At 43.6% G+C, this 144179-nt stretch overlaps 2 protein-coding genes and 1 pseudogene across 2 annotated transcripts; all 3 read right to left on the reverse strand.

Moving 5' to 3' along the window:
• Positions 1-28526: 28526 nt before the first annotated feature.
• On the reverse strand, positions 28527-60231 carry Edem1 (ER degradation enhancing alpha-mannosidase like protein 1). The gene is made up of 12 exons (XM_075983274.1): positions 59646-60231; positions 50539-50611; positions 46233-46336; positions 44855-45026; positions 43349-43532; positions 41521-41695; positions 39475-39595; positions 38816-38986; positions 37167-37240; positions 35568-35664; positions 33703-33903; positions 28527-32276 (listed from the first exon to the last, which is right to left on the reverse strand). The coding sequence occupies exons 1-12, from the start codon at positions 60125-60127 to the stop codon at positions 32187-32189; spliced, it is 1944 nt and encodes a 647-aa protein (XP_075839389.1). The 5' UTR covers positions 60128-60231; the 3' UTR covers positions 28527-32186.
• On the reverse strand, positions 53972-54602 carry LOC142856190 (large ribosomal subunit protein uL6 pseudogene; annotated as a pseudogene).
• A 5639-nt stretch (positions 60232-65870) lies between the features above and the next one.
• Arl8b (ARF like GTPase 8B) lies at positions 65871-104258 on the reverse strand. The gene is made up of 7 exons (XM_075983275.1): positions 103940-104258; positions 76249-76329; positions 75001-75074; positions 74719-74812; positions 71533-71600; positions 71221-71291; positions 65871-67892 (listed from the first exon to the last, which is right to left on the reverse strand). Exons 1-7 carry the CDS (start codon positions 104060-104062, stop codon positions 67843-67845), a joined length of 561 nt encoding a protein of 186 aa, XP_075839390.1. The 5' UTR covers positions 104063-104258; the 3' UTR covers positions 65871-67842.
• Positions 104259-144179: the final 39921 nt, after the last annotated feature.

The raw sequence follows: 144179 nt of genomic DNA on the forward strand, positions 1-144179 counted from the left end.
ATGCATAGCAAGCAAGTATAGCTTTTCTTTCTTACAAATCAGTTTTAGATATAGTCAAAGTATTTAAAAAAAAAAAAAGTAAAAACAGGACCACACTATACATGCAAGCATGATTTCTAAATGATGGTGTGTTCATCAGAGGGCTTGTACATGCTAAACACGCTCTTATTTAAGCAACCAAATATGCAGCCCATCTCTGAGAAGGGAAACAGAATCTGTGGGACCATCTTGCAAAGATCATTAGGAAATACTCAAAACCCATTAGTTTCATCTACTGCCAAGGCAATGAAAAAATCACGACATACTATTGTCAATGGTCAAAACCTAGGTAAGGGGGTTTTATTTGCATATAATTAAAGAAGCACTTGATAGAGTTTAATAAGGCTCAAGAGGAGCCCAAATCATCTCTATACCTTCAGGAGTCTCGCAATTTAAAACATCCATTACCCCCATGAAAAATGTCTGAATCAATTGAAGCAATTGTATACTATCATTTAGAAACAAAATCAACAGCATTTAGGTTTTAATGGTGATATACATTCAACTATTTGGATCTTAAATGTTCTCAAAGGCCCATATTTTAAACCGCAGAGTGGCACTGTTGAGTTGTTTAGATCTTAAGAGGTGGAGTCTAGTGAGATAATTTAGGCTGTGGGGGTGTGGTGCTGATGAAAGTGTACCATCCCAGCACTCACTTCACTCTCTCCACTTCCTGGCATTGAGTTGAGCAGTTCCACTAGGGCTCCTATCATGGTATGCCTTCTCTCCACTGACCTAAAAGTGACCTTTCTTCCCACAGAAGACCTCTAAAACCATGTTTGGGGGAATGCTGTACTATGTTCAGTCCATCAGCAACTCTTGCACTATCGCTTGTTCCAGGAGTCTCCCTGCCTCCTGAATTCTTTCATCCCCACCTCTGTTTATTTGCTTGCTTGCTTCACTAGGACATCTGCCACATAGTTCATCAGGAAGCCAATGGAGTTAGAACCAGAGCTGAGACCCAGGGCTCTTTCTGCAGCATTGGGCTGAAAGACAACCTTGGACCTTGAGAAGGACTCTAGTTATGTAAATATTAGCCATGGGGAGCCTTATGAAGTGCTGAGAAATATCTTTATCTTTGTATTGTTGATTCTGTTGCTCTCCACCTTGTCATTGTCATCTTTTAACCACTGTATGGTTCACCTGGATAAACCTTGCCCCCTTAATCACCCTCAAAACAACAAGAATATTCTCTTCCTTCCCAGAAGTTCTGGGCAGATTTTATTGGGATTCTGGAAATGATTATCTTCTTGTTTATATTAAGACATCTGTTGCTAATCCAAACACAGCAATTATATTTCAGATCTATGCTCTCTTCTTGGACTGTTGGGGATGGGGAGGATTCTAAGCCACACCAACGGTCACCAGCAAAGACTTCAGTGATTTGTTAATGATGTCCTCAGAGATCAGGAAGCAAAGCCAAGTGCCACAGATTTGCCATCCTGGCTCTGAACTAAGGTATGGTAGAAGCCACTAGTGTTTAGAAACAATAAAACCATTTTTAAAAAGCACAAAAGTCGGTCATAAATTAACAGGGGAAATTTAAACAGATTTTTTTTGTAATATTGGTTTTTTTGTGTACCACCAACCCTTGAGGAAAGAAGGTGTGAAAAATGAGTCTGCTTTATTACATTGCCAGGTCCTGCGGCTGATTCCAGAGGGATTAGAGTTAATAAACATCTGAGATGGAAGATTGAGTTGTATTTGGTGCAATCCCCATTTCATTTCGTTACAGATAATATGTACTCACCAAAAGCAACTTTATTATTCTTCCGACATCTTTCGATTCCACCTGTGAAATGTGTGTGCTTCACGCCCTGTCCCTTCAGGAACTGGGGAAAACCCTCAGCGCTAGCATCCACACCTAGCCTCTGGGTGGAAATCCATTCCATGACCAAATCCAGATGAGCAAGTTAGTGACAGTGGTTTCCTAATGCTCAATCACTTCCTTAGAGTGAAGGAGGCTGGGTAATGAAGCAGCTCTGGACCCTGTTTGTTCAAGGGACTAAGAAGCAGCCCTAGGTCCAACACTGACTTTTCTCCCCACACAGTCAGAGTCTTCAAGATGCATGATTTGACCAGGCAATGCAGCCATACACAGGGAAAGCATTTCAAGAGGCCTGGCTTCTAGACTAGCATCCAAGTGTCCTTTCTCTAACAATAAAAATATCCAGTACACTTACCTATCAGAGTTAAGGTGGTTTAGCTTACCTTGCCTAGCGAGCATAAGGTTCTGAGTTCTAGCCTCACTTTTGAAAAACAACTGAACAGTCCCAGACGGTGGCCACATGTCTACTGGGCACTCACAATGTGGCTATGCCACAGAAAAAATAAAACTTTTCATTTTAAGTTTAGTTAGTGCAAATTTAAGTAACCAGTCTCTTAACTTTGGTCAAATTAGTTTGCCCAACACTCCGTTTTACTTCGTCTAGAAGTCCCAAATCTACCCACTCTTTTGTTTCTGCCACTATTTAGTCACCTAATCCAAGCTACCCAGGTCCTACCCTGAGTACTCACTGAGCCTCCTAATTAATTCCCTTTGCTGACCCTCGATAGCAAATGCATGTAAAACATGAATAGTTTAGGAGGTAGGAGAGCATACTGCTGTGCAGGGGTCCTGAGTGTAGTTCCCAATGCCCACAGTAGGTGACTCATAAGTGCCTGTAACTCTAGCTTCAGGGGATCTGACACCACCAGCCTTTGCAGGCACGAGCATGCACGCACACACACCCCTAAAAATGTTAAAGTAAATTGTTTTAAATATCATATTTAAGGTCAGGTATAATGGCATACATCTATGAACTCAGCAAATGGAGACAGTACAATTAAGAGTTTAAGGTTAGTGTGACATACAATAGGACATTGTCCCAAAAACAAAACAAAAAGTGGATTTAAAGGTTAGTATTTGAGAGGCTGGAGTGATGGCTCAGCAATTAAGAGCCCTTGTTCTCGAGGATGATCCAGGTTTGGTTCCCAGCACTCGTATCGTGGCCTGCAACTGTCATTCCACAAGCACCAGGCTTGCATGTGCGCATAAATACATGCAGGCAAGACACTGATACACATAAAATAAATAAAGCTAAGAATAAAATTTTTAATTAGTATTCAAGGGATCCCTGTAATGTCATCTCTAGGGAGGCTGATTGTCAGTTCAAGGCTAGTCTAGGACACATGGATACGTAGCAAGTTCAAGACCAGCCTGGGTTATGTGGGACTCTGTCACAAAATTTCACAGTCCATTAAAAACAATCTTGTGAAAGATTTCCATAAAAGACGACAGAATTATGTGGATTTTAATGAAGACTTATTTGATACCCAAACCCTCCTAGATTGAACTCTCCCATGACGTTCTCACCTCCAAAGCTCCAGCCACTCTGACCTTTCTCTAGCCTTGCAGTGTCATGCCCCAGGATCTTTGCACTGTCTTTCCTTCCAGGTCTGACTCTCAGAAGAATGGTCAGGCATGCACCGAAGAATGGCAGAATATCTAACCATAGTATGGTCTGGCACTTCTCCAGGTGTGACCTAGACCACACTTTTCCTGACCCACAGATCCTATAGCACTTATAAAAACTAAATGTATGATTAAATAGGCCCTACTTTGTGCCCCTTGAGCCGTGTTACAGGATACAGACACAAATATCTAACCATCTCAGTGATGGAGAAGAGAAGCAAAGATCTGCATTCCAGAGTGAACTTTCTATACCCATTATCATACTCTATTGGCATGAGATTCTTGGGCCTTTTGGAGGGCAATGAGGCAAAATATACGGAGACTTATAAAATATTAGTGCCTTGTGCTGGAATGAGCCTCAGTGGTACAGTGTGTGCCTAGCACACATGAGGTCATGGGTTCCACCCCCAGGACTACAAATAAATAAATACAACTTTTAAGTGTTCTGATAACTTTATTTCTAGAACATAGCTTCTTAATGAGTGACTACTGGCCCAGATCAAAGCTCATATGTAAATCTTAGTAGCATTATTCATCACAGGAAGTACAAAATGCAGCCCGAATTGCTGATCACAGAGGAACTAGGTTAAAAGATTATGACTCATTCATGAAAAATCATGTTCGCAGCTAGTTTGGAATGACCCAGGGAAATGCCTCTGCCTCACTTTCCAACTTCTACAACAGTCTGCGTTAGTGATCGGTTGCTGTCTAACGGATGACCACCCGATAACCTCGGCAGCCTAGAACACCACCGCTGTGACGGAGCATGCAGATGCATCGCGCTGCACATGCCTGCCCCAGGGCTGCAGTCCCCTGAAAGTTCAACCAGTGAAACATCTGCGTCCACATTCATTGCTGAATTCATTGCTACCTTACCTCTCCTGCGGCCAATGGTCATGGTCCTACTTCTTCTGCTTAACACATGAACCTTTCCATGAGGCAGGTCACATATTCAGGGAACAGCTATGTCAGCAACGGAACAAGAGAGAGTTGTCGACAGGATATAGTCAGTATTTTGCAGTTGGAATGTGAAGGAAACATCCAGTTCTTCTGTCATGTCCTATTTGTCAAAAGCACCTGGCTAGCTAGGCATGGTAACACATTCCTTTAATCCCAGCACTTGAGAGGCAGAGACAGGTGGATCCCTGAGTTTGAGGCCAGCCTGGTCTACAGAGAGAGTTCCAAGACTACATAGAGAAACCCTATTTTGAAAAAAAAAAAAACAAAACCCAGAAAAGGCATCTGTAAATAGGTGTGCACCCCGTAGAAGTTCCTGTCAGCAGCATCATAGAGTCTTGCTCTTGGCATCAAGAACCATGCTAAAAGATTATACGCAGGATCCAGAGAGAAGCCCTAGCTGGAGCCCATGCACATGAGGAAAGGATTGTACATCCCTGTAGATACTAGCAGATGGGATCACTGGGATCACTGCCAATCTGAATATGTCACCTCCAGTAGCTGGTCAGAGGTCACCCAGACTAAGTTCTCCTGGTCTTTCCCATCAGCTTTAGCAAGGCTAAAAGAACAAAGAAGATTTGCCATAAGCACTTGCCCAAGGACGAAGAGCAATAAGCACACCAGAGCAATCAATGCAAACAGTGGGAAGAGCTGAACATTCAGAAGATCTTCCTTGTAAGCCCAAAGGTCACAAGTATTAAAGAGGAGAAGGGCATTTTCATACCCAGGCCAGCTGGTCTTGGTGAGTTCCCGATAGAACATCCCCATTGTCTCAGTGTGTGGGTGCACCCCTCGCGGTCCTGAGTTCCTTGTTCGTGCTCCCTCTCCTTCTGCTCCTGATTTGGACCTTGAGATTTCTGTTCGGTGCTCTAATGTGGGTCTCTGTGTCTGTCTCCTTTCATCGCCTGATGAAGGTTAATATTCAGGAGGATGCCTATATGTTTTTCTTTGGGTTCTCCTTCTTATTTAGCTTCTCTAGGATCACTAATTATAGGCTCAATGTCCTTTATTTATGGCTGCAATGGGTTTTTGATCCTACTGCACGTACTGGCTTTGTGGGAGCCTAGGCAGTTTGGATGCTCACCTTACTAGACCTGGATGGAGGTGGCAGGTCCTTGGACTTCCCACAGGGCAGGGAACTCTGATTGCTCTTTGGGCTTTCAAGGGAGGGGGACTTTATTGGGGGAGGAGGAGGGAAATGGGAGGTGGTGGCGGGGAAGAGACAGAAATCTTTAATAAATAAATTAATTAATTAAAAAAATAAAATAAAATGGAAAAAGTAAAAAAAAAAAATAAAGAGGAGAAGGGCAAAGCAGCCAGAGGAAATTCTGATACCTGACTTAAGCTTTAAAGTCCCACCAAGTAGAATCTGAACCAGGGCAAGAAATAAATGTTCAGCCAGACGGTGGTAGGATGCCCTGTGCTTCCCATTCAGATTGCCTCCCTATCCTAATTGTCCACTGGGACTGTTGACCACTGATGGCATACTGTGTCCATTTTTCCAGAGAACTACTCTCAGATGGCAGATGCCTCCTCCCCAGACAGTTCCAGGCACACCCCTACCAGAACAGAGGTGGCCCACTCATGCAAAAGTTGACTGCCTCAGTTATCCTTGCTCAACTCCTTCCCTTTACCTAGCCTGAGTCCTTCAATCTCTTTGTTTTTGTTGGGGTTTTTGTAAGTTATTTTATGTTCTGATTTATTTTGCTTTGGTGTTATGTAGGTATGTTTTGTTTCTAGCCCAAGATGTCTACAAACTTCCTGTCTAGCTAAGGATTACCTTCAGCTTCTGATCCTCCTGCCATGGACTCCCAAGTGCTGGATATACAGGCATGTACTGCCAATATCCAGTGTGTAGCATACTGGGGCTGTGGGAATCAAACCCAGGGTTCTTGCATACTAAACAAGTTCTCCATACTGAGCTGCACCCCTAGCCCTATCCTTCAACCTCTTATAGGTTACACACACACACACACACACACACACAAGAAATAACATTCTGCTGGGCACAGAAGCTCACACCCATAAGCCCAGCACTTGGGGAGCTAAGGCAAAAAGACTGCCACAAATTTGAAGTCAGTGTATACTACACAGTGAGGTCTAGGCTAGCCTTGGCTACAGTGTGAAATACTGTCACGAAACAGCTGCAGTGTAGGGTAAGCCTCAAATTCCAAAAGATCTAATTGGTTACAGCTGTGAAGGCCAGATAGCCAACAACAGGGCAGGCAACAGGAGGAGGACGTATAAAGACTGACTCTACCAGGAATATTTATTATTTATTGTTGTCATTGTAGTGTGTGTGTTTCATATGGTCTAGCCATAACAAGCTCAACAGAGATCACCCAGGCACCACCCAGGAATGAACCATCCAAGGGAAAAGTACCTAAGATTCCAAAGGAAATACCTAACGTTCCAACCATTGTAGATAGGAGCACCTGACGTCCTTAGTCCAGCACACACCTATCCCCCTTCACCAGGACACCTCTAGACAAACGTCTGCCAGTCAGGGATCCTGAACTTTAGAAATCCCTCACCCCCAACCTCTACTACGATAAAAACCCTACCCCAACTAAGCTGGAGACTCTGATTGTGCCAATGCACTGGACACATGAAGAGTCTAAGTTCGAACTTGAATAAAGGCTCTTTGCTTTTACATACACAACTTGGTCTCTTTGTTGACCTTTGGGGGAATTACGCAGTTTGGGCATAAAAGAGTGTGTGAGTGTGTGTGTGTGTGTGTGTGTGTGCGCGCGCGCACATGCGTGCACACATGTATGTGCACCACAGTACATGTGTGGAGGTCAAAGGACAATTTTTAAGAGTCAGGTTTTCTTTCAACATTGTCGGGACAAAGTGTCTCTTGTCCCCACATACTCTAGACTGTCTGGTGTTTGAGCTTCCAGCCAATCTTCACCTGTCTCCACCTCCATCTCACTATAGGACTGCTGGGATTGCAGAAAAAAAAACAACCCAATCCAGCTTTTCCACATATGTTCTGAGGATTGAACTCAGATTATATAAAGTAACATTTATAGGCCATTGAACTCGAATTTTGTTTTTTACGGGGTTGGGGGATGCATTGTCGAGCCTATTGCTTTCAGTTTAGTCTTCGGTAGAAAGGATAAATGACTATCTTCCCTTTTACAAGAACTGAGCTTTATAATGATTAAATTCACATGTTATTCCAGGAAAATTCCCAACATGAGCCTCAAATCTCTACATGCATATACACACATATGCCTATGTGACCATGCATGCCCATGTTTGTATCACATGCATACACAGGAAAATAAAATATTTCTTTTTTTTAATTTATTTATTTATTAAGGATTTCTGCCTCCTCCCCGCAACCGCCTCCCATTTCCCTCCCCCTCCCCCGGTCAAGTCCCCCTCCCTCATCTGTTCGAAGAGCAATCGGGGTTCCCTGACCTGTGGGAAGCCCAAGGACCGCCCACCTCTAATAAAATATTTCTTTAACAGTTCTTTGGGTCATGGCTATAATCAGTGGTGGTGTGCTTGCCTACAGTATACAACACACACCTGTAAACCCAGCACTTGGGAGGCTGAGGCAGGAAGTTCATGAGTTCTAGGCCAAGTAGGGCTACATATGGAGACCTCTGTCTTCCAAGTCCTGAGAGAAGGCAAAAATAAAAAGAAGATTTAGAAAGAGCACCCAACAGGAATGCTAAGTAGCTCTAAGAATAACTGAACTTGAAATGTAATTCAGTTGGTAGAGTGCGTATTTAGCATTCACGAAGTCCTGGGCTCATTCCCCACCACCACAGAAACTAGGTGAAATTACCTGGCGTGAGTGAGAAGAAAACATAGAACATGCAACAAGCCACCTTAGTTTACTAGAGGGGCATGTACAGGCCTGGGAAGTCAGTGTGGAGAGAGAGAGAGAGAGAGAGAGAGAGAGAGAGAGAGAGAGAGAGAGAGAGAGAGAGAGAGAGAGAGAGAGGAAAATGGTGCATCCAGATTTTAAAAGCTGCCTAGCGCATGTGCACAGGGGTTGATCATACACAGATGACAGGGCTCACACATACGTTCAAGGGCTTAGCTGGGTCTTGCATGGATCACAGGGAACCCTTTAACATCCTCAGGGGTCATTAGGCACTTCTGCCTGAGGGCTTATCTGCACCTGCATGACCCCTAGAACCCGGAAGTATTAGCCTTATGTGGCTGAAATCATTACACTGGGTATGCAGCGTAGAACCTCAGCATCTCAGAGGGAGTAGAAAAAGAAATATCAAAACGTCAATAATATAGAATATAGTAAATTCAGGACCCAGCCTGAGATACACGAGACCTTGAATGGGGCGAGCAAGGCTGGACAGACATCCTCTTCCAGAGGACCCAGTTTTGATTCCCAGCACTCACATGGTGGCTTACAACTATTCTTGGAGTTTCTTTTATTCTAGCCCCCATACTGGAACACCAAAATGTTGTGTTTTTGTTTTTTACCTCCTTGCTCTTTGTTCTTTTGGAGGCCCACCACCCAGGTCCCAAATAATCCACAGACATGGAGAATTATTATTACTTATGAATGCCCGGCCTTAGTTTGGCTTGTTTATGGTCAGCTTTTCATAACTTAAATCATCCCATCTACCTTTTGCCTCTGGGCTTTTATCTTCCTCTATTTCTATATACCTTTCTTCTTTCTCCATTCGCTGTGTAGCTGTGCGGCTGGCCCCTGATGTCCTCCTCTCCTTGTTCTCTTGCTCCCCAACCCAGCACAGATTTCTCCTTCTATTTATTCTCTCTGCCTGCCAGCCCGGCCTGTCCTTTCTCCCGCCTCGCTATTGGCTGTTCAGCTGTTTATTAGACCATCAGGTGTTTTAGACAGGCAAAGAATCACAGCTTCACAGAGTTAAACAAATGCAACATAAACAAAAGCAACACACCTTTACATCATTAAAATTAATGTGCCACCGCATAAACAAAAGTAACACAGCTTAAAATAATATTCTACAACACACAACCATCTGTAAGTCCAATTACAACCAATCTGATGTCCTCTTCTAGCCTCTGTACGCCCACACATAAAACAATGAAATGATAATTTCAGAAATTCTAAGGGCTGTTTTTGGCAGACTACCAGCATAAGAGTTGGTCATTACAACTGGGCCTCCACGGATGGAAAGAAATGGCTCAGCCATTAAGAACACTGGCTACTGTTCCAGAGGACCAGGGTTTGGATCCCAGCACTGGCGGCGTTGGGTAGCTCGCTGAACCTGTAACTCCAGTTCCAGAGCATCTGAGATGCAGAATCTATATGCACATGACTAGCACGCATGCAAACACGCGGGCGCGCGCGCGCGCACACACGCACGCACACACACACACACACACACACACACACACACACACACACACACACACACACGATCGTAAAAATTAAAAGCTGCTCTTTCAGAACACCACTGCATCCTAGTGCCCCTCCTGGGTTGTCAGGGTTGCAGTGAGGGGCTGGAGACTGCTCTTGGCTGGAGAAAGCACTTCCTGTCCCGCCTCCAGCCAGAAAGGCTGGAGAAAGCACTTCCTGTCCCGCCTCCGGCCAGAAAGGCTGGAGAAAGCACTTCCTGTCCCGCCTCCGGCCAGAAACTCATTTGCCCACCGACTTGTTCCCTCACCCCCATTCCTGTTTTGTGTATTATTAAAACCAAACCTTATGGGTGTCTGGACTGAGGGAATTTTACTTCTTTCTTGTTGAAATCTGTTTTCGAAATGATGGACGTGTATTTTTGTTTGTTTGTTTTTAAGGTGTAATGTAAATTAGCCTCAAAATGAGTGATTCTCCCCTCCCACCCTGCTCCCCAGCCCTGGCAATCTGAGAAGAGAAAGTGTTGCCCACTGAAGGAACCATCTATTTGCATACAATCTGAGTGAGAAAGAGAATCCTTATCAGTATCACATAATATATGTCTGCCCTCAGCCAGTGCCAGGAAACACAGAAATTTGACCCAATGAGAGCCATCAATTCCATGAACGCGGTGTCACTGTATTTCATTGAGAAAAGGGGGGAAATGTTGCTCCTCAGCTACTCGAGCCAGTGCCATCTGTTCTACAAAACAGAGAGAAACATAAAGAACAAAGCAGCCTCTTGTCCTTCATTGGGAATTTAGTCATGTTTCTTAAATGCAAATCACAAACACCATTAGGCTACACTGAAAGAAACCTTAAAGTACTATTGTTGCTGTTCTTTGTTGTTATTTTTTTCTGGGATCTACTCACCTCTTCCTGAACTCTTTTCCATCCATGCCTTGCAGAGACCCTCTCCTCTTGCTGCATGAACCCCCTCAACCTGCCTTCTTTACAGAGAATCTTATTGGCTCTGCCCAGAGGTGGCAGAGATGGGTAACGGACGTGTGCTTCTTGGACTTAACATTACAAGCACTGTGTTTTAAGGAATGAAAACAGGGACCAACATAATTGTTCAAGTGGTGTGGTCAGGATTCCTCTTCTCCACTAGACATCCTTGGGTTTTGCTCCTTAGGAAATCCAATCCCTCCCAGTGGTCCCTGAAAATCTCAAGACTGAATCCTCATGCCCTGATAACTCCACCAATTACTGAGAGGGTTTTGTTTTTCTCTTTCTAATATCATGTTGGAAAAGTTCTTGACTGAATTTTTCTTAGATACCTTGTGCCCTTCCCTGAAGCATTTGTTGCTGGAGATAAAGAGATAGATGTTGCTGGGAGGTGGTCCATGCCTTTCAATCCCAGCAGAGGCAGGTGGACCTGTGAGTTCCAGGCCAGTCTGGTCTATAAGCAAGTTACAGGACAACCAGTGTTACACTGAGAAACCCTATCTTGAAAACCCTTCCCTCAGAGAGACAGAGAGAGAGAGAGAGAGAGAGAGAGAGAGAGAGAGAGAGAGAGAGAGGTTTTGGTTTGACAGATTTTGGTCCTGTGCCTGCTCCCAAAACAGTGGGCAAGGAAGATGGAACCTTTGGGACTTAAAGACACAGGCTGAAAATCAAAGTGTTCTTCCTAGTTCAAGGCTTAGGATACAAAAAGACTTTACGTTACACAAGAAAACACAAATAGTCACCTCTTCCCATTGTCTCTCTCACCCAAGCATCTATCCTCAGCCCCTGCTTGTGCCCCGAGAGCTCTGGCCATTATTGATTAGAGTGTTTGGGTGAGAATGGCCCAGTAGACTCAGATATTTGAATATTTGGTCCTAAATTAGTTTGGGAAAAATTAGGAGGTGTGGCCTTGTTGACGAAGGTGGGTCACTAGTAGTAGACCTTGAAGCTTCAAAATCTCGCGTCATTCCCAGTTAGCTCTCTCTCCCTCTCCCCCTCCTTTGTACCCCTCCCTCTCCCTCTGCCTTCTCGTTGTCCTCTCAACATGTAAGGTCTCAGTTACTGCTCCAGTGCCATGCCTACTGACATGCTCCCCATCATGATGGTCATGGGTCTGACCCCCCTGGAAACATGATCCCCCAAATTAAAAGCTTTCTTTTATAAGCAGCCTTCATCATGGTGATTTTCCACAGCAATCGAAAAAAGTAACAAAGATATAGCATTTGTTTATTTTTTATGCAAAGGCATAATCACATCATCACATTCCCACTACTCTTAAGAGTACCTGGCACAAAATAGTATTTGGTAGTGGTTGAATAAAGGTACCAGCCTACCCCTCACCCATTAATAGCAGATAGCTGGGCAACAACATACAGTAGAGAGGAAAATAAATGACCATTTATCAGTGCACTCAGTAGGTGCTTAATAAATGCTCACTGTCCACTCACACAGGAGAGTGGGGAATGGATCCCATCCTCACCCCATCAGCTTAAGGCTGGAAGAGATTAGAGTAGGTCCCCTTTATCAAAGAGGATGGATTAAAAACCCCCAGCCCATGCCTTAAACTGTGAACAGCACTACCAATCTCCACGTCTACTGCATTCTTCCTGTTCATATATATGCAGTTTAACTTCTAAATTAGGAAAAGAAGTGAACAATTATAGTAAAACATGGCAATCACAATATTCTATAGTAAACATAAAGCCTGTTAAGTGCTTAGTTCTGGAATTTCCCATTTAATATTTGTTGACCCTAGATAATGGAAAACTGGGATATAGAAACTGCAGACGGGGAGGGGGGACATAATAAATAGACCCCCAAGGTATGCCACACCTGTTACAGAGGAAGGACCCCTGACCTCACACTGGGGGAGCTGCCTCTCTACTTGGACTTAGCTTTTCAACACAGGGCTCTGGGGCCCATCGCCAGAGTTTCACGTGCACGAATTTAATCTTGAGTGTGGCCCTTAGATGTGTACCTCTTACCGTTTCCCAAGTGGTGTGGCTGTTATTTCAGAAGCTATATTGTAAGAAGCAAACTCTCCTGGGGAGACTGCAACTTCCTACAGTTATTCCAAAGCTGACGCCGAACCGCAGGCAGTCTCTGAGGGCAAGCTGTGAGCGATAGGATATGGCAACAGTCCCCCAGCAAAGGCCCAATGCTGTGATCCACAAAGGAATCTCTGACCACCTCCACCAGTTCCCCCAAAGGCAGAATCTGATTTCCTGCCATCAGGAATGTCTCCCCAGCCACACCCAGGGATTCAGATTAAAGTCTGAGGACCACTGCCCAGTAACAGAGCCATAAAGAGATCACAAATGAAAACCCTGTGAACCAGCCTCAGAACCAGGAGCTGTAGCTATTGTTAGGAATTTTCCTAACGGGAGCTCTCTGCCGACGCAAAAATCCCAATCAAGCCAAATCACAACAAGCCAAATTAAAAAAATATCCAGGTTTAATAGGATTTCTGCGCTCTTGGGTGGCCCCGAGGGAAAACTGGGAAGCCAGGAAACGCAACCATCAAGGAAGGGGGGGGGGTGTCAAAGCAGGGACAGGGTCTCCAAAGATGGAGGCCAGACACAGGGACTTGGGACTTACAGCTATAAAGAGAGCAGCTGGGAGTGTGATGAAGGTGGATTTACTAAACACATCCATCTACTGTGGACCAGGTCCCTGAACATCACTGAGAGAAACACCTCCCAAAACCAATGGGACAGGTACAATCGGCCCCATTTTCAGATGAGGACCAGAGACCAGGACCAGAGAAGAATTACTAATGTGGGGAAGAGTCCAGATCAATCCCACAATTGTTGGTGCTGAATCCTGTCTTCCATCTGCCAAATTAGGCCATAGAAACTGAAGACGGGCAGGAAGAAGTAGGAGGCCCCAGGAGGCAGGAGATGCTTCTATGGTGAGCAATAATAGGCTAGCAACACTGTTCTCTCGGGGAAACTCCCAAACAGACATCGTTCCTAAGTGCCGAGACAGTGGCTGCCTTCCAAGATTTATCCAGAGCTGTGTATCTCAGATCCTCATCAAATCGAAAACAGCTCCACAAATGGAAAGGAAACCCACCCGCCTAAATAGACGGGATCCAAAAAACAGCCTCCATTTCTTTCTCTTTCTTACGGCTGGTGCTGAAGTATTGCCATCGAACTAAGCAGAATGTGGCCCTTCTATACAGCTCAGGATTACTCTCTGGAAAATGAAAACGCTGAGCACAGGAACATTGTATTAAATGGGTCACAGGAAAGACCTGTGACTTGGGGACTCAGACCCCCTTACAGACACGGTGTTCTCACTGCGGTCAACGTTCCTCATTTCAGTCCGCAGCACACACCATGAGTTTCCTACAGGATTTCAAAGAGCCATGAAATTACATTTCTGGATTGTATTTATTTTGAATTTTTTGTTTTTGGGGGACTAGTGTCTACATTATGTTTAAAAATATGAATAGGTTTTGTTCGGTTTGTTGGTTTAGTTGGTTTGGTATTTTGGTCCTTTTTTTGCAGGGGGAGGGTGTTATTTCTTTTTTCCTACTAGCTGTTCTGTTTTTAAAAAGGCACCACTAGAAAAAGCAAAGCAATAGTGGTCTCTTGTGGAAATGAACAGCATTTGCAACTGTATTTATAACCTAACACTGAAACACAGGATGTTTTTAAGGTCCATGGTGGAAAGCTGCCCTTTTTCACAGTGGATAGCACTTAAAAGTTGAGGCCTAAAAATCTAAGGCTATATTTAGGAGCCTTTTCTCGGGGCCATGAAGACATTGCTGTTACTGTTTTTCTTATTCCCCAGCAGTCCTCTGCTCAAATCACCCAGGTAAGCCGGAGGCGAATGTTCAAGAGACTGAGATTTCATGGACCAGCAGGTCCCAGTAGCGCTGTATAAGCACATCACTCCATTTTCATTAAAAGCTGTTGTCATAGGGGACCTGCAATAATTAAACTCTTTCTACCCAGAGACCCACTCAGAAGTGCACTAGCAACCCATCGACAACTGCTCGTATTTGCTTGTGTCCCGGGAAGGCAAAGAACAAGGGTACAAAAGAACCAGCAAGTTTATAGGGAACACAAACTACATGGTGAATTTCTCTAAGGAATGATGTCCACGGCTTCCAATGATGGATATTTTTGCCATTGTTTAAACTGGACCAGAACAAACTAAACCTATGGCTTATGTTTCACAACTTGAGAAGTTAATATCATTAAAATGTTAGAATTCACTTACAAAATTTAGTATATACAGTGCCTTAGTCAATTCCAGTTGACCTGAATACCACAAATTGTCAAGTTGAGTGGCTTACACAATAAACGTGAGTTTCTCATGGTTCTCGATGGAATCAGAGAAACTGCAAGTCTGGGATTAACATGCCAGCACCATCCAGTTCTGGGGAGTGTTATCACCTTTGCAGTTTGACAGCTTCCCATTTTTAACTCACAAAGCAGCAGTTATAGGAAGGGCAGTGGTTAGTGCCTCTTCCTTATAGACACGAACCCCATCAGGAGGGCTCTGCCTTCATCAATTTAATCCACCCCGAAGACCCACATCCTAATGCCATACTGAGGGCTGCCTTTCAACACGTGAATGGGAAGGAAGGGGTGCAGCCTTCAGCCTGTAGCACACACTGAAAGATGTGTACAAGTTATAAAGAAAAAAAGTGACCACTCACATAACTGCTACTCAGGCTATGCAAAAATTTCACGAGTACTTGCCTTTGAAAGCCCCTAAGGGACACTCTGTGATCACATCTGCTCAAAAATAGACCCCTTCTTTTAAGAACCTCTAGATAAACTGGGGTTCAGTATCAAAGCTGGCAGTGATCCATTGGAAGCTGAGTGAATGGAAGCTGGATAGAGGTCTCTCTCACAAGATGATCTTAATGACTGGTTGACTTTCAGGTGTCTATAAACGGTGGCTCTCACAGGGTCTGTTGCTTCCCCTGGCACCAGCCAATGGTCTGAGTCCAAAGCATTGCTCTGGAGCTGTTAGATCCTGAGAGAGATGCTGGGCCAGGTCATCCCCTGGGTCTTCAAATTTAATATACTACCACTCAGGACATACACGTGTAAGTTTTACTTACAGGTTCTGGGCTAGGAGGGCTTCATGCATATTCAGTTCTTGAGACAGGTTTCCTCTGTGTAGTCCTGGCTGTCCTGGAACTCTTTGAGTGTGAGATTAAAAAAAAATAAGGAAGCTGAACTGTCAGAGAGGAAGTGTGGTGCTGACCAGCACCAGGCTCCTAGCTTGCTTAGCAAAGACAGATCAGGAGAAGGATTCCTGAAGGGGAAGTGGGAGCCCCTAACTATGCTAGGCTTAGAGCTGCTTCTTCATTATCTTCATTATTTTCACTGAAATATAATATTTTCAGGTTCAAGGCCTCAGAACAGGCCCCAAAGCTACAGATAAACTCTGTCTCGAAAAACCAAGAGTACCAGGTATGGGTTCTGTTTCATGACATAGGCCCTTAATCCAATATAAAATTGGTTGGTTACTGTGTGGTGTATTTTTAAGTAAACTTGACAGTAACTAAAGACATTTGGGAATAGACTCTCAATCAAGAAAATTCCTCCATAACATTTACCTGCAGACAAGTCTGTAGGGTATTTTTTAATTAATGGTTGGTGGGGGTGGGGTCAAACACTGTAGGAAATTCCATCCCTGGGTAAGCCACGAGAAGCAATCCAACCAGCAACATTCCTCCATGGCCTCTCTTTCAGTTCCTGTCTCCAGGTTCCTGCCTTGAGTTCCTGCCATGACTTCTGTCAGTGATGGACGGTGACCTGAGAGTGGTTGGTAAGCTGAAGAAAATCCTTTCCTCCCCAGGTTCTTTTGGTCATGGTGTTTTATCCCAGCAAGAGAAAGCCCTACTAGGACAGTTACTCCCGTAACATTGTTGCTACTATTGCAACTGTGGGTATCTTTTTTGAGGACAGGTAATGGTTATAGCTCTCAGGGCTTATAACTGGATGAGAATGATGATAATCTCCTCTTATAGCAGGCATAGTACCTTATTCTAGCACTGTAAATGCTAGCCAGTAGGGACAGAGCTTCTAGAGGAGTAACAGCTAGATTTTTCCATGTTCTATGCCATAAGTATGTGATGTCTTCAGTAATAGGGTCTTACCACCAATTGTGAAGAATAACCAATAGTACTGGCAACAACAGCCTGTAGTGTTGGGGGGAGGGTTATTGGGAGCCTTTGGCTAATGACCTAGAAAGACTCATGTAGTCAGAAAAAGAGAGAGAGATATACACTAAAGATAGATTCAGATGAAGAAAACCTCTAAATTGTTTACAGTGTGTTTAAAAATATATGTAGGCTTAGAAGAGAAAAGAAAAAGGATAAAGTCCTTAAAATAAAAAAGAAAGAGAAAAGTAGTTGGGTGTGGTGGTATACACCCTTAACCTCAACACTTGGGAGGCAGACACAGGTAGATCTCTGTGTGTTCAAGGTGTGGTGGCACACATCTTTAATCCCAGCACTTGAAAGGCAGAATCAGGCAGAGCTCTTTGAGTTCAAGGACAGCCTGGTCTACAGAGTGAGTTCTAGGACAGACAAAGATACATAGAGAAACCCTTTTCTCAAGAAAACAAAATTAAAAATAAAAATAAAAGAAATAGAGTTTAAAATAAAGCCACGTAAAGATGGAAAATACGCAAAGAATCTGGATACTGTATGTTGTTGTGTTGTTTTTGAATTCTTTGATGGCTGAGGAAGAAGCAACAGCTGCTAAAAGACATTTGATTATAAACGTTGCTGGATTAATTCAACATATGTATTTTGAAAATGCCTTAGCTTCAAAATTTAAGTCAAAATATATGTTACTTTGGAGAAGAGGTTTTTCTTTTGTTTCTACAGGAAATGAAAGGCTGTGGATTCATTCTGGGTTAAGAAAAATAAGGTTTGATCAAGAAAGACCCTCTGAGAAATCTCGAATAGGAGTGGAAGGCCCGGATATCTAAGTTCTACATTCAGAAAAGTTTCAAGACTGTTAGCTAAGATGATCAAGCCTCACAGAATACTCCCGTCAAGACTTAATCATAATTCTAAATTTTCTTTAGGTCCCCATAACATGATCAGTGCCTAGAAAACTATGCCACATTCCGAAGAAATGGATTATGGATGTTTTTCTTTGTTTAGAGTGTTGGTTACAAGTTGTTATGAATATGGTCTGGAAAAACAGCTAAACAAAGGAGATTAGATTCAGAGTTCTTGTTTTTTTAAAAAAAAAAGTTGGGGGAAGTGCTGTGGGACAGTGGTCTGGTGCTCTGTAAAGATTTGTTACTTGTATTTTAATAAAATGCGGATTGGCCAGTAGCAAGGCAGGAAGTATAGGTGGGGCGACAAGAACAGGAGAATTCTGGGAAGAGGAAAGGCTCAGTCTGCAGTTATCACAGAGGAATCCAGACACAGAGGAAGCAGGATGAGAATGCCTTGCTGATAAAAGGTACCAAGTCATGTGGCTAACACAGACAAGAATTATGGGCTAGTTTAAGATGTAAGAGTTAATAAGAAGCCTGAGCGAATAAGTCAACCAGTTTAAAATTAATATAGACCTCGGTGTGTTTCTTTGGGGCTGACTGGCTGTGGGACTGGGCAGAACAGCAAACCTCAGGCAACACTCTATAGGTATATACATTTGCAGAGTCTCCAGTTGATGAACTGTGCCTTAGTTAGGGTTACCACTGCTGTGATAAAATGATCAAAAGCAACTTGAAAATAAACAAAACGTTTTATCTCAGTCACTGTTGCATATAACAGTTCATCATCAGAAGCAGTGAGGGCAGGAACCTGGAGGCAGGAGCTGATGCAGAGGCCATAGAGGGGCACTACTTATTGGCTTGCTCTCCATGGATTGCTCAGTCTGCTTTCTTATAGAAGTCAGGACCACCAGCCCAGGGATGGCACCACCAACAATGTTCTGGGCCCTCATCCATCCATCACTAATTAAGAAAAAGCCCTACAGGCTTGCCTACAGCCCAATATTATGGAGCTATTTTCTCACTTGAGGCTCCCTCCTCCCTGATGGCTTGTGTCAAGTTGACATAAAATTAGCCAACACAAACTTCTAGGAATGATTAGGAGGTGTGGCCTTGCTGGGATGTGTGTGGCCTTATTGGAGGAGGTGTGTCCCTGGGTTTTTGTGGTTTTAAAACCCTACATAGGCTCAGGCTCTCTTCCCTTTCCCTCTCCCTCTCTGTCAGCTGCCAGAGTGTCAGGATATAAAGCTCTCAGCTCCTTCTCCAGCAGCATGACTGCCTGCATGCCACCATGCCCCCTGCCATGATTATAATAGATTAAGCCTCTGAAACTGTAAGCAAGCTCCCACTAAATGCTTTCTTTTTTTAAGAGTTGCCTTGGGCATGGTGTCCTTTCACAGCAACAGAAGATGAAGGCAGAGCCAGAGCTGCTAGGTTATTTTCAGAAAACAGCATTTTCCAGACACAACATGGCAGATGCACATAGGAACTCATAGAGATTGTGTCAGCATGCGCTAGACCTGCACAGCCTCACACCAGATAAAATCTTAAAACAAAGGAAGGGCATTGTGCACAAAGTCCCACCCCTATCCAATGAGCTATTCACAGATGATGGTTTTTGGAAAAGGAAAATCTACTTTCTTTGAATGAGTGACACTGGGTGTCACCCATACTCCAGGCCAGGCCCCAAGCATAGGAGTAGTTAGCCAACACAAATCAGACTCAGTGTTCTTCCGTAGCTTTTCCCTTTGCTTTTGTTTTTGAAAGAAAAAACATAAAATTAGGTGGGTTGGGAGGAGTTGAGAGGTGGGAGAAACATATATGCTGTGTGAAATTCTCAAAGAATAAAAATATAATAGTTTCATTCATTTTTGAGAATTTCATACATGCATTTTGAACATATCCCCTCTCACTCCTCCCCTAACTCCTCCCAAGTTCACACCCAACCTGCCACACTCTCCCAACTTTATGTACTTAGTTTTTCTTTAAAAACAACAAACTCCAATGTGTACTGACCATATAATTATGGTTGTGGGGCCAGCCACTAGGGCATGATCAACCTATCAGGAGCCACATCTTTAGAGAAGCCGTGGACTGTCAATAGCTCCTCAGCTAGGAGTAGGGGCTCATGAGTCCCTCCCCTTCACATGGTGGAATATTGACTGGCTTGATCTTTTGCCAGTAACTGACCACCAACATGGGACATGTGGGTATCAAACAGAACTGGAAGTGGACCAGAATGACAGTCCACTTGCTTGTGATATAAGAATATATGTTATGAACTTATTGTGTCAGAAAATCCAGATCCTTCTATCATGTCAATTTATTGAATAGCAATAAGTTCACAAGCTATGTTAGTTTCATCTAATTTGACAATTTGACAAAAAAAAATTTCTAATTTCACTTGATGGCTGGCCATTGGTACGTATAGGTCCTTTCATTCCGATGTGAATTATTGGCATTAATTCTCAGGTCACATATCCAGTTCCCATGGTAACATACATGAGAGATACATCATTGGATGACTAAGAAAGGCTTCAAAGAGGATGCAAAGTTCAGAGACAGAATCCTGAAGTCAGCAGCAGCAAGGTGACACAGGTGCAGAGATGTCAGTAGGGGACCAGACGAGACATCGTCTAAACTGCAGGCGCGGAGCTGTTCCAGCAGAGATGCCAGAAGCAAGGCTGGGGGCAGGGCATTTAGAAGGTCAGTTTCAAGAGGACTGAGAGTCCTGGTCAGGAAAACTGGGCTTGAGCTGGATTCCAGGGACAGAGGCAGGACAGTTTTCCTGGATGAGACTCATGACAAGTGACTGCGAGACTAGTTATCAGGGCTGCCGCATTCAGTCTTGGGGTAATGCTTGGATAGATCCAGAGGAGGGGGTATTTATGGTCCTCTGGTGAGACCGATAAACTCATTGTAGTTGGTGTTCCTGATATGATATATTTTCACTTGTCATTATTTAGTGCCACAGATGAATAATCAGCGTGAGCCTCCTGCTGTGCTGGCAGCTGGTAGTCACTTACGTGTGTAAATATGACAAAGAGATAGACTTTATTGGCACTTACACTCAGAGTAAAGTAGGTTCGGGCTGCTGATTGTACCAGAGGGTAACCAGCAGCTGCCTGTTCTCATGTATTCCACGCGGAAACCAAGAAGTCAGAGATTCGAAATCTGAGAACGAGGCAGCAGGGCCTGGCTCTGAAATGAAGTGTGTCATGGGCACGAACCTGAGAGCGATCTCGATCATAACCCCACAAAGAACGCAATGCTTCCATTTAGTGAGCCTGGAAGGGCCTTCTGTTGACGTTCTGAGGGCTAGGGGCCCTTCATCCTCACCCACTCATCCTAGACAACTGTTACCTCAGACATCTACGCGCGCACTTCCGTCAGACCACTGCACAAATACAATCTTCTCAGGGCTGCCAACCATAGGCAAAGCATTTAAGAAACTCCGTCCTCCACCTGTTTATCATGCGTCATTTTTTTCCCTCAGTTTTTTTTAATTGTTTGAGAATGTCATACATGCATAGAATGTGTTTTGATCAAATGCATGCCAGCTCCTCCCTTCGGATCCTTCCCTAGTCCTCCCCCGCTGTTTGCTCCTCTGTTTCCTGTCCTTTATTTTTAACACCGAGTCACTCAGTGCTACCATCTTGTGCATGGGAGCAGGACTATCTGGCGGTGCATGAACAGTCTCTCTCCATCTGCCAGCAGCCACCAATAGCTCCTCAACTATGGTTAGGGCTTCATGAACTCTCGCCACAAGCATGTTGGGTTTGGGCTGACACGTTCTTGCAAAGGTCCTGCAGATGTAGTCACAGCTGCTCTGAATTCATATGGACGGCAGCCCTGTCCTGCCCGACAAATACTATTTCGGGGCAGATCGGTGCTAACGCTGGCTCTTACACTCCTGCTAGGTGAGGTTGGCCTGAACTTTGCACCCTCCTGAGTGCCGGCACTATAGCCTGTTTCACTCACCCACTTGCTCATCTCTAGGTTGTTTTCTGCTATCCACCATCAAAAACATCTTGCTAGTCAGACCAGGACTTCCATCTGTTTGCCCCCTTTCCTCAGATCCCCCAAAATATACCTGACAGATTCTGAAAATGAAATAATTGAATTTTTTTTTTCAAAAAAGTCAAAGTGATATAAAATTATAGGTATTTACAACATCTTTATGCTAAGTTTTAGCAAAAATATGTCACTTACATTTTATATAATTTCTACAACTGTTTGTATCTCTAAGCAATGGATTTAGTTTGGGTGAGCTGTGAACAATGAATAAAATGATTGTTCCTTGCTCTTTATTCTGTAACGTTTCAGCATAGATTGATTGTTGACTTTTGATGTGCAGTGTGGTAATTTTCCCTCTTTTGTTTTGTGCTGTTTTTGTTGTTGTTTTGGTTTGGGCTGTTTTTGTTTTATTTTGACATACAATTCTGCTTTGAATAGCCCTGTCATCAATCGATTTCTTATATCCAAAGGACAAAGAATGGATATTTTTTGTATAGGGCCAGAGAGTGCATATTTGGACGCTTGCAATCCATAAGGCCTTGGTAGCACAGAGGCAGTCATTGGCTATTTATGAGCGAAACAGCAAGACTGTGCTCCAATAAAACCTGTAGTGGCATGTCATTGTATTTCAATTAAAACAAAAAAAAAAGCTTGCCTGAAGATCAGAAAAGGAAAACAGCCACACAGGTCAACCTTACAGACCAGGCAGCAATGACACACACCTTTAATCCCAGGATCCACACTACTTTGCCATAGAAACCAGGCGGTAGTGGTGCATGCTTTGCTTTTAATCCCAGAACTAGAGAGGATTATAAAACAGGAGGAGACAGCTCTCAGTCACAGTCTCATTCTGAGGTTTCCTGGGGGCAAGATCACCATTTTCGGACAGTGGCTGGCTGCTTTGCTTTTCTGATCTTCAGACTGAACCCCGATCTCTCTGAGTTTTTATTAATCGTGTATCAAAAACATTAACAAAAATATTGGGTCTGGAGAGATGGCTCCGTAGTGGCTACTCACAACCATCTGTAACAGTTATAGAGGATCCCTTACCCTCTCCTGACCTCTAAGGGCACCAGGAATCCATGAGGTACACATATATACAAACAAAACTTCTATGCACATAAAATGAAATCTAAAAAAAAAATCCTAAATCACAATGACAAAAAATAAAAAAGGTCCTATGCACTATAGCTGCCGAGCATGGCTGTTTAAACATGGAACTGCCAGTGACCCTCTTGGTAGCTGAACAACCTAGCTGCTGGGTCAGAGGGCACTCTGGCATTCAACTCTGCAAGATAATGCTGATTGCCCCTCCAAAATGGTTTGTGTTTAACTTCCCACTGACAATGTATATACACAAATATAGAATTCACTTGGAGGGGCTTGACTTCTAAAAGAAAGAAACTTTCTCAATAAAATCTTAATTTCAGAAATAATCACACAAGGTCAGGATACATGACTCAGCAGTTAAGAGCACTGGCTGCCCTTGCAGAAAACCTGGGTGTGATCCCAAGTACCCACATAGCATCTTACAACTGCCTGTAACTCCAGTTACAGGAGATCCTATGCTCTTTTCTGTCTTCCATGGGCACTGCATATGGTTCACAGACATGCATTCAGGCAAAACACCCATATACATAAAAACAATACTGAAATATTTTTTAGTTTTTTGTTTTTTATGTTTTGGTTTTTTGACACAGGGTTTCTCTGTGTGTAGCCCTGACTGTCCTGGATATCACTCTGTAGACCAGCAGTTTTCAACCTGTGGGTCTTGACTTCTTTGGGAAACCTCTATCTCCAAAAATATTTACATTACAATTCTTAACAATGGCAAAATTAAAAATAAAAATTAAATACTTAAATAAAAATAGTTAATATAAATATATAATTAAAAATAAAAAATAATTTTTAAAGATTTATTTTATTTATATGAGGGCTCTGTCTGCATGTAAGACCTTATGTTAGATTAGGGCATCAAGTCCCACTATAGATGGTTGTGAGCCACCATGTGACTGCTGGGAATTGAACTCAGGACCTCTGGAAGAGCAGTCAGTGCTCTTTATCTATGAGCCATCTCTCCAGCTCCACAAAAAAATTATGGTTGAGGGTCACCACAACATGAGGAAGTGTCACAGTGTTAGGAAGGTTGGGAATCCTGTAGACAAGGCTAGCCTCAAACTTAGAGATCCACCTGCCTTTGCCTCCTGAGTGCCTGGATTAAAATCTTGTGCTATCACCACCTAGCTTAATTTATAAAAACTTAAATAATTATATATATATATATATATATATATATGCTGTTTTATATTAATTACAATGTTAGCTAAACCCTGATATTTTTAATATGTAGAACTTACAATTTTAGGAAAGTCAACAAACCACCATGTAGAGTATTTGCCAAACTGTACACACTTGCAGTGTACACTGTAAGACTTCAAAGGATTATTCTAAATCAAGACACTGAAATCCTGGGGAGAGAGAGGAATGGACATACCCAATGATAATAGAGGCAATCTAAAAATTCCCAATAATTTATGGAAACACATGCTTTAATAATTGAGGGTACACAATCAATTGTAATGATTTTAAGATTTCAATAGATACATTTGAATAAGTAACTTAAGAGCTAGCAGTGCAGCTCGGTGGTAGAATGCCTGCTTACCACACACAAGGCTGTGGGTTCCACTCCTAGCAGCAAAATCTAAAAACAAACAAAAACCCTCTACAGTTGTAAACTTTTAATGCCACGGTTTGGGAACTAGAAAGACGGCTCGGTGGTTGAGTGCATATTGCTGTTTCAGGACTTTCGGTTCAGTGTCTAGCACTCACATAGTGTGGCTCACAACTGCCTCTAACCCCAGCTCCAATGGGTCCAACACCCTCTTCAGCTTTCAGCAGGCACCTGGCACACTTGTACATACCCTACACAAAGTCACATACATAGTTAATCAAACATCAAATAGAAATCATGAAGTAGGGTGGGTGTGAAGGTGGGGAGAATCTAGGCAGAGCTGGAGAAGGGAAATGATCAAAATATGTTTATGAAACCAATTTCAAGCCAATAAACACACAGAACAATTTTAATCTTAAAAAAATTTAAAGTCAACATTTGTTAAAAAAAAAAAAAAAGTATCGTCCAGATAGGTTTTTCAACAACAGAAGCCGATTCTAAAAACAAAAACAAACAACTTTCATAAGCAGGCTTTCGGGTTGTCAGTCCATGTTCTGTAAGGAAATAATTGCTTACCACAGCCAGACCAGTTTCTGCAGGGCTGAGTTTCAAAATATCTCAGCCAAAGAAAGTCCAACTTGTCAAGATGGTTTTTGAGGAATCTCTTCCAAGTGGGCTTTTTTGTGTGGTGAGCCAGTGCAGACCCCCCTCCCAAAGTAATCTCTTCCCACACCCACAGAGTCACACAGAACACTCCAAGTTGAGGTGAAAAGGTCTTTATTGTCTGAAGCATTGAGAGCCCCAGCACCCAGTACTTTGAAGGTCTGTGATGTGGAATTCCCCTTTGTATGCTGTGAATGTGTTTCATTACCATTGGTTAATAAAGAAGCTGCTTTGGGTTTATGGCAAGGCAGAATAGAGCAAGCCAAGAATTCCAAGCAGAGACAGAGGAGGAAAAGAAGGCGGAGTCAGAGAGACTGCCATGTAGCTGCTGAAGGAGACATATACCCTGGAACCTTACTGGTAAATCACGAGCCTCGAGGTAAAATACAAAATAAGAATGGGTTAATTTAAGTTGTAAGAGTTAGTTAAAAAGGAGCCTGAGCTAATAGGCCAAGCAGTGTTTTAATTAAGATAGTTCTGTATGATTATTTCAGGTCTGGGTGGCCGGGAACAAACAAGCAGCCTCCACTTACAGGTCTGCCCACCCAACCCAACCTCTCTCTCTGGAAAGGTGTCCCTGGGATGAGACATGTTGCACTGTGTCCTCTGGGAACATTCGCCTCGCTTCTCCCCTGAGACAATAGAGACAATTAACACTGGCTCCCAAAAGAACTGGAAGTCAGTGTTCCAGACTGGCCCAGTGTTGACTATAGGAAAGATTATTTCCCCAGTGCATTCACAGGTAGACACAGAGAAATAGAATTTGCCTCCATCACTGAGGTGTGTGTGTAAGGCTGCTAACCTATGTGTAAGCTACATACGACAGGTAGGTCCCACAAAGACTGGCGACATGAGGACACAGTTCTTACCAGTTGCCACTTGGGCCTCATGTGCTAAGACATAAGAGTGTGGTAGAGGTAACACAGGTAAAGATTTTAGATGCTGCCACCAACACGTTCTGACACAACGGGGTTGTAGCATACTCTGCCCTCCTAAGGATCATGGGAGTCCAGGTGGTATGACTAAGAAATGACATGAGGGTAACAACTGAACCCAAGTCACACACTCAGAAGGGACAAAACAGCTTCCCACCAAGCCTATGTGAGCCTAGCCCACACCTCCTTCAGGCCCGTTGAAGTCAGGTGTGATGGTGCACACCTGCAGTCTCAAGTACTGGGGAAACTGAGGCAGGATGGCAAAAATGAAAACATAAAAAGAAACTTTAGATGGCTCAGTGACAGAATACCTACTTAAAGCCCTGGGCTTACCCCCAGGACCACATACATGCTTTGAAATATATTCTAGGGTTCTATATGATGGCTCCGTGGGCAAAGGCACTTGTCACCAAGTCAATCCCGAAGACCGAGAGAGCTGAAGAACAACTCCCACAAGTGATCCTCTAACTTACACCCATGAGACCCTACCCCAACACACACATAAACACAACATTTAAAAATACATATACACAAAGACCTAGCCTGGGAAGCAAATACACCTTGACCTTTGGTATAGGAAACACAGGTACCTTACACACGCCAGGAGCTGTACTTCACACGCGGGAATCTGTCCCACTCTTCACCACCACACTGTCATGTCCTCTTCCACATGACAGGAATCCTGAAGCCATCAGACTGTTCAGTCCTAAATGAGCCTCAAATCCTATACCCGCCCTCCAAAGAAAGGCTTGGGGAACTGGGAGAGGGGATGGGTGGGAACGCTGTGAGCTATCCTCTGCTGGAGACAACACAGCCGCTGCACACATGAACCTCCGGCAAAGCGAACACCTGTACAAGACGGGGTCCATCACCACGTCCCTCCCCAAGGAGCTACAGGCAGCTACTGGTGTTGCTGTAAGGAAGGAAGCCTTACTTCAGTGATATAGCCGCTTCTAAGCTGCCCCTATGCCAGTATATAATTCCTCACCCATGCTCATGAAAGCAACCGTAAGGAAATTCATTGACACACAACCCAAAGTAGGAGCAGGGCTTGGGAAGAAGAGTTTAATGGGAAGGTGAAAAGAGGTTAAGGGGATAAAGGGAGGGTAAAGGAGATATGGGGATAATTGGTCAAAAACTGTGTGTCAAACTGTCACAACCAGGCATGGCGATGTGAGGCTTTCCCTAGTCCTAGCAAAGGTGAGGTAGAATCAACTGATCTGATCAAGTTCAAGACCAGCCTTGAGCGACATAACAAAGCATCCACATTGGGCTACTTACAGCCGCGTGAAACTTCAGCTACAGGGAGAATCTGAAGCCTCTGGCCTCCACAGGCACCTGCACTCGCATGCACAGACCCACACAGGGACCATAATTAAAACTAATAAAAATAATTTTAACTTGCTAATGACAGTGCAAAGCTAGGACCCACAGTCCCTGGCTCTCAACCGGGAAGCTCTGTTTCCACAAACGACTGTGAGGATGTACGCTCACAATTATTGAGGCAAAGAACCTCAATACTGGATAGACACCAGAGACAGTATCTATGTGATTTTTGTTTGTTGTCTCCATGAACTTGGAGCAGTGTGGTTTTATGAGGACGGCACAAACCCATGGCACTTCACAAACACAGTCAGAACACCTTAGAATGGTATAGCACTTAAAAAAAAATTGTGTATACATGAGCATGAATGTGTTCATGGGCACATTTGTGTGGGTGCAAAGGGAGGTCAGAGGAGGGCATCAGATCTTCTAGAACTGAAGACAGAGGAGGTCGTGAGCCACCTGATATGGTACTATGATTGTAACCCCAGTGCCCTGGAAGAGCTCTTAATTGCTGAGCCCCCTCTCTGGTAAAAGCAAAGCTCTTCCATGAAAGCAAATATTTCTTATCTTAGGGCTCTCTCCTGAGCCTTCTGGCACTGCTTGTCCTCGTTTTTCAGAACTGCCTATGGCCCGAAGATGGGCACACTGAAATGCCACAAAAAGGATCTGCTAACTTTACCACCAGAAACCCGAGAGAGCAGTGCAAAAAGGGAGGACAGACCTCTATCAGCTCTTCAAGCTTCCTGAGGACAATGTTCCCTATATCACCAGCCAAGGGACCCTGTTTTGTTTTTACAGATAGGTAACCCAGGCTAGCCTCAAGCCTCTGGAGAGTGAGGAATACAGGCATGTGCCATCACTGCCCAGCACCACCACAACAGAGAACAGGTAACTAGTAACAAGTCTGAGAAGGAACCACTGGAGGGGAATGAAGTAAGGGGGTAGCAATGGGACATGTCAAAGTCCACAGCGTCCACAGTGAAGGACATTATTCAAACACAAAGCTGTGACAGACGACTGGAGAGAAATGTCTCAAAGCTTAGCTGTTGAGGGAAACTACAAAACAAAATCTAAAGAGTTTAGTCATGAAAGCCGATCATTCTCTAAAGGACTTTCCCCTTTTCCTGCACAAAAATGAATATATCCAAGTATTCAAAGGAGAAACACAGTGACAACTCAAAAAAAGAATCTTTTAATAAAAATTATTCATAAAAATCCTAATAAATTTCAATGAGCAAGATATTCCTTAGTACATTTATAAAAGAACATTTGGTCCTTTTACAAAAATCTCCCATTTAATTTAAATACATTTCTTATTTACAGATTAAACATAAAGTATCGATGGTCGTCAAGCATATTGCACATCACACAGAGAGAGAAGCATTTGTGCATCTCGGTAAGTTATCCCAGAGTTTCCAACTCTAGATTTTTGTTTTGTTTTGTAAAAACAGATTTACGTTCCGTGTGTGTAATAAATAAAAACACAGCTTTGTGGCTTGCTATTTAACGCTAAAACAAAAGACCCGAAAACCTCTCAGAAAGAGGAAGGTAGTAAAAGTAGGGTTTCACAGGTACTTGACATCTTTAGGAGATTCACATCCAAATTCAAGAGGGACCATGATCCTGAGCCCTGCTTAATCAGGGCCACATTGCGCCCCTTCCCCATACATAGCCTTCTCCAAGTCACAAGGAGTCCCTGCCCCGCAGGGAAGAGGCACTGGAGTAGGTGCTGGACAGCTGGAACAGAAAAGCAAAGATCAGCACCTTCTTCTCAAGTCCTTGTTCAGCCACTCTGTGACTGCAGTGACCACTCAGGCCTGGCCTCTGACCAGCACTAAACGTGTACATGTCAAGAGAGCAAGACCTCAGAGCCCTGGAGAGAAGGTTGTCTGATGCAGAGTCTACAAGACCCAAAGGGAAGAGCTACAGCGGGCACCCATCCACCGACCGAGCTGAGGAGATGGCTAAGAGGGACATTTTATTCCACAGAGGTGAGAGGAGAGACGGCATGGAGACATCTGCACTTAATCACACCAGGAAAATATGGAGTCCCTGACACTCACCTGCGGAGGTACTACCCTCATGTGCTTTCCCTTCAGCACACAGAAAACTATTTGAATATCATGTGCAGAGGCCACAATCCAAGACAAGAAAACTCCTAGCAATTCCGTTACAAAAAGCCAGCTCTGGCAGATCAGGAAGAAACTAAAGGGAAGCTTTAAGAAACAAACCTGTTTTTCATAATGGCCAAAGCAATCAGAGAGCCACCAAGCATTCCTTTGTGTCCCCTCTTCTAGGAGAATGGAGCTTCTCTGTCACAGTGTTTAGAGCAGCTAAAGCAAGCCTATTGGTTATAGGAGAACCAGGCTCTACCACACCTAACCATAAGGCAGCTTGCTACACTTCAAACATGCTGGCTGAACTGGACACTAGACACTGGCTACTCCTGGGAACATAAGCATGGTCCACTCTACAGATGTTTCAAACATCTGCGAGGCTGTCTGTTTACATTCCAGGTATTCTTGAAACAAACGAATGAATTAGAGAATTTCTATCAATATTTCAGCACGCAGACTAGAAGGAACAGCAAACACACTACAAGATATACATCGCAGCTGATGACATTCTGATTGTTCAGAAAGCAAGCAAGTCAGCTTCGAACTTGACTCAAATGCTTTTTATATGACTGGCACCAGGCAGTGTTCTTCATCTGGCCCCACAATCACTGAGCAATCTAGAAGCTCAGTAACTACAACTTCTAGGCATTGTCTTACTTGCCCTCAGCCTTCTCAACAGGTGAAAAGTCCAGTACCCAAAAGTCAAGAGGGTTTGAGACTCAATAAAACGCACTGCATGTCTGCCTGTACCCCCTGAGAGCACCCAAGGCACCATGATACTTCCAGACACAGATCACTATTTTAGGAGCACAGGGAGAAGAAATAACCCAAACTCGCCCGATAGTGATAGGTGAAGGCCAGGTGAGAAGACTGCTGGGTGCTGACACACACTCCTGCTGCCACAGAACCAAAGAAATGGGAAGACAGTAGAGAAGAGAAGCACGAAGATAGCGCTTTCTTCCCTGAAAGGTCTTCAACTGTCCCTAGTGGATTGTTCACAGTCACACGTGAATTTGCCTGGAGCAAAGGTTAAAAAGGGAGGGGCGCACACACACGCCTGTACATGCACATGTTTAACACTTTTACTAAATTAACAAAAACATAAAATAGATAATTTTCTCAAAGCTTTTTGTACAGTAGATGAGACACTTGATACATATAGAACAATACTTGTGAAATCAAAGAAAATAGAAGCATTTAATATTTGTAACAAATAAATAAAACCAATTGCATAGTAAGTGTTTAAAAGGTGTCACATTCACTACTGAAATCCCCATTCTAAGAATGCCAAGGAACTGAATGACATATCTCTTTTCAAAACAGTAACACATTTTGAAGAATAGAATTTCTCTCTTTTGACTAAAATCAAATAGTTCAGAGGCATTTTTTCCTGGCTACAGAACACTGGAACGAACTAACCTTAAGTGTATAAACAGTACAGGGAAGACACAAGACACGTGAGGCTGGATTGGCTTTCTCATAGATGCCCCGCCCTTTGCCTAGGATGCCTTTGGACATGTCACAATGCAAGGAGGTCAGGCTCGGGGTCAGACACAGCTCGGTTTCTTAGGAACAGTCAGTGTAAATTCAGAGAGCTTTCTGTTTGCTAAAGAGAATAAAAAGTATTTCCTCTTAATTTCCTCCTTTATGCCTGGCTAAAATCACAGGTTAAAAGGCAAAGACTGACAAATTGGTTTTCAGGAATCTTCCTCATGCCCACCCTGCTCTTAATTGGTTCTATATGGCAATACAAAAACCAGCTGTCAACAGTCACCACAGTGGCTGCGACAGCCAATGGCCCAAACAAAACCCATAAGGCACTAATCTAAAGCCTGTATCACATAGAGAAATGGCTCAAGGATGTCAGAAAGTCATCTGATCATTTCTTTGTCCCTGATTATCTAATTGGCACTACACACAAGCCAACAAGAACAGAAGTCTAACCCAAAGATGGTCAGCGTTGAGCATCCTTGGTTATGAAACACAAGAGATGGAAGCTCACACAATCCTAAGGTTTTCCTCTCCCTAGAAGGCACCTGGTTCTGGAACCATGAGTTCTTCAGGTAAGTTGATGCTGAAAATAAATGCATTATAGCTCAAAAGATCTGTTATCTCGTAGATTCCAATCTAACTTTAGAGGCTACCTGGAGGATTTCCGGCTAGACCATTACACTAAAACAAATAACACTGTATAAATTACTTTAAGACATAAATAGACCATGTGATCCAAAATCATGGCTGGCTATTTGGGAACAGCATGATGATCACATAAGAGAGAAGGGATGAGACTTGCATTGCTGTAAGTAGTGATGCCAAGTAAACCTCAGGACCTTTGCACAGGACTTTCATCCCTGATCCTCTAGCAGAGAGGTAGCAATACTTCAGCACAGCAAGTGGAGACAACGCGACGAGACGGGCATTCTACGTGTGAAGTTGGGAAGAACAATCCAAAGAGGCGCATCCATTGTGCTTAAGAACATCAGCGTGTCACAAGAAGCTCCCACATAGCTTCCCATTTCTAATGGTATCCTTCAGAAAAATAGGGTGTTTTATTAAAGAGAAGGGAAACACTAGGTGCAAGAATCAACCAGAGGTAAGAGCTGGACAGAAACTTCTACAGCGTCACAGACAACAGACTCCAACCCTTCCATCTTAGAGGAGGTTTTGGTATGCTTGGATTTGGTTTAAGGTCTGACCACACTGAGGTGAGCAGGTCAAATCAAGCCAACCATCTGGTCGATCTGGCGCATGTAGATGCTCTTCAAGGGCAGGGAGTATCTCCTCTCGTCAGGAACACGGTTGCACTGGGAAGACAAAAGTAGATTCAGATTAGAACCCCAAGAAACTCGAACCCACTGCAAGTGACATTCTGAGACAGAAGCTTCTTTGTTATGGGAAGCTGCTCGGTGTATTAGAGGGGAGTGAACAGAACAGCACTCCTCGCCTTCCCCACCTAAGGGGCCAGAAACAACTTCCAGCCTCCAGTTGTACCAAAAATGACTCCAGAAACTGCCAATGTCCCTGAACTAGTGACCTGACTCACCCACACAGAAAGTTTGAAGCCAGACAAGGCTACATGAGATCCTGTCTCAAAACACGAAACAATAATAAAAAGATGATTTTAAAAAGAGTGACTGCTTTCCCTGTCCTCCTGGAGGGTGGTAGGCAGTCTTCCTGAAGTATTCCCTGAGGAATGTGCTTTCATGGGTGAAAGCAACACTCTTTCTTGGCCTCCAGCCTGGGTGAAAGCAGCCAAGGAGGAGCACCAGTAAGAGATCAGGAAGAGTCAGGCACAGTGACACACATCTGTAGTTCTAGCACGCACTGGGCATTAGTGGCAGGAGACTTCAAGGCCAGCCTCCATCACACAGTCCAAAGCCAGCTTGTGTTCCACTAATAACTGAGACCTTGCATCAAAATACAATACAATACCCGACTTGAGACATCAGATGAAGAGATGGGGAAGGGATCTGCTGTTGATACAGCTGCCTTCCTTCCTGAATATCACTGAAGCTAAATCTAAGCAGTGGAACCTGCCAGTGGCCTCTCCTCTCACGATTACCTCTCCAGAATGCTGTACCACTCTCTACCTCCCCCTGCCAGGACTGATGCCTGTACTGCTGGTCCCGGTTCCAGGCAGGACTGATGCCTGTACTGCTGGTCCCGGTTCCAGGCAGGACTGAGGCCTGTACTGCTGGTCCCGGTTCCAGGCAGGACTGATGCCTGTACTGCTGGTCCCGGTTCCAGGCAGGACTGAGGCCTGTATTGCTGGTCCTGGTTCCAGGCAGGACTGATGCCTGTACTGCTGGTCCCGGTTCCAGGCAGGACTGAGGCCTGTATTGCTGGTCCTGGTTCCAGGCAGGACTGATGCCTGTACTGCTGGTCCCGGTTCCAGGCAGGACTGATGCCTGTACTGCTGGTCCCGGTTCCAGCCAGGACTGATGCCTGTACTGCTGGTCCCGGTTCCAGGCAGGACTGATGCCTGTACTGCTGGTCCCGGTTCCAGGCAGGACTGATGCCTGTACTGCTGGTCCCGGTTCCAGGCAGGACTGATGCCTGTATTGCTGGTCCCTGTTTCCCTAGAGCCTAGTGCCACCAATGTAAATGATTTCTTTAGGAACTCTTGTCAAATTACACAATCTGAATGTGTCATCTATTTCGTGTCAGAATTCTGAATGCCAAAGGAGTTAATATTTTCCTTTCCCACATGCAGTGGAAAAAGCAACTCACGTTAGAACTGGAGTTAATGATTCTGAACTCCTGAGACTTAGGCCTGTGCACAAACTTTTCCTCTTGGTCCCGCTCTCCTTCTTCAAAGAAATCCTTCCAAGGCAATTCCCGAAGATGCTTGTCAACAGATATGATGTGGCCCTCTGTTGTAAACATGTATCTGGTTCCAGATTTGTGTACTGGATTCTCTTCATCAAACAGCTAGACACAGAGAAAAAGAAGCAAGAAGAAAACTGGGATTGGTTGGGCACAGTGGTTTATAAATTTAATCTCAGCACTAGGAAGGCAAAGGTAGGTAGATTTCTATGAGTATGAAGCCAACCTGGTCTACATAGTGAGTTCCAGGCTAGCCATGGCAGAAAGAAAAAAAGAGAAAGGGAGTGGGGAGGAGGGAGAGGAGAAGGTGGGGGGAGAGAAGGGGGAAAGAGAGAGGAGAGAGGAGGGGAGAAAAGGAGGGGAGAGAAGAGGGGAAAGGGGGAAGGGAGAGAACTGCAGAGAACTGGAGCTGGGATATGGCTCTAAGTCCTTACAAAGCACACCCAGCCCCTGAGGTCAATCCCCAGCACCAAATCTAAGAAGAAAGCTACAACTGTAACTGGAGAGCTTTTCTAACTAACTCACAGCCGAGGGTTCTGAGCTTCTGGGGAACAAACCTGGATGAAAAGGCATCAGCTGACAGCTCGATTCCCAGCCCAGGGCTGCAATGCAGGATTTACTTTGTTTAAACTTGGAAACCTGGAAGTGCCTCAGTCCTCACTCCCAGTCAAGAACCAGAGAATTACAAACTCCAGGGCCAGGACCCAGGCCCAGGCTTCTATAAATGCTCCCCACATAATTTTCTCACCGGAATCCTAGAACTAACTACCCTCTGCCTCATATACAGATCGTGAGCAGGGATATCGGAGATGAAGAACATGGATTACACCCATCACCTTATCCGTAACATGGCTTTGCATATTATCAGTGCAGGCTTTTGTCAAAATTAAGTTCTCAAACCCGTTTTTCTCAAAGACTCAGACTCAATGTGAAGGAAGTCTTAACAAGGCCCCAGGTTCATTCTAGCTAGCTAGTTTGCCCCAGGTCTGAGGACCAGTGAACTACGGGACACAATCTATTGTTACTGCTGCTGCTTCAATCTGTGCCTTTCAAGTGTCCTTGTAGCCATGACAGAAAAGAGGCTACACACATAAGCATATAGGCACTACACATGTCTGTGACAGAATGCAGAAGCTGAAAGAGTACAGGACATGAGGCTCAAGCCTCATTCAGCTATGTGGTCACTCCAAGACCTCAATCAAGTTAGCTGACCTCTCAGTGCAAGTTGTAGTTCCCAGAAGAGCAGGACAAAGAGGAACTAAACAAGCCCAAGGTCTCTAGCAGGCCTAGACACTCTCCCCGCCCCCCACACAAAGGCATGCCTGACATGTGCATGGGAACAGCAGGCAGCCCGGCTGCAGGTCTGAACCAACACCACATGAGTGCAGCTCAGTCGTAAAACACCTGGCTGGCTTGCACAAGGCTCTGAGTTCAATGTCCAACATCCCAGGGGAAAAAGAAAAGAAGAAAAGCACTGCTTTCTTCCTCACAGAAGTCTCCAGAACGCCACCATAAAGCTGACTTTCTATCAGTCCTTACCACAGTTCCCACAGTTCCCAGCCATGAGCTCATTTCTGTTTACAGGACAAATAACTTCTCCAGGAGGCTGACAACCATGAAGACAGCAATATCCTTTCGTAACTCTGGGAACGTACAATACCCAGCGCACAGCAGTGACTAGTAAATATTTGTCCGAGAGAAAGAAGACTGCACAAATGTTTGTTCTCTGCAGTACTAAATACCTCTGGTTAATCTTGCAATACACGTACCAGATACAAGTATTTACAGGTCTCACTGAGAAAGAAGCTCTCCATCCGGTCCTCTTTAGACTTGTCTATAACGTGATGCAGCGTGGCATACCCACATCTACAAAATAAAGGTCCAATTAGCCCTGCTTCAGGCTCCTTCCCTTGTGCTCATTACCTGCCAACATATTCTATTATCAAGACAATCAACCTATTTCTCCAACACCATATAAAAAATAACTATGCTAGGCTGAAGGGCTGTTCTTTTCCTTTTCTTTTTTTTTAAGCATTAATTATTTGCAAATTTACTTTAAAGCATGCTTAGATTGCTTCTTATCGGGTCAGCGTTAAGCTGGGGACAGAGGATAGTGGAGGGTGTTTACCAAAAGTCAAACATGGCATCACGAAAATGACTGAGAATAAACTTAGAAGGACTGATTTAAACTGTTCATCCCAGTATTTGTGGAAATGAACTATTATTGGTATATCCTAAAACAGCATTTTCTATCATATACTTCTGGGTAACATACAAAAAACACAGGCTACAAAATACAAGTATGTTTATATATGTGTGTATGCATACATATATATATATACAACATATGCATAAATATAACAAATAAAAGATACTATGCACAGGTACTTTCGATTTACCATGGTGACCTGTAAGTACAGATCACAAGAATCTTCCATTCTTAGTATCTTTTGTGCTGCTTAAGTACTTTAATGAATTAATGACATAAAAATAAACTTCTCAAAAAGAACAGTTTGCTGAAATCTTACACAATATTGGGGGCGCATAAAAACGCAATTTCCACTATAATGAGAGATTCAACTGTATTAAAAGGTAAACCATTTCTCTATCAAACTAACACTAATATCTGTACTACACATTTGAAATGCAAATAATATTTCCTGGCTAGAGAGATGACTCCCTGGCCATCAACCTTGACCACCTGAGTTCAGACCCCAGGACCCACATCGTGTAGGGATAGAAAAGATTCCTGCAGGTTGTCCTCTGACCTCCACTAATGCACTGTGGCATGTCTGTGGCATGCCACACATGCACATATGCGTGCACAATTGCGCACACACAATAAGTAAACATAATTTAAAAAAACAACTAAGGGACTAGAGATGGCTCAGTGGTTAAAAGCTTGCAGTGCTCTTGCTGAGGAACTCAGTTTGGTTCCCAGTACCCACAATGGGCAGCTCACAACCAACTTTAATTCTTCACACAGACACACACTGATATAATTGAAATATTTAAAAACAAACAAACAAAAGCCTTGGGGGAGGGGTAGATAAAGAAAAGTGTTAGGGGTTAAGAGCAGTAGCTGCTCTTCCAGAAGACCCAAGTTCAATTCCCAGCACTCCCATGGCAGCCCACAAGCATCTGAAACCCAATCACGGGAGATCTGATGCCCTCTCTGGCCTCCAAGGACACTAGGGACACACATGGTACAGACATATAAACAGATAAAGCATCTATACACATAAAATACTAAATAAAAATTTCAAATATAAATATACATAACTAAATTATCATTTGTCCAGAACAACTCTCAGTCAATCATAAGCATCTACACATCCAAACAATAAAAAGGAGTTTAGAGCACTGACTTGGCTTTTGTGTATTTTTCCAGACTCTGCAGAATGTCCATTCCTACATGGAGGTAGAAGGGATTCTTGGTTGCCTAGACAGAACACAAGAGAGTGTGATGCAGGAAGGGCTTGGAAGAGACACTATCAACACACATCATAGGGACTGCAGGGGTTCCCTGAGGAGTAGAGTCCCCACGTAAAGGAAGAAGCAGGGCGAGACTCACTCCATCTGACTAAGACACTCAGTGATGTATTTAACTGTACTCAGGAAACCTGTGCAAGGGAAGAGCACTACTTTGGCTCTACTGATGATTATCACGGTCAGAACAGAAACAATGTTCCCATAGAGGTCCTATTTCAGAGAAGAAATCCAGTTTCCATCTTGCCTCACAAGTCCTAGAAACTTAAGATGCAAGACAAGGAAATAGGACTTCACCTCATTCCAGTCACTGCAGAGGCACAGCGAAGGGGATGACAGTCCTCCCGGACAGGACTGTAAAGGAAGCCGGAACACTCTCCTCTAATCACCCAGGAAATCGGAGCTCAGCTCCTTGCTCCTCTGTCAAATGCTCTGGTGATGGGAGGGGATTCTCTGGGAAAGTAAGACTTTTACCCCAAACTTCTAACTCAGGCTGCTGCCAACCTACAGCAACAAGCGGAGAGAGAGCATGTTGGCCGCCTCTACGCTAAGAGTGTGGGACAGGCTTCGAGGAGAAACCTGTGAGGGGAAGATTCCTCTGGATTCTAAGTGCATGGTGGACGAGGGTGGCTTGAAGATGAGGAGGAGGCGTTAGGCTACAGGGCTAAGCCACTCAGCAGCGGGGACGATGTCCTCGGAGCATGACAAGTGTCACCTTTCGCTAAGCTCAGAAAAATCAGGTCCAAGATCACCTCTTCCCTTTTCTAAGCCTTATGAGGTCTCCTGAGATTCGAGAACTAACCCCAGTCTCACTGGAGTCTCCACACACACACACACACACACACACACACACACACACACACACACACAAACACACACGTTTTTCAACCTAAAAGCAGTGACTTCTAGTTCAGTATAATTTTTTTTTAAATAAATCTAAAGCACAGAACAAATCCTATCATCAGGATCTCTAAGAATGAGGGTCCTTGCACATTGTAGCTACCTCTTTCATATCTACTAAGCTCACAAGAGCCAGCTTCCTGGGAAGTTAAAAGCTTACGTTGACGGGTCTGTGATTATGTGTATGTGTGTAGAACATGTGAAAAAGTTTGTGCGCCAAGTTCAGCTGTCAAGGAGACACTTCAGAGTAACATTTCCTCGGTTACTACAGTAATCATGCAAAAATAAATCCCTCTTTTAGAAACATAAATAAAAAAAAAAACTTTTGTGCTAATACTTTTATGTAACCAGAGAGCTGGAAAAAAAAAAAAATCACATCCCCCTAAGGGTTCTTTGGCCAAAGAAATCTGGAAACTATAAGATGAAGTCTTCTCTTAAATATTAAGGATAAGAAAATTAAGCCCACAGTGAAAACAAAACTCCTTATTAAATGTGAGTTAAAAGTGCATTTGGCTGCAGAGACTTTCTCCATCCTAGAGAATCAAGAGAAGTCTAGCAAGAAAGAAATAGGTAGCAAGTCTATCAAGTCACGATGCACCGGTAAAGCACTGCTCAGCAAGCCCATTACCTGGTAGAGAAGATAGGTGGACTCCACTAACTCTGGTCTCAGTGGGTAGAAGAGAACATCAGGGGCCTGGAGCTGCCAGTTGTAGCGCTCAGGGAGGGCCCCGTACCGTTTCCATATAGCATAGTAGAAGGCGTGGAGGCAGATGGCGTCTTCCACATCCCCTATCAGAACCTATGGAGACAACAGACAAATTATCTAAAATCACAGGCAGATTTTCAAGTCTAGGGACTGATTTCAGAAAGATCAAGATGTGCTATTTTCCAAATCCAAAGGACTCAGAGAATGCTCAGGATAAAAAGGGGGAGAGGGCTTTCCCAATAAAGGCTTATTCTTAATAAATTGGGATTGTGTGCAAACATGCATGCATCTACACTGTATGCACGCACGCATATTCGCTCATGCGATATACTTGAAGGCCAAGGTAGGACATCTGCTCCCTCACTCTCCACCTTACTCCCTGGAGCTAAGCCATCAACCAGCAAGCACCCAATGAACCTCTCATCTCTGTGTGCTGTCCCCCCTCATCCCCCAGCATCAGGATTATAGATGCACGCTGCCACCACTGGCTTTTCAGGTGGGTGCTGAGGACTCAGACTGGGGGTCTGCAGGCTCAAACAGCAAGCACTCTTCCCCACTAAGCCACAAATGAATGCAAATACCTGCAGCCCAGGGAAGAAAGCCTGCAGAGAGTCAATCCAGGTGTTCATGAGCTGCCCATTGAACATGTTCACGTTGACATAGAGTGGTGGGTCCCCTTCTCCTTCATTGCAGGCTTCCCGGCTGTGGGTCCAAAGAGAACAAGCCAAGATGAAAAGGAAGCTTGCAGCTCTATTCCTCTGTCAGTTTTCCTCCTGGGGTTTCACTGAAGCAAAAGCAATGTTAACTTCTTCCCAATGCCTTCGTCAAGCCTTTCACAGTAAGACTGCCTGTAGGTGTCTACACAAGGATCTACAGACAGAAATAGGTAGCAATTCTAAATGTAGCCTTTGTGAACTATCAAGACTTCATTACATTTACAAAAAGCACTTTCACATCTGAGTTTCAGAACACTGACATGTAACATAATTGGTCTGTGTTGGCCTTGACCCAAGCGGGGAAGCACGCTTTACTGTCCTCAGATTTTTTTTTCTGGTACAGAAAGAACACAATCCTGTTTAAAAAAAAAAAAAAAGGACCTGTAAAGGATGCATCAAGGCAGGACTCTGAGAGCTGTCTTCTCAATTTTGTTCAGTATTTTGTAAAGCCAAAATGAACTGGCATGGTAGTGAATACAGGAGCTGAGGCAGGAGGGTGGCGAGTCTCGGTGGGCAAAGAAGAGTATGCTTCAGCAAAAAACAGTAAAACTGTAGCAAACATAAAATTAGCATAATCTCTCCGTAACAATGACATTCAAACCATGCTGTGGTTCACATCCGCAGTTTTAAGGGCTGTCTGATAAAACAACCAAAAGAGCTGCAGTGACAGCCACACTCAGCACCCACACTAGAAAAAGAAAGCAAGACAAAAACGACAACTCCGTAAGTGTTAGGTATTCTTTTGCAAGAGTTTCGGCTGTGTGTGTGTGTGCCTGTGAGTGTCTGCACGTATGTTCAAGCAGGTGCATGCGGGTGCCCAATGCCCTGAAGCTGGATTAAAGGTTGTGACCCACCACATATGGGTTTTGGGAATCATACTTGGGTCCTCACAAAAGTGACATGTTGTTAGCCTCTGGGCCAATCTCTCCAGCCCCCAAAAGTTCCCACAAAAAAAAGCTCCCTACAACGGCTGATAGAGAAATGAGTCAAAAACTCGTGAGCAGAAGCTTGTTAACTTGCATTAGCCATTTACTACATACACGTACAGAAAAAGGCCTTGGGGAGGGGAGCTGGGCCGGAAGCCTCTGCTACTCTGCACAGTTGTTCCAGGGACACAGTCTCTATGGACACTCTGAATGTACAGAAAAGCAAAAAGCAAACAGTACTTTAAGCAGACTTTGAGCAGGGGTTGGACTAGCTATCCATTGCTAGAAACAGTTCAGGGTTAAGAGTACTTCATCTGAGATCCTGGCCCAAAATCAATGACTCACCAGTTCCCAGATCCCCTTAGGAACCGTGAGATATTTTAAGCCTCCAGGTTTGAGTACTATGCTACACAATGGCCAACTCCCAAATGACTAACAATCAGTTAAGGGAGAACACAAATAGACCCTGAAAGTTTCTATTAAGAGAAATGGAGCTGGTAGGGTAGCTCACAACTGTAATCCCAGCACACAGGAGGCTGTTGCAAGAAGTGCTAGTCAACTGCAAGGGTGCCAACTGAAGAGCAGGAAACAGCCCCTCACTGTGTGTGGAGGAATACAACTGTGACTCCCGCGCTCGGGAAGGAGAAGCAAGAGGGCTGCTGCAAGTCTGAGTCCAAATGATACCAGGTTAGCCAGGGCTACCCAGTGACACTCCACCCCCAAAACTTAAAATATTGAAGGAGACAGTGAGGGATGAAGATGTTTGCCATCGAGCCTGAACAGCCAGATTCCATTCCTGGGCTACCATGGTAGAAAACCAACTCCTGCAAGTTGTCCCTCAGTCCTCCATGTGTATGCCATGGCACACATAACCCTCTCCAAAAACAATAAAATACACAGTAAAAATGAAACAAATAAATAAAACAGAGCTGGGCAGGAATCGAACACACTGTATGGCAATAGACGTGCCATCAGGGACACACACCCTCTTCGCAGGTGGCTCTGGATGCTCTGATATGCAGCATTAAACATCTCCAGGTCTTCCTTTTCTCCAAAAAGGATGTAAGACTTCAAGAGGTATTCATAGAAGGAATCCAGCCCGGCACCCAGGCCACTCTGCTTGCCAACCCAGTGGCCTGTCTGGATGTTCACAACATTGCCTGCGGAAACAAACACACAAGGTGCTTCAGGTCTCAACGGCGGTTCCTCCTCCTGTCCCACTGTTTCTCAGCAGCCTTATCCCAGGCAGGTAAGAGGAATGGACAGTTGAATCTAAATTTTTTGATCAGTCCTATCAGTAACTTGGAAAACAGAGAGATCATTTTATAGTACTCAGGCGTATGTGCATGTATGCACACATGTAATATTCAGTCACAGATAAAAAATGGGAATAAACATGTAATGGGAAAAAAATAGGCTTGACATTTTGCTTTCCCAGAATGGTACTGTATTTTAGAACTCAAAAGAGCATTCACAGCCTTTTACTCCATATTCTCATTCCTTAGAATTTGTCCTGAAAATAACACTTATAAAAACAAAAGGTCAGAGCTGGGGATATATATCAGTGGTGGAGCAGTTGCCTAATAATACAAGGACCTGAGTTCTAACACCATAAAAACCAGCCAGGTATGGAAGTGCAGAATGTAAAGGATGAGGAGTTTGAGGTCATCTTGGGTTGCACAGAAAGTGGAAGCCAGTAGGTGCTACACAGCAAAAGTTTTATCAAAGAAGGAAAAAAAAAAACAAGCAAAATATAGTTTTGAAAACTGGTAACTATGAAAGTAAGGCAACAATTTGGAAACATCAGAATGATCTACCAAACGCACATAGCATAAAAACTTTGTTTCTCTTAGTTCTGTGTTATAACTGAAAAGTCACAGAAGTTACATGTGGGGACTAACAGGGCCCACAGAAAGCTAAGTGGCCATCCGTGTTGAGACAAGGTCTCACTACGCAGACCCGGCTGACCTCAAAGTCACCGTAACTGCTGCCTCAGCCTCCAGAGTGCTGTATTTACAGGTGCGCATGACCACTTCCAGCCTGAGTGACTTTATTTCTACTGTTGCGATTCAATGTATAAAGTTTGCACATAAACCTCAGAAGACAAAATTTACTTAATTTTTTTATAAATGATCCAATATAGTTCCAAAACAACCAACTTATTTTCAGATGTCAAAAAGAAATTACGTCCCAGTAAGGCAATTTTATGATGTTAAAAACTTATTTTAAAATAACACTGTGAGTTAGCAAAATACGGATAGTTACTAAAGACGAACGTCATGATAAATACATAAAGGATAGTATTCGTTATTATGACTATTACTAAAGCGTAAGCCTTTCCATAATAATTTTTAAGTATTTTGACTAAATATCCTCAAGGGTGGGAAAAATCTAATACGTTTCAACTAGGCTTTCACCCAGATTCCACCCCCACCCCTTTTCTTTAAAGAAGAAAGTCTCTCTATTAGAAATGCTAAGCTTCTGTATTTTTAGAACCTTATATTGAAGCAATAAAGTTTGCCTCTGAGACTGTTCTTTTTATGGCATTTCTATTAACAATAATTTCCAATGGACTATACCAAGGGATCCGAACCAACAGCTGAAAACAGTTGAACCATTATTAATCTTCCATCAAACCCTAAAACTTCACACTAAGCAAAAGGTCATGTGAAGAAACCAGACCCATGCAGCACCAACGGCTGCGGTTGGAGTTATTAATTTCCAGGTCCATTTGTACTAGGAAGATGAAGGAAAGAGCAGAGGAAGAGGGAAAGGGGACCAAAGGTTACACAGATGGCACGTGGTGAACCTACCTAGCAATCCTGTGTTGTTGCTCCGAAGGTTCCAGAGGGCTTTCACAGCTCGTCTGGCAACCCACTCAAAAGTGGAATCCCCCAGCAGTCGGCTCAGAATACCAAATTCCACCAGGAGAGAACCAGCGCCCGCTGTGCAGGTTTCATTATTGCTGTCAGGGGGAACACCCGTCTTCAGATTCACCTGGGATAGGAAGAATCAAAAGTTGTGGTGAGCAATTGTACCCCAGCAGTCGGAAGCCAAGGCAGAAGGGTCACGTGGAGGCCAGTCTGGCTACAGAGCCTCAGCTCATAAGCAAGATCTCACTTCCCCCCCAAAAAAAGTTTTACAGCAAAGCTTAAGAATTCAGTGCTGAAAAGTCCCATCAAGACTCAGCTAATGGACCAGACAACTTGGCTCACCACTTGTCTGTCATGTGACACTCAAGATGAGAGACACCAGTAAACAGTAAGAACATAGAGTCCTACCCTCATTCCTTAATCTACCACTTTCTGCCAAGTACCCTTCCAGACTATAGAAGCACCAGGCTCTGGGGTCTGTGGTGCCCCCCCCCCCACGCATGTGTTTGAACACTGGGTGCTCAGACTGTTTGCTCAGGCTATGGAATCTTAACCTTTAAGCCTTGCAGGAGGAAGAACGTCACTGGGGTGGGCTTTGAGGGTTCCCGTTCACTTTCTCTGCTTCCTGTATAAGATGTGGCCGGCCAGCTTCCTGCTGCTCCATGCCTTCCCTGACATTCCTGGACTCTCCCTCCCGGGCCATAAGCTAAAACAAATTCTTCTGTTAAAAGTGACTTTAGGTCTCGGCATTTCAGCACAGCAACAGAAAAGTAACTCCTACAGGGTCCGAGACAAACACAAGCTGTAAATGGATTCCAGCCTAGTTTCTACAGACTCACTCCTACTCTGCTAGACTGGGAGGGAAGCAGAGGTTCAGCCACAGCCTGACAGCCAATTTCATCAAGGAGGTGCTGTGGTCTGGCATTTCTCCGGATTACTGCAAAGGCTGACAAAATTCCCAGAAGAGCCTTTTGGCTTGCTAAATCAAATGTCACAAATACACAATCTCACTCCAGATCTTGTATCTAAATCAGCATCTAATTGGCTGATCCTGCAGGCTTCACTTGCAGGCATGTGAAGCATTCAAATGAGCATTCACTGAATTCCTGCACACATGTGAGGGTCCTCAGAAAACTGAGTGCCTGGAACACAGAAGGCACTCAAGACATGCCGAAGTCTGAACAACTGACATTATGTTAGGACCAAGGACATCACTCTCTTCTCACAGCCAGGCCCCATCCCTTTTATGAAAGTTTGAATTCAGGAAAATTGTGAATTGTAAAACTTCAGAAAAACTGTGAAATTGTGTGTGTGGTAACTCACACTTGGAATGTTATCATTTGGGAGGTTGATGCTAGAAAATCACAAGTTCAAGGCCAGCCTGAGCTACGTGGCACAATACCATGTCTCAAAAACAGCAAAACAGCGAAAAAAACAGTCACTTACCCGAGGATAGGGGATCCCTGTCTTGGTGTTTTCAAAAGCTGGTAGGAGCCTCACAGCCAGGTCATGGGCCATGTACAATAATTCGTTATCATAATCCTCAATTTTCATGTCACCAAAGGGCTGTCTGGAGTCAGTTATTATTCTGTGAGCAGAAAGGAGGCTTCCCAGAACCCTGACAGCAGGAAAGAAAAATTAAAATTAAAAAGCATATTGTTACAAGTGCACAGGTTCCAATTTACAAAGATGAAAGATATCTCTACTTCTTCTTAAGCTCCAAACTGCCTGGTGCAGAAGAACCTGGTTCAGTAGCTTGGGCCCTAAGGGACTGATTCTCAGTTCACTGCATTGCTGACAGAAGATGGGTATTATCCATTGGAGATGACTGAGAACGAATACCACCTAAAGCATTCACAAACTTGGTCATCTAACCCTTAGGACATTCATTAAGGAACTATGCTAAAAAGAAAGCGCCCACTGCTGTTCTCAAAGGACCTATTTCCTATGAGCATCAATAAATTCCTACTGATTTATCTTGCTTGGTAAAAGAAACATTAGCCATATGAGAAAGAAAACAAGGCACAACAGAAGCATGGAACTTCTGCAGGTCTGACTGGCTGGTGATTGAGGAACTGCCCCAGTGTCTAGTGAGACAACACGGAGAAGGAAAGGATAAAATGAGATCCTGGAAAGCAGAAAGCTACCTACCCTCTTAGATTTATGGCCTTGTACATACCCAAGTGTCCCATCTCAATTGTCGAAAAAGGACTGCAACATTTTTCAAACAAATGTTTATTTTTTTCTTATTTTAGGATAAACCATTTCATAACTTCAATTTCAGAATTCAGATCCAGATCTGGACTGTTGTATAGCAATACAATTTTCAAAATATTTAAACAGGAAAAGAGTCAACTTTTCATGCTAAAAAAATCTGGGCACAAAACTGGGTATAGGCCATGAATCCACCCACCATTCTTTAGCAAAGAGTGGGTGACAAATGAGAACCATACAAGAAGAAAAGATATCAAAAGAGCAAGCAGTGGTTTTTGTGGGTGGAGAGACACGAAACTCCATTTAAAAACATGGAAGAGGATTCCTAAGGCAGTAAGCAAGGAAACAAGAAAAGATATGAATGGAATCGTTGAAATTGCATTTGAGGGATAACTCTCATATATTTGCTAAAATATGCGTTTCTGTGTAGTCCAAAATGAGATGATATTCAAAAGTTTCAAAAGTACAAGTTTTCATAAATACTAAATGAACATGAATAATTTACGTGGAGTCCATATTGCCCACATGGACTCTAGCTGAAATATCCTTAGGGGAATTAAGTCCCTTACCCCCCCCCCCCAACTTCCAAAAAAGACATATGCCACTTTACCTTATTGTAGCTTCAAAGACTTGGACCGTGGAATCTTTGTCAAATGAAACGGTGTTGATCACTAACTTGACTGCTTTCTGGAACTCGGATGAATTTCCCATTATCTTTAAACAGAGGAACACACACCATTACAAGCAGCTTGAAATGACGCTGAAGTGGCTGATCGGCCACCGCACCTGAGTCTGCACTGCCTATGGCTTTGCCACAGTGGGGGAGGACACACAAAAGGGAGGTGGCAGTGACTTCCCACACTCCTGTCAGATCCAGGACAGACAGCAAGCCTGCCTCCTACTACTCACTCAAGGATCCTGCCTCCAAGTGGCACAACAGTATGAATAAACACCCAACAGAACCATCCTGGCTGTGGCCATGTCCTTCCAGTCCCTTCTCCCCCAAGAGCTGAGCTGACCTTTATTTGCAAGGCAGAACAGTTTCTAAACAGTTGTGGGGCAGGAGAAGATAAATCAGAAAACTGGCTAACAAAAATATGATCCTAGCTCTGTTTTTCAAGGTATCTCTGCTTTTCAAATCCAAGATAGCTGGAAAACTAACTGACTTGTTGCTGTCCATATGTGTAAAGGTTTTGAGAAATAGGACTAACAATACAGCAGGAAACGAGCAACATTTAAAATCAAGTGGAGACTTGGAAAATGGCTCAGTGGGTCAAAGCACCTGCCGTGCAAGCCTGATCGATGACCTGAGTGATGACCCAGAACCCCTGTAAAAAGCCAGGCAGTTTGTCCCCTGATCTCCACACGAATGTTGTGGTACATGCTTACCCTCACACACAAACAAGTACATACTTGTATAGAAAAATAAAACAAACAAAACATACCAATTATCAGCTCTATGTCCAATGCAACAATTAAAGTTCCTATCTGAGGTGTGTAGAAACAATGCCATAGCATGCGAGTCCCTTCAAAAAAGGGCAAATCTGTCATTTGATATACATTAACCTATATGGAAATAATTTGATTTCACTCAAATTTTATAACCATTTTTCATAAGGACACAAACATCCACCAATATCTAGATAACTAAATCAAGGAGAAATGATTCTTCAGATACTCATTATTGGGGGTGTGCCTTATTTCTGAGTGTACTGGTCTGCTGCGTGTTTCTCATCAGAAGCAGAAGCAGGCTTTCTGTTTACAGTTCTTCCTTCTTAAAGGAACATGCAATCTTGTTCAGGTCGCAAGCAATGATCAGAGGACTGTGCTCCCCGAGGGCTAGCACAGCACATCTGCAAACATCTGCTGAAAATGCTAACCAGAGAACGCCTGAGAAACGAGCCAGCGTGCTACACAGTCAAGACCGCCTACAATGGGAAACCACAGAAATGGGTCTGTTTCCTCACAGATGTTCACCAAGAACAGTATCTGGTGCAGCTGCAGGGTTGATAATAATCTCAGATGAAGCTGGGGAAGGTGATGACATCCAGGCACTACAGTTACACCCCGTATACTGTCACATTCGATAGCCAGTGAGCACAAAGAAACCAGGGTGCAGAATCACCCAGGCCTGGAGAAGGCTGACTGCACGGGGGAGGGGAGGGGCCTCTCAGAATTTTGAAAATGCTGATACACAGTTCACCCCTGTAATTTCAAGACTCTACAGACTGAGACATGAAGGTCACCGATTGGAGCCTCTGACTTAAAGACCAAAACAAAACAAATGGCAAGGGATATAGCTCAGGGGAAGAGCATAAGCCTCCCATACACAAAATCCCAGGATCAATCTCCAAGTTCACCCAATACATAATAATAATAATAATACATGCCTGCAATCACATCACTTGCTGAGGCAAGAGGCAAGAATACTACTACAAGCTTAAGGCCAGCCTAAACCTTATTTTTTAAGATCCTGTGTCAAAAATTAAATAAATAGGGCCAGTAAGGTGGCTCAGGAGATAAGAGTACTTGCTAAAACGTAGACCACTTGAGTTCAATCCCTGGAACCCAAACAGTAGGAGCAAACTGTCTCCTGCTCCACCCCATGCCCCACATACAATGACATGTGCACACACGCATACACAAACACACTAAATGTTTTTAAAACTTTTCAATTAGATGATTTTAAATAAAATGCTGTTGTGTGTTGTCTCCAACAGTCAGAAGTTCTCTGGTATGTCTGAGAACAATACTATGCCAAGGGGCATACCTTAGAATACATGTTGGACAAAACTGGATTGGTAAGCAGTCACATAACAAACAATCTGGAGTCCTACTATGTACTAATTACTGTCGGGTGAGGAGGAGAGGAGAGCGCAGCAAATAATAATGACAGCATTTCTGCACTCAGCAAGCAGGGGCGAAGACATCCTGGGAACTAACTGGAGGGCGAAGAGGGTGCGCTTTCTCAAGCTGCACCCACACCTCCTCACCCTGCTTCCACACCCCAGCCTGAGTCAGCGTCCAGCAGCTTCACTGGTTAGCGCTAATTACGCTGCACTTACTTGCCTGGGCACATTCTGAGACGTGACGGTGGATGACCTAATGGAGCAGCAATCGCTTCCGAAGGAAATACTGGGAGACGGAAGTGCCCTGCAACTAGAGCCTAGAAGGAAAGCCAGTCGCCCTGCTAGACCAGGCCCAGTCCTGTTTCTGCAGTCTGTACAATGAAGGGCCAGAACATTATCTCCACCTCTTTCCAAATCCTGCACTTTCACTACTAGCAAACCACGAGACAATCATGGTGTAAACTTTGCTCCCTTACCCAATTCCAACTCCTAACTGACAGCTTTAAACATTTCCTAGGGATGTGTAAAGGGACCAGATATATTATTAAATATAGTACTCGACAGATTCAACAGCTTTCTAATAGTAAAGATTGTCTTGGACAAGGAAAACAGGAAGAGTTTGTAAAATTACTCTCCTAAGGAGATTGTGAATCACTGGAAACGTCCCTTGGAAGCCATACTTTATGGTGCTAGGCCATGAAGCACACAGACACAGCCTGACAGCATGTCCAGTGTGGCCTATCACCTTCAGGAGGGTTCTTGTGTTTATGCTGAAAGGCCTCCAGCTCCCCACGGTCAATGGGGCTGCCAAGGAATGAGAGAGTAAAGGCAGTATGCAAGTTGGCAAGACACATACAGAGTGAACAGTAGCCAAAACAAGGAAGCAATAAACAACAGGGGTATCCACAGAGAGGGCCTCATGCACAGGCAGGCACCGGGCATAGACAGATACTCCTTGGAAGCCAGTAGCTAGAAGCATTTGGGGGTACCTTCTGACCCTGGGATCTTCTGGTTTTTACTTCTCAAGTATTGTGCTATAAGCTAAGAAGAAGGGTGGATTTGTAATAGGGAACTCACACAAAATTAGCCTTCAGAAGAAAAGAGAAGGGGAAGAGAGCCTCATGGCCACAGCCGTAATGCTAAGGTCCGAGAGCCATTAGGAGAGATTGATGTGTGTGGTAGGATGGGGATCCTAAAAGGGGACACAGCCCACTCAGTTCCAGAGAACAACCAGAGGTTCTGACTCAGAGGTTTCAGGTTATGGACAAGTTTCACAGCTCATGATTTAGTTAGGTCTGCTCCATGTATCAAAGGACACAGAGGCAGGCACTCAGTAGGACCATAAATTTATCTTGCACAGAGAAAGGAACAGGGGCTGAGATGCCATGGCACAGTTTCCTTTTTTTATTAGCTCTGCCTTAGACAGTTAGCAGTACGGAGTCGAGTCTGGGATAGAGACATAAAGGCTAGAAGGTCCTTGTAGTGGTTTGAATAAGAAGTCCCCCCCCCCCATAGCCTCATGTACTGGAACACTTGGTGCCCAGCTGTTGGAACTGTTTGGGGACCTTATGGAACCTTTAGGAGTCTCACCATAAGTGGATGAAAATGTGAACATCTAGCTTCCTGACCCTGCTGCCTTTCCCACCTGGACGTCCTTCTGGAGGGTGTCCACTAAACCAAAATAAACTCCTTCCCTTAACTTGCTTTTGACCCTGGTGTGAAAAGCAACCAATACAGTCTGCAATCTAACAGATTACAGGGACTAAGTAGTATCAAGATTCTCCAGACTCTGGTAGGACACGATAGCTAAATCAATAAAAAAAGAAACACACATATACACACATATATATATATATACACACACATATATATATACGTGTGTATGTATGTATATGTATGTTTTCTAATTGCCTTCCCATGAAGGTCATTAAAATAACTAACACTCATCAAAGCCTCTGAGTATAGCATTTCCTGGAATTCCCATTCCTGGGGGAAATGAGAAAAGACAGTAAGATAAATACTTTATCTTAATTATCTTAAATAAAGAAGAAAAAGCTGAACACTTACTGCAAGTGTATCCAAGGCATCAACAAGAGTCAGGGAGTAATTTCCCAGGACATCATTGATGTTCAGATTTGAACTGGAAAAGAAAGAATTAAAATTAAACAAAGGTACTTTACATTTAAAGTGAAAGGGGAGAGGCAAAAAACTAAACAGCCATCAGAAACTAAAACTGCTGGCCACGCTCATGATCCAGAAACAGACTGTGGGCAGCAGTGGGGAGCGGGCCTTCTGTCTCAGGAGCAGCAGGGTCTGTGTGTCCACAGGTTGAGGAACTACACGGGTATAAGGCGGTAGTGAGAGAACTCAAGGGGAAGTCGGGAGATGGGCAAGTCACTCGCTCGCTGGTGCTCTGAGACGTGCTATCACCATCAAGGATCTTTAATCCTGTCTAGCTTCAAAACCCTCTTCATTTCACAAGCACTAGGGACTGAAGGAGGGATCCTGTCATACGAACTGGTATTTCTTCACTGCTCAAACTAAGACACACAAGGAGAACGAATACATCCGGGAAGGCTAGACAAACAGTGACAATGGCCTGGCACAACTGAAGAAATTCAGTCACAGACATCACTGACTGCCCTGTCCCATTACCACAAGGCCAGAAAATAACAGCAGAGGCTGGAAAGGAAAAGAAAATGATAGCAAAAGAAGAAATGAGACAACTGCTTCTAGATCTCATCTACCAGAATCAGAGTGAGAGCCCTACTTTCATTTCCAGGCACGGGTGCAATCACATCTGGGGTCCTCCATCTTCTCTGCATGCCACCTGCCCTTACGTCATCCTAAAGGCTCCCTCTGCCACCTGCTTCCTGTGAAAGAAGTTTCAAGAGCAGCACTCTGGATGGCTTGGCCTGCTGTCTCTCTAAAGACCTGTGGGGGCTGCTAAGATGAGTCAGTAGGAAAAGGTGCTAGATGCTAACCCCCAGAACCTAAGTTCAACCCCCAGGACTCACATGGCAGAAGGAGAACACCGCCTCACACAAGTTATCCTTCACCTGTATATACGCACCATGGCACACACCATACCTACACCTACAAACACACACGCACATGCATAAAAATAAAAGAAAATGCCTTCTGGGCTTCATTCAGAGTGAAATGGGGCTTACATGAAGAAGCAGGCATAGCCAGCTTCCACATCTGACCTTATCTGAACGCTAGAGCAGCTCTATATTGTGTGTGTGTTGGGCATTTAACAGAGGACAAAGAATCTACAGCAAAAAAACAAAACACACAAACAAAAACCCCACAAGTTCCCAGTGGAGCAGTGGTGGCACAGGCCTTTATTCCCAGCACTCGGGGAGGCAGGCAGATCTCTGTGAGTTCGAAGCCAGCCTAAGAGCCAGGGCAGACTCCAGAGCAACAGAGAAACCCTGTCTTGAAAAAAACCAAAAACAAACAAGTAACAAGTTCCCAAAGGGGGTTACATAGGAACAAAAGCAACCAACAGCATCACTGTAAAACTGCACTAACCACAAACCTTCTGTGTGATCCTCTAAGGAAACTTCCATGATGGAAAAGATGCTCTCAGGATGAAAGCTATGGATTCAAACAGGTCTCTCAAAGGCAATGCCAAGCGCACAGGAATTGCCAAGGGTTGGAGGAGGGTCAAAGCAGACATCCTCACATTCAGGAGTGTCCTCAGGAACAATTGGCTGGGTTTAAATATTTAACTACAGGGCTATGCTGCTCAGAAGCAGAGTGAGGTCCAAACCCCCACCCCACCAGAAAATAGCTGCCTATCATTTAGCGTTCCAACTGATCCATCCTGATCTATGGCAAGTGCCACCTCCCTAGCTGCCCCAAAGCCACAGAAGGCACATGTAATTTTCAGCACCTTTCCGTGTTTACTGTGCTTTTTCTCTTACTGCACACATCAAAGGGACACAGTGTTCCACTATTTAAGAGCTGGGTACACAGCTACCGGCAGAATGCTTGCCTTGCATGTTGAGATGCTGGGTCTGAACCTCAGCACTGACCCTCCCTAAACAACAACAAATCCTCAGTAACACTGGCCAAAGAGTCAGTAACAACTGGTAACTCTTACCAGAGTTGGCTCTTTTAATGTAGTTGTAATAACTGAGAGTTCTAGTCTAGTCAGAAAACCCACTTAAAGATCTAGAATGTTCACTAGAACAATCTGAATTCTATACAACCAAATAACCCCAGCACTTAGGAGACTGGGGCAGAACTAGAGTTCCTTCCTTACACAGCAAGATCATGGCTCAGGAAAAAAAATAACCACAAAATTAATAATACAAATTATCAAAGTAGGGAAAAATTAGATTCCATAAAACAACCAGTCCTATCCCTACGGCAAGACATTTTCCAGCTTCCTTTTGTCAGCCCGTCCTGCAGATAATGACACAGCTCTGTTCTTTGGACATGCTTATTGTAGCCCTGACCTAGCAGCACTTGAGGAAGTCAGTCTTTGAGAACAAGGCAAAAATCAAGAGTACAAGTGGTCCATGTAAGCAGCTGATCCAATCACAACACAACTCCCTCCTAGGCCGGGCGATGGTGGCGCACGCCTTTAATCCCAGCACTCGGGAGGCAGAGGCAGGCGGATCTCTGCGAGTTCGAGACCAGCCTGGTCTACAGAGCTAGTTCCAGGACAGGCTCCAAAGCCACAGAGAAACCCTGTCTCGAAAAACCAAAAAAAAAAAAAAAAAAAAAAAAAAAAAAAAAAAAAAAAAAAAAAAAACAACTCCCTCCTAGTTTATCACACATGCATGACCGTTCATGGCAATCATTCCCCTGTGACACCCTGCAGCTCTTATTACTTCTAAACAAAAGCAAAGAAGAAAGCAAGCAAAGGAGGAAGGAGATAAAGAAGATGAAGATCAAAGTCTCTGCTAGAAAATCTTTGCTTATGTAGCTAATAAAATCAAGCAGACATTTTAAAAAACCAGACAAGAAACCATGCTGCATATATTCAACCTGCAACAGCTGTTTGGAAATCTTATCTTTTCTGTGTGGGCAGAGAGATAACATGACAAACAATCCGGGCGCATTCAAGGATTTAGTAATCCAGAGGGAAGCAAAGGGGACAGGACTCAATTCTCAAACACAGTTAAAATGGGGAATGGTGGCTCAAAGGGAAGGAATCAAACCTGAGACGTGCAAAACAAGAAGAATCACCTTCCAAGCTCAAGACTTGTGCCTGACTCTGGAAGAGTTTTGAAAAAGGCATTGTGAAAGAGGCCGTGTGTGTGTGTGTGTGTGTGTGTGTGTGTGTGTGTGTGTGTACACATCTGCATGTGTGTGAAGCCACAGGCACTCATGAATGGTAAAGAGGCCTGAGGATGATTTCTCCTGTCCTGCTGTCTCTCCATCTTAGACAGGGTTTCTTTTCTTTTTTTTTTTTCAATACAAGTCTTTTATTGTCCCAAAAGACACCCCAAATCATATTAAAATTCAGGCTCTTGTTTCTGGAACTGGTAACTCAGGTCTACCCATCAGCCTGCTGCACTGTTCCCTCTTCAGACACATAGACACCATCCAAAACTTCCTGACATCCTTGTTCTTAACTGTTGTGGCCTGCTGTATCAGAGCCGCCGAGTTTGAAACAAGTTCAATATCATTTCCTTCAAGGATTAATTCATCCTTCTGTGCTTGAGAGACAGAACAAGCAACGCCTGTCCTCATCCAAACCCTGCGGATGTATTTTTCACCCAAGAAATTTCGGATTTCAACCAAAGACCCATTCTCTTGAATAACGACGTTGATGGGGAAGTGAGCATACACGGACCTCATCTTGTAGCGGAAGCCCAGCGTAACACCCTTGATCATGTTTTGAACGTGGCTGCAGATGGTTCTGACGGTGGCCAGTTCCTTCCTGTTGCCCCACCATTTGTCAACTCGGAGCCTCTTCTTCTTCTTCCCAAGAAGGCTCAGCTCTACATTGATGTGATTGAAGTCCCTTTGGAGGGTTCCTCTGGGGCCCTTCACAATGACTTGCGCCCCTTCAGAGTGATGTCCACATTTTCTGGAATGTCGACCGTCTGATTGCTGAGAATGGTCTTCATTCTCGCAGTAGATGGGACAAAGAGAGCTTAGACAGGGTTTCTCACAGAACCTGGAACTCACCAGGCAGCCAGCAGGTCCCAGAATTCCTCTTGTCTCAGTCTCCACTCCACAGTGTTTGGGTTACAGGCTCAGGAGTGACCACACCCAGCTTTGTACGTGCTTGCTAGGGATTCAAACCCAAGTCTTCCTACTTATCCAGCAAACACTCCTACCCCACTGAGTCATCTCCTCAGCCCAGGAAGTGGCCATCTTAAGCTAGGGTGCCTAGGAACGAACTAGGCGAGGAACCAATACTGGATCTGTTTATTGGGATTTCCTTTTGTTTTATGGTTTCGGGGGAATGGAATCAAGCACTGTCACAGGCCCAAACCCTGAATTTATAGCTGCCATCCACAGGAGTAGAGAACTATCTAAATTTCCTCAAACGATTGAATTAGGATTCTACAACGCAACAGCAGTCAGGAGCTAGACAGAGACCGGCTGTTTTCATAGGGCTCAAGATTTGTTTACTTCATGTTAACACAGGGCCCGTGTCTATCAAGATAAGCATCAAGAGGATGACTAACGAGAAATGACACAGCAGCTACTGTGGCCTGTGCCTGAAATCACAGCACCTGGGAGACAGAAGGCAGACGGATCAGGGGCTGATGATAGCCTCTGCTACCTATTTAGCTGATGGCCAACCTGGGCTATATGAAAAGGAAAGAGAGTACCCACATTTTGTTTTTGTACTGTTTTAGGTCATATTCTAATATCAAGTTCATTCTTTTTAAAGTTATATTAGAAAATGATAATGAACATACTTAAATTTTGAAATCAGAAAGATATTTTCTGGGCATGGTGATGGCACACTTTGTAGTAATTCCAGGCTGAGGCAGAAGAATCCCAAGGTTGAGTAGAGTGTGGTAGATTCTGTCTCAAAGCAGTTTTTTGCTACTTTGCTTTTTGTAGAACAAATATTAAATTAAGGGCCTCCTACATGCTAGGCAAGTACTCTACCATTGAAATATATCCCCAGACCTCAAAATAAAATCTTACTTTGTATGTGTGTATGTGTCTACATGTAGACCAGATCACCTGGAACTCCCATGAGTTCCAGGTGGTTTTGAATGTTGAGAAAAAACTCAGTCCTCTGGAAGGGTAGCGAGCACTTTTCACTACTGAGCCACCTCTCCAGCCCCTCAAAGTCTAAGTTTTAAAGAGGCCAGGAGTGTAGCTTAGTAGATCACTTATCTGGAATAGGTGAGCCCTGGTTTCAATTCTCAGAATTAGAAAAAAAAACAAACATGTAAGCGTCTTTATTACAGTTTATTTGGGAAATGTAAGCACTTCCTACTTGTTCAGGATCAGAATGAGAAAGCACAGGCTTGAAACCCTCCTGTATCAAACAATAAGAGGAACTATACTAAGGTGAGAGCCAGTAAAAACAGACAAATAAACGAACAAACAAAGAACCCTATGCTTTCTATCCTTGAATTGGCCAGTGTGGGGGTCTCTGCTCAAGGACACAAAATCCCAGGGCTCAGAGACACAAAGGCTGCCAACCGTTAGTCAGAAGACAGCCTCCCCCAATGTTAAATTACTAAGGCCATCATCCCAATCAGAGACTTGACTTCAATTTATACGAGCTGCCACTGCAGAACCAAAGCAAACCACACGTACCATAGACTTCTAAAAAGGCCTACGCACCCCAAGATGCTACTGGGACCCACAATTTCAACCAACCACTGCTACCTCACTTTGCTGAAGAGCTCTCACCCCCACTCTGAAAGGCTCCAGAAAGCGCCCACAGCTCATTACAAAACAATAAAATAAAACCATTAAAGGTGGACCTGGTAAGGCAGGGCCTGTAACTCCAGCTACTCAGGAGTCTGACTCAAGATCACAAATTCAAGGCCTGCCTCAGCTGCGGGACAAGCTGAAAGCCAGCCTGTTCAACTCAAAAAGGCTGTCTCAAAATAGAAAGTGAAAAGGAGCTGGGCGTGGAGCTCAATGAAGACGACTTGCCTAGCAGCATGCACAAGGTCCTCGTACAACAGGCATTCAGAAACTGCGTCTGCTCAGAAGCTTCGACTTCTCACTTGAGCACACAGAGTAACTTCTTTTTTTTTTTGACATTTTTTTTTAAATTTATTTATTTATTAAAGATTTCTGTCTCTTCCCCGCCACCACCTCCCATTTCCCTCCCCCTCCCCCAACCAAGTCCCCCTCCCTCCTCAGCACGAAGAGCAATCAGGGTTCCCTGCCCTGTGGAAAGAGTGACTTCTTAAAAGAGGGCGAAAGCCTGCCATTCCCATCTTCCTCTTGCATATGTCTCCTTTCCTTTGGTTCATTCTGCGTTTCTCTACACACAGGCACGTTAATCACTCCAGGAGCACCCTCTCTCATTCCTCTAAGACTGAAGGCGTTGTCTTAAACCTGTAGTTACCTTAGATTTGACACGATGAGAACAATTATCTATGATGGGGAGGCTGGACTCTAAGCAGGTCCCCTTACAAGAACCTGAGCTCATACTGTAAAGGCCAAAACCACGGCATGACCCGCACTACACAGATATCTCACACCCTCTGCCCCTATCCTCCCTCTACTTGACCTAAGGCCTGCCCCTATCCTCCCTCTACTTGACCTAAGGCTCCTAGCAGGATCCTGAAGCCCAACTCAGGGACAGCTGGACCCCTTTATTTGTTCCACTTCCCAGGATGTTAATTCTCTTTCCTTTGCTCTGCGCCAGTAATTGTCTCTTTAATTGGCACCTTGGGGATGGGTGACCAAGCCTGGCTCATTAAGACAGTTGGAGCCAGAGCTTTTTACTGTATCGTTCTGGTTATGCTAGGAACCAGCCTCAGCATGAAAGACAGACTAACAGACCAACAGACAGAAGAAAAAAAAGAGGAACAGAAGAAGGTTAAAAGGAAGCGCATTAAGGAAGAGCCACTTTCGAAGGAAGCTCCACGTCATCAGTACAGCCGTTCCTAGTCCAAAGGAGAAGACATAGAAAGACAGTGAGACAATGAGGCCTAACGGAGGGGAAGCAGAATTCTGCTACCTGGACACACGATATGCTTAAGATTCTGTTGGAAGTGTATCAGGAGTGCTCTGCAAAATGTTCTAGGGAGGCTGAACCCAACAGGGGTCATCTATAGCTTTTCAAACCGGTTCTTGTTCAAGATGCCTATTGTCAATCTTATTGGAACACAAATAAAAATACTGTCTTTGTAAAATTAAAAAAAATCTAAAATAGGCACATACTTAAGTTGTAATTATGTAAAAATAAGTAATTAAGTAAGTAAGTAAGTAAGTAAATAAATAAATAAATAAATGAACTGTGTTGCCATATGGTCAGGAACTGGCAGAAAAGAGCTACTGAAAATAACTAGAGGGATTTTTCCGTTTCCCCTCCTAGATGTAAAGACATTTTTTTTTCTTACAAGATAGAGGAGAGGGGCAGGAAAGGGAGTAGAGGGGGGAAGGGGGCTGAAGGGGAAGAGAGGAGTGGCGCAAAGCTGGAATTGAAGCCAAGCTAACCACAGGCAGGAAGTCTCCCCTGCGTCTCTTTATGAGTGAGACAACTCACTGACTCCCTATAACCTAAAAAGGAGTAGTGTTACTTCAAAAAAAAAAATGTATAGTTTTCCCCCAAAGAAACTGAGAAAAAAATACATTTCTGCGAAAGAAAAGCTGCAATGTAGCTCAACTGGAAGGAGCTGCATAGAGCCATGGGTTCAACTCCCTGCACTCCCAAAGAAGAACAAGAAAGAGTGGGATGGGGTGATCCGGCTAAGCAAGACAAATAGTTCATCAACCCAGCAGAACTGTGCAAGGCCCAGTGCCTCTGTGTGGGATGTTCCCTTGCTATTACCAATCTATCAGCTATTAGGCTGCAAATGAAGACACAAATTGGCACCTCACCAACCCACTTGCATAGCCCTTTCTATGCCCTTTTAGAGTTAGCTTTCCTTTAAAAAAAAAAAAAAAACGTGGGTTTTTTTTTTTTTTTAATATTTTGGGGACAGCTGTGCATGTGAGTCACAGAGGCATGTAGAGGTCAGAGGACAACTCCGGGAGTCTCCTCAGTTCTCTTTCTCCTCCCTCCAAGTAGGTCCTAGAGGGTCAAACTCAAGTAGTGTCAAGCGTCTTTACTGGCTGAGCCATCTCAACAGCCCTTAGCTTTTCTTTTAGAACCTAAGAATCCGCCACTGCTTCCCACCAGAAGGAAAATACACATGCCAGGTGTCCAAGGATGCCCATGTGTAGTGCCAAAACAACGAACAACCCCAATCCACTTCCATCTAAGGGGAGGGAAGCTCCAGTCACCAACCGGCCTGACTGGGTCGGTGGCAGTGCACACCCTTTAGGGAGGAGGATCTTGGCTGGGTGCTCCGTTCTCTTGGACTTTGAAGTCCACCAGAGTAACCCTGCAACTTCACCTTCCCATGACTCGGAGGCTGGGAGGACTGCCTGACCTTTTGACAGCACCATCACCCCACTAGTGTTTACGATGATACCAAGCAATGACAGTGTCAGTCAATTCGGCGCCTAAGGGACCATCCTTAGGGGATACAGATCGCAAATCTGGGCCAGGCAATACCCATCCTCCCAACTAGCTCTCCTAGCCTAGGCACCGGCCCCTGGGAAGGAAAAATACTAACCTCCCACCCCATCCCCTGTGTCCAATTCACAGGACGGCCCCTTTCTCGGAACCCGTGCCTTAATCTTTATATTAAAAAGCCTTGGGTGTGGCGTTCTGATCGGGAGTGGGGAGGGTTCATTCTGAAGCTGCGTTTTCCAAAGGAAGCCTACAGCTAGCACTTAGATAGTATGTCCATCTGGAGCAGCGGCATGCCTTGCTACTGTGACTGTCCCTTCTGGTCTCTAGCCCTCAATTTCCCCATCTGCAACAGAGAATGACAGGGACAGCTGTCCTGAAGTTTGGAGAGTCCAGGAGAATCAAGAGGATGGCAGTCCACCTCGCGGCGGATAGAGGGAACCTCGGACTTCGGCGGACCTTAAAGACCCTGGTATCCCTTCGGGGACCCGGAGGGGCGGAAGGCGGCGCGCGGGGCATCCGGCAGGCTACTCACGGGTCCCCGCGGTCCGGCCCCCGGCCGCGGCAGTAGATGGGGTTGAGCTCGTCCTGCGGAAAGGCGTGCGCCATGTAGTTGTCGTAGCCGAAGACGAACATGCCCCGTGCCAGGTCGCGCATCTGGGCACGCAGCTGCGGCGGGAAGGCGCTGCTGTAGCGCCGCTCGTACTCGTCCGGGCCGCAGCCACGGCCGCCCAGAGCGTAGCCCCAGTGCGCCTGGCCGCACATGCCCGGCCCCGGCTCCCGCGGGGTCTCGAGCCGCCCCTCCGGCCCGCGCTTTGGCCGATGCAGCCAGGCCGGGCCTTCCGGCGGACCCACCGGCTCCGAGCCGTCGGGGTCCCTCAAACGCTGGAAGCCGAAGGGGAGCGGAAAGCGCTGGTAGAAGCCCATGCTGGGCCCCAGCCCGAAGAACAGCCAGAGCACCGCGTGGAGGCCGAGGCGTAGCAGCACCAGTCCCAGGACGAGCGCTCGCCATTGCATTGTCGAGCGACCGCCGCGGGCATTATTTTGAAGCGCCTGGAGCGTCTCTAGCCGACCGCCGCTCCGCGCGTCCGCCCGGATCCCGCTCACTTCCCCTTTAAGGAACTCCCTCGTGACGCACCAGGAACTGGCCCATTGTCCCCCGCCCCGCGGCCCGGCCCGGCCCGCCAGGTCCCCACGTTCGCCCACCGGACGCCCGGGATTGGCCTCGTAAGGGCCCGGCCTCGAGGGGCGCGGTCGGGGACTCCCTCCCGCTCTATAGGCCGCCGGGGCCACAAGGCTCCGCCCCTCCGCCGGGACCACGCCCCCAGGGCGGACCCGATTCAGGTCGGGCTGGCGTGGCGAGCCTAGGTCGCGGAAGCTTTTGGGGAGAGAACTTCCAACCAATGGGAGCGCAGCACGGGAGTTCCACGCGAGGTCACAGACGCGGCCCCTGACCCGCCCTTTTTCGGGTAAACATTCTGGGTGGAATGTTTGTTGATCTGAAGTTGGTAGGGAGAAAGCCCCTCCAGGTCTGGGGTTGAAGGGGTGAGAAAGTTAAGGGCCTGGCGTTAGGCAAAGGAGGTACCTGCGCATATCCAGGAAAGGTTTTTAACTTGGGTGGGAGTGGGACTTCCTATGCCTGGCTCAGGCTGTGCAATACCCCAACCTGTTTGTTTTATTGGAACGCCTTGATACTTCTAAAATACTCCGAGACCCCACCCTATCCCTCAGGGCGGAGGTAGGACTAACACCAAATCATTTTCATCAGAACTATTTAAATATCCTTCCCAGATCCTCCCACAGTGCAAGGCAGCGGCGACCTCAGAAATGTAGGACAGATTTTGGGTATAATCCCTTTAAGTCCTAATTCCAATATTAAGCAGGTTACAGATTTTATATCTTGAGGGCTGTGACTTTCGTGTAAGGATTCAAAACTTGGAGCACCTATCAGATTTCCCTTCCCTAAGTTTACACCGCGTATCTATCAAACTTAAAAAGTAGGGGAAGCAACCAAGTCAGTGATGTATGTCATCAACAATCAAGGAAGTAATGGAGAGGATTTGGGTAAGTTGTGTGACTTATTCCAAAGGGGCTCCTGCTACGCGCGATAGGGTACAACACAGCAGCCAGCGAACAGTCAAGTTCTTCGGGTTGTTAGAGTTTATTTTGGGAGAGAAAAAGGCCCAAAACGGGAGGGGGGGGTGTCTGGGGAGGCTTCCGGAAGTCCAACTACAGCTCTTGACCCTGGTCTATTAGTCTGCCTCCCCGGAGACAAACTGCATGTGAACGTTAAGATATGCTTTGTGCAAATTTTAGATTAAATTTATGTTGCAGTCTAGTCAGCTGTCAGCCACACTGATGACAGAGCCTGTTCTCACATTACAGGAAAGCCCTAATTTTAAAAGATCAATCTAAAAACTAGAGAAAACCAGCCAACAGCATATGAATATGCTTTTCATGGGACAACTGACAACAGGTGCCAGTAGGTTTTTGGGACACTATCACGTATTTCCAATTGTATCTTCAGAAACCCCAAAAGTGGAATTATCTGTTACTGGCCCTTTAGGACTTCAGACTAAATGTAGCTGATGAAACTGAAACATCTGTATCTAGTCAGAAAAATCTATCCTTCAAAACAATTCTGAAGCCTGTCTCAAAAAACAAAACAAAACAAAAATCTGAGACAGGCAGGGTGCACACCTTTAATCCCAGACTGGGGAGGCAGAGGCAGGTGGATCTCTGAGTTTGAGGCCAGCCTGATCTATAAGAGCTAGTCCCAGGTCAGGCTCCCAAGCTACAGAGAAACCCCATTGTCTTGGTGTGTGGGGGGAGGGGTGGGAGGAGACGGACACTTCTGAGACAGGATCTGACTCTGTAGCCCCAGTATGACTCCAAGTTGTGATCCTCCACCCTCAGCTTCCAAATGCTGATATTGTAAGTTTGAACCATCATACCTACCTAATAAAACAATTATTCAGGAAAAAGTTTGACAGATTTTTCCAAATCCCTTCTCACAAGAGCATCATGGTTTGAAAAAGCAGTTTCTTTCACTTTAAGAACAGTGCAGCTCCCAAGAGACAGCTGAGAATCCAGTCAGAATCTTGCCTGAGTAACCTTACTAAGCTAGTTTCTGCACCTGTTTCCTCAGCTGCAAAAGAAAAAATCCCCATTTTAAGATAAGTACCTACCACAAACCCTAATACACTCACATTAAAACACTTAAAACAGTACTATATCCACAGCTGACCCTGTCAATGAGATTGTATTTTGCAGGAAGAAAATAAGAAACTGGTATGTCACCAGGCAGCGGTTACCCTTATGTGGGTGGGACCAAGATAATGTCTTGTGGAAACAAGTGACTTTATCTATAAAAAGCAAATTTATTCAGCCACCTATATGGAGCCTCACACTTTGAATTCCAGCACTGGAGAGTCAGAGGTAGGCAGATTCCTGTGCATTCCAGGCAGCCTGGTCTTTATATCAGGAAGTCGGGGCTACATAGTGAAACATTCTCAAGGAAAAAGTTAACTAATTTAAAAAAAAATGTGATGGGGATGGAGGAGGGATAACTGGGCACAGCAGCACATGCCTAAAGGCTTTCTCAGGATGTTACAGGTTGTTAAAGGAAGAATCCTTTGAGACCAAAAGACTAAGACTAACCTGAGCATCATAGTGAGTTCACTGTCCCCAAAATAAACAATGGTAGTGAACTTCCTTTGGTTCATCCCCAGCTTTTTATTACTTATCCTGCCACAAAGAGAAATCACCTTAATGTTCAGTCTTTCTGTGAACTGTGGCGAATGGTATGACAGCCAAAAGCAACTAGATGACAAGGGGAGGGAGACAGTACCACTGCCATTCTCTGTCCCATGTCCAAAGAAAAGGTAGAGCTCTGCTCAGCTCCCTCCCCATCCCGTAGTTTGAAAGGAAGTATTTTCTAAGTGTTCTGGGTTTCTCAAAAGCTGAAGTAAATTCTTGCTGAGCCCACACAGCAGCTATGAAGTGTTCTAAACAGCTTAGTCCAAAATTCTTAGTAGGCATGTGTTTCTTCAATGGATACAGAGTAAAAAACACCTGCAACTATAAACGCCTTTCCAAATGTAAGTCTGTATATTTTAACAGCACTTCCTTCAAATTCAAGTGGTTGCATCATTCTGTAAACTGTGATGACTAGCACTTCACTACATTAAAACAAAGTGGGGGGAGGAAGTAAACACATCTCTATTTTCAAGTAGAGGGCACGTAAAACACTAACACGGTCACTAGGCAGGTGGGAATTGTGTATGTCTGCTCTAGCTACTATCCAGACATCTAACCTGCCAGAATCATTGTAAGAAGCTGAGTTAGAAATTCTAAAAAAAAAAAAAAAAAAAAAAAAAAAAAAAAAAAACCCTGGTGGTGATGCAGACCTTTAATCCTAGCACTTGCAAGTAGGGGTAGGCAGATCTCTGTGAGTTTGAGGCCATCCTGATCTACAAGAGCTAGTTCCAGAACAGCCTCCAAAGCTACAGAGAAACTCTTGTCTTGAGAGAGAGAGAGAGAGAGAGAGAGAGAGAGAGAGAGAGAGAGAGAGAGAGAGAGAGAGAGAGAGAGAGAGAGATTCTCATTCAGTGGACTGGAAAGCTGAAACTTCAGGAACTCAGCGGGGATACCACCAGTTAATGACCAAAAAAAAGAAAATGAAAAAAGAGGAAGCATTCTCCCAAGGGCCACTCTGACATTCTTTGCATAATCAGGCTTCATCAGCACGTAAAACCAAGACCTCTTCCCCACATTCCTTCCTATCACCAACACAGGACTGTGAGGTCCAGCAAAATGAGGCTGGGGTATCTTTCTCTCCACCCGATTCCTACCTAAGTATGGTAATTCTGTTCTAAAATGGAATCATCCTGAGAGTGGGATATTAATGAAATGGTGTAATGGATGACTTCTGATATTGCTCACTGCATTGTCTAGAATGTCAGGAACTTGTTTCCCTAAGAACACCCAAGAAGCATCAATGACAAGGACACCACTTTTATTAATAGCTCAATTTTAAACAGAAATCTGTGGAGGTTATTTACCAACAGGAAACACCTGCTGTGGGCTGCCCACTTGTAGAACAGCAAACTTTGAGGAAGTGACTATTTGCACAACTATTTTTCTTCCCAAGTCTCCTGACTCAAGTGTGCACTGTTGGAGGAAGGACATTCAGGTTTTGATAAAATGTAAATACTTTAGACAACAAACATGATGGTCTCCCCTTAGTCTCACATTTTCAGAGTAAAGCACTTGGCCAACAGGATGTTACAGATTGGTACCTTCTGTATCTCATTTAAGCTTCCACCCTCTAGACTTTCTGAGAGGCTGTAATTACCAAATCAACCTGATTCAACTGTAGATGCCAAAGGAAATCACTTTCTCAGTCAAAAATAAAGCACACTAAAACAGCCATCGTCCAAAGCACCCAATTTACATATCATAGTCAAAAAGACTAATTTTAGAAGTCTGTTATTTTAGCCACATACCATCATTACAGCACTCAAGATTTAAGGAAGGAGGATGGTGAGTTTGAGTCCAGCCTGGCTTACAAAGCAAAACCTTGTCTCAAAACAAAACATTTTAAAATAATAAACTCTCCATTTCTGAACCAAGCTAAATGTGTACTTTGAATGTCTTCCCCAGTTCCATCCAGACTCACATTCCTTGTTACATCAATTTCACAAAATAGTAAAATGTTGTGGTAGATATGCCAAATCATGCACCCAATTAGTAATACAGTAATGACAGCCTAACTTACTAAAACCATTTCTACAATGACTCTCATTTTAAAGAAAAAAAATCAATATTATTTTACAGTTCAGATAACATGTTAGCAACATGGGCCAAATACCTTACTCTAAAAATAGGGTTTATAGAAAAATCAACATTTTTATTTTTTCATGTGTACGTATGGCCTGTATGCCTATATATGTATATTGGGTGGGAGTATATGCACACTTGGAGCCCAGAGTGTTCTACCTTCTATATTGAGGCAGTGTCTCTCAGACAGACCTAGATCTCACTTTGCCGCTAGTCTATGGGACACATGGACACTCTTCTCCTCTCCAGTCCTAGGATTACAGTTAGGCTACCACAAAGGCCTAACATCTACTGCTAGGGATCCCAGTTCCAGTTTAGGAGGCAAGTGCTTCACCCATTAAGCCATCCCATGAGAATGAAAATATTCTGTAGATGTGTCTTGGAATTTCATTTTTTTAATAAGGTCTTCAATTTTTATTTATCTTTATTTTTTTTTCTTTTTGTAAAGCTGGGATGTAGCTCTGTGGTTGAGGGCTTTCCTAGAATACGCAAGAGCCTAGGTTCAATTCCTGGCAATATAAGTTTTTTAGATAAACTGAATAATAAAATTCTTCACTAGCCTACCACCGAAGTCCTAAATTTGTGGGTAGAAGAGAAAGGGTATTGGCTTGGTGGTATCAGAGTGCCTACCTAGCACTGATGAGGCTCGATCCTCAGTGCTCACCCACAAAGTGCCACTACTGTTTACTACTAGTAGAATCCTCTTTCAACAAGGGAGGGGACCATAGTACCAATTACATAGATACTATAAAGTTTTATTCCTAGTTCATCCCACGAACCGGATCCTTTGACAACTGAGACGACAGCTTCTTTCCAGCACGTGGCCTGTGGAGCCCTTCTCAAGTAATTCTCTTTCCACTCCATTCCCAAGAGCTGCACCTTCATCAGGATGCACATTTTAAGGTAAAACTGTCAATGCAACCCTCAAAATGCAAGTTTATTGAATAAAGCTGAGAAGAGCAGTCAACAGATGAAAAATGCATCCACGCCTAAATAAAAAAATTTACGTATTTACAAGTTCAGTAACTGTTAGGTTTTCACATGCAGAGGTTATGCACAGGAAAATGTTGGTAGTAGCTTTTAGATGTCCTGAAATGCTGGAAAGCAATGAAAAGACACACAAACATCTTAAGGTTTAGCTATAGGTCAATTAACAAAAACCTATGCAGTACCACTTAGTTACACATTCTGATTCCAATCCCTCCACTTAGGCACAAGCAAGTCGCCACATTCTTTGAAATGGTTCACAGTGACCATTGTTGGGCTACATGAGCAAGTTTAAATATCCCTTCCTTCAAACCACCCATCCCATCCTCTGGGAAGAGTGCAACATGCTTCCATGAATAAAACGAGAACTGTAAAGCCCAGATTCTACTCAATAAAAATATGAATGAAGAAAACAAGTAGTGTCTGTGCAACACAGTGCAGTTATTTGTACAGAATATTTTTAAGGCCGTGGCAGTCTATAAATTAAACGGTATTCATTAAAAGAACTTACTGTTGACTACACTCGGAGTGCTCAACATATCTGAGTATATACTGCCGACATAGTGCTGCTTAACAGAAGAGACAAGTCACACACAGTGTGAGGCAACACAGAAGCAGGTGTAACCACAGGGTTTTATCACTACATCAGCATGAGTAACAACTTACAAATGAACCAGTATTAATATGTCCCTTTATGTAAGTGGAGATCGCTAAGCTACAAAATATGTTCAATGTAAGTTTTTGTACAGTTCTGTATCATAGAAGCAAACAATAAACAGCATTGGTTCCTCGGTTCTCTGCGTGGCCAATCATTAAACAACCTGTAGACATTGCGCATGATTAGATTAAGCAGGCAGGTCTAGAGTTGTCACAATCGAGAAGTCTAGTGGCACCAGTGAAAAGAGTGCCAAGCCTCACATTGGTAAGAAAACTAAGAATTTGTTTCTAAGTATCCTTTGTGCTGAAAGTCAACTTCATGACTAGATATAAAGAGTCAGGAGTTACGGGTGTCATGCAGTAGCACAGGGCGGATGTCTGGAGACAAAGAACAGACATGTGTTCACACAAAGTCAGACACACTTAACGGGTTTATTACACGAGCTGGAATGCTCTATATTCATGAAAGCTTTTGAAAAAATCTTCAATTCCCATCCCTTTAAAAAAGTGTGTTAAAAGGGGAAGAAAACTAATGATCTGGATAGATACAAAAGAGCATGTTGTAACTCTTCCCAGCTCCCCAAATGGATCTGGTGACAAAGGAGTCCCAGAAAGCAGAATGTTTAAAATTTACCAGGTATGAAGTCTCCAGTGTAAGGAACCCACTGTGCTGACCTGGTACCTCTGCTAACTCTTGGCAGACCAATTATTCCTACAGTGTAACTCTACATTTCACATGCATGTGTGGGATGAGATAAACATGTTTATATCCCACATGAGTCAGGCTTGAAGTATTTTCTAAATACTGTGTGTGGCACTAGGAATTCCATGCTGCATCAAGTCAGTACCAGTATAAGATACTGGACTCTGTAATGAAATAGGTAGACATTTACTGAAAACCAATACAAAACTCTGGCCCAGAAAGACCAGAAGGGTAATATGCAATTTTCTTAACTTTAAGATGGTCAAAATGTGGGTGTTTTTTAAAAAAGAAAGGAAAGAGGGCCTCTCCACATTAGACAAGTGTGTGAGGCCTTTTAGTGTGTGCTGACTTTATCATGACAACTCCAGCCGATTTGTTATGAAGAATAGGAATAGACATCTTCAGCAGTGCACATGAGAAAGAAACTCTGAGAAAGGCAATTTCTTGGGTTTAGGAAGGACCATGTTCTGGGGAGTACTTCAGAGGAACGGACAGTAGTTCTAGGATTATAGCCAAGAAGGACTGGAAGACGTCAGAGGATGTCTCAGCTTCTTCGGGATTTTGAGTGTTGAATAAGCCACTGAAGTGTGATATCTAAAGGCAGGGAAAGTGAGAGTTAAGAAATCAGCATTACAAAACTAAACACATAGACAATACTTAAAATGTCCAAGGTGCTAGATCTCTTCTGCATCTGAACTCCATCACCAGGGCTTCAAGAGGGCAATGTGAGAAACTATCAGATACTGAACATGAACTTGGTACCAATCAGGATCTAAACAAAACTGCCAAGGCAAAGATATGTATGAAAGGCTCTCTGACATCAAGATACTTCTAACTATAATAATAAAGATAAAATTACCTATGCTTTGATGTCATGCAAAGACTGGCAGACTCAGAATGCATGCCCTACTGCAGAACATGGGGGGCTGCTAAGATGTGGCTCAGGCACATGGAAAATAGGGTTCCCACAAACTCTGACACCTAGGCCACTGCTTTATAACCTGGTCCTTGTTGCATCTGGAGCTGACTAATCATTTCATGAGGTGAACCTTTCCCGTGCCTCAGAGAATGGTTTAGAGCATCCATGGCCTTAACAACTATGTGCCAGCCCCACCATGACAACCACAATGTCTCTAGGGAGTTTTATTCAGCCATAAAGGACAAAATTAAGGCATCTGGACATTCTCTCTCTCTCTCTCTCTCTCTCTCTCTCTCTCTCTCTCTCTCTCTCTCTCTCTCTCTCTCTCTGACACACACACACACAAAAACAAAAATAAAACCATAAAAGCAAAGATAAGGGAACTATCTGGGGATGAGTAAGCCCAGCAGGAATAGGGAAGGGATCAAAAGAGAGGAAGGAATGTGAGCAAAGTATGACTTTCATGCATGCAACTATCATAATGAAACCCATTGCTTCTGTACTAAAAATTAATTTTAAAACAATGTCTAAGGGAGTACAAGTATTTGAGTTGTGCTCAGTAAATAAAGTGGTGCTAACAAGTTAGGACTTCATTCTCAAGTCAACAGGAAATTACTGGAAATTTTGAAATAGGGAAGCTATATTAGCTTATTTTAGCAAGCCAACAAGTACAACAGAATAATTTGGAGGGCTGCAATATGCAGACTGACTCCGTTCAACTGACAGGACAGGACAGAATGGAAACCTGAAGCAAACACAGTATATAGAGAAGCGGAAAGATGCACAACTGGCAGGATCTCATGTGTGACTGCAGGGAGTAGGGAAAAAACAATCTCTGGCCTGGCTAGCCTCAAATTCAGAGACCTCTGCCTCTGCCTCCTAAGCACCAGGACTAAAGACATGCACCACCATGGCCAGACACAACTGGTTTACTTCCCAAGTGATTCACATCCAGAGGATCTGACAGCAGGCATTTCAGTTCTAAAAAGCTGAAGAAGAGAAGCAACTAACATGGAATCAACAATACAGTCAAAGCTACAGCCGTTCAGGAGAGCCAGAAAAAGTTCAGAGTGAGAAGGCAGCTAAGTCAGAGCAATAAACTGCATCCTGAGTTCTTTAAAATGTACTAACGATCTGAAAGCTATGTGAGAATCCATTCTATGTAGCACTCTTATTCTCCAAGCTTGAAAGATAATTGTAAATTCAGTCTTCCATTTTCCCACTAAAATACATTAGAGAAGCTGTAGACCACACATACCAAGTACAGACTAGGGCCAGGAGCCGAACAAAAGTGACTATTCACAATTGGGAAAACAATGATTTAATAACTGCTAAAACAAGTCTTCTACAACATTTATCACACCAGTGATGTGGGATGTCCTTCTGTATATGTGTTGCTTTATTGATTTATGAATAAAGTTGTTTTGGCCAATGGCTTAGCAGAGCAAAGCCAGGTGGGAAATTCGAACAGAGATATAGATAGAGTAGGCGGAGTCAGGGAGATACCATGTAGCTGCCCAAGAAGCAAGAGGTAGCAAACCACAAGCATCATGGAAAAAAATAATATAAATATAAAATAATGAAATGGGTCACATTAAGATATAAGAGCTAGCTTGAAATACACTTGAGTTGTTGGCCAAACAGTGTTATAATTAATATAGTTTCTGTGTGATCTTTCAAGTCTGAGTAGTCGGGAAACAAGCAAACAGTCTCCGTATACACAACAGTGTGAAATCAGAGGAGGAAAGTAAGCTTTAAGTAAAATGACTACATTTTCATATTTAAGAAACTGAAAGAAAAGAAAAACCTTTCTATATTCCACAACCAATGGACAGAGGCTAAGATCTCAAAGACAAGCGAGTCCACAGACTAAACAAAAATGCAGAAGGCAGAAGATTCTCTGGAGTCAGTGTCACAGGAGTAAACACTCTCCTCATGTGGTTCCAGGACACCTTCCTGAGATCAAAACACTTCCTGTGCCACATGAAGGGGACAGTAAAACACAGGAAACCATGTGCACTCAAATACTTTTTGAAGCAATTCATTGATTAATGCTCAGTTGGAGTCTAGTGAAAGGGCAGTGGTTTCCTTAGCCTCAGTAACACTACACACAAAGCCCTGAAATAACTATTAGTGTACCCCAGTGAGCCATGATCTCAAACGCCAATCGATTCTCACCACCACTGCTGAATCCCTTATAGCCTTGAATTAATGAATCCAAGACTGACTTTCTCTTATCTCCCCATCCCCACCCCTGTTTTTGAGACAGGATCCTGCTACCAAGTCATAGCTACCCTAGCAGTCGCCATATAGCCCAGGGAGACCACAAACTCACAGCAATCCTCCTGCCTTAGCTTCCCAAGAGCCAGGACAACAGGTATCCACCATCATGCCCAGTTAATTTTGTTGTTGCTGTTGTTCCTTTAGAAAATTATCTGGCTAGTTCTTGAGAGTAATAAAAGATTATTTTTTCCTCCTAAAGTTTCCCATTTCTACTGAAATTCTTCTGAAGAGTATTTAAAGAAGTAATGGGTTTAAAGAACTGCACAACATCCTAAAAACTACAGTGAAGAGCAGCCCTGCTTCTACTGACATTCTATGCTAATTCTTGCTGTATGTAGGGACTAAGAGATGTTTAGAAACATCTGTGTCTCTACCCTCTTCCAGTTATGAAAACCAAAAGAAAATGTCTCCATATATTGCCACATGTCTCCTAGGAAATAAGCCCTCAGTTAAAAATGTGAAGTATAGCTGAGCAATGGTGGCACACGCCTTTAATCCCAGCACTCAGGAGGCAGAGGCAGGTGGATTTCTGTGAGTTCAAGACCAGCCTGGTCTACAAGAGCTAATTCCAGGACAGGCTCCAAAGCTACAGAGAAGAAAGTATATTGCCTTAAAAAAAGTATATTGAAAAGAAAAAAAAAGACACCTAGTGAGTCCCCACAACACAAAGTCTTTTTCCATAGTACTCTTTTATTCCAAAACCCAGCAGCCATTTCTTACCTATATTATCCTTTTCTTTGCAAGAAATTGAATAGCAGCAAATTTCTCTATCCTGAATAGCAGACAGATTCCTGTAAGAAGCAGAATTGGTGAGAAGGGTGGCAGCTGTCGTACTTATCACTCTTTACTCAGTTTCACTTACTCTCATTACTATGAAAAGAATATTTTCCCGCTAACAAAAGTTTAGAGATTTACTTCTCTGATTGATCCAGCTTAACCATCTAAGAACAAGGTATAATCATTACTGAATAAACAGAGGACAGTCTATAATTTACCAACAACCTTCTCAACATTACTCTTCTTACAACTTACATTTTTTCAATTAGCTGTTTCTCATCCAAGGCATTTGGGAGATCTCTCTTGTTTCCAAGTACTAGTACCTTTAAAAGAAAAGATATCATGGGTGAATCTTATGTACAAAAAGACCAGAGGCACGATGTAGTATCTAAATATTCCAAAACAACTTTCATGTTAACATGCACCTTAATTATGAAGCACACTTGAGAAATATAAATAAAAACACATTTATGAGTTTATCCTGGTATTACATAACCTACCTACCATAAAGACAGCCTCAATTCAGTCTGTGGCCAGCTTGCATTTAAAATATTCTAAGATACTCTAGGAGCTGAAAGATGGCTCAGCGAGGAAAGGTTGATGACTTGAGTTCAATACCTAGGACTCACTCACATGGCAGTTGTAGTCCTCTGACCTCCAAACACAAGTCATGACACATACGCATGTCCAACGGCTTACTTCTCAGCACTAAATAATTCTAAGGCTATGATGTGCATTCTGAGACTTCCTAGAAAGTCATAACCAAAATCTAAATATCTTCACAGCTGCAGGTGAGGCTGAGTTTGGTGGGATCTCTAAGTTTGAGGCTGGTCTCATCTATATATTTTCTACTCAGAGCTACTAAAAAATAAAAAACAACAACAACAAAAAAAACACTTCACAACTAAGGGTTTATCTGTGTTATTCAAATGCAAAAAGGGAGAGAACTGATTTTCCTCCAGGTTTTCAGGAGCTAATAGAGTTAATGGCTTCTAGAGGAGGAAGTCAGTTCTCCTTAAAAGTGTGGCCTCTCTGACCATACTCCAATGGATGGCCCCCACACCCATGAGAATACACCAACATAAACTAGAGTTAGTGGACCATAAAAGAAATCTTTTTTAAAGGGGGTGCAAAGCTGGGTGAGAATAGACTGGGAAGGAGTGAATGGGAAAAGAATAAAATACTTTGTGGCTGTGAAATATTATTTGAAGATGTGTTATATTTGATTATGCTGTGAAACATTTGTGTAATGGTGCAAAGGTGTATTGCCTTCTTTTATGTTACATTTGTTTAACTCTGTGAAACTGTGTTACTTTGCCTGTCTAAAACACCTAACTGGTCTAATAAAGAGCTGACCCACCACCAAAAGAAAGGCAGGAGAAAGGATAAGGCAGGGCTGGCTGGCAAGGAGAATAAAGAGGAGAAATCTGGGAAAAGGTCTAGGCACAAAAAAAGAAGAGGAGGACATCAGAGGCCAGCCATGTAGCTACATAGCAAGTCACAGAGTAAGAAGTAAAGAAAGGTATACAGAAAAAAAAAAAAAAAAGCCCAGAGGCAAAAGGTAGATGGGATAATTTAAGAAAAGCCAGCTATAAGCAAGCCAAGTTAAGGCTGCCTGGCTTAAGAAAGAGTAAAATGCCTTGTATTTATTGGGAGTTGGGTGGCGGACCCCCAAAAGAGCACAAAAGTAAAAAACGATACACTGTATGAGGGCCAGGTATGATAGCCCATGCTTTTAATACCAGCACTCTGAAGGCAGAGACAGACAGATCACTCACTCTGAGGCCAGCCTAGAATATACATAGTGAGATCTTTTCCAAAAAGATAGACACACACACACACAATGAAATTCTATCTCAAAAGATAGAAAAATATAGCAAACAAACAAACAAACAAACAAAATAGTAGTAGTGACAGAGAGCACTTCCCTTCCTTTAAAACATGTGAAAGACTATCCACAAGACTATCTTGTAAGTGTGGCCTCTAATGTCCCAGCTACAGCTCAGCATGTCACTCAACCCGGTCATTCCCAAGGCTCTGTCATTCCCAAGGCTCTGTTTTCTGGAGATGGCTTCCTATTGCCAAAGGGTCTGTGCCTGAACTCTTCCCTACTACCATCCCATCCTTCACATTCCCACACATCCTTCAGACCTCCATTCATACTTCACGAACTCAGAGATCCTTCTTCCTTCACCTCGAACTGCATAAATCTTTGCAATTCTTAAGGACTTCTGCACCTGTCTTAACATTGTTTACCAGAGCTGTGCTACTAAATGTTTTTTCCCATATGTATCTTCCCCCCCAGAATGCAATATTCCTACCCAACTTCTGCCCATCACTATATCCCCAGCACTGAGCACCGCTCTCACTACATACTTTGGTGGCTATCTGGTTAAAGCATCTATAGACAGTCCAATATCCAGGATCCAGCAATCACGGGGCAAAGGTGACTAGAGTTTGTAAGAACATACTCCAGAACCAGGACTACACTCCAATACACCAGATCTTTAAATCAACAGAGGACTTTTCCAGGTGGCCTGGAGCTCACAACAATCCTCCCACCTCAGGCTTGCAAGCACAGAACTATAGGCACAAGGAACCACAACCAGGTGAGACAGATGAGTCTTCAAAAGTATTTCAAATAATTCATTCAATGAGAAAATATCATAAGTAGCAGAGAAAGATGAGGAAGATAAATTCAATTTCTCAATTTCATAACGTTGTAACTAATGTACTCTTACCATTGAAAAAAGAATGGCATTTTACTAATTTCAAATAAAATTAACAGTCCTCTAGACCGACAGGCTCCATACCCAACCAACTGCACATCAAAAACACATGGGAAGCCAGGCAAGAGACTAAGAATTTTAATTCTCGTACTTGGAAACTAAGGCAAAAAAAAAAAAATGTCCAGTGAGAGGCCAGCCTGGTCTATACAGTGCGATCTATCTCAAAAAGCAAATATAAAACTAAGCAAAAATATGGGAAGGGGGACCCGTAACTTCACTGAGAATGTACAGACTTCCTTTTGCTATCATTCCCTAAAGAGGACAGTCAGCAACTATTTAAAAAAAAAAAACTGTTGTATTAAGTATCATTAGTAATCTAAATATAATTCAAAGTACATAGAAGAATGTATGTTGTTTGCATGTAAACACTATGCCATTTTCCGCAAAGGACGTGAGAAGCCAGGTATGGTGGCAGACTCCTATTATCCCAACACTTGGGAGGCTGAAGCAACAGGATCACAAATCCCAGGTTATAAAAGCTTAATCTCAGAATAAAAGCAAAGGGGGGAGGAAAAGAAAAATAGCATAAATTTTCAGATCTCCATACTTGTGGGAAGTAGGGAATCCTAAAACCAATCTCTAGGGATACCGAGATTGGTTCAATGTTAAATATATAATTGCAAATATAAAATATCAGACTCCTCAAACTTACCGGAATTCCTTGTAGCTGTGGTTTATCTAGAAGATTATGGAGTTCATTTCGAGAGGCTTCTATCTTGTCACGATCTGCGGCATCTATCATGTAACTTAAAAACAAAGCCATCTCAACATGCCATCTATGAATCTCAATGAACTACTTATAGATTTTCAATTTTCTTAATATTTACAATACTGAAACTTCTAATAAAAAGAAATTAAGTCCTACATTTAACATAAATAACTACATTATTCAGAGACTAATCAGACAAAAAATAAAAACCCCCTGTCAACTTACACAATAGCATTGACTCCTCTGCAATACCGTTCCCACATGCTCCGGAACCGAGGTTGTCCTCCTATGTCCCAGATCTTTAAGCAAAACAAGGCAATTCTTAATAAGCACATTTGATGAAGGTACTACCGGAAATGGAGAACAGTCACAAAGACATATCAAATGTCACAGAAGCAAAGTACTCCCAAAACCTGGAACCCAAAACTCAATCCGTGATATCTGGCAGCCCCCTTCTCAACTTGGAATTCTAAAAATGTAAACTCTAGATCTAAATTCCGCTTGAGCAATGACTTGGTCAAATATAATAATGTAATAGTAACTATTACTCAATATATTTCTAATCATGGATATATATAACTTTAAGATAACAACTTTAACATCTACAAAAGCATGCAACATCCAGACTGGGATGCCAAGACAAAAAACAGCTCAGGATCTCCTAAACTTTAAGTGTGCCTTTTTAAATTATTCTGTAAGCAACAGACTCAACAACACTCCTTCACTTGAAGTTCTCCATAATAATTTCACTGTTTTGCCTGCTCTATTCAGCACCGTACGACATATGACTCTCCTAAGCTCTGGCTTTCTTAAAAGTAGTTTCCAACTTAAGCACTGACACTGGTAAAATGCATAGAAACACACAGTCAACAAAATGAGGAGTGTTATCAGAAAAGCCACAGAGCAGATCTGTCAACAACTAGGTAATGTTCACATGGCTCAGGGCTGGGAGCCTAAACTTGCAGGAATTGCAGAATGACAAGAAAAATAAATCCCCCAACATTCCTGCTGTCCAGGAGCTAATAAGAAATTATGCTAAAAATGAGTTAAACTTTTCCTATTTTATTTTAAACTTTAGACTTAATAATGAAGAAAAAGACTGACTACAATATTTGCTACCACTAAGTACCACCTTTCAATATACAACACTGCTCAGACTAAAGATAGGACTGTAGTTTTCTGGAATTCTCAAGATATCAAATGTTACTTCTATTAACCCACATGGTAAGTTGACTTTTCTGAACACTTAACTACATTTCAACTCTTAAACACTTTAATCTTTCAGAAAACATAAATAACTGATTTACAGTCTTTGCAACAATCTAACCATTACTTAAGAATTATAAACAGTAGGTAAAACCAGAAGAAAAGAAAATTCTTCAATTAAATCAAGTATAAAGAGAGGGACAGGGTAATGCATGTATGCATGCATCCATAAATATACACATGCATAGACTATGAGAAAAAACGTACCTTTATTGTGACGTTACCTTTAGTTACTTTCCTCATGTTGAAGCCCACTGTGGGTATCATATCTTCACTGAATTGACCTGACTAAACAAAACAAAATATTTCATGTTAGATTGATCAATAATAAAGAACCATAACATCATATAATCTTCAAGTATCAATATTGCATTTGTACCTATTTTTCCTTTTAAAGAAATTCATCTATTTATTTTATAAGCCAGCTGTATCCTCCTCCTACCAACCCCCCTAATCTCCTCCACTTTCATCTCCATTCAGGAAAGGGCACAGCTCCTATGAGTATTAAGAAGGGCTATTAAGTATCAGCCTCAATTCACTCTCAGGGTTCAGAGAGAATGCTACAGCAAATGAGGGTCTTGGGATCTGAGTGCAAAAAATTAATCTCTCACTCATTACTTTTTCATGCCAGTTTCTTATTGTTCTGCCTCTATCCTAATTCTCCTGTCCTACATCTAACCTTTCCTAGCTTCTTCTTCTAACTACTACTTCTATTCTATAAACTTTTCTCCTTTAGGAGCCTTGAAGCGATAAGGAAATTACAAGAGTGAAAATCACAGTCCTAGGGTAAGCAATTAAGGAGCTGAACCATTGCCACTGCAACATAAGGACCCAAGGCCACAGAAGCAATACCACAAGCATACAGGGGGTGGGGTAGGGGGAAAGCATAGTACCCAATGACAATTTTTAGACACAGGTCTATTGTTAGTAGACTGGCAAGCAAAGAACTGACATGTTTTTCTTGGTAACCTTGGTTGGACATCTGCAGCTCTGACCTTGTACATAGCTGTAAGGTTTCAAACTTATGATCTATTTACATAAAGCCTTTAGTCTAGTTTGAACTTGCTCTGAGGTAAAAGTGAGCTAATTGTGTGCAGTTTGTTTTAGATTGAGGAGAAATTGATTTTTTTATATTAGTCTGAATAAAAAGGAACAGAGCAGGTTTTTATGTGTCTACAGTCCTTGTGGGATAAATAGATCTAGTTATGAAGCATGACCCAGTATATATCAAAACTGTGTGTGTATGTGTGTGTGTGTGTGTGTGTGTGTGTGTATACTTTATATATGTAAAAAGTCAATCTTGTTGACCACCCAGGTATATGTGTCCTGTAGATGGACTATTTTAATGAGATAAACACATAAGCAGTGGAAAAACACGCAGGTTATTCTTAGGGAAGAAAAGAAGTTTTAGAGAAGATATGAAGAGATTTATGAGAAAAATTACACAGGAGCAGACACTAACTCCATGGCCTTTCCAGGTGGGGCTCCCTATTACAGAGAATCACTCATCTATCTGGTAGATCAGCCTACTGAACACTAGTTATCACCTGCTATATCTTGATGTAGGATATCCTTCTGCATATATGTGGCTTTTATTTAGCTGTTTGGGCCAATGCTTAGCAGAGTAAAGCCAGACAGCCATGGTTAATACTAAGTTGTTATTTTAGACACTTTGAGCATTTCTCAGTTGAAGTGACAGATTTCTGAGGTCAACTATGTTAAACAAACAGGACTCATTTTCAAGAGACCAGTCAAACAAATAAGATTATTTCTTCTCCCAAGGACTAACACTGGCTAATTGTGTAATGTGACCTTGTTACCCAAACATGCATTCTATAGTTTTAAGTTCTCAGCATACAGAACTCCAATTTTACAAATTAGTTTTCTATGCTGAACTCAGAAAGATTTCTTTTTTTCCTGTTTAGTGGTGTTTTGGTTGATCCAGGCAGAAAAAATATTAACAGTATCTGAAATCACTACTTTTAATTATATTCAACATTATTCTCAGAACTTGCACACATAATAACTGTTTACTTGAAACAGTCTCACTAAGTAGCACAGGCTGACGCTAAACTTATGCCAATACTCTTCTGTCTGCCCTCCCAAAAACTGGAATGCTATGAAATGCTACACCCAGTCCACATGAGGTATACATTAAAAGAAAATCTAATGCTAGCTGAGCCATGGTGACACAAGCCTTTAAATCCCAGCACTTGAGAGGCAGAGGTCTGTGGACCTGTTTGAGTTCGAGGCTAGCCAAGTCTACAGAGTAGACAGAGCTCCACAGTGATCCCTTATCTCAAAAATGACAACAACAAACCTAGTGCTATCAAAATGGCACATGGCCGTCAATGTGCCACATACACAACTAACACAAAGTAAGTTTCACATCACTATTAACAAAGTACAAATTCAATTCAAATCAGAGGTTCTCTCTCTCTCTTTCTCTCTCTCTCTCTCTCTCTCTCTCTCTCTCTCTCTCTCTCTCTCACACACACACACACACACACACACAAAGACAACTACCAAGAAGATAAAACATTTAAAATTCAAAAAATAAGTATTACTGGGCTTGATGGCACATAAACTGCAATCCTACCTTGACTCAGAATGCTGAGGCAGGAGGATCAAAAGTTTGAGGCCACAGTCTGAGTTAAACTGGGAAATCCTGTCTCAGAAGAGTATTGTCAAGAATGTAAAGAAAGGGCTGGAGAGATGGCTCAGTGGTTAAGAGCATTGTCTGCTCTTCCAAAGGTCCTGAGTTCAATTCCCAGCAACCACATGGTGGCTCACAACCATCTGTAATGAGGTCTGGTGCCCTCTTCTGACCTGCAGGCATATAGACAGAATATTGTATACATAATAAATAAATAAATAAATAAATAAATAAGAATGTAAAGAAACCGAAACCTTTGCTGTATATAATGGGGTAGGAGACTATGTTACACCGCTGCTATGAAAACCATGTGGGAACCCCCAAAAGCTACAATAGCATTCCCACATGCTATGGTCTAGATACAGTTTTTGTCCCCATGATTCATGTTGGAAGTTTGGCCCCAAGTGGCCACAGTGGGTCCCTTCCAGTGTGGGTCTAGAGAGTGTGCTGGTTATCAGGACTACAGCCTGAGAGAAGACAGTGACCATTAGTATGCCAGAGCTAGATACAGAAAGCAGCACTCCAAGTGTGGAAACCTGACCCTGAATCCTCTCTAGTTTCCTGCTTTGCAAGTGTGATCATTTCCTCTTAAAAATGTTCACCCCACTGAGATGCCAGCTGCCAGGAGGTTCTTATCAGAAGTCAAGATGAAGGTCTATGCCTGTGAGCATCTGAAAACTGTGGGTTAAACTGTCATCTTTTCTCCATAAAGTTAATTTTAAATAGCCTGAATTAAGGGTAGCTGGGGTGTGGGGCTCACTTTTACTTTTCTATGCACTCCCCCCTTTTTCATTTTAGGAGCATATTGGTTTCTCCCAGCATCCATCTCCCCCCACCCTCTTTTTAAAAAAAAAAAAAACAATGCTTTTCTTTTTTTCTGTTTGGTTTGGAGGGGGGGAGGTTGGAGGTTTGTTTTTTGCTTTTTGGGGTTTTTTTTTTTTTTTTGAGACAGAACTTTTCTATGTAACAGCCCTAACTCTGTAGAACAGGTTGGCCTTGAATCAAGAGATCCGCCTGCCTCTGCTGGGTTTAAATGCTTAGGTGCCACCACCGCCTGCTTTCTTCCTTTCTTAATGACTAATTGTAGAATTACTTGAAGTGCACTGATGGTATAAGTAACCTGTAATCCCAGGACTCAGGTAACTGAGGTAGGGAGATCATGAGTTTAAGACTACCTGAACTATACAGTGAAATCCTTTCTAAAAAGAAAACCAAAGTCAAACACAAAAGACCATATAGATTATGACTTCATCTTTACAAAACAGAGAGAAAAAAGGAAGAAAGTAGACTACTGGCTGATATAGGAGGGTTGCTATCTGTTGCTTTCATTGGTTAATGAATAAAGAAAACTGCTTGGTCTGATAGGTCAGAACATAGGCGGGGAAGGCAGAACAGAATGCTGGGAGGAAGAAGGCAGTGAGGCAGACGCCATGGAGCCAGCCACCAGGTCAGACATGCTGAATATTTCTTGGTATAAAGCTAGCCACGTGGGAGCCAAGCGGGACGAAAAGCAGGCCTGCTCGCCTCATCTCTACAACTGGTTATCTGGAGCAGGGACTAGGAATAAAGTTGGCTTAAGAGATCTTCTTGAGGGCAGAAAACGTTAGAGATATATGCCACAGTTGTGCAACTAAGACAATTTGTTGAAATCACTGATCTGTAAATCTAAAATTGGTAAAAATTTTTGGTATGTAAATTGATACTTCAGTGAACTGTTAACAAAATGGGCAGGTCCTAGAACTAGAGATGTCACTGTAAAGAACTAGGTTTAATCCCCAGCAAGAAAATAAGAAAGCAGAAAGCACTGACCTACTCCCCATGTACTACCCACTCACTCTTTGGCCACACAAGGATAGTCACAGTAAGAGAAAATTGTTGACGCAAAGCAGAAACCAGCATTGACAGAAACCAGATGCACAGCCCTCACACAAGCCTCTGAATAATCATGGCTTCTTCAATTCACAAGCATAAGATGCTTTGGACGGAGCTAAGAACTCATATCCCATGTTCAAGAACTGGCCATTTATGGAGATTAACAAACTGCCCTCATGCTCACCTGAACCTGAAGTAACATACTCACACAAGAACCTTGAAACCTGGTTTGGGTGGCACCAGTGAAGACGGTGGCAAGTGGCAGGTGTTAACCCCCCATCTTCCAACACACTGGTATTTTTGCTAATGAAACATTTTCTCCTCCTGTCACTGGGTTTTCTTCAGTTGCAGGACAACCAATCTCCTTCAGTCTCAGTTCTTTTAATACTGTCACCAAAGGTGAATTAATTCTCCATATGATACAGCAACTATGCTTCTGGATACAAACTCAAAGGAACTGAAAAAAGCAAGGATCCTAAGAGATTTTGCAGTCTCATGTTCATAGCAGCACCATTTAAAATACCAAGAGGTGGAAGGACTCACAAGTTCATGAGAAGGCAAGTAAACAAAATGTGGTACATACTAACACCAGAATAACAGTCCTGAAAAGGGAAGGGGAGCCAGACATGTGCCAGATGAGCTAAGTAAACTATATTAATCATGAAAAAGCCAACTAGCACATGATCTCATTGAATGAAGTACTCAAGATAGTCCACCTATGATGGTGGCCAGCAGGCAGGCAGGCAGTACAGAAAGCTTTCAAGTAAATACACACTTGTGACTCCATGGACTATGAGTCAATGTTCTTGTTAAGGGACTTCCCAATATGACGGTGTTGTAAGGAAGGCCGCTTGTTGGTTCCCAGTTGCTTGGCTGCTCCACCCCAATATAATCACACAGAAACCATATTATTTAAATCATTGCTTGACCTATTAGCTCTAACTTCTTATTGGCTAACTCTTACATATTAATTTAACCCATTTCTATTAATCTGTGTATCACCAGGTAAAGTTCCTTCCAGCTCCAGTGGGGCTACATGGCTTCTCTCTGACTCTGCCCTCTTTTTTCCAGCATTCAGTTTAGTTTCCCCCCACCTACCTTTGTTCCCCTATGGCTCTGCTATAAACCCAAAGCAGTTCCTTTTTTAACCAATGGTAATCACAGCATACAGAGGGAAATCCCACATCACATGAATGAGGTACTCAGACAGTCCACCTATAATGGTGGTCAGCAGGCAGGCAGCACAGAAAGCTTTCAAGTAAACACACTTGTGACTCCATAGACTATGTCAATGTTCTTGTTAAAGGACTTCCCAATTCAAGCAATCTCAATGAGGGATGTTAGGTCTATAGCACCCATCATGCAAGGATGGAAGAAGGGAAAAGGAGAGGGAAAAGAGAGGAAGACCCTACCTGTGAATGAGAACAAATATGGGAACATATGGGAACCTGTGAATGGGAACACATATCAAAGATGCCAGCACTCTGGGAAACTGATAGGATTAACATGTACAACAGTACATCAATTCCCAGTGGCACCAAAAATAAATGAATAGGGCTGGAGAGATGGCTCAGCGGTTAAGAGCCCTGGCTGCTCTTCCAGAGGATCTGGTTTTGATACCCAAGACAGTTATGTCAACTCATAACTATCTGTAACTACAGTTCCAGGAAATCTGACACCACTTTCTGGCCTCCAGGGTACCAGGCACACACATGGTACACATATATAAATGCAAACTCTCTTACTGGACACAGGACTTGTCTCTTTATAATTGCTTTTCACAAATTTCTACACTAGCTCCTGCCTCATCGCACAAATGCTTTCTGCTCCCTTTCCTCTGGCTTTTTCTCCTCTTCTTCATCTCAAAAGCCAGAGATAAGCATTTTTGTTCCTTAACAGCTGTCCTTTAATAAAGTACTTTTATTCCGTTCATCTGGGAAGCAAGCCAACACTCAACCTGGGGTGTGTGTTATCTTCACAGCTGCAGTCTTCCCACAAACCACTCTAGCATTGCCTCTGATGAGAAGCTTTTGAGAGGCAAGCAGGTTTGAAGATGTATTGCTGTGATTAGTGTAATAGAAAGCTGAACTGCCAATAGATAGGCAGGACTTACGGGCAGAAAGGACATTGGGGGGATAAAGGTGGATCACCAGCCAGATGTGGAGGAAGCAAGATGGGTAATACGAGGATGAAGTAATGAGCCTCATAAAAGAACTCAGATTTTAAAACACATCAATTTAAGTTATAAGAACTAATTAGGGAAAAGCCTAAGCTAAGGCCAAGCTTTTCTATTTAGTAAGTCTTTGTCATTAGTTGCGAGCAGTGTACTAAGTACTACCTCAAATGGCATCCAACATGCAGCACATACACAGAGCCCACTGCTCTCAGAGTACAGAGGTGCAGTTCCTTTAAGAGGCCTTGCTAACACTTGTGGGAGACTAGATAGAAACACCTGCCACAGGACAGACACAACAGCTCCCTAGAACTGGAACAGTTAGGCACAGTTAGGACAGTTAGGCAGACCCAAAGGGGGCGGAGCCAGCTCCAGCAACCAAAAGCTAGCCTTTCTGTGGAGGGCCTAGCAGGTTAAGGATTGGCTCACATGGTCATAGCAGCTGCTGACAACACTGGATTGTGGAAAGGATGGCTGAATTAAACGAGCTTGTATACTTTAGTAATGTCTTGGCTTCAAAATGAAAATCAGGAAATACGTTGCATTGGGAGAGAGGTTGTGCCTTTGTTTCCACAGGAAACAAAAACCTGTTCAAAATGAATAAAGATCAGATTTGACTGGGGAGATCTGAAAATGTTGATTACAGACATGAAAAAAGAAACCAAAAAAGACTACAGAACAAGGGATGTATATGCTGATCCCTCTACTATGGGAGCAGCTCTGAGACTGGGTGAGACATGATAAATCTTGTTGGCTACAGAGTCCTCATGACTATCTGATACACGCCATCCTTTCATATGGCATGGAGAGAGGTCTGATTATACAGTCCAAACAAATTTTTTAAAATAAAGTTAAAAGATGCCTTTTACCTGCTCTAACATAAAGCAAAAAAAAAAAAAAGATCTGTCTTGTACACACCACACATTTTATACTTGTTTTAATGCAGATATGTATGCTACCTTTAAAAGTTTGTGTTTTCGGGGGGGGGGGGGAGAACGGTACAGACACCAATGAAGACAAGTAGCCCATGTGATCCAGCCTCTTGGAATGCCTCTGTTGCAGTTTCCTCAAATTTCTGTATCTAGAACAACTTCAAAGCTGCTACTTGATTGAGATGGTCCACCTCACGTACTACTCCAACAAGGACTTCAGATAAACCCTGCACTTTCCCATTACACAAAGACTGGACAACTAATGCTACTGCTAGTTTTCACAGGACTTGATCATTATCTCAATTCTCTCAGAATCCCCTAAAGATCTCATCAGTCCCAGACAGCAGGAAATAGTCTAGAGAACACAACGCTTACATTCCCAAGAGATTCAGAGATATAGTGGGTAGTTTTTGGTCATTCAATGAATTATGGATGTTTATCATCATTTGGGAGGATTGGTTGCAAATTGTTGTTGGTCATGGTCAGAGAAAAAGCTGAGCAAAGGAGAGTAGAGTCAGGGGTCTCTTCTGAAGGGAAAAGGGAAATATAGCATAGAAATGATGGGATAAAAGGGTGGATTGTTGAGTCTATTTTTGAATTAAACAACAACTACTAGTATCAAATATTTTACATTGGGTTGTTATTAGATGTGCCCCGTGATAGGAATCAGTAGACAATGTAGCACAAGTCTTTTAGTCTAAAATACACAACAAAAACTTTATGGAAAGGCTTTGGAATACACTGCAACTCTTTTCTTAAGACTTTCTTTTCAGTTATGTGTTTGCATAGCAGTACATGCATGTGACCACCTCTAAGGACAGGTGTCTGATCCCCAGGAGCGGAGTCACAGGTAGCTGTGAGATACCTAATGAGGGTGCCAGCAATCAAATTCAGGTCCCTACAAGAACAGCCTGCGCTCCCAAATGAGCCATCTATCTCTTGAGCCCCGACCTGCAAAATTTTAAACTTACTAAACATTAAAATGAATTTTATAATCATTTTTACAAAATTATACCTCTGACCTTACCACTAGCCTAGCTATGAATCCTTATACACTCCTTAATTTTGTAAAGCCTTATTTTCCTTGAATCAAAAACTAACAGTCTATCTCAGGGGTTAAGAATGAAATGGATTAAAGCACAAACAGGATTTTTTAAATAAAATCTGGTACAGGGTAAGCATCCATATTTGCTACCATACATGTTACCCAGGGCCTGTGAGTGGTTACCTATTCCTTCCACTGGGAACTAAAACTCTAGAACAGTGGTTCTCAAAGGAACTAAGATCAGGAGAAACAGTCTTCCCTAGGGAAGAGCAGACCGACTGGTTATCTAATACCAAATGGTCAGTTCTGAAACCATACATAAGGTAACATTATATAGACTAAGCAAGCTATACTTAAGATGATGTATGTTTAAGCATGTAACAATGGAAAAAGGGGACCATGAATTTGAAAGAGAGCAAGGAGGGGTACATGGTAAGGGGAAGGGAAAATATTTTATAATTGTATTATAAATAAATGTAATAATATTATATCCCAAAAAAATGTCTAAACAAGTGAACAAGATCCAATGGACATGGACTCGCCACCAAGCTGACCAACACAAATATGAAAATTCCAAATAACTCTAAGCAGTATAAAGACAAAGAAACCTATGAAAGATATATACCACCAAACTATCTAAAGACACAGAATCGTGAAGACAGCAAGAGGGAAGCAATCATCACAGATTTGGATTAACAGATTTTTTTCATCATATTTTAGAGGCTTGGGTGGGGGATGAAGTTTAGAGACAGAACACCTTCTTAACATGCACTTAATACTGAATAACAAAAAGATAACAGGTAAGGCAGGAAAGACTGTTACTCAAAGTGCTAAGGGTAGGCTGGAGATGCAGTTCTGCGGCAGACTTACCTAACCTTAGGAAGTTCCTAAATCTGATACCTAGCAACAAAAATTTAAAATGCAATATAGCATATGAACAGAATAGAAAACTGTCCACATGATCGTGGTGGCTGACAGCCAGGCATGGTTATGTATGCCTACAATCCCAGCACTTAAGAAACAGAAGGAACCCAAGAGTTCTGGGCCAGTGGCTGGCATCAGATGTCTTCCTCAATCATTCCCCATTTCATTTATTCATCCATCCATCCATCCATCCATCCATCCATCCATCCATCCATCCATTTATTTGAGGCAGGTCATTTGAGGCATGATCTAGCTCATTGGAGCTAGATACCTGGCTAGACTGGCTGGCAGCAGGGATCCTCCTCTCCATCTCTCTACATGCTCCACACCTGAACTCCTGCTTATTTGGCAAAGTACTTTATTTTACAAGAGCCATCTCAGCCCTCATCCTGAGCTGTAAAGGTTCCTAGTATAGTAGGAATCAATGGGTGAACAGTAACCTAGGAGACAGTTTCTGGGTGACTTCCTCATGTTTCTCACATTTGCTTAATTGCAGACCTAAATAGCCACTAATGGATGCTGCAATTTCACGCAGCAGAGTTTATTTCCCTGAAAACAGGATGGGACTAATTTGATATTAAACGTTTTATCTTGAAATGCATGTTTAACTTTGCCAATTGATTTTTTTGTCCTTTCTGGTTTTTTGAGGCCAGGTTTCATGTAGTGTAGGCCGGTCCCAAACTATATAGTTGAGAATGGCCTTTAGTCCTGGTCCTCCTGCTCAACCTCCATGGTACTAAGATTATGGGTGTGCACTACCACGCACCATTTAGTAAAACTGACGGTTTAAAATCTATTTTAAACACATGCCCCAGTGCACAAATGGAGGTAAGAGAACAGCTTTGAGGAGTGGGTTCTCTTTCAACCATCCATGGGTTGTGCGATTAAACTAGAGCTTATCCACAGAACTACCTCAGCATTCCTAATAACATTATTCTGAAAATATTGAACATAATTCTAATTCCCCCAAAAGTACTTTAAACTACAATGCAAACCTTTTGCATTTTCTTAGTTACTTTTCTATGCTGTGACAAAAACACCATGACCAAAGGAAACTTATAAAAGAAAGCATTTAATTTGGAGCTCATGTCTCCAGAGAGTGAGTCGATGCGCACTATATTGAGGAGCATGGCAACAGGTAGGTAGGTAGGCATAGCACTGGAGCCATAGTTCTGAGCTTACATCTGATCTCTGATCCAAAAGCTCAAGGCAGAGAGAGAGCGCGCGCTAAGTGGAAATGACATGGGCTCTTTAAACCTCAAAGTCACTTCCAGTGACACACCTTCAATAAAACTACACCTCCAAATCCTACCCAAACAGTTCCACTAATGGAAACTAAGTATTCAAATATATGAGCTATGGGGGCACTCTCATTGAAACCACCACAGCAATGTTTGTTAAAGATATCAGTAGGACATTTCTATACTCACATCAGTCTCTTAAGCAGGGCACGGTATGGCTGCAAAAAACACAGATGAAACAGGTTCTCTTTCAATGGCTCCTCTCCACTTTATCTCTGGGTGTTCCTCAAGAACACTGAGTACTACAATATCATTCCATTAGCCCTGTTAGTATGATCAACATTTACAGTGAAATTCTGCTTTTAAATGAAATACTGAGTCACAGCATGTGGCACAGATTCCAAAAGGGGGTGCTTTCTAGATACTGACATCATTATTTATTCAGTGGCTGTCTAGAAACCACTTTCTATCATCAGAGTAAAGAGTGGCAGGAAACAGAAGCTTGGGAAGACGTAGTAACAAGAAAGTTCTTAGGAACACATTATTTCTTTACCAAGAATGCATCATTGTTCAAGCCAAGTGTGATGGCACACACCTGTAGTCTCAGCACAACCTAAAGAGTGCCACAAGCTGGGGACCAAGTGTTCAAACATATGGGCCCAAGAGGCTATTATTGTATATTTAAAACACAACATTACAGAATAACAAAATGCACTCAGTAGCAATTTGAGAAGTTGTAAAGAGGATGAAATTGCTGATATTCAACATTGACAAAGAACATAAACCACTGCAACTTTATATACAAAGCCTGAGCTAGTAATGACAACTAAATATGTCAACAGGAAAACAAACCAAAGAGATGAGCAAACTGTTCGGCATGAGGATAGAACACATGTATAGTGAGTTGTGGCAAAGGAATATTATTTTAATTTCTCTCTCTCAAAATGACCAGTAACTAAATTTGAACAAGTAACATAAAAAGAAAGCAAGGCATAATTACCTTTGCCTATATGAAGAACTGAGGCAAGGCTTCACAGATCTAGGACCTAAATGTGTAAGCAATGGTATATGAGGAAAAGGAGCAAAAACAGGCAAAAAAAAAATAGCTTGGGGGCTTGAGAGATGGTCCAATGGTTAAAAGCACCAGCTGCTCTCCCAGAAGACCTAAGCCTAATCCTTAGCATCCACATGGCAGATCACAACCATGACTCAATGCCCTCTTCAGACCTCCATGAGTGCCAGGTGCCCCGACATGCATACAGGCAAAACACCCATATATATAAAGTAAATAAATATGGATGGATGGATGGATGGATGGATGGATGGATGGATGGATGGACAGGGAGGGAGGGAAAGGAGAAAAATGGCTCAGTACATTGGTGTCTCATTCTGCCAGCACCACAGTCAAACACAAAGACCTACTCCCTTGTCTTTCTCCTCACTCACATCTTGCTAATTTTTACTGTCAATCTTAGCCCCTCTTCTAAAGCTTGCTAAAAAGAAATATCCAAATCTACCTAGGAAGGCTAACATAGTCAAGAGCCAATACAGTAGCTTCATAAGTAACAAAAAAGCTAAAGCTGGGCATCCTTGTTTATTCTCTAGTGTCAAGTTTCTTGCTAGCCCCATAATGGCTCCCTCAATCAAAATATCTCTTTCCCTCCTCTCATCTCTGTCCTTCCTCCATCTCAACTATCCTGTTCCCACAAGTTTCTCTCCCCCTTCCCCTTTTCTCCTCCTCTTCCTCTTTCGCCCTCCCTACTCCCTCCACCTCCATGCTCCCAATTTTGTCAGACGATGTCTATTTCGCCTTTCCAGGTGGATCTGATTATCTTTCTTAGGGTTCACCTTGTTACTTAGCTTCTCTAGGATCATGAACTATAGGCTCAATATCCTTTGCTTTAGAGCGAGTATCCACTTATGAGTGAGTGTATACCATGTTCATCTTTCTAGGTCTGAGTTACCTCACTCCGGATGTTTTTTTCTAGTTCTATCCATTTGCATGCAAATTTCAAGATGTCATTGTCTTTTACTGCTGAGTAATACTCCAATGTGTAAATGTGCCACATTTTCTTTATCCATTCTTCAGTTGAAGGGCATCTAGGTTGTTTCCAGGTTCTGGATAGTACAAATAATGCTATGAACATAGCTGAACAAATGCAGTAATCCACAAGGATGACCCCAGCTTAGACCCTAAGCAATAGAGGAGAGGGTACCTAAACTGGCCTTGCCCTATAGTCAGATTGATGAATATCTTAAACGTCACCACAGAACCTTCATCCAAACCCACAGCAGAGCACTCGGCTGAGCTCCCAAAATCCAGTTGAAGAGTGGGAGGAGTAGAGCAAAGAGGCCAAGATCATGATGGGTACACCCAATGAAACAGTCTACCTGAACTAACAGTAGCCCACCAACTTCGGCCGACAGGGAAGGAACCAGCACAGGACTAAATTAGACCCTCTGAATGTGGGTGACAGTTGCATGGCTGGGGCAGACGGAGGGACAACTGGCAGTGGCACCAGGATTTATCCCTATTGCTTGTACTGGCTTTTTGGAACCCATTCTCTTTGGATGGATACCAAAGAGAATCAGGATAGAAATAGTAGGGAGGGCCTTGGACCTTCCCCAAAGCAATGTGCTTTACCCTCTCTGAGGAGTGGATGCGGGGTGGGGTGGGTGGGTCTGTGGAGGCAATGGGAAGACGGGAACTGGGATTGGTATATAAAATGAAAAGATAGATTCTTTTTAAAGTAAAAACTAAAATAAAATAAATTTTAAAAAAGCTAAAGCAAGCACAGGACCCTGTCTCTCAAAGCAAATAAAAAACTGCCTCAGGCTGGCCTCAAACTCGCAATTCTCCTGTCTTAGCTTTCCAGCTGCTAGCATTGGAGGCACAGTTAAGGCTAGCGGCCTTTGATGAAGTTACTCTCAGCTCTCTTCTCATATGGTGAAGATAAACATCACAATTTCTTGTCAATGGACCATTACAGTATTCATTGTAGAAACAATAATTTTCAACATGGGGTGTCCTGTCCTTGCCCCACTGTTGTGGGATTTTTACCAATAAGTCAGCTACCCTTACTAATGCTCAGTTCTGATGCTTACTGAGAATAAAGAATCTTTACCTTAGAACTCATAAGCTCAGAACAAAAATTAAACCAACAAAGGCTCCGCTGTTATGTGCTGGCTAGAAAACGTTGGTGTCTTTCAAGGAAACAGTAAGAAGACTAAACCCACAGAAAGGAAAGAACTGTCCCTGCAATGGTCCCTCCCTCCAGAATGCAAGAGCTCTGGACAAGGGTATGCTTTAAAGGGACCTTCAAGTAAGACTAAAACATTGCTTTCTATTTGTATTTCTTAAGACTTGCAATCCTCCTGCCTCAGCTTTGTGAGAAGCTAGTATTTTTATCTACACTGCCAAGCCTGCTTCAATGTACTATACTCACATTCTGTCCAGTTAAGAAAAATGAGGCTGACAATTTAGCTCAATGGAATAGTACTTGGCTAGCATGCACAAGATCCTGAGTTCACTCTCCAGGTCTGTAAGAAGGTGGAAAATTACTAGTTAATCTGGGACTAAAGATCTTTTTCATCAGTCTGTCTCAGTGATTAAATTCTAACACACTCAAAAATTTCCCAAGAACTAAGAAAAAGAGGCTTATTTCTTTAACAAAAGCTACTAATCCTTAAAATATAATCAAGTAAAATTTGGACAGGAATTGAACCAACCACTGAAACTTAGAAGTGACCATTTATTGAATATGTTCTATACACTATCACAGCACTAAGTAGTTGCTCATTTAATACTCATGACTCTGGGAAACAGCTTAAAGATCATCTCACTTCACAGAGGAAAAAAAAGAGAACTTACAGAGATGTATATGAGATCTGGTCACGGCAATATTCACATCTAAAACCTGTTTTGTTCTCTTTCTCCCATTCTTTTTGTTTTCTGAGACATGGTGTGATGGTTTAAAAGAAAATGCCCCCCAAAGAAAGTGGCACTCTGAGAAGGTGTAGCTTTGTTGGAGGAAGTATGTCTCTGTGGTGGCAGGCTTTGAGGTCTCATATATGCTCAAGATACCGTCTGGTGTTTCAGAACACTTCCTGTTGCCTGCAAGACGTAGGACTGTCAATTACTTCTCCAGGAACATGTCCGCTTGCATGCCACCTTGTTGCGCCATGATGATAAAGGACTAAACCTCTAAAAATGGAAGCCACCCCAATTAAATGTTTTTCCTTTACAAGAGTTGCTGGGGTCATGGTGTCTCTTCATAGCAACAGAAACCCTAACTAAGGCACATGGTCTTGTATAGTAGCCATGGCTGGCCTAGGTCCCAATATATAGATTCACAGAACTCACAGATATCTGCCTGCCTCTGCCCAGGAACACTGGGATTACTGGATGTCAGTACACCAGGCATAAATAAAACTCTTACTTTTCAATAATTTTATCCTTTGAGTACTGGAATACTAATGTAAGTTCATAATTAGTTTTTGCTTAATTTTATATTTTGGATACTACTGGTTTTCTGGGGGACATGGCTAACCAAACACTGTTCTGGACAGTTAGTGTTATCAGTGAAAGAAAAATCCCTACTCTTGAGGTGAGCAGATTGCAATAGTATAGTAGTTGAAATGTATGGTTAATCTTATCAGCTTGACTAGATTAAGAAATACCTAGAGTATTAGTAAAGCACACCTCTTGGGTTGTGCAGTTATGATAGCTACGTTTAGGTTCATTTTGTCTAGTTTGTTTGTTTTTTTTTTAACACAGGATTTTGTCCCATAACCCAAGCTGACCTAGAACTATGTAGCTGAGGCTGGCCTGTTAACTCCTTCCTCAGTCATCTGAATGCTGGATTTCAAGCATAGAACCCACAACACTGAGACATACCATGACAGTTTTATGAAAAGCATGTCAAAAGTAGGGGGTAGCACCTTTTTGGAGGAAGGTCATAACAGGCCAGTGCTTGGGGTATACATACATACATACATACATACACACACACACACACACACACACACACACATATATATTATCCTGACCCCTTCTATTTCATCTTTCTGTTTCCAATGCCAAGAAGTAAGTAGCAGGGCTGTAATGTGGGATTCCCCTCTGTATGCTGTGAATACCACTGCTTAATAAAGAAACTGGCTTGGCCTGATAGGGTAGAACAGAGCAATGAGGGGAAAACTAAACTGAATGCTGGGAGAAGGAAAGCAGAGTTTGAAGAAGCCATGGAGCTGCCACCACAGACTGACACGCCAAAACTTTGCCAGTAAGCCACTGCCCCATGGTGATATACAGATTAATGAAGATGGGTTAAATTAATGTAAGAGTTAGCCAATAAGAAGCTAGAGCTAGTGGACCAAGCAGTGATTTAATTGATGGACTCATATAGTAGAAGAAAACAAGCATCTCTCACACACACAAAGTACAGAAATAAATAAATGTAATTTTTTTAAAAAGTTAGTAACAGACTAAGCCACACAGTCTTGCCACTTTGGCGTTCTAAGAGCATGGGGAAAAGTGAACACCGACTGAAGCCTCTGAAGTCATAAACCAGATTAAAGATCTATTCCTGTAAAATGAGTTTGGCAGCCAGAGTGACACAGGAGTGGCTAACATTGACTCTTCCCACGTGCTCAGTTTTTACATACTGACTACCATTCTGGAGGAAGCAGGGACTGAAAGATGTGCTGGTTAGCGTTTGTAAACTTGATACAAACACAAACATATCTGGGAACATGGAACCTCAACTGGGGAATTAGCTCTATCACATTAACCTGTGGGTAGACTATGAAGCCCTTTCTTGATTAATTACTTTTATAAATTTCAGTATTTAAAAAATTGCAAATAAAAACATTGCCCGTCAAAATTAACCAGATCCCAAGTTTATATAACCTAATAAACTTATATACAGTCAGAACTGGCATGCAAAACAAGCTATGAAGCTCCACATTAAATTTTATGCTTTTAGTACAGAACGTAATTTTTTCATTTACCACCAAGCCCTCAAAAAATCCGTAACAAAATTAACACTAGAAAAATAATTACTTTATACCTGTGTGGGTATGTATGTATAATATATATATACATATATATATATTAACCTATACCCATTGTTTCATTCAGTCCTTCCTCATCCCCTTATATTTGGCTTTTCTTCTCTTTTCTTTGTGTTATTCTGTACCTACATGTTCACCCACGATGGGTGGTGTCACCCCCCGGGCAGGTAGTCCTATTTATATAAGAAAGCAAGCTGAGCAAACCATGGGAAACAACCTGTAAGCCACATTCATTCATGGCTTCTGCTTTCTGTCCTGCCCTGATGCCCTCAGTGATGAACTGTTACCTTGAAATGTAAGATTAAATAGACCCTTTCCTCCCAAGTTGCTTTTGAGCATGGTGTTTATCATGCAATAGAAAGCAAACAAGGACATGAGGTTAAACAGTCCTCAAACAATAGCACAGCCTAAGTCAAGACGTTTAGGGAGGGAGCATAGCTAGCTCTCAGTATTAACCTCTATCTTTCTAATTCCCATAGCCACTTAAACATAGGTCAAATAAACTCAACCACAAACTCATACACTAATGTAGTAATAGGAGCGGCGGGGCTGCGTTCCCAGCACCCCGGCCGCCTGGCTAGCTTATGCCCCAAAATAATTACACGGACACTGTATTCTTTTAATCACTGCTTGGCCCATTTCTATCTAGCCTCTTCTAGGCTAACTCTCGCACCTGGACTAGCCCATTTCTAATATTCTATGTAGCACAGCTAGGTGCGCTTACCGGGAAGATTCTAGCCTACGTCCATCCTGGGTCGGAGCTTCATCGCATGTGTCTGCCCTGGAGCGGAGCATGGTGTCTCTTCTCCAGAGAGCAGAGCTGTCCGTCTCTGTCTGAGGCGTCTTACCTCACTTCCTCTTCCTCCCAGCATTCTGTTCTGTTTACTCCACCCACCTATGTTCTAAACTATGAGCCCAAGCAGTTTGTTTATTACTTAACCAATGAAATCAACAGATTGATATATGACACTCCCACATCACACTAATAAATTTAACCTCAAAAGATATTCTCATAGTAACACTATTTTGTGCATGCTAAATTAACTGTTACTAAGTAAACTGGTACAAAAATATTTTTAGTATCATACTGAAAACACATGATTTCCTTTCTAACCCAATTTAGAAGAGTCAACTTCTGAGCAAAAGTGTTACTGCTTAGATACCTGAAGCCTACAATTATTCTGCCAGTATAATTCTAAAGATGTAATTATAGGCACATTGTTTGACAGTCCTAGGGACTGAAGCAGTCTGTGCAATCTGCATATCAAGCTCTATCGATGATCTACATCACCAGTCCCTTGGAAATTGCTAAGTAATCCCTAAAGCTCAATTTTTAAGACTTAACTTTTTTTAGATATAAGAATATCATTCTAGGACTGCAAAATGGCTCAGTAGGTAAAGAGATTTGCCAATAAGCCTGATGGCCAGAATCTGACCCCCCAGGATGCACAAGATCTAAGGAGACCACCAGCTTCCACAGGCTGTCCTTTGACCGCCACACATCCACACATATACACACAGAAGAAATAATACAATAGCAAAAACAAAGTAATTCTAGTGTATTAAACTAGACAAACTATGAAACTGGATCCAACTACATGAGTCAGTATCCAGTTTAAGAAGCAGAATAACACAAGATAGGTGGGGGGAGGGGGAGATGCCACCTCAGAACATAAGGCTTGTGGTTTGGACTCTGAAGTCACTTACTAAAATTGTCACTTCTGCCAGGCGGTGGTGGTGCACGCCTTTAATCCCAGCACTTGGGAAGCAGAGGCAGGCAGATCTCTGTGAGTTCAAGACCAGCCTGGTCTACAAGAGCTAGTTCCAGGACAGGCTCCAAAGCCACACAGAAACCCTGTCTCTAAAAACCAAAAAAAAAAAAAATTGTCACGTCTTAGAAAAATTAAATGCCTAATGTTTTAAAGCTGGAATAATGGGCAAATGGGTTAATATTGTCCCTAGTTTTTCTTAAATATGACCTTCAAGAATACAAATTAACTTACAATCACAAACGATAAGCAAGTGATTTCTCAATTACATTGAGAGCCTGTGTGGAAGTCAGAGGTTTGTTCTCTCTCCACCATGTGAGACTGAGGACTGAATGCAGGTTTGGCTTAGTAGTACCAAGCACCTTGACCTGCTGAGCCATCTCACCAGCCCCAACTTACAACTTGAGAAAAATCATATGCCATACCTTCAAAAGACAATATGACTAGAAAATTTCCTTCAACTCAGAAAAAAAAATGATTGTGAGGAAAGTGGGTGGCAAGCAGCATCCCAGTACTACAACAAGACCAAAGAGTTAAATAAGGACACAGGAAAACACCAGAAACCTAGAACATATAATCCATAAGGACTATACGGCAAACCATCAGAAAGCTAAGAGATGAGATTTATCTATACAGACTGCAAGATTCAAACAGAAAACGAAGGAAGAAAAAAAGCTGCCTAGAGTCCCAGTGCTGGCAGCTACGGACACATAAAAGGCACTCCTTAAAATGTGCTCAGCACAGAACACCAATAAACAGTAGAGCAATTTCTAAACGCTGCTGGTGCAAGAGCAGTTTGCCTTACACCCAGCAAAGGCGGCAGTGCTCCTCTGATGTCCATCTTTGCGTAGAGATGCATCTACTTGGAAGAGCTCAGCATTAGCACACGCCTTCTAGAATGTAATTTGGCCACACAATGGAAATGTGTTCAAATTTTCTGATCCAATGCCAACTCAGGAACTCATCCTTAGGAAATGCAGGTCAGACCGAGGTAGAGTAGCAAAATCCTGGAAACTATGTCCACTGATGAGTAGATAATCAAATATAGAAACTGTGAAGTCCTAAAAAGTTTAGCTACAGTGGACCACTCTGTTGCGTTTTAGCCCTAGATTCCTCCTGTACAAAGGAAGCACTTCCTATCACTGCTATGCCTTTCCCTGGTGGTGGGCCTCCTGCAGTCATAACCACAGTGCAGGTGTATGTGAAAGCATCTACAGGTACAGAGGGCCATGAGTGGAACTTGTGGGCAGTCACTGGAGGTGGCAAGGTAGGCGGTGACTTCCAGAGTGTTTAAGAGATGCTTCTCTTTGTTCTCCTGCAGCAAATGCAAAAGTGGATTTTACACACTAAAATGTCAAATTGTTCTGTAACAACCTAGCCTTTGCTTGCCTGGTTCTAGTGAAAGCTGGTGATGGACCCCTAGCCCTGGAGTATTCTGGCAACAGTCCCATAATCAATGACAGGACTATATCTCAAGCCCTACAGCTTGCTTTAAAAATTCTTTTAATTCTAATTTTGTTCATGTATATACATCTATGTGTGGGTATGTACCCATGAGAGTCAAAGTGCCACAGAAGGCAAGAGGTATCAGATCCCTGAAACTAGAGTTACAAGCAGTTAACAACTGCCTGATGTGGATGAGAACTGAACTCAGGTCTTCTGAAAGAGCTGCACACTCTCTTAACATCTGAGCCATCTCTCCAATCGCTATAGCCTGATTTTTACATATCATACTTACTTTTGCTAATGAGAAAAAAAGGTTTAGATACAGAAAAATATTGGACCATTACTAAAACTACAAATTTTAAATAGATTATCACAATAAAACTTTGTTTGCTGAGACGTGAGGAAGCATGTAGCATGTGCCAGAGTCCCTGTGGAACTCAAAGGGCAACTTTTAAGACAGGGTCTCTCCTTCCACTACGTGGATCCCAAAGATGGAACTCAAGTTTGGTGGCTGAGCAATCTTGCCTGCCCATACAAAATTTCTTAAAAGGCTTTCAGAGACATACTTGAAAAAGATAAGACAGAAATGCTTCGAAACACTGGCTTGAGTTCATCTCAGATGATGAAATACAAATTCAAATTCCAAGTGGCCTATATTAACCTCCAGAAAGGGGGCTGCAGAGATGGCTCAGTGGCTAAGAGTACTTGGCATACAATCATGAGGACCAGAGTTCAGATTCAGCATGCAAGGCTGGTACCCACTGGCAACCACATACATGCATATAGCCAAACACAGAAACACACACATAAATAAATACATTTTCCTTTAAAAATAATCAGGGAAGCTCTCTAGTGCCTCCAAAGCTAAAATCTGTACAATATATAGGCACATTCCAATCTGCCTCGATGTTCAGTAACAATCTGAGAAACTTGGGGACGTCATTAACTCGTCAATAGTCTCTAAGCATGGTCATCTAAAACTGATTTTTAATGAGAACACTGGGTTTTCAAGATTCTTGGATAACATAGAACAATAATGGGAGAATGGATGAAGGCTAAGAATCCTGAAAAGTTGCAACAAGGCAGCATGCCGCAGGCTCCTTAACTATGAACCTAAGACATACTCACAACAGTCTAGCCGCTACAGTGGCGATTTGATTTGCTAAGAATCTAAACTTAACTCACAGCACATTTTTTTAAAACTGGTTTTACCAATATTATCCCAAATAAATTTAATAAGCCATGTTACAAAACTCATGATTAAAATGAAGTATGACTGTATTATCTGTACCCAAAGACTCAGAAAGCAGAAGGGTTATTACAAGTTTGAGGCCAGCCTGAGCTATGAGGGGAGTCAAAACTAAAATGGATTAATTAAAATATGCTGCAGATCCTGGTGGCAGCAGTAAGTGGGCCATGTGGTGGCCGGCAGTGGGCAGGGATTTCTAGAGCAGCCAGCCCCAGGCAAGGATGGCTGCAGATCCCCAAGCGATGGCTGCAGCAGGCCACAAGGAAAAACAGAAGGAAGGTCTCCAAAGGCGCTGGTCACGGGCAGAAAGACACACAGCAGGTGAGAGACAGAGACATGGATAGGCACACCATGTAGAGTGAGGTTGGATATTTATTTAGTGAGTTATAGAGGGGGAAGGGAGATAACAGCAGAGAGGCCGGGGGGGGGGGACAGAAGCTGCCTCTTCAAGAAGGAGATGGAAAAAGGGAAGAGACTCAGGCTGCAAGATCTGCCTGCCTCAGCAGATGGGGAGGGAGTGGGCGTGGCTTGTCTCCTAAAAAGACAAGACAGATCATTATAAAGATCAGCATAGATACAGTGTCACCTTGTCTACAAATAAAAAATAACTCAAAATTATTTCTGTTTTTAAATGTTAAAGGTAGCTCAATAGCAATGCATATTATCAGCTACCTATGTAAGTATCCATGATTTTCTGCTGCCCCCACCTTCTATAAGTAAACATTTTCTCCTAATTTATGTCACTATGAGATGACTAGATTGGGGGTTGGGGATGTAGTCTCTTAATGAGTATCATCTAGCACTGCACAAACCCCTGGGCTCAATCCCTAGTAACACCACATAAACAATAAAGGAAATCAAAATATCCCTATACTTCATATATAAAAAAAGGTTTTTTTAATTATGTAAGTGTGTGTCTATGTACCAAATGTAGGACCCAGCCACAACAAGTTCAATAGAGGCTTCAGTAGAGTCTCAGTAGTTTACCCTAACTAAGGCAATACTTGGTTCCAAGAAAGACCACAAACTGAAACCACCCAGGAGCAGACCATCCAAAAGAAATTCCTAACGTTCCAACCATTGTAGATAGGATAGCACATCCCATCGCTTTTCACCGGGACACCCCTAGACAAATGTCAGCCAATCAAGGGTCCTGAACCTTAGAAATCCCTCACCTCTACCTTTGCTACTACAAAAACCCAACCTCAGCTGAGCTGGGACTCTCTGATCACTCCAACACGTTGGACAAGTGGAGAGTCCGAGTTTGCAAATTTGTGTAAGAATAAAGGCTCTTGGCTTTTACATACAGGACTTGGTCTCCTAGTTGGTATTTTTGGGGGTGGGGGGGGCCTCTGGGAATAACACCAATGTCACACAGTCACACATAACTCAACCACAATTTTCAAAGGATATACAAATTTTTATGACACTATCCACTTTTGAACTATATAATGCATTTTGTGTGATGTGTGAGTCAGTACTCTGAGGCCAGAACTGGGAATTGGGGGTCGTTAACATGGGCGCTGGGACTGTAGACTGTATTCAAGTCCTCTGTGCAATGGATTAAATAAAAATGCTGCAGGTTCCTGAGTGGCTGCAGTGGGCAGCGGGCCATGAGACCATGCCGCGCTGGTTCCAGAGTGGGGACAGGCAGCGGGCAGGGGGTCCCAAGAGCAGCCAGTTCCAGGCAGGAACGGTGCAGTTCCCTGAGTGGTTGCAGCGGCCACGAGTCCCAGGCAGGGAGCTACAAGGTAGCTACAAGGTCAGACCTCAATGGAACTGACAGTCTCACAAGAAGAAACAGACAGACAGACAGTCACGCCAAGAGACCATACCGCAGGTCTCTAAAGATGGCTGGTCCCGGGCAGGAAGCCACACAGTGGGCGAGACAGAGGCCATGCAGAGTGAGGTTGGATGTTTATTTAGTGGGTTAATGAAGGGAAGGGAAAGGGGGGAGAAGAGCAGAGAGAGAGAGAGAGAGAGAGAGAGACAGAGACAGAGACAGAGAGAGAAAGAGAGACAAACAGCCAAGGGGAGAAGGAGAGAAATGGGGAGAAGGGAGAGACAGAAGCTGCCTCTTCCAGAGGGAGATGGAAAAAAGGAAGAGACTCAGGATGCAAGCAGGAAGGAATATCTGCCTGCCTCAGTGGAGGGGGGAGTTGGTGGGGTGTCTCTTAAAGGGACAGAACAGATCATTACACTTTGGAAAAGCAGCAATGGTTTTGGAGACTGGGGTTCTGGCAAGGCTGTCCAAGAATTCACTTTGCACACCAGGCTGGCCTTGAACTCACAGAGCCACACCTGCCTCCTGAGTACTAAGATTAAAGGTGTGTGCCCCACTACCACCCTTAGAAAAAGATTTGTAAAGGATCAAGACCTCCCAGTTCTATACTCTATGGTCCTAATCTAAGGTAAGTAGGAATATTCTGTTTGTGCTTAACAAATAAAGCTTGCCTGAAGATCAGAGTGTAGAGCTAGTCACACTATTCACAGAGACCAGACAGTGGTTGCACAGACCTTCAATCACAGCTCTCAGAGGCAGGTGGCTCTCTGTGAGTTCAAGGACACCATGGGATACACAAGATTGATCCAGTCTAAAAGAGAAACAGAGCCAGGTGTTGGTGGCTCACACTTTTAATCTCAGTACTTGGAAGTTACACACTTTTAATTCCAGCACCAGGGAGGTGAAAGACAGGAAGGGATATGGCTGGGTAGAAATGAGAATATAATGCAGGAAGAGACAGGAACTCATTCAGACTGAGGACTTGCAGCGACAGGATACCCCATTTGATCTGAGGATTTCGTAACGGCTGGCTGCTTGCTTCTCTAGGGTCCCAGTTTTCACCCCCTAATCTGACTTTATTATTAAGACCAATTAAAAATCATGCTACAAAGGTAGATTTAAAAAGGAGATGAGAGGCCGGGCGATGGTGGCGCACGCCTTTAATCCCAGCACTCGGGAGGCAGAGGCAGGCGGATCTCTGTGAGTTCGAGACCAGCCTGGCCTACAGAGCTAGTTCCAGGACAGGCTCCAAAGCCACAGAGAAACCCTGTCTCGAAAAACCAAAAAAAAAAAAAAAAAGGAGATGAGAAAAGTAGAAAATACATTGGCTTGTGCCCCGATTCTGCCAGTTAGCTTTTTTACTGAAACCCTTGGCCTATGTGGCTTTCGTAGCCACATAGGTAAACAAAACAGATGACTTAAAGTTTCTACAAACTCTTGGACAACTAAGGTAAGCATGGTATTACAGGCCTGAAGTACTCACACACCAGAGGCTAAGGGAGAAGGATCACCAGTTTGAGGCCACCCTGATCCTCAACCAAAGCCCATCTCAAAACAAAACACTTTAGGCTTCCTCAATTTTGTCAAGTGTCCTTTCTTAATTCTTAGCAGTAGTAATTATCCATGGATTAACTTTTTCAATTAATCACAATTTGCAGAAGTGTACACAAATTTTTATGACTATCCATTTTTAAAATACATAAGACTTGAGTTTATTTATCCTATAATATTTTCACAAATTTAATTATATCTTTCTTAGCAACTATGTTATGACCCATTTATATGTACCAGTAAATGATTACTCAACAATACATTACCCATATAGGACATATGACTAATTATGCAATAACGACCACCGTTAACACAATTCATCTCTAAAACATATCAGAAAATTAAAGTCCAGGGATGTTTCTTTCAATAACATCTAAAACAACTGAGAATCCTCTGTAACAATCAAGGTACCATTCCAGGTTTAAAAACCAGAGAGAGGGGCTGGAGAGATGGCTCAGTGGTTAAGAGCATTGCCTGCTCTTCCAAAGGTCCTGAGTTCAATTCCCAGCAATCACATGGTGGCTCACAACCATCTGTAATGAGGTCTGGTGCCCTCTTCTGGCCTTCAGGAATTCACACAGACAGAGCATTGCATACATAATAAATAAATAAATATTAAAAAAAAAAAAAAAAAACAGAGAGAAACTGAGTAGCCCTGTCCTTGAACAGTCCAACTTCTTGGGAATGGACCAAGACCTGAATGCAAGAAACTCAGCTTCACAATCTTTGTAAACTAGGTGACATTAACTAAGTCATCCTCAAATTCTTAAGTAGATGCACTGAAATTTAAATTAGATGTTTACAATCCCACCACTTGTGAGAGTTAAGCAGGAAAATCATCACATGTTCAAGGGACAGCCGGAGCCACAAAGTGCACCCTCAAAAGAACAAATAAATCAAAGAGACACAAGTTAAGCTCACATCTAGCCTCCTTTCTCAGAATGTTAAACCCCATCACCAACTTACAATCTAGACTTTTTCTTTTTTTCCTAAATTATTTTTGTTCTGGGGGGGGGGGGCTGTTACTGTGTAGCTCTGGCTAGTCTGGTTACTTGTTATGCAGATATAGATCAAGTTGACCCTCAGCTGTAGCAATCATCCTGCCTCAGCCTCTTACGTGCTCCAATTATACCTAGGCATCACCATGTCTAGAACCTTAGCATTTTAATTGACAAGTTATAATTATATATTTAATTTATATATATATAAAATGTTTCACATTACATAATGTAAGACATTATGTAATGTTTTATTATATATAGAATTTGGAATGATTAAATTAAGTTAAACATAGCCTCTCTTTTTTGTGGGAATTTCTTTTTTAAGAGACTATCTACACCATAATTCAAAAACACTCTAATATTGATTGATAACAGAAGGTCACTAAATTCAACATTTGACAACTGTTAAAACAATCCAATGCAAAAGGAGGGAGAAATCAGGTGCTTCATTCCCACAAGCCATAAATCTGTGACTGCGACCACAGCGGCCTGAGAGCCACTCCTTTCTCAACATATTTCCTTGTGTTGGCATTAGATAGTATAGCCACTACAAACAAGTTAGTACTTCCCTACTCCTCCTAGTTAGTCCTTAGCACAACTAGGTCCTCTGCATCTAAGAGATAAGATAACCACAGTCAATTCAAAGAGGAGCCAAGCCTGCTAAGTGGCAGGTACAGATTTTAAATGCAGGGCTTCTTAGACTTGTTATATTAAGTTATACTGTCTAGTGATTATATAAGCATCAAAGAAAGCAGTTATGTCCCTTGACTTCTACTCATTGGTGCGGGTTCTTGCATTAACTGTCCCTCCACAGCAAATACAACTGACCAGACTGACACACCCATATGCACCCAATTCAACCTTGCCCACAAAACAAGATATCCAAGGAAACTGCAATTCTTATCGCGGGTAAATAACAGAAAACGAACACCTCGAAGGCTATAGAAAAGTTCTAATAGAAAGAAGCCTAAAGTCTGTTCTGCCTCATTCTCTTGGTATTAGACACCTACCTATTGGAGGAGAGGGCGGGTAATACAGAAGGAGCCAAACATGAGGCCGACAAATTTTCTTTATAGTTATATTTAGTCTTTTTCAAAAGAAGTTTGGATTTCTGCTCCTCTGTTTCTCCAGGTCCTGTTCATGCCTGTCACTCTTTACTACATAAACTGAGTCACAAGTCACCTCGTTTCTCTCAGGACACTCTGTCTGAATTACTCCTGTAGCCAAACCAGTCGGACGGCTCAGCCTGTCTCCTCTGAGGGAACCACAACAATCCTCTCGAAGGTATGAGAGCTGCCGCCACTGCTCTTCAAAACGACTATAAAGCTCAACCCAGTAAGCACAGCCCTAAGACAGAGCAGCGACTCCTTGGCTCTAAATACAGACAAGAGATCATTCGCTCCCTTCTTTTTTTTCCTCAACCCATCAAAAAAGCAAAACTCAACAACCACTTCTCCCACTGAATTCGCCACCGCATTATATTTAAGTTCTCAAGACAATTTCCATGAGTCTGCATCCAAACAAATTCCTTCTCTAGGAGAGGGGAAGAATCTCTCTAAAGACCAAACCCTATAGGATAGTCAACTTTAAGTTGAATATAGGTCCATCTATTTACTCGCATAACACAAGCAGCTCCAGGAAAACAGAAACGCGCCTCGCCCTTACTTCTTGCCTTAATAAATACTAGGAACTAATGGTCTCTCCAACAGATTCCACCAGTGAGCTAGGCCATCAGCTTGATCCTCGACTAGCCATGGACAACTGGCAAAGACCAAGTGAACTGGAGGCGCTAAGGCTCCCCCTGGCATTCCACAGAGGCGCCTACGCGGGTCGCCTGCTTTCACAAAGGGACTCCCTTCGTCCCAAGTGGAGATTTCAAGAGTGGCTCCCCTCCCTCGCAGACAGTCTCCAGAAGGCCTGACTAGCCCGTCCGGGCGAGCAAGTGACAGGTTGTAGTTAACCCTTCAGCCTCCACAGCCCGAAAGGCCGCAACAGTGACAGGCTCGGATTAACCCTTTCCAAACCGCGTTAAGGGACAGCCCCCACCACAACGCAAGATGGAATTGACCCTCGGGCTGCTGACCCGCCAGCTACAACCTCCGAGGCCCACATGCGTACGGCCCGGACCTCGGGGAGGTGACAAGCCCGGGACGGCGGGCTGGCCTCCCGCAGCTGACTGCTCACCGCGATGACATTGACGAAGGTGGTCTTGCCCGAGTACTGCAGCCCCACGAGCGTCAGTTCCATCTCCTCCTTCCAGAAGAGCGAACGGAACCAGTCCAGCAGGCGGGAGATGAGCGCCAGCATGGCGGCGGCCGGCAGCGAGCAGGGACGGGCGCAGACGACGGCGGACACTGCTTCCCACGAGCGGATATCGGCCCCGAACCCGCCAACGGCTCCTCGACGGGCCCCCCGGCGCGACTCGGGCGGACACAAGCGGGCGGCTGCGACGGCCAGAGCCAGGAAGCCCAGCGGGTCATATGACTCGCCCTACCCACCCCCCACGCCTGGCTCAGCGCAGCCTCGGAAGCGCACGGCAAGAGCGGCGCGGCCCAGCAGATCCCGAGCGCCCGCCGCCGACAGCGCCACCGGGCGGTAGGACCAGAGCACAGACTTCAGTGGCTCGACTGTCAATTTACTTTGTAGTATGTTTGCCTCTTCTCTCTTTCCTCGTAGGTTCGTTCCGCATTTTTCCCCTACCTTATTGGTCTCCTCAGCTAGACTCACGCCAGCAACGTCAGTATTTGCGAGGTGAGGGCGGGCGGATCAGGAGTTCAACAAACCAAAAATGCTAGGTTACGGGGATGACTGAGGGGTGGAGGTAAGAGTGCATGCCGTTCTTTCAGAGGACCTGAGTTCAGAACCCAGCACCCACATCTGTTGCCCTCAACAGCCTGTAACTTTGGCTCTAGAGAACCCTGATCCAGGGCTTTCTCACCTCATGGGTTCCTGCATGCATATACCACCACACAGAGATACATAATAATAAATCTAAAAAAAAAAAGTTGATCCTGGGTTTTTCTATAATTGTTCATTGGCAATGTACTCTGAAATAACATGTTAATACTCTGAGGAATTAAACACAGAATTTAAAAAAAATCAGAATTTGGATTGGTGATGTAACTCAGTTGGTAGGCTGCTTGCCTGACAGGTATGAAGTATGGGGTTCCAACCACCTGAGAGCTGAATAAAGTGCCCAAACTAGGCCTGGTGATGCACGTGAGATTGGGAGATTGAGGAAGAAGGTTAAGAGTTCAAGGCCTGTCTGAGCTCCACGAGACCTAGTCCGACGAAGTGACACCGAAGCTCTGAATGATTTGTTGCGGGGTGCACACTTGTAAACCCAGCACTCTGGAGTGTGAGGCAGGAGGATTGTAGGTCAAGTCTTGTTTGGTGAGCTCAAGACCACCCTGAACTACATAGTGAACCTAGCAAAACACTGTCACCAGAAATACATGACATTCAGAAACTGGGCACTTGTCACACCTGTCCAAAACCCTGGGATCCACCCTCAACTCTGCAAGAGCAACAAAACTTCTGCCCCTTGTCTTTGGTTGATAAACATAAAAGAGTGAAGAGTAATGTTTTTATTGGTGTGTTACCCTTGAAAAGTGATTTAATTGCACTATACACCAGAAAAATTTGTGCACGCCTTTAATCCCCAGAGGCGGGAGGAGCTCTCTGAGTTCAAGGCCAGTCTGGTCTACAAGTGCTAGTTCCTGGACAGGCTCCAAAACAACATGGAGAAACCCTGTCTCAAAAAGCTAAAAAAGAAAAGAAAATATGTACACAAGGGCTTGGGGTGTAGCTCAGTTGGTAGAGCAGTTGCCTAGCATGCACAAAATCCTGGGTTCCATCCATCCCTGGGCTGAATTCAGTGCGTATAGTGGCACAGCACTTGAGAGGTCAAGGGATCAGAAGTACAAAGTCATCCCAGATTGCATATTGAGTTTGAGGCCAGCCTAAGATCCATGAGATCTTGTCTAAAATATGTGTTTGTATTTCTATCTGTATGTATATGCATGTATATGTGTGTGTGTGTGTGTGTGTACATGTATATGAAGAATATCTGAAGAATGCAGGAATTATGAAGTTGGAAAAAAAAAAGTCCCTGAGCTGTGAGTCTAGATCAATGATAAAATTCTTTTCCAGCATGTGCAAGACTTAGGGCTCATTTCTAGCCCTACGACAAAACAACAGTAACAGCAAAATCACTGCCCTCCTGGAGCTTACAGTCCAGTCGGGAGAACAGAAATACAGCTAACAAATGAGAAAATGCCATGTGATTCTTCACACTGCTCACAAAACTGATGGAGAGGAAACTGGAGCCCACTCACTTGTCTTCTAGATCAGGTGACCCTGAGCGGAAAGCTGAGGGAAGTGAGAAAGAGAACCAGGCTGGTCTTTGGTGGAAGCACATTCCAGGAAAAGAAAGAGAGCAAAGACTCTGAATGGGGAAGGACAGTGCTGTGGTCTGGACGTCGAGAGAAGTGTGGCTGGCTGTCATCCACCCTGTGCTTAAACTCACTGAGCTCCTGGCTCTGAAAGCACCGTCCTCCAACCCCATTCCAGAACCGGTGTGTGTGTCTCACAGGGTCCTCTAGGGCCCCTGCCTGGGGTGGGATGGTGAGGAGAGAAGAGAAGAGCAAGACAGCACACGAGTGAAAACACCGTGAGCTGATAACAGCCAGGAAGGAAGCCATTTCCAGTAGAATGAACAACGCTTAGTCCCTGACCTAAAGATGGCTGCAGCGGGAACAGGAAGCTGGAAGTTAGCTCAATTAGTCACTCCAGCTGGCGGTAGAGGTGAGGGTGGGGAAACCAGTGTGGTGTATTGTCTGAAAGAAGATGCTATTCTCAACTTTTAAATGGGGGATATGGGAAAGCTGGGGAGAAAGGGAAGGGGAAATGATACAATTATATTTTAATTTAAAACGTAGTCTTTAAGAAAAGGAAACTCCAGCTGACTGCCTCAACTTCCCCAACTGATTTCTGCTTCATGTGTAAGACTTTAAGACAATTCTGAAGCCATTTCTGACAATTCTGAATCCTCTCAGCCTCCGTGCCATAGTGCTTCCCCTCCTCTCCTGGGAACCAAGGACCCAACAGCTACACTCACACGTACTCAGTTCCTGAACAATTACCCATATACATATGTTTTGATTCGGTCCCCTGAGAAACGAGGTCAAAATGACCTCTTACCTCATCTGATCTGGCAACAGCTCTCCAGCCAATTATTGGTAATAGCCTTTTAAATAAGCCAATCACAACCCCCCTTGCTTCTCTGGCCTTCTCCTTTAAAAGTAGCCTGTGCCAGCTATTTGAGGTCTCTTGGCTTCCCGAATGCTGAGGGACCCTGTCATGACAGAATTAATAAAATCCTCATGCTTTTGCATCGGCTGTGGTGTGTGAGGTGGTCTCTGGGGGCGACTCCTCCTCGGTGTTTGGACGCTAGAGTCCAACACATGTTGACAACCCTCTGACCTGTGTTAGTGCTCTCAATCAGTCACTCCAGTTATCTCTGGTGGATGGTGTGAGCCTATAAGTTTGATGGAGTCTGCCTACCTAGTTGCTACTTGCTATTAATTCTTTTACTTTTACTTGCTATATACTTTTTTTATATATTTTTTTAAGATTTATTATGTATACAATGTTCCTCCGCATGTACACCTCTATGCCAGAAGAGGGCACCAGAACTCATTACAGATGGTTATGAGCCATCATGTGCTTGCTGGGAATTGAACTCAGGACCTCGGGAGGAACAGCCAGTGTTCTTAACCTCTGAGCCATCTCTCCAGCTGCTATATACTTAATTAACTCATTCGTTTAAAACCTAAAGTGCTGCTGTTGTAGGTTATTCTCCGGACAGTACAGAGCGCTGGCACAGCCTGGAGTAGGGGAGAGAAGTAGATAGAGAATTCAGGGACCAGAGGGAGGGGGGCATGGCGGTGGGGAAACTAGTTGTGATGTATGAAAGAAGATGCTATTTTCAACTTTTCAATGGGGGATATGGGAAAGATGGGGAGAAAGGGAATGACTTTAGATTTTATTATACAAGACAGGAAGTCAGAAGGGTAACTGATGATTTAATTGTTTTTATTTTATACATACATGTTTTGCCTGCATGTGTGTCTTTGTACATGTGTGTGGCGCCTGAGAAAACCAGAAGAGGAGACTGGACCTGCTGAAACTGGAGTTACAGATAGACAGTTGTTGACCTCCCTGTGGGTCCTCTACAAGAGCTGCAAGTGCTCTGAACTGCTGAGGCACCTCTGGAACTGCAGGAGAGTGACTGTGCAGGTGCGTGTGTTTGGTAGGTGAGGAGTGCATTCATGCACACATGTAGAGGTCAGAGGACAGTTTGCAGGCGGTGGTTCTCGTCTTCCAACGTGAGTTCTAGAGTTTAAATTCAGGTCATCGGGTTCAATGGTAAGTGGTCTACTGTGAAATGTTCCTTTACACCGTGTGATGATATGTCACTGTGATTGGTTTAATAAAAAGCTAAATGGCCAATAGCTAGGCAGGAGTTATAGCAGGGACTTCAGGCCAGAGAGAGCTCTGGGTAGAAGAAAGGCGGAGTCGCCAGCCAGACAAGGAGGAAGCAGGATGTACAATACAAAGTAAAGGTAACTGAGTCACGTAAAAGAATGTAGATCTTAAAGTATGGGTTAATTTAAGTTATAAGAACTAATGGGACAAGCCTAAACAATAGGCTGAGCTTTCATGATTAATAATAAGTCTCCGTGTCATTTTTTGTGCGCTGGAAACCCAAATTAAAATCCATCTACGGTGCCCAATACAAGCTGAGCCTTCTTGCCAGGGCTCAATTCATAGTTTTAAAAGTTTACTGGGAGTGGATAAGGACTATTACTGCCAAACCTGACACCCCGAGTTTCATCCCCAGGACCCCACACAGCAGCAGGAAGGAAATGACTACAGCACATAGTTCTCAGATCCTCACATGCACACCACAGCTCCTGTGCATAAATCAAAAAAGAAATACGAAAAGAATTTGCTTGTTTTAAAGTTCACTGGAGCAGGATCTATGGGGAACTGCCTGTAGGAGGCCTTTATGGATTGAATTATTTCCTTCCTCTGTCCCTAAAAGATGGAACATTTTGGGTTGAGGTTTCTTACCTCCAGAACTGTTAGGAGATACGTTTCTGTGATTTTTAAGCTGCCTAGGCACTGAAATTTCAGCCCTAAAAAAATCTATGACAGGAGGGGAGAATGGAAAGAGTTTTAGAAGCTGGTTGTCTTAGTTAGGGCTTTATTGCTGGGAAGAGACACCATGACCATGGCAACTCTTGCAAGGAAAACATTTTATTGAGGAGGCTCACTTACAGTTTCAGAGGTCCAGTCCATTATCATTATGACTTAAGCACTTGTGTTGGCTTTCCTGTAGCCTCCCTTCTGGGAACTATATAGAATAATTGACCCAGTCTTATTCTTATTTATCTATATTGAGGTGCTGGAGATCAAGCCCAAAGCTCTATGCTTGTAGACAAGGGGTCTACCTCCTATCTATACCCCTAGCTCAAGCTAAAATTTGTTGTTGTTGTTGTTGTTGTTGCAGGGTCTAATCTAGTTCAAGTTACCTGAAAACTTACTCTGTAGCTAAGAGTAGCCTTGAACTTCTGATTCTCTTCTTTCCCAGAAACTTGGCCTACAGGCGTGTACCACACTGGGCTCCAAGCTAATTTTAAAATGAGGAACATCTCTCATCTACATTTACCGTAATTGTTTCCACTTCTACAACTGTGAGTCAATGGAAAAAATACTCCTTAACTGGAGAATCTAGCATTACACACACACACACACACACACACACACGGTCTGGGAAGATGGCCCAGTTGATAAGTACTTTCTGTGCAAGCGTGAGGACCTGAGTTCAGATCCCAGCACCTGAATAAAAGCCAGGTGTTGCAGCATATGTCTGCAACCCCAGAACTGGGGTGTCCTTGGGCAGTAGTCTAGCCAAATAAGTGAGCTGTGGTTCAGTGGCAGCCCTTGTCTCAGAAGAAAGATGGAGAGCAACTGAGGAAGATACTCCACCATCGGCTCTGGCCTCTGCATGTGCGTGGGCACACACACACACACGCACACATGCACGCACATGGATATGTGGCCACACATATATACATACAGAGAATAGAGCTGAAGTATTGCTTATCAGATTAGCTTTCACTCAGCTCTGAGTCTGACCCCAACCAAGGCATGGTGGCAAACGCTTGCAATGCCAACACTTCTGAAGTAGAGACAGGAAGATCAGAAATTCAAGGTCATTCTTGGCTACAGAGTGAACTATGAAGTAAGCTTGGGCTACATGAAAAAAATCATAAGTTCTACTTTATCTTCACGATAAAAATGATGACAACAGAACATTAAATGGAACGGGCCACTATGCTGTTCTCTCAGCACTCAGGAGGCAGAAACAGAGGGACTAAAGCAAATTCAACTCATCTACAGTGAGTTCCAGAAACCAGTCAGGGCTACATAAAAATACATAAATGAACAAATAATTTAAACCATTTTAATACTGCTTTTCTGAAGTTACCAATATATTACTTTTAGATTTTGTTTTTGTTTTGCTGTTTTGAAACAGCATCTTACCTAGTTCAGAATGATGTCAAATTGGAGGTAGTCAAAGGTGATTCAAGTGCTAGATTATAGGCACGTGCCATGACACCAAACTTTGACTTTCCTTTCAGAAGTCCACACTTGCTGCGGGTAAGCCCAGCAGAGACCACCATACAGACACTCAGAAAGCCGAAAAGAAAATCTTTATTGCAGCTGCGGCTGCACAGACACTTGCCCAAGTCATGCAGCTCTGAGCCTCACAGTCTTTTATGCACAAAACTCACATCCTGGTTGTCACACTTCAGTTGGCAAGAAGCAGATCTACAGAAGCCAAAAGGCGAGTTTCATAGATTTAGGGACTTTCCTGAAACTGTGGACTACATGTTTGATGGATTGGGTCTTTGTTCCTGTTTTGGCGGGGGGCCAGCATGCTGGGTTTTATGTTCAGAATGGTGCCTCTAACATGGCATTAGTCATGCTAAGGTCTAGGGCTCTGTTACACACGCACATGTAGGTGTGCCTTACAGTTTTTTTTATGCACCTCTCTCTCTTACCCACGTGCTGAATATCTATCTCTTCACTTCTATCCCATGCTGAAGTTTCTGCAGCAAAAATATTCTGGCTTCATCTGAGTGGAGGCCCCAGAAATGAATTAATCAGACTGTTGCAGGTAGAAATGAATTAATCAGACTGTTTTAGGTAGAAATGAATTAATCAGACTGTTGCAGGTAGAAATGAATTAATCAGACTGTTGCAGGTAGCAGCAGGAAGCTGCACCTCTAACTGCATCCCCATTGCTGCTGACTGAAAGGGAATTTAGGGTCACGTGCTCAGAGACGAAACCTGCGAGCAGGTTAGAGATAAGGACTGGAATTCCCAAGGTCACAGGATTGTGGCTGACTAAGGACAGGACTATGTAGCCATTGTGTAAGAATAATAAAGTTCTGCGACATTGAGTCTAGAGAAATCCCTGATGATTGAGGCAGCTGTGGAGAAAGGGGACACTGGGTATGTGATTCAGTGCTACAGTGCTTGCTTGACCTAGTTTGTGTTCCGTTGTTTCACTAAAACACTGACCAAAACCAACCTGGGGAAGAGAGGGTTTCCTTTAGCTTACAGAGTCCTTCATTCAAGTAGGCAACCAAGGCAGTAACTTGAGGCAGGAACCTGGAGGCAGGAACTGAACCAGCAAATGGCCTGACTCAGGCAGAAAACAGCAGCAAATGACCTTGCAGGTGTCATTTTTTTTTTTTTTTTTGGTTTTTCGAGACAGGGTTTCTCTGTGGCTTTTGGAGCCTGTCCTGGAACTAGCTCTGTAGACCAGGCTGGTCTCGAACTCACAGAGATCCGCCTGACTCTGCCTCCCGAGTGCTGGGATTAAAGGTCTGCGCCACCACCGCCCGGCTGCAGGTGTCATTTTTAAGAGGAGGAAAATAGGAAGTCTGTGTGAGAACGGGCTAGGATGCTGCAGTGAAGGAGATAGGAGAATAGGAGATGAGGATAACGGGAAAAGGGAAGAGGGGAAAGGGTGTTTGTCTCATAGGGACAAGGGACAGCCTAAGGATAGAGGGGACATAGACGTGGTCCATAGGGAAATGGCAGTTATAAAGGTCAAGGGGAAAGCCCGTGTTAGGATGAGGTGTTTCATTTTAATTGAGCATGTTAATTAGGTGAGCTGGAAAGGGATTTTGATTGCTGGACTTTGGTAGTCAGCCTCAGGAGGAAGAAGTGGCCGAATAAGGGAATAGGCATTGGCGGTTAGCTTTAGGAATGTGATCCAACAGTTGTTAGCAAGGTAGAGGGAAAGGAGAAGGACAAGGCCTGCCAGAGGCACAAGCTCAAGGGAGACAGTGTCCCTTCAAGTTAGTTTTCTTAGACAATCCAGACCCACCTGTCCAGGGATGGTGCCATCCAAAGCAAATGAGTTCAAAGTCAGACTGGTCTACATAACGAGTTCCGGGACAGGGCTACATAGAAAGCCCCTGTCTCACAAACAATAAATATAAATACATACATACATGTATACAGACAGACAACACAAACATACATACACAGTAATGAGCAACTGAGAAGGATAATCAGTGTCAATCTCTGCCCTCCACACACAGCCCACACGGACACACAAACATGTACAAAGCCCTGGTATACACACTTGAACACACACAAATTTAAAAAACAAACAAATACAAAGAAAAGCCATTTTGAATGAATAAGTCAGTCAGGTGGGGGTCCTGAAATCTCACTTCTCAGACCTGCATTTTATTCCTTTTGGATCTTTCTGAAGGATTATAGCCTAGACCAGAGGCTGAAATGGGTGAGAGAGCCCTGAAACTCACTCTGTAGACCAGGCTGGCCTAGAACTCACAAAGACCCACCTGCCTCTGCCTCCTGAGTTCAGGGATTAAAGGTGTGCCCACCACCACCCAGCTGAGGCTTATATTAATTACAAATGCATAGGTTCTGGTTGGTGTGATTATCAGCCTAGTGACCTCTGCAGTGACACCATGTAAACTCAGGGCATTTTTGCACTGGACCAAGTCGGTCACTCAGCCCCAGAGTGACCTAGACCGAATATCTAGCTGACTTTCGGACTCTATAAGGGAGATCATTAGCTCCCACTCAGAAGAAAGGGAAGAACCAGGGAAGATAGTCTGCTCCCAGAAGGCAGGTTCCTCGTCATTCTGAAGCATGAGCTAGCTAGTCATCCATTCTGTAAGAAAAACCATTCGTCATTGCACTAGGGTGTAGGCAGTGTTTTCCTGTCCCGCAGCCACTCTCAAATAAACACACTGAGCACTGAGGCGTGTGTGTGCGCGTACACGTGTGTGTGTTTCGAGACAGGGTTTCTCTGTGTAGCTTTGGAACCTGCCCTGAAACTTACTCTGTAGACCAGGCTGGCCTAGAATTCACAAAGACCCACCTGCCTCTGCCTCCCGAGTTCTGGGATTAAAGGTATGCACCACCACCACCACCCAGCTGAGGCTTATATTAATTACAAATGCTCGGCCAGTAGCTCAGGTTTATTACTAGCTAACTCTTACATTTTAAATTAACCCGTATTTCTTCTCTATACTCTGCCATGTGGTGTACCTTCTTTCAACACTGCACGATCATCTCCTGCTCCCTCTGCATCTGGCTGGTGACTCTGACTCCACCCTCCCTCAACCCATCCTTTGCAGTTTGGCTTTCCTGCCTAACTTCATCCTGTTCAAGTACTGGCCAGACAGCTTGTTTATTAAACCAATTATAGAGACATATACTCACACAGTGTAAAGAAGAATTGTTCCATAGCCAAATCAGGAGAAGCACCACAAATTCAAGGCCAGCCCAGGCTATGAAGAGATCGTCTGTCTCGAGGAGAAAGAGAAGCCTGAGTGGAAAAGGGGGGGAGGGGAGGGGAGGAAGGGGAAGACTCACATGAGAATGAAGAGGTAGGAAACATCCTCGATGCAGTGTCAGTGTGGAAAGAGGACTCTGTAGGCCTCAAAGGGGCTTGTTGCTCAGAAAGAAATGCCTTGCCTTAAATTTCAAAGTTCTCAGCAAGTACTTCCTACCTAGTAATGCAAGCCTGGATCCACATTGTAGAGGAAGAGAATCAGCTCCCGAAAGAGTTGCCCTTTGACCCCCACATACACACTATGGCAATGTTCCTTGCCCACACATAAATAAATAAGTAAATAAACATTACTTTTTAATTTTTAATTTTTAAAAACTGGGCTGTGCATGTTAGCACTAATACCTAAAGCTGGGCACAGTGGTGTGTTACTGACAACCCAAAAACTGTTTGGGACAAAGACAAGTCAGATTCCCCAAAGTCACTAGACAGCCATCCCAGACAAAGATGCTAGCTCAAGCTTCGCTTAGACACCTCAGCAAGGGCCGTTTGCACTTTAGATATTAATATTATGTAATATCGAGCCCTTATGTGGACAAACAACAGCTAATGGCACAAAATACTGGAGTTAAGTCATCACCATAACTAAGAACCCTTGAGGGGTCACTTTGTAGAAGATAAAAGGGTTCAGGGATCTTTGGTTTTTGCAGTTATTGTCCTTACAGCACCTTGATAAAGCCAGACTTGAGGTTGTTCTGAATCTCTCTCTCTCTCTCTCTCTCTCTCTCTCTCTCTCTCTCTCCCTCTCTGGAGTGGCATTATTAGGAGGTGTGGCTTTGTTGGCGCATGTATGGCCTTGCTGGAGGAACTGTCACTGTGGAGGTGGGCTTTGAGGTCTTCTTTGCTCAAGCTATGCCCAGTGTGGCACAAATTGCTTCTGCTGCTTTCAGATCAGGATGTAGAACTCTCAGCTCTTTCTCCAGCATCACGCCTGCATGTTGTCATGCTCCCTGCCATAACAACAATGGGCTAAACCTCTGAACTGTAAGCCAGCCACAATTAAATGCTTTCCTTTGTAAGAGTTGCCAAGGTCATGGTATCTCTTCTCAGCAATAGAAACTCTAAGTCTCTGTCTCTCTCCCTCTCCCCCTCCCCTTCCCCCTCCCCCTTGCCCCCCCTCTCTCCTGTTTTTCCTCCCCATTGCATCCAGATTTCTGTCAGTTGCTCTCATAAGAATATAACTAAAATAGATTTGACTGAGGCAGGAGGACTGTGCTCCAACAGCAGCAAAGATAACATTTAAAAAAAAAAAACCAAGACAGAGCTAAGAGTACAGTTCAAAGATAGAATGCATGCCTGCCTGCATCTGTAAAGCCCTGGGTTTGGTTTGGTTCTCTCTCTCTCTCTCTCTCTCTCTCTCTCTCTCTCTCTCTCTCTCTCTCTCTCTCTCTCTCTCTCTCACACACACACACACACACACACACACACACACACACACACAAGAAAAAAGAAAAGGAAAAGAAGATGTGACACAGAGGGACGGGACAGAATCTTCTCTATATCACTGTCTATGCTACTTCTTGGTGGATCTGAGTGAGTATAAAAGCATATACACCAGTATCATGCGAGTGTGCTTGTCATTCTACTGCCCTTGATCACCACTAAATGCTTTACCTCGCTGAGCCTAAGTACCAGCTAGAAACTCTCAGGACTGATAGCAAAGTCAACTGTACTTTTTGGTCTTCTTCTATCTCAGAGCTGGAGATCAAACCCAGAGCCTCTGGCATGTTCTGCGGGTGCTTTCACTGGACGACAGCCTCAGCCCAATGGACTCTCAGTCCAGTGCCTTGCCTGTAAAGAGTGCTGCTCACTGGTGGTACTGTTCTCACGGAGGCCCCACTGCTTAGTGGGGGCATTTCCCTTTTCTGTGTCCTCCTAACCAGCCTCTTAGAAAATGAGCAAGCACCACAACCCACTTCTAAGAAAAAGCCTATATTCACAGTCCCTGGGGAGCCACCCTGGGCAATTCTCAGTGGCAGTTTAGGTGTGTTTTCCGATGAAATGTCAAGACCAGTATGCTGGTTGATTTTTGTCAACTTGACACAAACCTAGACATATCTGGGAAAAGGGGATCTAATTAAGAAAATACCTCCATAAGATTGGCCTGTTGGCAAGGCTGTGGGGTGGTCTTGATGTAAGAGGGCCCAGCTCACTGGGGGTGATGCCACCTCTTGGCAGATGGTCTTGTTTACAAACAGACTTAGTGAGCCATAAGGAGCAAGCCAAGAAGCAGCATTCTTCCGTGGCCCCTGCATCAGTTTCTGTCTCTATGTTCCTGCCTTGACTTCCCTGAATGGTGGATTACATTGCTGTAAATGAAATAAACCCTTTCCTCTCCAAGTTTCTTTTGGTCATGGTGTTTCATCACAGCAATAGAAATCCTCAGTTCTCTCATTTGAGGCCGAAGAATTCTGTATTAGGGGCTGTGCCCTCTGTGATGTGGGGTGCTAAACATGGGCCAACTCCTTGCTATTGCTTTGATTCGTTCTTTCATTGTTGTGACAGGATTGTGCTGTGTAACCCTGGTTCGTCTGGTACTGATTGTTTCGACCAGGCTAGCCAGGAACTTAAGGTCATCCTACCTCACTCTCTCCAGCGGTGCGATCAAAAGCGTGAACCACCACCCCCGGCTCAGTCTGATTTGCTGTATTTGGGGTTTCGTTTGTTTTAGCATATGGGGCAGGATCTCATATAGCCGAGGCTGGCCTCAAACTCACCTTGCTATTTCTCTGTGAATGATTTGATTCTCCTGCCTCCACCTCCCTAGTGTGGCAATTACAGAAGTTCACCTCCACATCTGGGTTAGTTTGATTTTATTCAACACAAAGCAACCTATCATAAGTGACGGGCCAAGAGAAGTGAGTTGTGTGTGTATTTGGGCCCAGCTCATGAGAGATGCCGCCAGTAGTTCCCAGATAGGTGCTCTCTAAGGATGAAGGTGTAACCCAGAACTGTCTTCCTGGGTCTCCAGCCTGCACCACTGTGTTTAGCGCCACCTAATGGTCATGTGATGCACTGCAGTGGCTTCTGTAGGCTGCAAAAGGCAGGAAGGACTACTTTTTTAAATATTATTTTATTTAAAAAATTACTTTTCATTCTACATATCAACCCCAGTTCCCCCTCCACTCCCTTCTGCCACCCCCTCACCTTCCCTCCCTTGCCCCCCATCTAGTCCTCAGATGGGGTAAGGCCAGGAAGGACCACTTCCAAGCACTGCAAGGCCTGTTGTTGCTCAGGGAGATTTCCCTACGCTGCCAGGTGAAGTTCAAGGCCTGGCTGGAAGCTTTCAGCACAGAGAAGCCCGTACAAAATACCCTCGGCATTGACAAGGCATCGGCAAGTGTGCCAGGAAAAGCCAACCAGGGAGTCCACAGAAGAAATTATTCATAACTTCAGGTCTGCAGGTTGCGCTGGGGCCAAGAATATGTTGAGGAACAAAAGCTTTGGAATAGGCCTTTCAGCTTTTAGAAAAAGAATTCATTGTTATTTTAATGGTTGCTTGGAGAAGTTACAGAGTTTCAAGGAAATAGACTTCGGTGAGAGGGCTTTTGGCATGTGAGTTTTATTGAGGCAGGATCTTGGTAGCCCAGGCTGGCCCCACCCTTGCAGTCACCTATCTCAGCCTCCCTAGTGCCAGGATTGTAGGCACAAATCAGTACACTCTTATCACTCTGACAGCTATCATATCTCTCTCTCTCTCTCTCTCTCTCTCTCTCTCTCTCTCTCTCTTTCTTTCTTTCTTCTTTTTCGTGCTGGAGATTGGGTCCAGGCCTTGTGCATGCTAAGGTCGTGCCCTGTCTCATTGACATGCTTCTCAGGTGTAAAGCCAAGCCCTTCAGGAGGCAGATAGCTTCCCTGTGGTCCCACAATTCTCTGTATAATTTTTTCATACATTTAAACATGCATGGGTATTCATATATATGTAGGTACATAGCTGCATTTATATCTACTTTATTCATTTTAAGTTACCTGATTTATTTTATTTTTTTTTTGAGGCGGTCTCATGAAGCCTAATCTTGCCTCAAGCTAGCTATGTAGCAGAGAATGAGCATGAACTCCTGGCTGGCATGCTTCCACCTCCTAAATGCTAAGATTACAGATATGTACCCCCAGGTTTCATTTTACTTCTGCTGTTGTTGTTTAAGATGGGGATGTCGCTAGGTAGCCCAGACTGGCCTGGAACTCACTATGTAGGCAAGGCTGGCTTCAACTTGTGACATTTCTCCTGCCTCTACCTCCCAGTGGCTGGGATTACAGGTGTACACCACCATATTGGCCTTAATGTATTACTACATAGCCATTCCAAGCTGCCCTCAAACTCACAATCCTCCTGCCTCTGCTTCCTGAATGTTGAATTGTTCTCAAATGAGACTGAAACTGTTGTATCAGGATTTAGGATTCTGCCTCACTCCCCTAAGCAAGAATCTCTAAGCCTCAAGAGATGCAACCATTAAAATCGTAGCTAGAGAATATAACATGTGCTCAGCATATGCAAGCCCTGAATTTGAATCCTAGCAAAACCAAACCAGCAAACAGTAAATAATAGTAGTGAGGCAAGGATGAAGACATCTTTAAATCCAGAACTTGGGAGACAGAAAGAGGCAAATTCCCACATGTTTGATGCCAGCCTTGTCTGTATGAGTTTCAGACCAGCCAGTGACATATAATGAGAACTTGTCTCGAAAAAAAAAAAACATAGCAATGGTTCCACTGCCTCAATGAGCACCCCTTTCTCTATTCCTTTGTGCTCATCCATGAGCAGGTAGAAGGGCTTATTTACATCTGGGAGTCTGAGTGCCCAAGCCTCCAGGAGTTTCCGATTCAGAGTGTCAAATGCCTTCTTTTCCTCAGTCCAGGTGAAGTCACCCTTGGTGGCTTCATACAGAGGTTTAGCTATTTCTGCAAACCCAGGGATCCAGAGGCAACAGAACTCGGCAATCTCACAGGAACTTTCTAACTTGGTTGGCAGAAGCAGGAGTTGGAATTTTTAGTACTGTCTCCTTGTGGGCCTCAGAAAGCCATCTTTGGCCTCCTTTAAGAAGGTATCCGGTACATTATCTGTAGTTGGCAGATCTGAGCCTTCTTTGCAGCGGCCCAGTATCCCAGGTCCCCGAGGGTACTTATCTGACACTCTGAAAGTGCAGCCTCAGTTGGAGTAGAGAGCCCAGGCCTGGAGAGGTCATGGAGAGCACCTGAGGCTTGCTGTACAGGTGAGTCACGGTACTCACCTGACAGCGTAGTGGTCATGATGAGACTCTTAGGTAAAATGCTCAGCACACTAATGGTCCAGCAGAACGGAGCAAGTTTTAGCTCGTAGAAACTTATAGCCATTCCTAAAGCCTGCTGCTGTGGTGAGCACAAACCCCCACAGTCACAGAAGCCCTCAGGCCTCAGCTGAGCCTGTATCTTTCTCTCTGTTTAATTTACTCTCTGATGGAGGACTTGTTCTGACATGTATTTTTAGGTGTTTTTCTCAGGTATTTGGGGTTTAAACTCAGTCTTTTCCCGTCTTCCCAGGTCAGAGGTTACTATGTAGCACTGCAAAAACGTCAGGTCCTGCTGATATGTGACCTGATGCCTTCCATGGAGTCTATCCTGAAAGGATTTCCGCAGCATCACCTTTTCCCACTGATGCTACTAGGAGAGATACATCATCCCCCAGGATTCCACTATTGGCTCTTTAAAAGATGGAGATCTGGCTAAGCATTTAGCCTAGTAAATGCGCTCATTATTTCAAACAGACAATATGCATTTGTGATAGTAAATATTGATTATCAACTTGACAGGATCTCAAATTACCTAAGAGACAAGTTTGGGGACTTACCTATGAGGGATTATCTAGAATGGGTTAACTGAAGTGGGAAGACCTGCTCTAACTGCCGGACCAATAAAGGAGAGAAGGGGGAGCACTGTTCATCCACCTCTGCCTCCTGACTGCCGATCCAATGTTACCATCTTCCCTCAAGCTCCTCCCTCCATGATGGACTGTGCCCTGGAACTGTGAACCCAAGTAAATCATCCTTTCATTGAGTTTGCTGTTTGTTGTTAAGGTACTTAACCACAGCAACCAGAGAAGTAACTAACACAGCCAACTCTGTGAAAAAAATCTTAGAAACCCTGGTCTTACACAGTACCTATGTAAGTGTTCACTCTGGAAAACACTCTTCAAACCCAGAGTGTCTGCCTACAGTGACTGCTCTCTCACCTGCCTTCCCTCCCTAATGTGGTTGCCTATTGATAAGATCTTCCAACAATGGCTGGCAATAGACTTAGAGATAAGTTTTCTGTTTGTTTGTTTGTTTGTTTGTTTGTTTTGTTTGAGGCAGAAAGATGGCTCAGAAAGTAAAGTAGCTGCCACCCAACATGAGTTCAATTCTGGGACGTAGAGAACTCCCACATGTTGCTATCTGTCCTCCCACATGTAGTATGGATATACATACACACAAATTAATAAATTTTTTAAAATAAGAAAGCCATGTTAAGGGGGACCAGCTGAGAAGACATAGAGTGGGAAGGGCAAGAAAAGGTAAAGGGAGCTGTCTTAGTCAGGGTTTCTGTAGCGCACCATGCCAGTCTGCGCCCTATGCGCTACCATACAGTTCGTGAACTGGGAAATGGGCTGGATATTGAAACATACAGAGACACACAGACAGAGACACGGGTCATCCTTGAAACAGGAATACCCCAAGAATGCTCCCTTTATTGTGTACCAGAGCCTTTTACATAGAAATCCTTAACTGATAGCCACGCCCCAGCCAAACCCACCTGTTGCAGGAGGTCCTTCAGCTCCGCCAGCCAATAGCCGCTGAGATACCAGCCCATTGGGGCGTGGTATCTCTCCCTTTAAAAAAGCGGCCACTTCCCTTCTCGCTCTCTCTTACTTCCTGCTCCGCTTCTGGCGACTAGACTCCCTTCGTGATTGCACAGAGGGCTGTTGTCTGGGATGGTGATCTGTAAGTTTTTCCCCTTTAAATAAATAACCATTCTATTAATCATAATTCCAAACTGGTGTAGGATTGTTTGTGACTTCCACCTTCACCTTCACCTACCAGAAATCACTCCCCTGCCATCAGGAACTCCTGAGGGTGCTAAGAGCAACTGCAAGCATTACAAGTTGTTTACCAGAAATTCAGGACGTAGGGGGTTCACAGTTTCCAACAGGTTTCACGGCAACTCTTATAAAGGAAAACATTTAATTGGAGTGGCTTGCTTACAGTTTCAGAGGTTCAGACCATTATCATCATAGTAGAGAATATGGTGGATTGCAGGCAGATGTAGTGTTGGCTATTTCTTGACTTGCAAGAACAGGAAGTCACTCAGTGGTATCGTGAGCTCAGAAAACCTCAAAGACCATCCCCATAGCCCCATCTCCTAACAGTGCCTCTCTCTATGAGATTATGGGGACCAATTACAGTCAAACTACCACAGGAGTGAATAGGGTTGAAATACATTTTGTATATTTATGAAAACATCATTATGAACCCTCCCATTCTGTATAATTAGTGTATACCAATAAAAATGTTTTCAAAGGTTGCCAAGATGGTTCAGCAGGTATGTAATGATCTGAGCTTGTAAACCTATATGGTGGAGAGAGAGAACCAACCCCTGTTAATGGTTCTCTGACGACATCCATATGGTAGCGTGTACACACGCACACACATACACACACACACACACACACAATTAAGAGAATGTAATAAAAATTTTTAAATGCTTTTAAAAGCTGTTTTTGCCTATCAACTGAAAACATCATTTTCTGTAGCATGCGGTCACTTATTCATTCCCAGCCGCCCAGACCCAAAAATAATCACACAGAAACTATAATATTTAAATCATTGCTTGGCCAATCACTTACATATATTGCTAGCTAGCTCTTACATCTAGAATTAACCCATTTCCATTTATTTTATATTTTGCCACAGGGCTCATAGCCTACGGTCAAGGTTCCAGCTGGCAGCTCGGGTCTTTCCCTTCTGGCAGTCACATGATGTCTCACAACTCCGCCTTCATTCTGCCAGCATTCCTGCCTAGTTCTACTCTGCCCTATCACAGGCCAAGCAAGCTTCTTTATTCATTAACCAATAAAAGCAACACATATACAGAAGGACTTCCCACATCAATTTTCTACATAGGAAGAATGAGAAGAATGAAAAGGAAAGATCAGGGGTTGTGGAAGGAAGAAGGAGGTGAAGATCATAGTACCCACAGACTTATTACATACAGACACTTGTACTAAAGAGTTGTCATGTCACATGTAGTGGTACATGCCTCTGACCCTAGCATTTCAGGATGTGGCGGTAGAAGGACTGGGAGACCAAAGCCATCCCCAATAACAAAGAGAGTTTGAGGCAGTCTAGGCTACTCAAGATTCTGAGTCAGAGGGAAGAAGTTGATGCCAGGCAGTGGTGGTACATATCCTTAATCCCAGCACTCGGGAGGCAGAGACAGGCAGATCTCTGTGAGTTCAAGGCCAGCCTGGTTGGTTTACAGAGCGAGTTCTAGGACAGGCTCCAAAGCTACAGAGAAACCCTGTCTCAGACCAAAAATAAGAAGAAGAAGAAGAAGAAGAAGAAGAAGAAGAAGAAGAAGAAGAAGAAGAAGAAGAAGAAGAAGAAGAAGAAGAAGAAGAAGAAGAAGAAGAAGAAGTTGAGAAATAGGGGAAAATGAAAGGAAGGAAAGACATTACATTGTTTAATCCTTCCTACAGCCAATGTCAAAAGTCAATGCTTTAATATGCATTTTTTCATTTCTATTTACCTGTGTATATGTGTGTGTGCTTGGATGCTCATACACACACAGTTGCAGCTCAGAGAACAACTTGAGTGGGTTCTCCTCTTCCACCATGTGGGTCTTGAGGTGTGAGTCAGCTTTGGCAGCAAGTGCCTTTGCCTGCTCAGCCACATCACTGGCCCTAATAAACATTTTATATGGGAGATCGCTGAAGATTTTATGTGAGAGTGTAGTCATTCCTGTTCCTGTTTGAACATTGCTTAGATTCTCGATACTTTATACCCAAAGCTCATACCATTTGGTACAGGATTTTGGCATCTTGCTTTATTTGATTTTTTGGTATTTGTTTTGCCTTGGGTTTTTCTTTCTTTGTTTTGTTTGTTTTGTTTTGTTTTGTTTCGTTTGAGTCAGGGTCTCCCTATGCGCGTGACAATTTAGTTTTGGTTTTTATTCAATTAAATTGGACATTTGACACGAGCTCATCCTTATTCACTACTAATGCCATCCTCAGAGTTATTTTCTTAAACCCATGAACAAACCTGTACAGACTAGTCCCATTTAGAGGCCTTAATTAATATTAGGGGTGTCTCAGTGTTACACATCACTGTGTGTTTGGACAACTATTTAATGTCATGTGACCACCACTGTAAAACTATTTTAGTCACACTTTAATGAAGACCCACTATGCTTATCTTCTTTCTCCCTTCCCATCCCTGGTCCTTGTATGGTATCCATAGCTTCGTCTTTCCTAGAATCTCACAAAACTGGAAATATCAGCTGGATTTTTAAGGTAATTGAGTAACTCCTTACAGGTATGGCAGGGTAAAAGGCAACAGCTGGGGGATAGTGGGGTTCTCAGGAGTAGCAGAGTAACTGGGGAAGCCGTCACCATCCCTGAACCTTACACAAGCCAGGCAAGTGTGCTACCACTGAGATAAAAACTGAGCCTGAAGAGAATGTAACAATATAACAAGACCCTATCTCAAACAACAGCTACCACCACCACCCCCATACCAGTGAGATGTGGTCCCTGCCTGTAATCCCAGCACTCAGAAAACGGAGGCAAAAGAATCATGAGTTTGAGCCCAGATTGGGCTACTGTGTCAAAAAGGAGAAAGAGACGGAGCACTAGAGTACAGCTCAGTGGTTCCCTAGTACGACAGAGGTCTTGGGTTTGATGCCCAACATCCATATAAAATAGGTATGGTGACGCAACCCTTACACTCAGGAGGTGGAGGCAGCAAGATCAAAAGTTTGTGTCATCCTCAGCTACATAACGAGTTGGAAACCAGCCTGGACTATGTGATGGCCTGTCTCAATAAACAGACAAGACCATGCTAAAGAAAAGATTATTTTTAATTCTCTCTCTGTGTGTGTTTTGTGTGTGTGTGTGTGTGTGTGTGTGTGTGTGTGTGTGTGTGCACCACATGCAAGGTGCATGTGTGTATAAGTTTAGGTACCCTCAGAGGCCAGAAGATGGTACTGGAGCCTATGGAGTGAGAGTTCGAGGAGGTTGGACGCCTCCGGATGTGGGTGCTAGGAACTGAACTCAAGTTCCATGGAAGAGCACCCAAGTGTTCCTCATAGGTGTGCATCACTGTGCCTTGTGAAATGTAAAAGATCTTAACCAAATGCACTCTAGCCTTGTGTTTCTCAAGCCTCTGAGCTGCAATGCTCTTTATTCACTCATTTATATCAAAGCCCCTTAAGTAAAAGGTTTTCATTCCAATCACTAATTCGCATTTCCAGGTACAAGACTTTGTGCCTGGATTGGTGCCACTTCATCTCAATCATCTCCTTTCATCCTGAACACAGTCTCATAAAGGAAGAGACAGTGGGTCAGAGATCTCCATGTTCATATTGCCAGTGATTGTGAAAGGTGAAATTCAAAAGCTGTCTCTCTTACTTATCCTGCGTCTCCACTGTCACAAACCACTTTTTTTTTAAAAAAAAAAAAAAAAGCAAACTGTAGACTCCTGGAACCTTGTTCCCTAACTATGTTCTAACCCCTAGCCACCTGGTGTAGGGCTTTTTAAAACACCTTTGCAGGGACTGGAGTGATGACTCCATGGTTAAGAGTATGGGCTGTGCTTCTAGAGGTCCTGAATTCAATTCCTAGCACTAAAGTGGCCACTCACTGCCATCTGTAACTCCAGTTCCAGTGGATCAGAAGGCCTCTTAATGGCCTTCAAAGCCACTGCATGTATTCAGTGCACAGACATATCAGCAGGCAAGACACCCAAACATATAAAATAATAACTGTAAAACAAACAATCCAGCAGTTTATCCAGGCTGTCAAAGAAATGTTTCAATGGTTAAGAAGGCTTAATGTTCTTGCAGAGGACTTGGGTTCTCAGAACCCACGGAGTGCTCACAGCTACCTGTAACTCTAGTTCCAGGTGATCTGATACCCTCTTCTGGTATCCACAGGCACCTACACGCGTGTGCATAACATATATGTGATCAAAATTGATAGTTTCCTGATGAAAGACTACATTTCCCAGCTCCTCTTGCAGCCAGATCAAACAGTTCCAGTTCCAGAAAAGAGAAACTATAGTGTAGTAGTCATTTCCACCCCTATAAGGAGCCACATCTCATCTTCTTCTGTCGGCATTTTGTTTATCTTTGCACATGGGTGACAGAAGTGTCCCCTTGCTGTGAATAAACATGATCCTGCCTATAGTCAGACCAAGCCTCTCTATCTGCCTCTGTCTCTCTATAAATAATCTAAAACACCCATACACATAAAAGAAAACCAAATAAATCTTAAAAAGAAAACTTATCCAATTCAACATTTTAGTTCATGAAGTTACTTAATTAAAGCCACTATTATTGGTTTCAGTGTATGGATTAAACATACTAGTAAATAACTCTGAGTCACCAACAATGCTGTCATGTCAAATTAAGTAAAGAAAGCCAAGTAGTGGTGCCATATGCCATCAATCCCAGCACTAAAGAGACAGTGGCAGGCAGATCTCTGTCAGTTCGAGGTCAGCCTGGTCTAAAGTGAGTACCAGGACAGGCAGGGCTAATCATCTCAAAAAAAACAAACAAACAAAACCAGGAAAGAAAGAGAGAGAGAGAGAAAGAACGAGAGAGAGAGAGAGAGAGAGAGAGAGAGAGAGAGAGAGAAAAGTACTTCCCTTTGTAGTTATTTAGCCAAGAAAAGCCCAGATTTCATTCTCTGCTCCATGCTCCCAGTGTCTTCTGCCTTCTGTCCTCTGTCTGCTGAGTGAGTCTGAATCTATGCCTGTCTGGAGGCTGTCTTGTGAATCTGTCCCTGTTCTGTATTTGTCCTTGTAGGTCTGTGTCTCTGTGTGTGTCCCTAACAAAGGACTTTGCTCTCTCTTTATTGAACAGCATAGAAATTATCTCATGCGGAAGGAGTAGGAGACTTTACAGAAGTCTTTAGTAGAGTTTTTCAAGGGATTAATTCACTGATTCCAACTGACCCAGATAACAAACAGTATTACAAACATAACTGTTTATCAAACCATATTCAAATGTTGTATTGAACATTTATGGTGGGTATTAATTTTATAAGATTACTTTCAACCTCTGTTTTTACTGCTTTGAGCAAATGTTACACACATATTGTCCTGGGTTGGGAGTATGAAAGAATACATAATTTAGGATTATAGTTATGCATTATCTTGAGTTGTAAAAATTGATTACATGGGAAATCCAAGGCAAGTAAGGTTAACTGTTACATTGTTCTCTTAAAAGCAGGTTAAACAAACAGCCTGAGTATACAGTAAGATAGCAGTCTTATGTTTTAAGTGACCTCATGTTGTATTATTAACCCTGGCTGTGAGATACAACAGAAGTTCCAGTTTCTTAGAATGTAAGAGTGTGTTGTTGTTGTTGTTCGAGACAGAGTTTCTCTATATAGTCTTGGCTGTCCTGGAACTTGCTCTTTAGACCAGGCTGGCCTTGAACTCCCAAGTGCCACCACCATGCAGCAATAAGAGATATTTTTATACCACAGTTTCAATAAGTAGAAAATTAACCCCACAGGTCCCGAACACTATGTAGCTCTTATTTTTCTTCCTTCCCCAGTGTGATCAGACATAATTTTCCACAGCTGCCATCAATATGCATGTGATACTTTTTAAATTCAATTCATTTTCTATGAACATTTGGGTTTTCTGAGACAGGGCCCATCCCTGTAGCCAGGGTGCCCAGCTGACCCCCAGGTAATACTAACAGATCTCTACAGTTAAAAAAGATTTTATAGGTGCTAGGTGCTCAGTGATGTTAGGTTGGGAGCATAGGCCCCAGTCCCTGGCATCTATCTCAGCCCCCATGCCTGGTCTGGACTTCAAATCCCAGCAGGCCAGGTCCTGACCCCTCCCTGGGGATGGGGTCAGGATCACTTTCCCCAGGGTACTTAAGTGATCCCCCTAAAGAAGAACATGTGGTCTCCCTTTCTTCCTCCGGGGGCCACATTCCTGAGGCTTCCTGTTTTCCCACTCGGGGCCACCCGAAAGCACGGATCTCCATTAAATCTGGATTATTTCTTAATTTGGCTTGTTTTGATTTGGCTTGATTGGGAATTTTTGTGTCATTAGAGAGCTCGGTTAAGAAATATTCCTAACAGGTAATTAGAAGCACTTGCTGCTTTTTCAGAAGACCCCAATTCAGTTATCAGCACTCACACCAGGCGTCTCACAACCACCTGTAATTCTATCACCAGGATATCTGACACCCTCTTCTGGCCTTGTAGTGTGAATTCTAATTGGTCTTAATAAAACCCAGAGTCAGATATCAGGATAAATGCTGAAAGAACAGAGACAAAGGAGTAAATGCAGCCACCTCTTACCTTGTCAACTTCTTAGCCATAAAGGGGCCGAGCTCCTGCCTTACCACTTCCTCTCTCCACCCAGCCATGTGATTTCCTGTTTCCTCCTCAATGGTATTAAAGGTGTGTGCCACCACTGCCTGGCCTTGATGGCTAACTAACAGCTACCTCTGCACTCTGATCTCCAGACAAGATTTCTTTGTCAGAGCACAAACAAAATACCCCCACACGGCCTCCTTTGGCACGTGCAGGCACATGCACAGATACATAAACAGGCAGAGAAATAAAACCATAAAATGAATCTTTGAGAAAAAGTAGTTTTTAAAGTATTATATTTAAATTACACATAAGTCGGGCAGTGGGGGTGCACACCTTTAATCCCAGCACTCGGGAGGCAGAGGCAGGCGGATCTCTGTGAGTTCAATACCAGCACAGTCTATAAGAGCTAGTTCCAGGACAGGCTCTGAAGGCGAAGGCCAATCCCACACCAGTTTGGAATTATGATTAATAGAATGGTTATTTATTTAAAGGGGAGGAAAACCTACAGATCACCGTCCCAGACAACAGCCCTCTGCGCAATCAGGAAGGGAGTCTAGTCGCTGGAAGCAGAGAAGGAAGAGAGCAAGAAGGGAAGTGGCCGCTTTTTTAAAGGGAGGGAGACCACGCCCCAATGGGCTGGTATCTCAGCAGCTATTGGCTGGAGGAGCTGAAGGACCTCCTGCAACAAGGCTCCAAAGCTACAGAGAAACCCTGTCTCGAAAAAAAAAAACAAATAAATAAATAACATATGAAATACACATATAAGCTTGGGAAACTACACATGCTCTCCTCACAAGTATGACCACAAGATCCATTTCAGAAACCAGGATCATCTGCGTCCTGAGTACTTCCTCCTTACTTTCACATGAAACATGTTATTATGTACATACAATTGCGTTTTCTTTTTCTGTTTTATGTTTTTCTTTTCCTTTCTTTTTTTGATAGTATCTCATATAGTCCAGGTTTCCCAGACTCACTATAAAGCTAGCCAAAATCATCCTGGAACCCTAGATCTTCCGGCCACCATCTCCCAAGTGCCAGCATTATAGATGTGTGTCATCAAGCCCAGTTTATACAGTGCTAGGGATAGAACTCAGGGTTTCATGCATGTGAAATAAACACTCTTCCATTGAGCTATGTTCCTGAGCCTCCCCACCATTTTATTACCCTGCTACTTAATATGAGATATATTCATAGCTGTTAACATTAGAATTCCATCTAAGCCACGGGACATCACATTGGCAGTGTAAGCCAACTACAAAAGAAATGAACATTCCAAAATGACCAAAGAGACTTTTGATTGTTTACTGGGGTGAATTAGCATGTTTTCAGATAGAAGATCACATTGATCAATAATATTTCTAATTGGTCAAGTCACCAGCTGTCAAAAGATACTGAGTATGAAGGCTGGAAAGATAGCTCAGTAGTTAAAACATGAGCCCCACACGGTAGTAGGAGAGAAGTGACCCCAGCAACTGTGAACTCCACTCAAGCATTTACACACAATAAGTAATTAAATGAATGAACGAGCAAATGCATGTATGTCAAAATGAATACTGAGAATGACCTGGAAAGACACCCACTCAAAGGAGTCAGGTGCAGCCTGTACACATCCATTCAGAATGAATACTCACTTGTCCATCATGCAACCTAAGTCAGCACCGTCGAAATGCAAGGGTGCCACTGAGGTTCCAAGTAGTAAGGAGGCCGCTTGTTTGTTTCCCAGCTGCCCAGACTCCTGAAATAACCACACAGAAACTGTATTAATTAAATCACTGCTTAACCAATTACTTAAGCGTATTGCTAGCTAGCTCTTGCATCTAGAATTAACCCATCTCCATTATTTTATATTTTACCATGAAGCTTGTGGCACCAGGCAAGGTTCCACCATGTCTGTCTCCAGCAGTGGCTCCATGGCTTCTCCCTGACTCTGCCTCCTTTCTTCCAGCATTCAGTTTAGTTCCCCGGCCCCCTAGCCTAGCTCTACTGTACCCTATCACAGGCCTAAGACAGTTTCTTTATTAACCAATGGTATTCACAGCATATACAATCCCACATCAGTTCCAGGAGGAAACTGGTGCCTTGTACTAGACCATGAATAGCCACACACCACTGGGGGGAACCCTTGTTCTCCTAGACTGCACAGAATTTACAAGCTAGCAGAGCTGTTTTGTTGATGCTATGATAAGGGCTGTCGGGGGTGGGGATAGGGGGGAGTCTGTGCATAAGTGGTTTTGGGTGCCAGGTGACTCATTTTTAGACAACTTTCCACATTCAGCTGGTGGTGCTAATGCCAGCATTTAAGCATGGGGCTGAGTAAATCAGGACAGCATGTTTCCACACTTCTCAGATGCTTATTTCTAAACATTACATTAAAAAAAACCTCTGAGTTCTTCTCTCCACACTCAGTAATGGAGCCTGAGTGAAGTTACTGCCTCTGGTGTCCATTTCTATTGTCCAGAAGCGTGCAACAGACCACACAGACTAGAACATCAAAAGTGATTCAGACACGGTCGGTTCTCAGGTGCCAAAACTATGCCTCAAGGCAGAGTGTACCCGCAACGTAGTTTCCTTTCCTTCCTCTCTCCCTCCCTCCTTCCCTTCCTCCCCGCTCTCTTTCTATCACAGGTTTGCAAGTCCTCCTTACCCAGGCTAGCCCAAAGCATACTGTATAGCTGAGAATGACCTTCAGTGCTTGCTCCTCTTGCATCCTCTCCCCAGTGCTCAGAATATAGGGGTGCCCCACTATGCCTGGTTTATGTGGTACGACGTGCATGCTCAGCAGGTGTTCTGCCAACTGAGCCCCATCCCCAGCCCACCACAGGTGGTTTTTCTTCATTTCTTGCAAGAATGTGGCCATATTGAAAGAAGCTTTGAGTCTTCCACAGGTTCCTATATATTCCAAACACATTAATGACAAAAACCTGAGAACTTTCAAGTCCACAGCAGTCGTAACTGATGTTTCATCAAACTTTTTTTCAGTAATTGTATAAAGAGTTTCCTTTTAGTTTTGTTGCTGTTTAAAAAAATTATGGACTTCTTTTTTAATTATGAGAGAGAGAGAGAGAGAGAGAGAGAGAGAGAGAGAGAGAGAGAGAGAGAGAGAGAGAGAATATGCCATGGCACGTGTGGAAGGCAGAGAGCAAGCCCCAAGAGGTGGTTACCTCCCTTCACCAACCATATCGGTTCTTGGAGTTGAACCCAGGCCATCATGCATGGAGGCAGGCACCACTACTCCCTGAGCCATCACTCAGTGTGGTTTTTTTATGACATTTTCATGCATGTATGTCATCGTGCTTTTGCATTTTGGCTTTCCCATCGCTCCCCATCATCGAACTCTCTATGGATCACAGTTGGTGCTGAGAAGTGGCCACTCAGGGACAGAAGACCTATCACAACACCTTCATGTCTGTAGTGGGGGCTGCGGGCCTCGTTCCTGCCACCCGGCTTCCGGCCGCCTGCTAGCTTATGCCCCGAAATAACAACACACAAATTGTATTCATTTAAACACCGCTTGGCCCATTAGTTCTATCCTCTTAATGGCTAATTCTCACATCTTGCCTAACCCATATTTAGTAACCCAATCTGTGTAGCACCAGTCTTACTGGGAAAGATTCAGCATGTCTGACCTGGTGGCTTGCTTCATCGCATCTGCCCCAGAGAGGAGAAGCATGGCGTCTCTTCACTTTCTTTTCCTCCAAGCATTCTGTTCTGTTTACTCTGCCTACCTAATTTTCTGTCCTATCAAGGGCCAAGGCAGTTTCTTTATTAACCAATGAAACAACAGATAGAGACCCACCTACACCACACATCTGCGTAAGGTCATGTGTCAGTGCTGGCCAATGGACTGTGAGGTCACTTCTGGACAAAGGCAGTTAAAAGATGCTGGGCTTCTTTTCTCCTTTTCCTCTGAGATTCAGGAGATGCCAGGGACACTAAGCTGTGGCAGAGATACAAACTGGGACTCTGAACCACCAAATGCAGGAAACACACCATGATCAGCTTCATCAGATTGCCATGTAAGTACACAGTACAGTTATCCCCAGGTAGCCATGGTTTCCACATCTGAAGGATTAACTGACTATGGATTGACGATAGTGGGAAAACATTAGCCTGGCTTTGAACTGTAACATGAGGGCTGGCTTGTCCCACCCAGTACCCCACAGCCGCAAGTCCCAAAGAAAATCACACAGAGATCTCCATAAGTTATAAACTGATTGGCCCATTAGCTCAGGCTTCTTGTTAACTCTTATAACTTATATTAGCCCATTATTCTTATTTATGTTAGCCACCTGGCTCGGTACCTTTTTCATTGGGGTATGTCATATCTTGCTTCTTCCATGGTCTGGGCAGTACTGGAGGAAGAGCTTCCTCCTTCCCAGAATTCTCCTGTTCTCCTTGCCCCACCTCTACTTCCTGTCTGGTTGTCCCACGTCAGCATTTATTTAAAGCATAATTGACAGAATACAGAATTGTCTCATACCATTGAACATGTTAATAATTTTGTTTTTGCCATTATTCCATGCATAATACAGAGAAACAGCTATTTAGATAAGACAGCATTGTATTAAAAGTAATCATGAGCCAGGCGGTAGTGGCACACACATTTAATCCCAGCACTTGGGAAGCAGAAGCAGGTGGAGCTCTGTGAGTCTGAGGCCAGCCTGGTCTACAATGTGAGTTCCAAAACAGGCTCCAAAGCTACAGAGAAGCTCGGCTTCAAAAATCCAAAGGAAAAGAAAAGCTATCGTGAAATGACCCAAAGTACATAAAAAAATGAGTGTGGATTATAAGCAAGTACTGCATCAAATCTTGGTTTTGGTTTTCTAGGATTGGTTCTAGATCAGTACTATGTCGATACCCCCAGGTACTTGTAATGATTTGTATTAGCCAAGGTTCTCCAGAGGAACTAGGATGATAGAATGAATATATACTATAAAGGCCATTTATTAGATTAGGCTAGTATATTAGTCGGGTCTCTCTCTCTTCCACATGGAAGAGAAAATAAATATAATATATATGGAATTTATTAGAGTGGTTTATAGGCTGTGGTCAGTCCAGCAATGGCTGTCTCCTGATAGGAAGGACAAGAATCCAATAGTTGTTTAATCTGCTAGCCTGGGTATCTGTGTTTGCTAGTCTTATGCCAACTTGATGCACTGATATGTCAACAGATATCACAGATATATCAATAGATAACACAAGTTATGTGAAGGGAGGGAACCTCAATTGAGAGAGTACCTCCATAAGATAGAGTGGTAAGGCATTTTCTTAATTAGTGATTAATGGGGGAGGTCTCAGCTCATGGTGAGTAGTGCCATCCCTGGGCTGGTGGTCCTGGGTTTTGTTAGAAAGGAGGCTGAGCAAGTCACGGGCAGCAAGCCAGTAAGCAGCACCCCACCTGACTTCTGCATTAGTTCCTGCTTTCAGGTTTCTGCCAGGTTTCTGTCGTGATTTCCTTTGATGATGAACAGTGATGTGGAAGTGTAAGCCTAATAAACCCTTTTCTCCCCAAGTTGCTTTGGTCATGGTCACAGCAACAGAAACCCTAACAAAACAGTATCACAGCTGGTCTTCAGGCTATGTTGGAATCCCAGAGAAGTAAGTTCTAATCCTACTTAAGCAATGCCTCAGCAGCAGGATAGATTACCTTGCCAAAGAAAGTGAGGACAAGCAGGCAAAAGCAAACTCTTTCCTCCTCCATGTCTTTATATATGGGTTGCCACCTGAAGGTGACCCAGGTTCAGAGTGTTGTCCTCCCATTTTAAATATTCCAATGAGTAAAACCTCTCACAGGCTTGTCCAGCTATTTGTGTTTCAGTTGACTCCAGATGTAGTCAAGTTGACAACACAGAGATTAGCCATCCCGCTTACCTAGAAGGGGTTGGGTCATCCAACAATGGCTGCTGGCCTGCTGGAGAGGCTGAGAACCCAAAAGCCACTCAGATCAAAGAGGCTGAATATTTCAACTGTTCCAATGTGGCAATGAAGGCTGGAGGATTCCTAGAGGTCCATGGGTGTTGTATAAGGAGTGGTGTCCCACCGCCCAGCTAGCTTAACCCCCAAAATAACCACATGGAAATTGTATTAATTAAATTACTGCCTGGCCCATTAGCTCTAGCCTCTTATTGGCTAACTCTCACATCTTGATTAACCCATTTCCATTAATGTGTATCTCTACTTGACTGTGGCTTACTGGCTTGAGTCTAACCAGCATCCATCTCGGGCAGGAGACTCATGGCATCTGCCACACTTCCTTTCTACCCATCATCTTGTTCTGTCTACTCCACCCACCTAAGGGCTGCCCTATCAAAAGGCCAAGGCAGTCTCTTTATTAAACCAATGAAAGCAACACACAGAAAGACCTCCTACACCACATGGGCTTCAGTGCCAAGAAGCTGAGTCTGATATAAGTGATGAATGCACACACGAACTCATCAGTAAGAAGAGAAGAGGGGCAAACAAGCAGCAAAGCTTTTGCCTCCATCAGCTTATTTCTGGGATGCCACCTGAAGGTACTGCCCATTCTGGGGGAGAGCCTTCTCACTTGCTGTGAGACAATGGTCTTTTATCCTGTCACTTGTATTATTTTTAATAAAATGCTGATTAGCCAGTAGCCAGGTAGGAAGTATAGGCGTGGCAACCAGGCAGGAAATAGAGATGGGGCAATGAAAACAGGAGAATTTTGGGAGAGGAAAGCTCAGTCCGCAGTCATGACCCAACCGCAGAGGAAGCAAGATGTGACTGTCTCGCCAAAAAAGGTACCATGCCATGTGGCTAACTTAGACAAGAATTATGGGCTAATGCAAGTTATAAAAATTAGCTTTTTATTAAGCCTGAGCTAATGGGCCAATCAGTTTATAACTAATGTAGACCTCTGTGTGATTCTTTGGGACTTAACGGCTGCCACTGCAGGACCGGGCGGGACAGAAAACCTCCATCAACACTCACTCAGCTCACTTTTCCTGGAAATACCCTCACAGGCCCACCTAGAGTAATGTCCATAAATAGTTACAAATCTAATCAAGTTGACAATCAAGATTAACCATCCCCCTTCTCTTCGCACATCACAGCTCCTGGTTTGTCCAGTAGGGAAAGGGTTAAATACAGAAAAACTGAAGCTGCATATGGGCAGCTGCATCTCCTGATGGTCGGGATGCCTCTTTGTGATGAAACATCCTTGAAGGTTTTTTGTTTCTTTGTTTCTTTGCTTACCTGCTTGCTTGTTTTCTGGTTGTTTTTCTTTTTTTTTTCCAGGCAGAGTTTTTCTGTTTTGGAGCCTGTCCTGGAACTCACTCTGTAGACCAAGCTGGCCTCTCACTTGCCTCTGCCTCCCGAGTGCTAGGATTAAAGGAGTGTGCCACCGCCATCACCTGGCACACCCTTGAATGAAGTTTTTTCTTTTTTGATTTTCGAGACAGGGTTTCTCCATAGCTTTTTGGTTCCTGTCCTGGAACTAGCTCTTGTAGACCAGGCTGGCCTTGAACTCACAGAGATCCACCTGCCTCTGCCTCCCGAGTGCTAGGATTAAAGGCGTGCACCACCACCGCCTGGCTTGAATGAAGTTTTAAGGATACATCGTGTGTTCCTGCTAAGCCAGAAACCAAGCCACCAGGTCTTTCTGTCACGCCTGTCCACTAACAAAGAACCCGCCTCCTCAAAAGTCCTATGATATTGTCACTTGTGTTGCAGGCTTGAAACCTCCTCCCCTTTTGTGGAGACCATGGGAAGAAATACCCTGAGAGATGCAGTTCATGGAAATTTGGGAGGGGGGAAAAGGCCACCTTGCCTTACAATTTTGCCACCTACCTCATAATATTTGCATAAACCTTTTAAAAATACACAACATAGAGCCCTTTAGGCAGCTCCCTAGGTTGGGGCAGCCTACTCCAAACTTTTGGAGACTTTGGCTTTGCTAGATCAAATTCTGCTCAAACAATCTAAGTCACTTGATTGACTTTTATTCTACAAGAAAGCACAAGCCCTTGTGCTGGACTGTAATCAACAAAGGCTACACTTTAAAAGAAAAGCGACTCTCCCTCTCTCAGCAGCTATTAATTGCCAAGAGTTTCTTGGCTATTGGTGGGACGATGTGCCTACCGCCTCTCTAGGCGCTAAGATTTGGCTTGGCTCCAGCTTGTAAGGGTCTTGTGCATGTCAGTGAGTCTAACCACTGTTTGTCACTGAGAGCCAGTCACAGAAAGAATTGGTGAGGGTTAGGGTACAACAGTGAGCTTTATGTGGTCCAGGTACCCATGAAGGGGCCTAAAACACTCAGCATCCCCACAAGACAGAAACTATGTTACTATGGTTGCAGTTACATTGACTTTTAAACAGTCTCACTTTCCTGAGTATATAGATTTTTAAAAGCTCATTTTTTCTTTTTCATTTTGCTACTCTAGGGATCCCAAGGTCCTACACATACAGGAATAGGTAGGAAGCACCCTACTACTGAGCTACTTCATAGACCCTGAATAGCTCCATTTTATTTTTTTTTAATTTTTATTTTTTTATTTTTTGATGTGGGAGTGTTATATATCAATCTCTTGATTTCATTGATTAAATAATAAACAAACTGCTTGGGCTCATAGCTTAGAACATAGGTGGGTGGAGTAAACAGAACAAAATGCTGGGAGGAAGAGGAAGTGAGGTAAGACGCCTCAGAGAGAGACGCCATGCCCCGCTCCCAGGCAGACACACGCGATGAAGCTCCAACTCAGGATGGACGTAGGCTAGAATCTTTCCCGGTAAGACCGGTGCACACAGATTATTAGAGATGGGTTGATAGGGATATCAGAATTAGCCTAGAAGAGGCTAGATAGAAATGGGCCAAACAGTGTTTAAAAGAATACAGTTTCCGTGTAATTATTTCGGGGCATAAGCTAGAGCTAGCCATGTGGGCGGCCGGGTGCCGGGGACGCAGCCCCGCCGCTCCTATTGCTACAATTTTTTGGTTTTTTTGAGACAGGATTTCTCTGTGGCTTTGGAGCCTGTCCTGGAACTAGCTCTGTAGACCAGGCTGGTCTCAAACTCACAGAGATCCACCTGCCTCTGCCTCCCGAGTGCTGGGATTAAAGGCATGTGCCACCATCGCCCGGCCATTTTATTTTATTTATTTTATTGAGACGGGGTTTTTCTGTATAGCCCTGGCTGTCCTGTAACTGGCTCTGTGGACCAGGCCGGCCTCAGACTCACAGAAATCTACCTGTTGAGCACTGCATTTAAAGGTGTGTGCCACCACTGCCAGGCGGAGCTCCTTTTTATGGTCTCAAGTTCTACAATTGTAGCTAGCAACCTACCCGCAATGCTAGGGTATGCCTATAATCCCAGTACTTAGGTGGTTAAGATAAGAAAGTTCCACACTTGAGGGCAGCTGGGCTACAGAGCTCTTGACTCAAAAACACCCCCACATATATGTAGAAATGTCAGGAGCCATCTCCCCCTAAAAATCAATACAAGAACCATCGCCCTGAGGGGTTTGCAAAGAGTTCCACACCCTAACAATTGTTCTATTGACAGAGCCTACCCCACACCCAATTATCTGTTAATAGAGAGCTATCTGTTAGTGGAACCCACCCGACATTCCAAACTATCTAGAGAACTAGGTGTGTCAACTGGTGACTTCCTGACCGAGGAATCGTGACCTGACCGATCGTAACCTCCTGGCCTACATGACCGATGTGGACCACGCAGCAAGAGATCATGTCCCTGCCCCCCCCCCCAAATTCCTCATCCTATATAAGCTGTAACCATACTCTAATAAACGGAGGCTTCGACAAATCTGCTTGGCCTCCTTCCTCTTTTCCCGCCCATATCTTCCAGATAGCGACTCTCTGGGACCCTGGAATAACTGACCCTGCCAGGCAGGTTACACCCCTAGACTGAGTAACCCGCCAAGGCAGTCTACATAGAAAGTCTTTTTGAGAGATCATAAGCAAATTTTAAAAGTGTATAGGAGAAGTCCGGAGACTCAAAGTGTTTGAGACGCTGGTGTTAAAAACAGTGGAATGATTTGGGTAGAGGTGAACCCTAGCCTCTGTGAGCCCATGTGTGCAGCCCGAGTACTGGCTTTCTGTCTGGCACAGACGGGAGGAGCATCAGCAGAGCCAAGCCTCCACACACTATCATCTTAGCAAGGCCACTGCATCTTTTCTAGTGCTGCAGGGCAGATTGTCACTAGCCTGGCTCCTGTTACATTTCCATCCCTAAGCCAGTCTCTAGGACTCCCTCTGGCTGGTCTCAGTCTTCTGATCATCTCTGGGATGGGAAGCTGTGTGAAGTCCTTGCCCTGCACCCTGTGCAGTGGCTGACTAGAGAAAAATGAGAAGCGGCTTCATGTAGACAAAAGGATGTAACCATAGCAACATCTTTGTGTGTGTGTGTGTGTGTGTGTGCCAACAATGAAACTTGTTTAAGACAATGGTCTCAGTATGGGCTGGTAGTATAATTTTGGGGTAGAGCATTTGCTAGCATGTTGGGAGCCCTGGGTTCAATTTCTAGCAATGGGAGCAAAAAGATGTAGTCTTAAATGAGTACACCATTGTAGCCTTTGCCACTTCGCAGAACAATGAATTACTCACTTATATTCTTTAATTATTTTTGATGATACTGGTATGAAGAAATCTCACTGAGCATTCTTTAAAATTAGAATACTTAAAATTGGCAATCAAAATTAACCCTTATAGGGGCTGGAGAGATGGCTCAGTGATTAGGTACACTTGGCTGCTCTTCCAGAGAACCTGGGATTAGGCCTCAGCACTCACATGGCAACTCACAAGCATTCAGAATTCCAGTTCCGGGTGATCTGTCATCTTCCAGCTTCTAGGGTCTCTACATTCACACGGTGCACAAACATATGCAGGCAAAACACCTATACACACAAATAACATTAAAAAAATTAACCTTCACATACACATAGTTATTCAATAGGCAGAGAGTAGTGTAGGGAAGAGGGTTACAGAATATTTTAGGCCAATGCAACACATGGGGGTCTGTTTAGGGAAAGAAAAACTGCCCAAGGCAGAATAACTATGTTAAGAGTCTCTTGGTTCTTGGGCCCTTTGAAGAATTCAACAAGACACAAAGGAAAGAGCAGAAAATGAGATAGGGGCAAAAAGATAGACTCAGAGGTCTGCTCCACCCAAGGGAGAACTGATGTGGGAGTGTCATATATCAATCTGTTGATTTCATTAGCTGAGCAATAAAGAAACTGCTAGGCCCATTGGATAGGCCCACCCTTAGGTGGGTGGAGTAAACAGAACAGAATGCCGGGAGGAAGAGGAAGTGAGGTCAGACTCGACAGCTCTCCTCTCGGGAGCAGAAGAGAGGCCATGCTCCGTTCTCCCAGGCAGGCGCACGCAATGAAGCAAGCCGCCAGGTCAGACATGCTGAATCTTTCCCGGTAAGACCGGTGCTCACAGATTATTAGAGATGGGTTGATTGGGATATCAGAATTAGCCAGTAAGGGCCAGAGCTAAGGGCCAAGCAGTGATGAAAAGAATGCAGTGTCTGTGTAATTATTTCGGGTAAAACTAGCCGGGCAGGGCAGGCGGCTGGGGTGTTTGGGGACGCAGCCCCGCCGCCGCCCCTTATTACTACAGAGAACGGGCCCAGAGGGCCCGGGGTCCAGCTGTGTCTACCCAGTGCTCACTCTGTCCTCTCGTCCTCCCTCTGCCCTGTTTAGGTTCCATCTGGACTAGACGTTGCTTGCTCCTCTTTGAGATTGCTCCGGATCTCAGGGCTGACGTCACTGTTATCTCATGACTGCCGGTCTCATGTTTGTCTTCTTCCTAATAGCTAGAAAGCAAAGGTGGCAAAGAATACGACCTGAGAGCCCTGGGCTAATTGACCAGAGCTGTGTGGTAGAACACCTTCAAAAGGCCACCTCACAGTCAGCTGACTGCCCGAAAGGTGACTTCCTCAGAGTCAGGTGCCCATCCTTGCTTCAGTCACCTGAGCCACAGCTGGGGTGTCATGTGGGTGACCTGAGCAAAAGGAACTTCTCCAAAGGGATTATTGATGTGACAAGCACTGCCAGAGAATCCATGAGCTCTGAAAGTCACTTGCCATCTGCCCTTGCTGTATAGCTGCCTAGATCACAGCCATTCTCCTCCTATGGGGAAACCCAGAGATTCTTTTCCTTGGCTCACTCATCCCTGCTTCATTTCAAGGGAGGACACTGTGCCAGCAAGGATCCTGAGAAGCGGGTGCCATGAGGAGACACAGCAGGACCAGATGGAGAAGCTGACTTCCAAGACCTTCATAAACAGATGTCAACCAAAGCCTTAGCTCTGACCATACCAGTTTGTCCCAAGCTAGAGCAACAGCATCAGTCTTTAAGCAGACTCTGGATGTGGGTGGGGTGCAGGCAGGAATCTTGACCAATGGCTGGGCAGTTTTCTCCAGTTAATTGCAGACAGCAGGTGGCAACTATTCTTCAGCATAATCCCTAACACCTGGAGAATAAGGCCTTCTCCTTTCCCTCCTCCTCCCCTCTCCTTTCCCTCCTCCTCCCCTGCTCCTTTCCTCTTCCTCCTTGCTTTGTGTTTTGGTTGTTTGTCTTTTTTTTTTTTGAAACATGCAGTCCAGTTCACCCCTAGAATCAAAGTCCTCCCGCTTCTGCCTCCTGCATATTGGCATCAGAGATGCTGAGACCCAGCATCCAGCCTGGAATATCCTGATCTTTAAATCCTGGCTTCCAAAGAAGGGAAAGATAAAACTTAAACAGCAGAGAGGAAGTGGTTTAATATATTGGTTCGGGGCCAATCTGGTGGCCTCATTTTAACTTGTGACTTCCTAAAAAGACCCTGATTCTAAACACAGCCACATTCTGAGCTCCTGGAGGTGAGAACTTTGACATGAATTTGGGAACACACACACAAACACAGGGGAAAAAAAAAACTAGGAAAATTCAATCCATACTCAGTAGGAACACAAAAGCGTTGTGGTCTTTTGGTTTGCTAGGGCTTTTTGGGTATTCTTTCCCGGGAGCACATCCTACACAGAAAGGGCAGCATGACTCTAACCGTGCTTTAGGGGGACTTATGACATGCCAGGCACTGTGTCTTTTAAGAGCTTTCCTTTCTTTCTTCTCCCAGTACCTGTTCAGAAGAGCAGCAGCACATCCATTTTACTGACAGAAGACAGAGGCTCAGAGAGGTCAAGATCGTGCCCAAGGTCACACAGAAGACAGGCGATTAAACTAGAGTTCAATGCCACATCTTCTGATCCCACTTGGTTTGCAGCTTCCAGAGTGCGCCCTGGGGTCCTTCCAGCTTCGGAGCACCATGGTTTACAACACTCCCAGCCTGCACCACAGAGCCATAATTACAACAATTGCCTGGCGTTCTCTGAGGTCTCCGAGTCACCTACAGCCCTCTCCCCAGAGAAGGAAACCGTCTGGGAAGACTACAGAAGCCTAGAGGTTGCCAGGACCCAGGACGGAGAAGCATGCACCAACATTATTTTTCTTCCCAGCATTGTCCTAACTAAGGCTGTGCGGTCCCTCCCTGAAACTTAAAGCTGAACTCAGAAGCTTGCTTCATTCTCTCTTGTTTTATTAACTTGGAGTAGGCCCAGGACAAAGTTAGCCAATCAAAGAATTAGTGAGAACTGCAACCAATTACCCTGAAAAATATGCTAAGCCCGAACAGATTTATTCAATTCTGCTTAGTGGGTGGCTTCACAGGAGGGAGGCCAAGATTCATCATCTGCTTGGCTTTGCCTTTGATTATTCATTGACTGGGCTGACTTTCTCACCACAAGCTGATACAGTCTCCCATCTCAGAAAGAGAGGGATAAACACACAACACCACGCTGACTGATTCATTCCAACCAGAATATTTTTAAGAGAAGCAGACTTGGGGAGCTTATGCATAGTCCCTGTTTTTCTTTTTGAAGTCGCAGCGGGAGATTAATGAAAACCCGTAGGGATAGGTTCAGGGGTGTGGGTGGAACAGTCTGCCCTGATTCCATCAGGTGTAGTAGCCCAAAGCATAATTCTCGACTGCCTGCTACAACTCAGGCGCAGTGGGAGAAGCTCCCTCAAATGGTCCCAATCAACAGTCACAAAACCTCACCAGTAGAGATGTACAAATGGGGAAACTGATCCTTCAGAATCGTGTGGTCGAATACAGAATCTGCTATCTATAAATGTGAGTGTGTGTGCGCCTGTTTATGGGTGCATGGGTGTGGGTGTGTGAGCTTGCCCACATGGGTGGGTGCACACATGCATACACTCAGAAATGCAGGTACACTTGTGCACATTTTTGAAGTCCAGAGGTCAACCCATTCTTCCTCAGGGGCTAGCCACTTTCTTTTTTGAGATGAGGATCTCTCCTTGGTACCCAAGGCTACCCAGCCAGGTTGAGCTGGCTACAGACCCCTTCCTGCCTGGCCTCCCCAGCACTGGGGTTCCAATTGTGTTCCACCACACTCAGCCTTTTAATGTGGAAACTGGGGATCAAGTTCAGATCCTCCTACTTTCAAGGCAAACACTTTACTGACAGAGCTGTTTCCCTACCCCCTTTAAATGTAAACTAAATAAAATGAAAAATAAGTTTCTTAGCCACAACTGCCACATGCCTGGTGTTGTCTGCCACACCTGACTAGAGGCTGCTGTAGTAGGCATTGCAAACATGGACCACTTCTGTCATTCAGAAAGCATTACCAGACTGCTACAGAGTCTAGGACGGTGGTTCTCATCCTGTAGGACCTCATCCTGATGGTCACAGGGGTCACCTGAGACCATCAGAGAACACAAACATTTTTTATTATGGTCCATAATAGTAGTAAAATTATAGTTATGAAGTAGGAATAAAAATAATTTTGTGGTAGGGGATCATCACAACTGAGGAACGGTATTAAAAGCTGCAGCATTAGGAAGGTTGAGAACCACCAGTCTAGGGACTTGGAGACTTGCCATTTGCTGCAGCTAAAACGGAATCCAAATCCAAATCTCTCTATGAGTTCCAAATCCCAACTATTCCTGTGCTCAAGACACTCTTGCAGCTTCTCTTATCTTCCCACTGAAAGACTATAAGCTACTGGGGGAGGCAGCATTGATCTATATTTCACTGGCGCTTACATCACGCCCTTCAATCTACAACAGGGCTATCTTCCCATGAACTTCTTTATATTACAAACACGCTGGTTGAACACAAAGTAACACACCTAACCTAATGAACACACGACTTAGCATCACAGGACACTGGAGAGTCTCGGTTGTGTCCCATCGTCTTCAGGGGAGCTGGGGCTTGCTGCCACTGCAAGTGCCACCAGAGACTATCTTATCACATAAGCCTAGCCTGGGAAAGTCTGCTTTTCACACTGTCATCGACTTTTTGCTTTTGCTTTTTGTTGTTTGTCTGTTTAATCCTCAATCAAGCCATTGTAAGTTTGTGGCTATATGTATTCTTTTAAAATACTTTTATTTTAGAGTTCTTTCTTTTGTGTATATAACTTTTGACTGCATGTCCACATGGGTACCATGTATGTGCCTGCTGCCTGAGGAGGTCAGAAGAGAGGGGTCAGATCCCTTGGAAATAGAAATCAGAACAGTTGGGAGGCACCGTGTGGGTGCTGGGAGCAGAACCTAGGCCTCCTGAGAGATTATTTTATTTGTGATTGTGTATGTGAGGGTGTATGTGTGTGTGAATGCATGTGTGTGTGTGTGTGTGAGTGAGAGAGAGAGAGAGAGAGAGAGAGAGAGAGAGAGAGAGAGAGAGAGAGAGAGAGAGAGAATATAGGTGGTCACAGATGTTAAAGGCATCTGATCTTGGAGCTGAAGTTTCAGGAAGTACCTGATACTGGTGCTGGGAACCAAACTCAGGTTCTAGCTCTTAACAACTACACCATCTCTCCCTCCCCACAATCCCCATCTGTGTTCTTGATGAACTAGAATTTGTTTTGTATCCCAAAGACCATGGTGTAAAAATGCTTAGAACTGACCAGTAGGTGGAGTCCACAGCCCATGTCTCAGTGACATGGTGGCATACTTGTAAAAAATAGTCAACAAAGACAAAAAAATCCTTGAAGTCCCTTCTTCGCGCTATCCAGAAACTTTGCAAAGTGGTAAACAGCCACCTTCCAATGTCAGCTTCTAGAGCTTTAAAATCCATCTATCTGCCTTTAAATAAATCTATATATGGAATAAGGATGTAGCTCAGTTGGTGGAATGCTTGCTTAGTATGCCAGAATCAGGTCAAAATTGTACCGCCACATAAAACCAGGTGTAGTAGCTATGGCTGTAATACCAGTCCAGGGAGAGAGAGGCAGGAAGAAGACTAGAATTCAAGGTCATCTATGGCTACGGAGTGAGATGGAGTCCTGCCTGGGCTACAGAAATCCCTCTGTCAGAAAAAGGAGTGTGTGTGTGTGTGTGTGTGTGTGTGTGTGTGTGTGATCTGTGTGTACATATACATATGTGTTTGCAGAGATATATTTTATTATTTTTGCAACACTGTCAATAGAACCCAGCACCTTCTGCAGGCCAGTGAAGTGCTCTACCACTGGGCTACACTCCCAACTCATTTAGATATAAATATATCGCACATCCATATATTTATCAGATTTAAGCCATCCTTGGGACTAACGTATTTGATTTGATATGCCACTTTAGTGTCAAATAAGGCAATACAAAATAAATTCATCCAAAAATAAGGCCCTGTCACTTCCCTGACCTCTCTGCCAATGAAACTTTTTTTTTGCTTGCTTTCCTTATTTTTATAAATAGCAAAGCCATCTACAGTCATTCAAATTCTCAGCACTGTGATTTAGTGACTTCCTTCTTGCTAGAACAAGTACACACGCACACTCGCGTGCGCACACCCCCCCCCCCCACACTTCCTACCTCAAATATCCTGATGGGCCTACCTCCATTT

The sequence above is a fragment of the Microtus pennsylvanicus genome, chromosome 8, assembly GCF_037038515.1.
Source record: "Microtus pennsylvanicus isolate mMicPen1 chromosome 8, mMicPen1.hap1, whole genome shotgun sequence".
NCBI classification, from domain to species: Eukaryota; Metazoa; Chordata; class Mammalia; order Rodentia; family Cricetidae; genus Microtus; species Microtus pennsylvanicus.

Bases quoted from the DNA above. Each gene is read 5' to 3' on its own strand.
- Arl8b (XM_075983275.1), bottom strand. From the start codon at position 104,062: ATGCTGGCGCTCATCTCCCGCCTGCTGGACTGGTTCCGTTCGCTCTTC. The intron at 71,601-74,718 runs GTAAGTTTGAGG...TTTCTTTTAAAG, and splicing joins CACAGCTACAAGGAATTCCG to GTACTAGTACTTGGAAACAA. The intron at 67,893-71,220 runs GTAAGAAATGGC...CCCTGCCTTTAG, and splicing joins CAAAGAAAAGGATAATATAG to ATATCACACTTCAGTGGCTT.
- Edem1 (XM_075983274.1), bottom strand. From the start codon at position 60,127: ATGCAATGGCGAGCGCTCGTCCTGGGACTGGTGCTGCTACGCCTCGGC. The intron at 46,337-50,538 runs GTAAGTGTTCAG...CTCTGTTTAAAG, and splicing joins ATGCCTTGGATACACTTGCA to ATAATGGGAAATTCATCCGA. The intron at 33,904-35,567 runs GTACGTGTATTG...CTCTGTGTCTAG, and splicing joins CCTGTAAATACTTGTATCTG to CTGTTTGATGAAGAGAATCC.